The sequence below is a fragment of the Muntiacus reevesi genome, chromosome 11 (genome assembly GCF_963930625.1).
Source record: "Muntiacus reevesi chromosome 11, mMunRee1.1, whole genome shotgun sequence".
Taxonomy (NCBI): domain Eukaryota; kingdom Metazoa; phylum Chordata; class Mammalia; order Artiodactyla; family Cervidae; genus Muntiacus; species Muntiacus reevesi.
Genome location: NC_089259.1, coordinates 67910253 through 68046992, shown reverse-complemented (window position 1 = coordinate 68046992; position 136740 = coordinate 67910253). Strand labels below are relative to the sequence as shown.

At 40.9% G+C, this 136740-nt stretch overlaps 1 protein-coding gene across 1 annotated transcript; it reads left to right on the top strand.

The window, feature by feature from the left end:
* The first annotated feature begins 22333 nt into the window (after positions 1 to 22333).
* On the top strand, positions 22334 to 134244 carry LOC136144201 (ATP-binding cassette sub-family C member 4-like). The gene is made up of 31 exons (XM_065901896.1): positions 22334 to 22407; positions 30827 to 30937; positions 31435 to 31555; positions 39114 to 39332; positions 47377 to 47466; positions 48551 to 48714; positions 49879 to 50004; positions 51779 to 52028; positions 57658 to 57762; positions 63136 to 63225; positions 64551 to 64742; positions 67964 to 68058; positions 68279 to 68365; positions 72807 to 72903; positions 75292 to 75462; positions 76193 to 76333; positions 77130 to 77167; positions 77545 to 77627; positions 87753 to 87899; positions 94912 to 94991; positions 101715 to 101865; positions 103343 to 103462; positions 104644 to 104754; positions 107522 to 107622; positions 108677 to 108868; positions 115733 to 115888; positions 121969 to 122058; positions 125496 to 125668; positions 126102 to 126207; positions 130587 to 130721; positions 134224 to 134244. The coding sequence occupies exons 1-31, from the start codon at positions 22334 to 22336 to the stop codon at positions 134242 to 134244; spliced, it is 3837 nt and encodes a 1278-aa protein (XP_065757968.1).
* The last annotated feature ends 2496 nt before the right edge of the window (positions 134245 to 136740 follow it).

Sequence of the window (136740 nt, the reverse complement as noted above, 5' to 3'; positions counted from 1 at the left end):
AAGATTACATATCCAAATGGTGAAATGTTATAACAGAGGAAATGGAGAGTGTTTTGAAGTTATAGATTTAGAGTCTATGTCCCACTGATCCCTTAGAGAATTTCATAGGCTTTATACATCACCTGATACAGATAAAGCTGACCCCAACAGTGAATCATTGCCACTTTTTCTGGAAGCTGCCGTACTTCTACGAGACTCAATATATTTAATCCATATTTTACCTGCTTATTCTCTGCAGTAAGTATATCCCTTTATTTCCAATAACCCTGTCTATGAGTAGGATGTATATGCATACTGGAAATCTGTGTGAACATTTAAGATCTTCCCTGTTGCAAGCTCTAAGGCTCCAGTGACAGCCATCTATTCAATCCTAGAGGTGGAAGTCCCTGGAGTTAGGCTTTGTGCCTCTGTGACTTGGGTCTGATTACTAAGTATTCTGTCATCCTGTTTCATTGTCTTATAAAACTGTTTGAGTCTGTGAACCACTTCTCTTCAGTGTTTAGGAGAGGCTAACTTTCCAGGTCAAGGTGAAACCAAGCAGGACCTTGTGGGGCTCCTGGGCACAGAAGCCTTTCTGTCCCCTGTTTTTTGCAGGGAACAGACCTCTAGCCTCCATGACCTTCCCTGAGTAATGAAGGGCAGATTCAAACAGTTGCTAATCTGGGAAGGGAAGGGATGCAAAGATAAGGGACAGAGAGTCAGAAAACAATACTGCAGCCTTGGAGCAGCATCCTAGTCTTGTCTCAAGGAATATGCATAATAATATCTTTGATCTCTTTAAGATGTCAGCGTTGTTCATACCAGAGAAAGACCATGTGTTATCCTTGTTCAGTTGCTCAGTCATGTCCAACTCTTCGTGACCCCGTGGACTGCAGCACTTCAGACTTCCTGACCACATGATGCTACATTAAAGAACCAGTGAAGCTCATCAGGAAGATTACCTTAGACGAACAAAGGTCCATCTAGTCAAAGCTATGGTTTTTCCAGTAGTCATATATGGATGTGAGAGATGGACCATAAAGAAGGCTGAGCACTGAAGAATTGATGCTTTTGAACTGTGGTGTTGAACTACAAGATCAAACCAGTCAATCATAAAGGAAATCAGTTCGGAATATTCATTGGAAAGACTGATGCTGAAGCTCCAATATTTTGGCCACCTGATGTGAAGAGCGACTCTTTAGAAAAGACCCTGATGCTGGGAAAGATTGAAGGTAGGAGAAAGGGAGGACAGAGGATGAGATGGTTGGATGGCATCATCAACTCAATGAACATGAGTTTGAGCAAGGTCCAGGAGTTGGTGAAGAACAGGAAAGGCATGCTGTAATCCATGGGGTCACAAAGAGTAGGACAGGACTGAGTGAACAACAACAGATTAGAAGAATGAAGGCTTTGCACACACTGTAATCTTATCAACAACCCCACCCTTGAACTGTTGCTATAAAACTCCTCATCCAAATCTCCTGGGGTTGGGACTCACAGTATTTTGGAGCAGGAGTCTACTCTGTCCCCTTTTACCTGGCAAAGCTATAAAGCTTTTTTTTTTTTGCTTCACCTAAAATTCTGTTTCCAAGATTCAATTAGGTATTGCTACATATAGGCTGAGCTTTTGGCATCAGTGCTGCTGAAACAGTTCATAACTGTGGTTTAGATACACAATTGTGCTCCAGGGGCCCTGTTTCTCTGGGTAGTTGTGTAGCAGGATTTGGTTTATGATAGCCACTGAGTTATCTAAAAGTATAGCTTGAACTGATGCTGAAGCTGAAACTCCAATACTTTGGCTACCTGATGTGACAAACTGACTCATTTTAAAAGACCCTAATGCTGGGAAAGATTGAAGTCAGGAGGAGAAGGGGACAACAGAGGATGAGATGGTTGAATGGCATCACTGACTCAATGGACATGAGTTTGGGTAAGCTCCAGGAGTTGGTGATGGACAGGGAGGCCCGGTGTGCTGCAGTCCATGGGGTCACATAGAGTCAGACATGACTGAGCGACTGAACTGAACTGAACTGAATAACTTGAAGTTGAATTGACCTTTAGGATAGGCGTTCTGTTCCCTTAGAACTTATTAAAGCCTAAACCGGGTGTGAGGTCCACATAGAGATTGTCTGACCAATTAACATTTCTGCCTCCTCCTTTAGAAAGATGTAGTAGCTTCTACTGCCCAAAGGCCAGGAGAATATTCCTTCAGTTCAGTTTAGTCACTCAATCATGTTCGACTCTTTACGACCCCATGAATTGCAGCACGCCAGGCCTCCCTGTCCATCAGCAACTCCCAGAGTTCACCTAAACCCATGTCCATCGAGTTGGTGATGCCATCCAACCATCTCATCCTCTGTCGTCCCTTTCTCCTCCTGCCCTCAATCTTACCCAGCATCAGGGTCTTTTCAAATGAGTCAACTCTTCGCATCAGGTGGCCAAAGTATTGGAGTTTCAGCTTCAACATCAGACCTTCCAATGAACACCCAGGACTGGTCTCCTTTAGGATGGACTGGTTGGATCTCCTGCAGTCCGAGGGACTCTCAAGAATCTTCTCCAACATCACAGTTCAAAGGCATCAATTCTTCTGTGATCAGTTTTCTTTGTAGTCCAACTCTCACATCCATACATGACTACTGGAAAAACCATAGCCTTGACTAGATGAACCTTTGTTGGCAAAGTAATGTCTCTGCTTTTTAATATGCTATCTAGGTTGGTCATAACTTTCCTTCCAAGGAGTAAGTGTCTTTTAATTTCATGGCTGCAGTCACCATCTGCAGTGATTTTGGAGCCCCAAAAAATAAAGTCTGCCTCTATTTCTACTGTTTCCCCATCTATTTCACATGAAGTGATGGGACCAGATGCCATGATCTTAGTTTTCTGAGTGTTGAGCTTTAAGCCAACTTTTTCACTCTCCTCTTTCACTTTCATCAAGAATCTCTAGTTCTTCTTCACTTTCTGCCATAAGGGTGGTGTCATCTGCATATCTGAGGTTATTGATATTTCTCCCAGCAATCTCGATTCCAGTTTTGAAATCTATTTGATCTAATTGTTTTGAAAAATAAATAGTCTCTTCAAGGAGGAGACCCAGTCTTTGAGCTAATACCCCAGGGCCGATTCCCCTCATTTCATGAATGTAAAAGTCAACCTTGACATTCATACTTCCCTGGTGGCTCAGACAATAAAGTGTCTGCCTGCAATGCGGGAGACTCGGGTTCGATCCCTGGGTCAGGAAGATCATCTGGAGAAGGAAATGGCAACCCACTCCAGTACTCTTGCCTGGAGAATCCCATGGACAGAGGAGCCTGATAGGCTACAGTCCTTGGAGTTGCAAAAAGTCGGACACAGCTGAGTGACTCCACTTTCCTTTCCTTTCCTTTTCAAAGGTCAAGGTTTACTTAAATCTGAGAGGCACAGGGCAGTGGCCTGAAATAATTGATTTTCCAATTTTTGAAAGGCCCTTTGCGTTTTGAAGTCTATTCAAAAAGACCATCGTTTTATTGACTTTTCCTCTAAAGGTCCAGCCTATTAGATCATAGTTAGGGATCCAGATGCTACACAACCCCCATCCCTCAGGAAACCCCTAAAATGTCTTCTAGTTTCAGGAACAGTGAGACTGCAGATGACAATCTGTCTCTCTTTAAAATGCTGCTTTTATTAACTCACCAAAACCTCTGCTTTGCCAAATCCCATTGTTACTCTTCTGTCTTCATCTTACTCAGAAGCATGGACTCCAGCTTTGCCTTCTAGAAACACACTCTTCACCTCTGTGACAGCATGTTCTCTCTCACCTCGGACTCCTTGAATGAGTTTCTACCTGCGAATGTTGGCCTTAGGGCTCAGTCTTTGGCTTCTATCTCTTTCTGTTTTTTGCTCTCTCTCACTTTTTTCTTTTCTTAAACCTTATTTAACAAAAATTCTTAAATAAGTAGAAAAACTTTCAGCATCTTATATATCTGGGATTTATATATATAAAATAAAATTAAAAATTGGGGTATTTTTAGCATCCTTGATATATTTCATGTTAAAAGAAGAGGGCAATTTACTAAATGTTTAGGAACACCCTGGTGGCTCATGGTCTTCCCTGATGGCTCAGATGGTAAAGAACCTGCCTGCAATGCAGGAGACCTGGGTTTGATCTCTGGGTTAGGAAGAACCCTTGGAGAAGGGAAAGGCTCACCATTCCAGTATTCTTACATAGAGAATTCCATGGACTGATGGACTAAAAGAAATGCACATAGTCCATGGGGTTGACTCTTTAGTCAGACACGACTGAGCAACTTTCATTTTCACTTTTCATATTCCAGTGGCTCAGAGGTAAAGCATTCGCCTGCAATGAAGGAGACCTGGGTTCAATCCCTGGGTCAGGATTCCTTGGAAAAGGAAATGGCAACCCACTCCAGTATTCTTTCCTGGATAATCCCATGGACAGGGGAGCCTGGTGGGTCCATAGGGTTGAAAAGAGTCGGACATGACTGAGCAACTAACACTTCACTTCATTAAGCCATTAGCCAACCAATGTGTCCTCTGATAATATCCACTTCTTCAGCTGTCATTCTTTGGACAGTTTCAGTCTCACAGAAGACAACTGAGACCCAGAGGCATCTAAGTTGATAAAATTATATGCCCAAAGTCGTCATCATTATTCCTAGCAGAGATCCTCAGATCTTTACTTTGAAGCCTATTAAAACTTACTTTACAAGGCAGTTTAAATAAAATATTTTTAGAAAAGTGAAGAGATGAAAAATATATTAAAAATTGTCATGGAAATTTAAAAAGTTAAATCATAGCTATTCAAAGTGTGTAAGTAAATCCATAAACCCCTACACCTATGTTTCACTAGGTCCTAAGCGTATTGTACTACATGGCACAATACTACCTGCCAATAATGATGCCAAACATTTGTCATTAGTAATTACACACATAGTAAAAATTGTAAGCTCTGTAAGGGGAGGAAACATACATTTCATTTGCATGCAATTTTCTACTTTTATTCCTGCAGCTTCTCTGAGAATGCAGTTGAAAATAGACTCTTTAAAAGGAATGAAGGTAAGTCTCTTATGAAAAATCAAAAAAGAATTTTAAAATTCTTTATGCTCGGGAAGAGTGCTTCAGCTTTTTTAACCCCTGAATGTATAATAGGTCTAGAAGTATCTAAAATAGAGATTAAATATTAGTAATATGCATTGCAACTTAATTTTTAAATGTATTTCTTACCTTAAATTCTATTTCTTTCAGTTAAATAAAAGTCACTTTTAATAAACACAAAAAACATTTTAATCAATTAAAAATGGACCTGCTAATGGTGATTTGCAAGGGATGCAAAGGAGGTTATGATGACAACTTTAGTAGTGTTCTATACTTACTTATTCTAGTAGTGTTCTATTACTTATAGAAAGGCTAAGTCTGGCCTTCTAATTTTCCCAATCGAATTGGAGAAAGTTATATCTGTGTCAGGTGGTGTGAAAGCCTGTGAAATCCTCTAAGGGATTAATGTACTATGATTCTTGGTCTATAACTTAAAAGAACTGTCCATTTTCTCTATTGTATTATTTCACCATTTGGATAGGTAATTTTCATCAATATCTTACCAGTATTTCATTGTTTATTTGTTTGTTTTGTTTTTCTTTTCTTTTTTTGAATGGGTCAATTTCAGACATTTCTCATATGCTCCCTGCCTTCACAATCCATAACCTCTCCACCACCAACGTCCCCACCAGAGATACACTGGCTGCAACAGATGAATCTCCATTGACCCATCATGTCACCCAAAGTTCATAGTTTACATTAGGGTTCACTCTTGGTATTTTGTGTTAGTTCTACAATTTGGGGGAAAATGTACAATGACATTTTTGTCATTATGGTGTCAGGGGAGTTTGTAATTTCCTCAGTACTGTCTCCCTGCAGCAAAAATTTGAAGCAATTAATGGACTAGTGTTACAGCTCAGTTTTATTTGGCAAGCAAAGGAAAGTACATCCTCAAAGCCTGAGGGCAGGCCAACGCAAAAGACATGAAGAGAAGAGAGAGTAGAGCAGAGAAGTGAGGGGGTCTATTTTGACTCTTCCTTTTATATGTTTTTTCCTCCTCCCCTTGAGCCTGCCCTATGTAAATTGGGTGAGCCAGGAGGGCTGTTTGCTTCCACCTGAGGTTCTCATTCTGGTCCTCGGACCTTCCTTTGTTCTATTTCACAGACTTTTTCCTTTCTTTGTCTTTTAGCCACCGCTATTTTGGACTCCTTTTTCCTTTTCAACCTAACATTCTCCCCTCAAGAGATGGGAGGCCCAATTATTCGGGAATTGGGGTGTTGAGGACTCTCTGGCTACTTCCTGCTGAACTGGGATGGTGAGGCACATTGAACCTCCCCATCTTGCTGGTCTCAAGCCTCAGAGTCCTTATAGTGGTGTTAGAAAGAGTCAGATGCGACTGAACTGACTGACTAAACTGATCTAAGGGTGACTGATATTTTCCATGGTCAGGTGTAGTTTTATATATATCCCTGTTGAACTGGCACTGCATGTTGTAGCTTGTTGACCTTGGCAGAGGCAAAACAGGTTAGACAATTGATAATACATGGAGCAATCATAAGCAGCATCAATATGGTGATAACAGGGATTAGTAGAGCATTAGCCAACTCCAAATTCCCCTCACCAGGAGAAGGATCCCCCAGAGAGAGAGTGTAGCCACCCTGAGGACTCTCCAGCTTGTTCTTTGAGATCCTGTAGGATCTGAATGTTTTTCCTGAGTACTGTGAGACTTTCTTTAACTTAGCTGGAAGTATTTACCCAAAAAAACAACAAGTCTCATTCAAGATGGCTCAAGTCCATCCTTGTTCAAGGATCAAGAGTATAACACCTGTTTTTGAGTACAACCCCTGCCAAGCTGTGTTGGCTCTTTAGAGCTGTCCTGAGAAATCCTATCCACAGAGACTTAATTTTGAGGGTGTTCGTTAGAGTCACACTCATTTTTAGTTCTGAGGTCTCCCAGGGGCTCACAGGTGTATTGATTGTCCTCTTCTTTTTTTTTTCACGGCATGACTCATGAGCAGTGAATCCAGGAGTCATCTCCTGATACCTTGACTGCTGTGGGGGGTAGAAAGTAGGGGTACAGGGTAGGGGCCCTTCCATGTGGGCTGGAGTTGAGCCTTTGGGGACCCATCTTTTCAGACTTTAGTTAGGATTTGAGTCCCTGGAGCATATACTGATGGCTCTTTAGAATCTTTTGGGTCCTGGTTGACACCCCCAAAAGTGTATATCTTGTTGGAATTGCCCAATGGCCATGGTATAAGACTGGAGGGTCTGAGCCTCTGGATCTAGGAAGAGGTCATTGACATAAACAAGAGGCCTCCCATGTAACATCTCATAAGTACTAAGACAAACCTGTTCCTTAGGGGCAATACAGGTCCAGAAGAGAGCTATTGGTAAAGCCTCCTTCCATCCCAGGGAGGTCTCCTGGATTATCTTTTCTATTGCTGATGTTTAGAATTTGTTGGCTCTTTCTACTTTTCCCAAAGACTGAGGCATCCAGGCACAATGGAGATAATAAGTAATGCCCAATGTTTCAGAGACCCCTTGGGTGACCTTAGAAGTAAATAATGTCCCATTGTCACTTTGTAATGACCTGGGCAGACCAAATCTCAGAATGATTTTGTGGAGCAGTTTTCTTTTCTTTTCTTTTTTTTTTTTTTACTACTTCCTCAGCCTTCTCAGTCTGGGTGGGAAAGCTTTCAATCCATCCTGTGAATGTATCTGTCATGACTAATAGGTATTTATACCCTTGAGAAACTGGCATCTGGGTGAAGTCCATCTGCCAGTCTTCTCCTGGGTAGATCCCACGTCATTGGATGGGCTGGGACAGCTGGGGTCTCCAGGCTCCTTGGGGGTTGTTTAACTGGCAAGTGGGACATGAGGAGACCACTTGCCTCATAGTCATTTGAAGGCCTGTTCCTCTGAAGGACCTTTCTAGTAAATTTTGGAAGGCCTTTTCCCCTAAATGAGTAGTGGCATGTAAGGAGTTAACCAACTTCCATTGGAGGCTCCCAGGCAGAAAAAGGAGTCCCTCCATTTGGAACCACCCATATGATCTTCTTGAAAGTCCTGACTCTTAGCTTTATGAGTTTCACCTTCAGTATATGAAGGAGTTTCTGGCAAATTGATCTGCAGAACTAGGATGGCAACCTCTATTAGGTCATTGTTCTGTAATGCTGCTCTCTTAGCTGCCTGATCAGTTGCTTGGTTCCCTCTTGCCACTTCTGTGCTCCATTTTTGGCGTCTTTTACAATGGAGACTGAAACCTCAGCAGGAAGATGGACTGCCTCCAAGAGCCTAAGGATTTGATCACCATATTTGATTGGGGACCCATAGGTGGTCAAGTGGCCTCTTTCTTTCCAAGTAGCAGCATGTGCATGTAGCACCAGAAACGCATACTTGGAGTCAGTGTAAATGGCTACTCTTTTTCCTTTTCCCAGCTCTAAAGCTCAAGTCAGGGCTATGATCTCAGCTAACTGGGCTGAAGTACGTGGTGTCAAAGATTTAGCCTCTATGGTCTCAAAATTGGAGACTACTGTATGTCCAACTCTTCTTTTTCCATCCAAGACAATGTTGCTTCCATCAGTGTACCAGATTTCCTCATGATTGGTCAGAGTATCTTTTGACAATCCCTCTCGGGGTTTTGTCCAGTGGTCTAAGGTGTCTAAGCAAGAGTGAAAGGGGAGAGAGCCCTCCGGGGTAGCCAAGAGGGTAGTTGGGTTAAGAACCTCAAAAGGCGATGTAGTCAGGCCTGGATTTTCCATCAGCACTACTTGATATCTGAGAATCCTTTGAACAGACATCCATAAATGGCCTCTCCCATTCAGAAGTTGTTTTTCTTGGTAGCTGGTAAACATAGTTAATTTGCCCCCAAGAGAGAGTTTTAAAGCATCTTCTATCAGGACTTCAATAACTGCAAGATTTCGAAGGCAGGGAGCGATCTCTTCCCAACAAGAGAATAGGACACTCAAGGTCCACCAGAAACTGGTGGGAAAATATTTGTCCATCCCAGCAACAAAGAAGTGTTTGGGTGAATCTTTTTGTAATTGTTTTTCCTGTAGCATCCAAAATGGTACAGGTTTGGGAGGAGAAGGCTCCGGAGTGGGAGGTCAGGACAGAGTAGGTAGCCCCCGTGTCAACCAAGAAATTCTCGGACCTATCTGCCACATCCAGTAGCACCCCTGGCTCCAGCCTCATGATGGTTATCTGTGACAGGTGGGCTGGCTGGAATGGGCCACTTTAGTCCTGTTGAACCATCCTGAGGGAAGGCTTGGTGCTTGACCTTGAGGCTTTTGGATCCCCAGGGCAGAGTGCTGCCCAATGTCCCAATTGATGTCATTTGTAGCAAGCCATTTTAGGAGACTTGCCACGGTTTGGACGCTCTTTGGCCCAGTGTCCTGCCTGTCTACAGATTAGGCGTTTGCCTATGCCTTGTCCTTTAAGGACTTGGGGTTTGCCATAGGGCTTCCCTGGAGGGTGGTCAACATCTGGGGATGCCTTATCTTTTTCCTTTTCTCCCATTCCTGGGCCTTGGCCTCCCTTTCCTATTATCTGTTATAAAAGGTGTTGGTGTCTGTCTGGACCATCTCATGTAAAGAGGTAGCAGGGTCCTGTTGCTGTAGCTGTTTTAAGTTTATCCTGATGTCTGATGTACACTTGAAATCACTAGTCCCTCGTAAGAGTCTAAGTCCAGATTGGTAAACTTTTGGAGGGCCTCTTTTAGCCTTTCCAGAAAGGCAATGGGGTTCTCATTGGGCTCCTGAGTTATTGCTGAGACCCAGGCATAGCTGATTACTTTTTGCTGGGCTGCTTTTAGTGCTGCCTTTACACAGATCAAAAAGGATCCCTTTCCCAGATGTGTTCAGGGTCATTATATTTCCAATTAGGATCTGAGGAGGGGACTGAAATTCCCCCCACTGGGTATTTATCACTTGACATGTGAAGCCTCATACCATAACTTTGGGCTTCCTTTAAGACCCTAGCATACTCAGGATCAGATAAAGTTTGACTAAATATGACCATAATGTTCTTCCATGTCAAGTCAAAGGCCAAGGTAATGTGTTGTAATGTAGCTATATATTTGCCTGGGTCATCTGTATAGCTTCCCAGGTCTTGTTTGATCTGTCTTAGTTCTAAGAGGAAGAAGGGCTTGTGGACCCAAGTTGCTCTGAATTCTCCTCCAGTTTCTACTAAGGATACTTGAGTTGGTTTTTGTGGAGGGGGTGCTCCTGGATATGGGGGCACATTTGGGGGCCCAGGCAACTTGGGAGTCATGGGAGGTGAGCCTTCACAGGGGGCTTCCTTCTCTTGGTTGGTTGTGCCTAACACCATTTGCCTAGTAGACTCACTTTTAGGGCATACAAGAATCCCATACTTAAGACAGAGTTCCTTCATATCTCTTAGTCAGAAGAAAATTTGGACATAGGGGATCTCTGTCCACTTCCCTTGTCTTTTGCAAAATAAGTCTAGCTCCAGGATGGTATTGTAATTTAAACTCCCATCCTCAGGCCAGTATTCTTTGTCCTCCAGAGGATACCGTGGCCACACAGTGGCACACAAGAATTTTAAGTGACTTCTCCTTAGAGTTAGAGGATCCAACAGCTTCCAGTTATCAAGGATGCATCTCAAGGGTGTCTGTTGGGAAGTGGATTGGTTATTTCCCATCTGAAAGACAGTGATGACAGGGAGGAAAAGACAAAAACAAAAAAACAAAAAAACACTAATAGGCCTCCTTCTATTTTATGGGTGGACTTACCTTGGGGTGAGTCTTTCTGAAGCTTATCCTACCCAGTACTGTTGCAACATGAGAGCCAGGCATCCCCAGGTCAGGGTGCAGATCCCCGGCAAGCTGAGGCATGATAGCCTCCTGGAGATTGAATCAATGGGCAGATTGAGGCATGTCAGCCTCCTGAGAATTGGGTCCCTGGGCGTGTTGAGGCATGTTGACCTCCTGGGGTCCCTGGATTAGCAGATCCCCAAGCAGGTTGAGGTGTGACAACTTCCCAGGGGCCAGATCCCTAGGCAAGTCGAGGCAGGTCGACCTTCTGGGACCCCCGGACTGGAGTTGGGTGTCCACAAGGTCTCCAGCATGACCAGTGCTGGGTAGGATTAAGGGGTTGTAATCTTAACACATTTCTGGTTTGTCCACCATGGATGGGAATAGATACCATGATGTAAAGTAGTTCAAGCCTGTGCCCTGAGACTGGGAACCTGGTCAAATAGCCTTATTGTCTTATCGTCTTATTGCTCTGAGGGAATGTAAGTCACTGATTTCCTCCCCTAGTTCTCAGTAAGAGCAGCTTAGGGTGCTTCCAATGGTAAACATTTCATTGTCATAGATACACTCTAGGTAATAGTAGCAGTAATGACAAGGGAGTGGGTTATCTGGTCCTGTTAGGGGTATTAAGAATATTTTAATAATAAGCGAGGTGGAGCAATGCTGCCTACCAGGGGTCAGGATCCTGGTTGTAGGAGTTAGTAAGTGGCTTAAGAACAAATTGATAAGAGGCAATGGACCAGATATTCCATAAAAGTGGAGTAGAGATTTGATATGGGGGTATGTTTGTAACTTTAGGAGAAGGGTGGTCAGGGTTTAGGCCCAAAGGGCCTGCAGGGCTAACTCCCAAAGTGGCAAACACTATCCCTAGAAGCCCAGTTGCCCTTGAAGGGATGGCACCAACAGATGGACTTCTGGCAGTCATTGTGTGCCTGTCACCCACTCTAGCAGGTTCACTGAGAAATGCTGATATTGCACATGTTGTAGGAAACCTGGAAGATGATGGCCTAAATATCTAGAGGGATTGGCTATTATACAGTATTTCCCTCCCAAGGGCCAGCTATTTCCTGATTGTCCCTCCAGAATATTGTAGAAGGAACATTGTGGGCCCAGACGGGGTTCAGGAAAAGAGCATGAAACAGGAGGGAAGGGGGCATAGCCCAAGGAGTGGACTTTGAAAGAATGACATAGCCCAAGGACATAACATAAGCCAATCAAAATCAAATGGGTCCAAGATTACAAGTAAATTCAGCTAAACCTTGATCCATAATCTGCAAGCTAAATGACACCCACAGATGCCAGGACAGTTCCAAGACACTGTCAAAAGACTGAGGAGTGGGTGGTTCCCCAATTGTTGGAATGATCCTTCCACTCCTTAGCCTATGCAATCACCCAGCTTGGGAAAACTAACCACACCACATTCCATGGCCACTGCACTCCACTCTATGATGGCCCACGCTCTTGTGGTGTGCTTCTCTCTAAATCCCAACAAATCCACCTCTTATCCATTGCTGTATCTCTCACTTTTTTTTTTTTTTTTTGTTTTTTGCAATGAGACATCAAGAACCTGAGCTTCATTAGCCTAAAACCAGGCACCATGGATTTTGATTGGACTCAAGTCCCAGTCAGATACAACTGAGTGAATAAGCATAGCAGAGCCCCTGCCACATGGGTTTGAGTACCAATCTTAGATAAACAGTTTCAAGCACAACTTTCAGAAATGGAAAGATGATGACCTGTCTGATACTTTGTAAACAGTGGCATAGATAGAGAGACGGGCTGAAGGATGGGAGGAAAAAGCAGTGGGAAAAATGCACTGAGGAATCCCTTTCATAACCTGCCAGAAAATCTGCTAAATACCTGACCTGTGCTCACAGTTTTCATTGGCCTGATCCTTGGCACAAATAAGATTAAGGACAGAAGAACCCCCACCTGCTTGGACAACAGCTACTAGAGTGCAGAGGATAGTGGAGCCTTTGGAACACACTGGGGAGTAGCCTCTCCAGAGTCCCTTGATTGCACCCACTGCCACTTGCCTGTTCACAGGGGGTTTGAGGAAACAAGAAATGAGAGATTATAAAGAAATTAAGATTTTGTTAGCCATATGTCCTTCTTGCCATAGGGGCAAAGACATCCTACCCCAACTGGAAGTCTCCTGGAATCTGAGACTGAGCCATGTGAGCTTTCTGACCAATTTGTTTTTGCTGTCCTGGTTTCCAGCGTGCTTGGCTTCCAGTGCACTGCCACTGTGCTGGGTTTTCTTCACATTCATCTTCCACCACGGGAGCTTTCCCGAAATTGGGCTTCTGCTGTGCTTGGCCTCTGGGCTGAGCCAAGGTTGTTTCAGCCAGATTAAATCCAAGAAATATTACCATATATGTTGGGAGAGTTTGTAATTTCCTCAGTTCTGTCTCACCAAAGCAAAACCTTGAAGCAAAGGGTGTTACAGCTCAGTTTTATTTGGCAATCAAAGGAAAATACATCCTCAAAGGGTGAGGGCAGGCTGACCCAAAAGACACAAAGAGAAGATCAGAGAAGCAAGGGGCTCAATTTTGGCTCCTCTTTTTATACTTTTTTTCTCCTCCCCACGCCCCCCCTCCCCCGACCCTGCCCTATGTAAATTGGGCAAGCCAGGAGTTTGCTTCACCTGAGATATTCAGTGTAAGAAAGCAATTTTTTTTTTTTTAGATATTATCACTGATATGTATGTTCACCAATCTACAGAATGCCAATATAACAGTCAGTTCTTGGTTGCTTAAGGAAAATATACAACTTGTTGTTAAAGAAGGTATGAGGAATGAAATCGCATTTGATGAAGGAAAATGAAGTATTTCTGACTTACAGGTGGCAGTATGGGAGAAGCAAAGGAATGACAGAACGGGATAAGGAGGTTTTATGGAAAGTGGACCCCCAGAAAAGAGTTTTGTGCCTAGTACAAGTTTTCTTGAGATGTTGAACTGCCTTTGCTAATGGATTTTAAGTTTCTTTACCTCTTAAGTGATCTGTTCTAGATTTACCTTTGAAATCTTTTGTTCACTTTGGCTAAGTGGATAAGTATTGTTTCACAGTGACTTACGTGATCCTACCTGATGGTTATAAACCCTTTTGATATTTATGAACAAACCTTCCTAAATAATTGACTTCTAGCTAACTTTGGGATCGGAGAAGGCAATGGCCACCCACTCCAGTACTCTTGCCTGGAAAATCCCATGGACGGAGGGGCTTGGTGGGCTGCAGTCCATGGGGTTGCAAAGAGTCAGACATGACTGGGCGACCTTTCACTTTTCACTTTCATGCATTGGAGAAGGAAATGGCAACCCATTCCAGTGTTCTTGCCTGGAGAATCCCAGGGACGGGGGAGCCTGGTGGGCTGCCGTCTATGGGGGTCGCACAGAGTTGGACACGACTGAAGCAACTTAGCAGCAGCAGCAGCAGAGGTTCTTGGACCTTGCTTTGTTCTATTTGTGCGGGTTTTTTCCTTTCTTTGTCTTTTAGCCACCACTATTTTGGACTCCTTTTTCCTATTCTAACTACCTAACAATGGTATCATATAGAGTATTTTCATTATCCTATAAAGCCTCTATGCTCCATGTTCCACCTATTCATCCTTTACCCCCACATCCACCCTCTGGCAACCACAGAACGTTTTACAGTCTTCATCGTTTTGTCTTTTTGTCATATAGTTACATTATATATTATGTAGCCTTTTCAGACTGATTTCTTTCACTTAGTAGTAAGCATTAAGTTTCCTGTATGTCATTTCATGACTTGGTAGCTCAATTCTCTTTAGTGCTGAGTAATGCTCCATTGCCTGGATAAATCAGTTCATTTATCTATTCACCTACTGAAGGATATCTTGGTTACTTCCAAGTTTGGTTAATTATGAGTAGGGCCACTATAGATATTTTGGTAGCATAGACAGTAAGTAATCTGTCTGCCCTGTGGGAGACATGGGTTCAATCCCTGGATTGGGTAGATCCCCTGGAGGAGGGCATGACAACCCATTCCATTATTCTTGCCTGGAGAATCCCCATGGACAGAGGAGCCTGGCAGGCTACAGTCAATGGGGTCACAAAGAATCAGGTACTACTGAGTGACTAAGCACACATAGGAATTTCATAGATTTTTAAAAATTGATTCCTCTTCTTTCAAAATTAAACATATAATGAACAAGCTTACTTTCAATATGCATTCACCAGATGAAGAGGCACCTCCTTTCTTCCACTTCCTGTTCTCCCCATATTTACATTAGCTGCATCATTGTTAAAATTAGCATATTGTGCTTTCTATTTGTTTGTTTTAAAGAATTCAGGAAAATATAATAAAACACCCAAATGGATCTACAAAGAAGAGCCATTACAACACAGAGATGGTTGTTTTATGGAAACTGAACATGTTGACCGATAGGCAGAGATGGATGGCAATGCTTGATAGTCAATTGTTGGATAAAATTCTAAATTTGAAATAAGAAAAGTGGTTTGAGGATAACAGAGAGAGGTTGTGATCTTATAGGACACACAGATGTGTGCTAGAAATATTCTGCCTGACTGTTCTGATTAATAGTAAAGACTTAAGTCTTCTGGCTGTTGAAAAAATGGTAAATGATGTCCACATACACACGGGTTAGTGAAAAGGCTGGAAACTTTTGGCCTAGAATTTGTTCTCAATTTGGGGAGAATGAATCTTGGGATACAAACAAGTTATACTACAAACTTTGATTCTGAACTTTGTGTGGACATCTGACATGGAGTTAAATGTACCCTTATAGACCAGAATTCCATGGATAGAGGAGTCTAGTGGGCTACAGTCCATGGGGTTGCAAAGAGTTGAACACAAATGAGTGACTAACAATCACATTTTCACTTTGCAGACCAGCTCATTTGAAGAGGTGGCACCTCAGGTTTTCTGACCAAAACTACCATCTTTGGGCCAGAAGCCAGCTGCACTTTCCCACTAGCCTCTTATCTAAAGTTACCACCTATCTTGTGTCCGTAGAAATAAAATGTGCCACATCTGTAATTTTATTTTACTTTGTTTTACTTATTTATCTATCTGTCTATTTTTTGGCCATGCTGCTTGGCTTGTGGGATCTTAGTTCCCTGACCAGGGATTGAATCCAGGCCCTTGGCAATGAGAGTGTGGAGTCCTAACTACTGTACTGCCAGGAAATTCCCAACATCTGTAATTTTAGAATTTGTAGTAGTCATGTTAAAATCTAAAATGAACAAGTGAAAGTAATATTAGTAAGATATTTTTATATCCAAAAGTAATGTCAAAAGTAATATTGTTTCAACATGTGATCAGTATAAAAAACCATTAGTAAGACAAAAAGGATTTTCTTCTCTCTTTGAAGTGCATAATGTATTTTATACATACAGCACACCTCAGTTTGGGCCAGATGCATCTGAAGTCTTCACAATCCTCCTTACTGTATTGGACAGTAAGCATTCATAGTATTAGTTAGGATTGTTATGGGTGCAAAGGAATGAATATATTTTTTCAATAATTGGAAGGATGGTTCTTGTAGGTGTCTTAGTTTGGGTTCCCCAGAAACAGACCCTGAGACAAGGGTCTGAGTGGAAGTAGTTTATTTTGGAAGTGATCCCAGAAAAACACTTGGAGGGAGTGGAGAAGTGAGACAGAGAAGGGAAGAAAGCCAATAAAAGTGTGTTACAAGTGAGTTAATGCTCAGGCAACTGGACTCCTTCCTGCTTGATCACCCCGGGAGACAAAATTGTTCCAACTGACAGGCAAAGGCACTGGGGCATTTATCTACCCATTCCCCATCCATCACTGATTGAGGTTGGAATCCAGGGGTTTTTCCTCATCTTGCATATGACCTCACCGCACTCCCACAGCTGAAAAAAGGCCCTTCAACAGAGAGTTGCAGATAAGCAGTGAGCTCTTTAGTCCTGGAGAAGAGTCAGAGGACTCAAGTTGGAAAGTGACAGCTTCTGCTCCAGCTGTTCATTGGAAGGATTGATGCTAAAGCTGAAGCTCCAGTGTGACCTTGGATGGTCCCACTGTCCAAGGAGGGATCCTGTTAGTCTCAGGAGTCCCAGAGACTTCATGCCACTGAAACTCTTCTTTATACCACCCATCCTGTTCACTTATGTGTCTTTACCTCTTGATTCAGTCTTGACACACAGTAGGTGTTTAATAAATTGTTGATTGTATGACCTTTGGGTATCTGTTTGTACTTGCCAGCCCCTCTGTTTAAATGGGAAACATGGCCACCAGCAGTTATGGATCATACCCTTATAACTCCCTCATCAGAAAAGAAAGTGAAGTTTTTCCCTTTCTGTGCACACATGCATGTGAAGTTGCTTCAATTGTGTCTAACTTTTTGCAACCATATGGACGATAGCAAACCAGACTCCTCTGTCTATGGGATTCTCCAGGCAAGAATACTGGAGTGGATTGCCGTGTCATACTCCAGGGGATCTTCCTGACCCAGGGCTGAAAGTCGAGTCTGTTACATCTCCTGCATTGGCAGGAGGGTTCTTTACCACTAGCACCACCTGGGAAGCCATCTTCCTGGTGCCGCCAAATAAGAACAAATAAGAACAACAAGAACAGCAACAAAAACATTCTCAAGGAAGAACGCCAGTTGGCCTGGCATAGATGCTATGCCTCTTATAACAGATATGAGGTTATACCTGTGCCGAACCCTTTGGATACAGACATGGCATATTATGATTGGCTAGATTTAATTTGGATGTCCACTTCTGAGGTTAGAGAAGAGGTTAGAGAGGTGGTTATTCAGTCACTCAGTTGTGTCCAATTCTTTTCGACCCCATGGACTGCAGCAGGCCAGGCTTCCCTGTCCTTCACCATCTCCTGGAGCTTGCTCAAACTCATGTCCATTGAGTTGGTGATGGCATCCAATGATCTTGTTTTCTGTTGTTCCTTTATCCTCCTGCCTTCGATCTTTATCAGCATCAGTGCCTTTTCCAATGAATGAGTCAATTCTTCACATGATGTGGTCAAAGTTTTGGAGCTTCAGCTTCAGCATCAGTCCTTCCAATGAACATTTAGGATTGATTTCCTTTAGAACTGACTGGTTTGATCACCTTGCAGTCTAAGGGACTTTCAAGAATCTTTCACAGTACCACAGTTCAAAAGCATCAGTTCTTCAGCACTCAGCTTTCTTTATGGTCCAACTCTCACATCCATACATGACTACTGGAAAAATCATAGCTTTGACTAGACGGACCTTTGTTGGCAAAGTAATGTCCCTGCTTTTTAATATGCTGTCTAGGTTTATCATAACTTTGCTTCCAAGGAGTATACATCTTTTAAATTTGTGGCTGCAGTCACCGTCTGCAGTGATTTTGGTGCCCAAGAAAATTCTGTCACTGTCTTCATTGTTTCCCCATCTATTTGCCATGAAGTGCTGGAACTGGATGCCTTGATATTTGTTTTTTTGAATGTTGAGTTTTAAGCCAGCTTTTTTCACTCTTCTCTTTCACTTTCATCAGGAGGCTCCTCAGTTCCTCTTTGCTATCTGACATAAGGGTGGAGGTTATTGATATTTTTCCCGGCAATCCTGATTCCAGCTTGTGCTTTATCCAGCCCTGCATTTCACATGATGTACTCTGCATATTAGTTAAATAAGCAGAGTGACAATATACAGCCTTGACATACTCCTTTCCCAATCTGGAAGCAGTCCATTGTTCCATGTCCAGTTCTAACTGTTGCTTCTTGACCTGCATACAGGTTTCTCAGGAAGCAGGTAAAGTGGGCTGGTATTCCCATCTCTTTAAGAATTTTCCAGTTTGTTGTGATCCACACAGTCAAAGGCTTTAGCATAGGCAACGAAGCAGAAGTAGCTGTTTTTCTGGAATTCCCTTGCTTTTTCTATGATCCATAGGGTGTTCGCAATTTGATCTCTGGTTCCTCTGCCTTTTCTAAATCCAGCTTGAGCATCTGTAAGTTCTCGGTTCACATACTGTTGAAGCCTAGCTTGGAGAATTTTGAGCATTATTTTGCTATTGTGTGAAATCAGTGCATTTGTGCAGTAATTTGAACATTCTTTGTACTAGAAGGTGGAGTGACAGAGAAATTGTCACCATATTCAGAACTGTGGATACTCACTGGAGCATGTAGATTGTGAATGCCATTTGTCCTATATGTCTTGATAGAAAAAAATGCTTGAGGACCAGCACTATCTTTGTTGAACTAGTTTAGTACTGCTCTTATACTTCCTACAGATTTAACACTTCATGCTAAAAAAAAACCAAAAAAACAAATAACAACACTTTATGCTTTGACTATTTGATGGAGGTGCTATGAACCATTAATAATTTATAGTTTGCATAGTTACAATTTCAGAGAAGGAAATGGCAACCCACTCCAGTATTCTTGCCTAGAGAATCCCATGGACAGAGGAGCCAGGTAGGGTGCTGTCCATAGGGTCACACAGAACCAGACACCACTGAAGCAACATAGCAGCAGCAGCAGCAGCAGTTACAGTTTGCATCATGTGTCCCTGGGGTTTATCTGGGAATGAATCATCAAGTCCAGCAAGATTGAATCTCTCCTTAGACGCTGTCTCATTATCCTCACTTGAGTCAATGGCTGGCTGCATTAACTCAACATCATGTTTTCAATGTTTATCCATGTTGTAGCATGCATCAGTATGTCTATCTATTTTATAAAATGCCAGATAATACCCCACTGCCTATAATACCATGTTTCATTTATCAGTTGATGTACCCTTGATTCCCTCCACCCCCAACTCGTTTTTTACTTTTATGAGTAATGCTGTCAAAACATTTGTATGTACATTTTTATGTAGACATGTGTTTCATTTATCTTGGGTAGATATCTAGGAGTAGAATTGCTGGTTTATATGGAAACTTTGTAGCTGTATCATTTTACATTTCCACCAGCAAGGTATGAAGGTTCCAGTTTCTCCACATCCTCTTCAATGCATGTTAATGTCTTTTTAGTTATAGTACTGAACCGTTTAAGATCAAGAAACAAGTACATATAGAGACCTTATGACATCTTTCCTATGTTTGTGTGTTCTATACATGGCTTAGTGGTCATGTACCTATAAAACATTTACTAAACATTTGTTGAATGAATTAAAAAATAAAACTTTTTGTATGTTGCCTTAGGTTTTAGATTTTACAAAGTGCACCTTCCCCACACAGTGACCATCCACCAGTGAGACAGACCACACTGGACTTGGACTTGAGTTCAAGTGAGGATTTGTCATTTATTGAGTCTATGACTTTGGAGAAGTACTGTCCTTGAGTCTCATCTTTCTCATTTTTGTCAAATAGGGATAATAATGCCTTCTTGAATATGGCATTGTTAGAGTTAAAAATGATGGAAGTTCCCCAGAAATGCACATGCTTGTGTTCTGTAACATATGTCACCATTATTCTGCTAGGTCCTGAGCACATGATTAAAGAAATCATAAAGCAGTCTTTTTCTCCCCATAATTCCCTTTCCCAATCTAAGAGGGCAGCAAAATGCTTACAGAGGTCCCCTGCACAGATCAACATGTGAGCTGCCAAAAGCCTATCCCCAATAATAGCATTCAGTCATCTTCTAAAATCATTGGAGCTCTTCTAATCTTCTGTTTCCTTTCTTTAGGTCTTGCAGCTCTACATACATAATCTGTGCTAAATCCTGCTGTTGGTGGAGGTCAAATGCTTGGGCACCCGTTGTGTTATCCAACCCAAGTTCCTGTGCTTGAGGTAAAGTGAGGCCAAACAAACCAAAATGTTGGAGTTTGAAGCAGAGAAAGGTTTATTGAAAAGATTAAGCAAAGAGTACAGGCAGCTCATGCTATAAAGACCAGAACTCTCTGATGGACTTAAGGGGATAATTTTAAAAGGCAAGATAAAGGAGAAAGTCCAGTGTATGTGATCAACTGTTGCATTATTTTCTGATTGGTTAATGGTGAGGTAACGGTGGTGTCACAGGGTTTTACATCATCAGTCCTTAGGCTCTAGCTGGTATGGGGGCTTCCTGCTTGTGGCCATCATGCAGTTAACTTCTTCCATCTGGTGGGGTTTTTAATATCTGCAGAATAACTCAGGAATGTAAATTTGATATTGCTATCTATTAATATGTCCTTCAGGGAGGAACTATAGATTCTGTGACTGTTGCATGGCTTATCTAGTGTTTAATTTTGTTTTTAAACTACACGTTCACATTCTTTCAGTCTTTTAAAAAAATAGTTTTATTTCTTTTTGGCTATGCTGGGTCTTTATTGCTGCACAGGCTTTTCTCTAATTGCAGCAAGCAGAGGGCTCCTCTTGATTGCAGCTGAGCAGACTTCTCATTGCACTGGCTTCTCTTGCTGTGGAGCACGGGCTCTAGGGCATGCAGGTTTCAATAGCTGTGGCTGGTGGGTTCAATAGTTGCTGCTCCCAGATTCTAGAGCATAGGCTCAAGAGTTGTGGCCCCCAGGGTTAGTTACTTCAAGGCATATTGGATCTTCCCCGACCAGGGATCCAACCTGTGTCTTCTGCATTAGCAGGCAGATTCTTTACCACTGAGCCACCAGGGAAGCCCCAATCATCAATTTTATTTTTTTTTTTTCGTTTCTTTTTTTTTTTTTCATTTATTTTTATTAGTTGGAGGCTAATTACATTACAATATTGTAGTGGGTTTTGCCATACATTGACATGAATCAGCCATGGAGTTACATGTGTTCCCCATCCCGATCCCCGCTCCCGCCTCCCTCCCCACCCCATCCCTCTGGGTCTTCCCAGTGCACCAGCCCTGAGCACTTGTCTCATGCATCCAACACCCCAATCATCAATTCTTGAGCCACCTCTTGTAATTCAGAGGAGACCTGGGAGGCTAAAGCTTTTCTACAAAAAAGAAGCAGGCAGAGGGCATGATGTTAGGTATGCTCCATCCCAGGAAGGCCCCCCAGGGTCCTGCTCCATTAGAGTTGGAGAACTTCCCACAGCGCCCTTGTTTGGTCCTGATGAGGGCAGAGTGCCCAGAAGGCGGGGTGCTATCTCCTTCGGCCAGCTCTCTCCTGGTCTCTCCACAGCTGACAGGCGTTTCTGAGCAGATGTGGCTGGTAGAGTTGATACCTCCCTTCTCCACCTTCCAGTGGGTGCCTGGGCTCATAGCTCGCACTTCGGCAGAGTCTGCAGCCAGGTGCCTGAACGCGGGCGCCCTGGTGCAGGACTCTGAGCGCAGCACCGTCCTACCCGTCTCGATCAGCTGCGCCAGCATCCTCTCTGAGCACCTGCGTGTGGCTCCTGTCTGGTCACCCCTTCGTCCCGCTGTCCGCACCGCTCCCCACTCGGGGCTCCAGGCGGTGGTGGCAGAGGCGCCTAGAGGGTGGTCCTGAAGGCTGGGACCAGGCAAGAGATGGCGCACCAATTCTAGGGTCAGCTTGTTCCGGGGTACCGACTAGCAGACTGGCATTGTGATTGAGCCTCCAGCATCCCCGTCTGCGCCACCATGAGCAGTCCGAGCAACTCCCCTGCCAAAGCGGCGTCCGAGCCGGTCCGGAAGCCCACGCCGGAACCCTCGCCTGTCCCCGCGCCCTCGCCCGTGGCCGCCGGCAAGATGCACTTGGTGTACCCGGAGGTGAATCCCAACCCGCTGCTGCACTCGAACTTCTGCTCCCGCCTGTTTCTCTGGTGAGCGCCCCGTCTGAGCTGTGACCCGCCCGACGCAGGCACCTTTCAGTAACCAAGGGGAGAGGCAGGGCGAGGGAGCATTTTCCGCGGGCGCCCAGGCAGCTGGTGGAGCCTCCCCACTCCGGCCGCGTGGTCCCCGCCTGCGCCTGGGCTTGAGGAGTGAGGAGTGAGGGGAAGTCCTGGGCGTAGGAGCGGGACCCAGAAACCTGGTATCCGGAGCTCAGGATCTCCCTGCCTGGCCTCTCACTGCTCCAGCATCCTCCAGGGCCCTGGAGCCCGGGGAGCAGGAGGCAGGGAGGTTAAAAACCCAGGTTGCCCCGGGGGAGTTGCCGCTCAAACGGAGAACGAACTGGATCCCCTAATTCCACCTTTAGCAGGCTTCCCCAGTACAGTTCAGGATTGCTAGTTCTAAACTAATTTGCACCCTCTTCCCCCCAAGCAAGCAGTTTATGGACAGCTTCCTTTATCTAATTAGTGCCCTGCCCTTAGATGTCTTTGCCATCTTCCAGTGATGTCCCCACCATTTCTCATGTAACTTAGGTGACACCTGGGTTCCAGCTGCACTGGGCTCTGTCTGTCCCCGTGTCTATGACCATGTCTTTCTTTCCCTCCCTCTCTCTCTTCCTGTGTGGCTCACACTGCATGTCCTGGTACCTAGTTGTGACAGATTTCGTGTATGTAAAAAAAACTCTTAGCTGTTTTTTGTTTAATGAATGGGGACCCTGTTCTTGAACATGTTTTGCTTTTGCCTGGGATATACAGTTTGGAGTAGAGTGTGCATTTGATCACAGCCCCTTTCCCTGTTGCAAATATTTCTGCTTTCACCTTTGAGGACCACTTGGGGGATAAGGTCACTGAAGGCTGTGGGGTCTTATCCGGATCTTTAGCCTTTGGACAAGAGGTGAAAGGTCTTGATGCAGGTGATTCTACCCAGGAGTCATTTGGTCCTGAAACCACTCACGGGTCCCTGAGATGGGAGGAAACACACACAGATGAAAAATAGCACAGAGAGGTGTAAGAAAGTTTTCCCTCTGGTAACTGGGACTACTAACTAGCTTTGCCTGAACCTTTGGGTTTTAATTGCTCTTGGATGATAAATTAGATTTTTTTGCTTCTAGACCCTAACCCATTCATATTTCCCATAAATTCGGACATTTCCTTTTTTAAGGGGAAGGTATAGGGGATCCTCATGGGATGGGAGCCCCTGTGCTTATCTTGATGGTAGTGTGTTCAGTGTCTGTAGCTACATCTCTTGGCCATTTGGCAGCCCTTAAGAGAGGCCTAGAAGTAGGACTGTAGGGGTGGTTACTGTAAATAATAACAAAATAGACATGTCTCCTTAACTTCTGCAGGGCAGGGGACTCTCTGGGCATGTTCTGTTTGTAGATTTGCAAAATATTGTGTGTGTATGTGTGGAAATGGGAAAGTGAAGACTCCTCATTGATTTGGGTAGCCACCTATTTCCAGTTTTCCTGCTGGAGGGGAAAGACCTAGTACCTCTTACCTCATATCTGAAGGCACTGAAGCAGAGAGGCTGAGTAAATTGCCTACATCACACAGCTAATAAGTGATGGAGTTGGATCTGAAACCAGGCCATCTGTCTCCCAAGCCTGTGTTATCCTGTATGTAACTGCTGTACTGAGCTGCTTTTATGGACACTTGATCTTAAATGCAGGGAGAAGGCAATTCCAAACACGTCTTTGGTCTTGTTGGCAGGAGTTTTTCAAAGTTCTTAAAGTTCTTGCTGTTGGAGATGATGCATGTGAAACATTCTATAATCAAGCTTTAGGACAGCTGTTGTCAGAGTCTGGCTCTCAGACCGGCAGCATCCTTGTCACCTGGGAGCTTGTTAGAAATGAAATTCCCCACTGCACTCCTTCTAGACCAGTTCTGTAAAGTTAGAAACTCTGGGAATGAGGTTAAACAAGCTCCAGGTGATTCTGATGAAGGTGGAGGCTGGCTTCTGCTTTAAGTCATTCCTCGCATTGACATTGTTACTTCACTATCAACTTTTTTAAAGGGGTTTAGACTTTGTGAAGTTGGTTGTTGAACATGATTACCATCTTGTATGTAAAGTCTGAGGTACCCTCATGATTTCCTTGTGTTCCCCACTTGCTGACCTGGGAAAGTGGAAATGAGTCCAGCCAGAAGATGCCACCCAGAGACAAGATCCAACTTGTAGAGAAAAACCTAGTTTTCATCTTCTCATTGGGTATTTGTTTTATTTTTGTTTTTTTCCCTCAAATTTCATCAGCTTTCTAAGCTTGTAAGTGATGCCAGTAACTATCTTACTGATTTTATACAAATGGCCTCACTGGGGTTTTAGTGTTTTCACAACACAGTTTAGAGTTAGGGTCTAAGAGAAGTCGACATTATAGCTAATGGTGGTACTTGTGGATTTTTTAAAGTGATAAACATTTTTCTATTTCTGTAAGACATTTAAAGCTATAGAAGAAAGTAGGATTTATTTCTGTTACCATATAGATTTGCTGATATTTTGGTTGTTTCTTAATCTTTTCTCCAGAACTCTTTTTGTATACCTGTGCACATGCATGCATCTTTTCTATAAAACTAGTTTTGAATCTTGACTCCTTAATTTTCTTTGTTTAACATTTATTTATGACATTAAGTTATGTTCAGAGCATGGTATTTAATTGTCATTTATGCAACCTTGTAGTTCAGTTTAATATAGCTTATTGCTAATTATGATATGCATATCCATGAACATGTAGTGTGGTATATCTTTCCTTTTTCTATAGTCCTAGTAATAGGATGACTGGTGAAAGGTTGAATTGTTTTCCACAATGTTCAGATCAATTTACTCTCTTCTATTCTTTTTTATTTTTTTGCCACACTGCTCTGCATGTGGCATCTAAGTTTCTGACTAGTAATAGAATCCAGGCTCTTGGCTATGAAAGCTCTGAGTCTTTTATCTGGACCGCTAGGGAACTGCCCAGTTTGCCCTCACAGTAGCTCTTAGTGTGCCTATTTTATTGCCAACTTTGAGTACATGAATTACATTTTTCCAAGGTCTACAGTTTTAAAAAAAGTGAAACAATTTTAATTTGAATTTATTGATCTGTAGAGATGGAACTTTTTTGGAAACATTTACATCTATTGACCATTTATTTGTGTTTCTTTGAATTGTCTATTAATAGATTTTTTTCTCTCTGAGACATTTACATTTTGAAATAATTTTCAATAATGCTTGTAATATTTTTCCAGATTTCCATTTGTCCTTTACTTTAGAGCTATCATTATTTATGTTGGTTTCTTCTGTTGCTTTTTAACCTTTTTTAAATTCCAGCATCATCTGCCTCTCTGTAAACATTTTATTTCAGCATTTTTGGTTCATTTCTAAGAATAAAGGCAGCTAAAATTTCTTTTAGTATTTGATAAAAGATAGTCCTCCTCCTTTTTTCTGAAACAGCTCATCTTCCTATCATGGTTTTTTGAATAATTCTTCTTTGTCCCCACTATTGGAAATAAGTTTTGTAGTTTATGAACTGTGTCCAGTCAGGGACTAGACTGTCCAGCCTGCTGAGACTCTCCCTGGTGATGTCCCCGCTGTCCTCACTGCAGCCTCTGGGGTGAGCTCTGCATTTCTCTCCCACCCTCATCCCAGAGGCCAGCAGTTTGGGTGTGAGTGCAGGACCTGTCTCCCAGAGATGAGGTTGAGTAGGGTCTTGGACCAGATGCGCTTGACCCTTCAGGGAGTGATTAAATCCTTGTTCCCCTGACACTGGCCACGTTTCAGTCAGTGAACTGTCTCCTTGTAAAGGGAGTGTGGATGTGGAAACTGCCACTGGTGTCAAGACAGACTGTCCAGAGACTCTCGTCAGAGAAGCTGATAACATGAGGGTGGATGTGAACTGGCTGAGGGCTGAGACGGTTTAGGGAGGTTGGTCCTGTTAGGCTGTCAGTAACTACCAACCTTGAAAGCATAGAAATGTTTAATATGAAACCAGGATTCTTGGCACCGTTTTCAGAATACCACTTGTATGAATCTTGTTGCTCTTCATTAACAGTCAGAAATCCACATGTTGTTGATGGAGGCTGAGTGAGCTCTCCAGGGCTCTTTTTCTGCCCTTGACCTGTTCCCCTTTCCTAAGCATTTAGTTTGATGAGTTTTGGTAACTTTATACAATAACTACAGCCCCCAGCAAGATGTAGAACATCCCAAAGGTATATTCAAATTCACTACCATGTCTTTAAGGCAAAACAAAAAGCCTAACATATTCAAGTTTATCTCCTATAGTTTATTCTTGATCCTTTTGGTCTTTATAGTTCTGCATTTGGTCAGCCTGAGAGGTGTTAGCTAGTGTCCATTCAGATGTGTCAAGTGGACAATTTGCCTTTCTGAATTGTCCATGGGTCCCCTGATCATGCTGACTCCCTTTCCTCTGTTGCCTTGACTATCAGGTATTTCTCCAGCAAAGATGGCTTTGTTCAGGATCAGCTGATAATCACGGTTCCATAGTTCCATACCTGCAACCAGAGTGAGCCATGTACAAGTCCCCAAACGGCAAGGGATGAAGAACACCTTTATAGAAGGGAAAAGGAAGTTGGGAAGACTGTCAAAAAAAAAAAAAAGCGTCCATGGCTTTACATTGGCTGAGTCCTTGCCAGGAAGGAAGAGGACTCTTTCTTCTTCCTGTTGGACTCTGCCATTGTTGTAACCTCGTCTATCAAAGTTATCAGAGGCTTTCTACTGGGGACCTCATGGAATTACTAGAGAGCACTGTTGGGGGTGACAGCTTCCATTTGTCTGACAGGACTTTGTTCAGAGCATCAGTGATCCTCTCAGAGGGCCCCCTCAGCAGCTTTGGGAAGTGTTACCTCCACATGTTCCCCCTGTTTGTCAGAGGCCAATACTGAGAACTTACGTGGCTAGTTCAAGTTCTCACAACCAGAAAGCTGCGATCTAGACTAACACAGCAAGATTTCACACCTGAGGTGTATTGAGTAGAATTTTTTTCTCGTTTAATTTTAAAAAATAGTAATAAAATGCACATAACATAAAATTTACCATCCGAATTATTTTTAAGCATTTGGTTCAGTGTTAAGTACATTCACATTATTGTGCAACCAGTTTCCAGAACTCTTTTTATCCTGTGTCAGTATGTCATTAAACACTAATTCCCCACTCCCCTTTCCCTTAGCCCCTGACAACCACAGGGTCACTTTGTTTCTTTCTGAATTTGACTGTCCTCAGCACCTTTATGAAAGTGGAATAATACAGTGTTTGCCCTTTGTGACTGCAGTGTTTTACACCCCCACCATCAGTGTGCAAGGGTTCCAATTTCTCCATATCCTTGCCAAACATTCTTTTGTTGCTTGTCTTACCCCCTTCTTCCGTCCTCCTTCCTCTTCCCCACCTTGTCCCCCCTCCTTCCTTCCTTCACCTCCTCTTTGTACCTCGCCCTCCTCCTCCTTCTACTTCACCCCTCCACATATGTGTGAAGTGGTGTCTCATTGTGATTTTGATTTGCATTTCCCTAAGGATTCCTGTGGCTCTAGTAAAGAACATGCCTGCCAATGCAGGAGACATAAGAGATATGGGTTCAATCCCTGGGGTTGGGAAGATCCCCTGGAAAAGAGCATGGAAACCCACTCCAGTATTCTTGCCTGCAGAATCCCATGGACAGAGGAGCCTGGTGGGTTACAGTCTATAGGGTCACACAGAGTCGGACACGACTGAATCGACTTAGCACACACAAGGATTTGTGATGTTAAGTATCTTTTTCTCTGCAAGTAAACCTTTTTTTTTTTTTTTTCCAAGCTTTGTCTACTTTATTTCACTACATGAAGTTAAGCAATAAGGCAAAACAGCAACCTGTCATTCATAAAGACCAAGGAGTGCCTCTCATTCCCAAAAGAGACCAAGAAGGATATTTCTTACAAATGTGCATGACATTTAGCTCATTAAGCCTATAAGCAGTCTGAACAAAAGAAAACTCTGGTGCACAAATCAAATTACAAATTCAAATTAACCATTAAGTTCCCCAAATTGTAGTTTCTATGCTAATGACATCGAATTGATCTTTAGTGGCCCACACTGACTATAAAAATCTGCAAGCAGACTTTTTTTTTTATTTTTGCAAGCAGACTTTTAAAGAGGGTCTTTCAGAGTAAGTCCTGCTGCTAATTGTCTGAGTATTTCCTATAGGGAATAACTGTAGGATGAATGACCCAGGTGTTTCAAATCTGTTAAGTGGTTAAAACACAGAGACAAATGCTTTTGTTTTAGAAGGAAATTTAGAGCAACAGATATTAAGGGTCATGGTGATGCTCACTTGGATTGGAAAACTGGAGTAGAGGACAGTTGAGGCCCTGGGTCCTCAGTGCTTGGGTCCAATCTTCAGACTCCTGGACTGGAGTTCTTTAGAGGTGCCAAGTTACCAGGGTTAGTAAAATCTGAAATTCAGTCTCTCTTATTCCTTAATAGTTCATAGACATTCATTTACTTAAAAAATAATTCTTAAATGTCTCCTCTATATCCATATTGTACTAGAAATAATGCAATAAATAAGAGAAACATGATCTCTGCTCATGGGTTATTATTGTCTGGCTTTGGAAATTTCCTTACCCAGTAAAATAGTGTTAATCCTTGGGCTATTTCTGCATATTATTAACATGTAACTAATACATTATCAATTTGAATAGGGTTTGAAGGAATCCTCTATACAGTTACTGTTTTTCATTTTATGAAGTGAATTGAAAGTTGCTTAGTCATGTCCAACTCTTTGCGATCCCATGGATTATCTCGTCCATGGAAATCTCCAGGCCAGAATAACAGAGTGGGTAGCTCTTCCCTCCTCCAGGGGATCTTCCCAACCTAGGGATCCCTCATTGCAGGGATGCTTTACCAGATGAGCCACCAGGGAAGCCCATTTCATTTTATAGTTAATAAGTAATTTGCAGAAAGGTAATTTGAGGTTATATAAATAACCACATTGCGCATCAAACTTTCAACCACTCGGTTTAGCTTCCATTGATAATTTTCTAACTCCATTGTTCATTCTATGTTTATTTGCATTCTTGAATGCAAGAGCTTTCCTTTCTCTCATGTTTATGTAGCAATATGGATTCATGGATCCTTTTGTTATTTAATGGATTGTGATTCATTGCCATTTATTTTGATGCCTAAAGAATCCCAGATTTGTTTAGCAAGAGCCATTCAAGCTGGCTTCTCTGTCCTCCTTACACATCTTCATGATTCCTTGAGTGCTTCCTTATTTTATGGTGTAAGTTGTCCCAGGTCCATCTTCTACTTTCTCTGCCTGTTAGTCTCAGCCTGTAGATAGTGATGCAGTTGGTGGGAATGCCTGGGGCTCTGCTTATCTTGGCCTGTGCTAGTTACAGCAGCCCCCACAGGCTTTTGCCTTCCGGAGCCAGTGTTGTGGTTGGACTGACCCTTGCAGTTCTTAGGATTGTGAGACACATCTCAGCAACAACCATCAGGGAACTTTCAAATGCCAAGGTGAATCACTCACATGACCTGAAGAGTACAAGGCATGCCTGGAGCTACATAATGAAGTCCTAGGTAGAAAGAGAGAGAGAAAGAGACTGTGAAAACTAGTGAGTGAAAGAACTTGGACCTGGTATTCTGCCTTTTGGGGACTGAGGGTGGGGTGCGCTTGAGTTTAGCAACTTCACTCTTTATTGGTGAATTTAAAAAATAAGAGCGGGAATTAAAAGTGCGGGAAGGGAGAAGCAAGCAGTCAGTGAGATGGTCTGTTATCAGGTCAACCAGAACTTTTTGAAAAAGGGAACTTCATGGGTGGGGCAGTCTGGCTCTTTATCTAATTGCATAACTGACTCATGTTCATTGGAGATGGATAGCTTTGAGGTGTATGTCTCCAAACTTAACGTCAGGCATTTATATTACAATTTAAAAAGGTGATTATCAGGTGCTAAAACACACTGCCCCAACCTTGGAACCAGTCATTTCTTCAAGGAACCTTGGTTCCTTTTAGAAAAGAAAGATATTAATAAGTCATGATCTGGGTGGAGCGGGCCAAAGGGACAGACTTCCCTAAAATAAGTAAGTCATAGGAGTGTAATGTCTGGTATAGTGACCACAGTTATAATGCTTTATTGCATATTTGAAAGCTGCTGAGAGTTGACGTTAAAAGTTCTCACCACAAGAAAAAAATAATTGTGTATGTTAAAAAAAAATAACTCCGAGATCTGGGTCTGGAATGTTCTTTGTTAGTGTGTCATTGCTTCCATGGTCTTTCAGGATATAGAGCTAGACAGTATGTGTGTGTAAATACATATCCAATTTTTTTCTTCCATATTTCTATATATTTACAGTGTAGACTATTTTTTTTTTACAAAGCTCATGAATGTAGGATTCTAATTAGAGTTATATGATTTGAATATATACCTCTCCTTTTCTCTTAATTTTTAACAGGTGGCTTAATCCCTTTTTCCTGTTGGGTCACAAATGGAGATTGAAAGAAAATGAAATACACTCAGTGCTTCCAAAAGATTGCTCCCAGCATGTTGGAGAAGAGCTGCAAGGGTGAGCACAGACAGGAGGGAGAAGGGGAGGAAGAGTGAGGATTTCCACATGGGGCTAAAGGTGTGAGGGGGCTTTGCCTTCCTCTGGGTTCTTCTGAGCCTCCTCCCCTGACTCTGCATGCTCACCCCTTCATGCTGACCCCGGGCTTAGCCCACTTTGGAGGCTGGGGGAGCCCATGTTCCCTGTGCATCTGTGGACGTGGAGGGAGCCCGCGGCCATGGCCCTGGAGGCCGAGCTCTGTCCCTGGAGGTGGAGTCCCTGGAGGACAGTGTCTGCCCTCCTGAGCTGCTCATGACCTGTGAATCCAGCAAAGCCTTAAGGCCTGTTTTTCTGGTGCTTCAGTACACCACTCATCCTGCAGGAGCCCTGTGAGCAGTTAGCCAGTATCTGTGGGGCAGCCACAGAGCGCCCTGTAGTGAAGGCTTACCTTCCACTCTGCCCCTCCCCCATTTTCCCTATGGCAGGACTGTTCTTTACTGTGATTTTTCTCATCGCAGGTACTGGAATCAAGAAGTTGAGAGAGCTGAGAAAAATGGACAGAAGCCTTCTTTAAAGAAAGCAATCATAAAGTGTTACTGGAAATCCTATTTGTTATCTGCAATTTTTGTATTTTCTGAGGTAAAAGCTTTTACATACAGTGCATTGCTTTCATTGTACATGGGCCAGTACTGAAATGGATGTGACTGGTGAGAGAGACCAGTGGTTTAACATCCTGTAGCCTAGTGATTGTATTTATCTTCAGCATAAACAGGTGTTTATCTAGGGAATTGGTCCTCTGGAGATTACCATTTGTCTTTTAACCAATTAACACATAGTGTCATGGGAGGAAGGACTGAAAAGCAAAGACATTTTAGACCATGTTAGAACATCGTTGGTGCTCAGTAAATGATATAAATGCTAAAATTAATCCTTGATCAAAAGAATATCCTAAAACCTCAAGGAATATGTGGTTTGGAGGAAGTAAACTTGGGGCAAAGCCCCAGTAACATAAGACATTTTACAGATGCTCAGTTCAGTGCAGTTGCTCAGGCATGTCTAACTCTTTGAGACTGCAACATGTCAGGCTTCCCTGTCCGTCAGCAACTCCTGGAGCTTTCTCAAACTCATGTCCATCGAGTAGGTGATGCCATCCAACCATCTCACCCTCTGTCATCCCCTTCTCCCTTCAGTCTTTCCCAGCATCATGGTCTTTTCTAATGACTCAGTTCATCGAATCAGGTGGCCAAAGTATTGGAGCTTCAGCTTCAGTCCTTCCAGTGAATATTCAGGGTTGAGTCCTTTAGGATTGACTTCTTGTCTCCTTGCAGTCCAAGGGACTCTCAAGAGTCTTCTTCAATACCACAGTTCAAAAGTATCAATTATTTGGTGATCAGCCTTTTTTATGGTCCATCTCTCACATCCATACATGACTACTGGAAAAACCATAGCTTTGACTAGTCGAATGTTTGTCGGCAATGTCTCTGTTTTTTAATATGCTATTTAGGTGGTTCATAGTTTTTCATCCAAAGAACAAGTGTCTTTTAATTTCATGGCTGCAGTCACCATCTTCAGTGATTTTGGAGCCCCAGAAAATAAAGTCTCTCACTGTTTCTATTGTTTCCCCATCTATTTGACATGAAGTGATGGGACCAGATGCAATGATTTTCATTTTTTAAATGTTGAATTTTGAGCCAGCTTTTTCACTCTCCTCTTTCATTTTCATTAAGAGATTCTTCAGTTCCTCTTCACTTTCTGCCATAAGGCTGGTGTCATCTGGATATCTGAGGTTATTGATATTTCTCCTGGCAATCTTGATTCCAGCTTGTGCTTCATCCAGCCAGGCATTTCCCATGATGTATTCTGCATATAAATTAAATCAGCAGGGTGACAATATACAGCCTTGACATAACTCCTTTACCAATTTGGAACCACTTTGTTGTTCCATGTCTGGTTCTAATGATTGTTTCCTGACCTACATATTGATTTCTCAGGAGGCAGATAAGGTGGTCTGTCGTAGTCCCATGTCTTTAAGAATTTTCCACAATTTTCTGTAATTCACACAGTCAAAGCCTTTGGCTTAGTCAATAAGGCAGAAGTAGATGTTTTTCTGGAATTCTCTTGCTTTTTCTGTGATCTGACGGATGTTGGCAATTTGATCTCTGGTTCCTCTGCCTTTTCTAAGTCCAGCTTGAATTTCTGGAAATTCTCCATTCACATACTGTTGAAGCCACAGTTGGAGAATTTTGAGCATTACTTTGCTAGTGTGCAAGATGAATGCAGTTGTATGGTAGCTTGAACATTCTTTGGCATTGCCTTTTTTGGGATTGGAATGAAAGCTGACCTTTTCCAGTCCCATGGCCCCTGCTGAGTTTTCAAAATTTGCTGACACATTGAGTGCAACACTTTCACAGAATCATCACTTAGGACTTGGAATAGCTCAACTGGAATTCCATCACTTCCACTAGCTTTGTTCATGGTGATGCTTCCTAAGGCTTACTTTACTTTGCGCTCCAGGATGTCTGGCTATATAGGTGAGTGATCACACCATCACGACTATTTGACTCACAAAGATCTTTTTTGTATAGTTCTTCTGTGTATTCTTTCCACCTCTTCTTAATATATCTTCTGCTTCTCTTAGGTCCATATGGTTTCTGTACTTTGTTGTGCCCCTCTTTGCATGAAATAGTCCCTTGGTATCTCTAATTTTCTTGAAGAAATCTTTAGTCTTTGTCATTCTGTTGTTTTCCTCTATTTCTTTGCATTGATGGATAAGGAAGGCTTTCTTATCTCTCCTTGCTATTCTTTGGAACTCTGCATTCAAATGGGTATATCTTTCCTTTTCTCCTTTGACTTTAGCTCCTCTTCTTTTCTCAGCTATTTGTAAGGCCTCTTCAGACAACCATTTTGCCTTTTGCATTTCTTTTTCTTGGGGACGGTCTTGATCCCTGCCTCCTGTACAATGTCACGAACCTCTGTCCATATTTCTTCAGGCACTTTGTCTATCAGATCTAATCCCATGAATCTATTTGTTACTTCTACTGTATAATCCTAAGGGATTTGCTTTAGGTTGTACCTGAACAATCTAGTGGTTTTCCCATCTTTCTTCAATTTAAGTCTGAATTTTTGAAATAAAGAGTTCATTATAGGTACTCAGCAAGTAATAATTAACTTTACCAGGTCACATGTGATAAATGATTTCTTAAGATGGGATCATCGCCTCTCCCCTTCCAGGGGAACAGAACCCAGGACCCTGCATCTGGGCTGGAGCTGCCTAGAACTCCCAAGAGCACATCCTTTCCTGGGCTTCCCCCTTCCCCAAGGGTTGGCACTGTGAGCCAAAACCCCCATGTGGAGGAGCTCCAGCTTCACCATGAATTCATTCACCCTCCAGCCTAGTTTCTGTCCTGGCTGTGGGGGTGGTTTTCTGGTTGAAGGGCGAGTCTTGGTAGCTGGGATTGGCAGAGGGTGGAGAAGGGGGTGTGCAGGGAAAACCAGAGTAGAAAGCCATGAGATCAGTGACCTCCATGACCCTGAAGATTCTGGGTCAAGACCCCCCAGTGAGACAGTCCACCTGGGGACACAGTGCCGTCAGCCCCCTGTTCTGGCTGAGCCTGCTGGAGGTCTGCTGCAGACCCCCCTGAGTGGCTTGTGCTCTCTGTGCTCCCTTAGTGCTGCCTTAGGGACACGGGTGGCCCGTGAGTGTGTGAGAGCAGGAGGGTTGGAAGATACAGTTGCTGAGAGAGGGGTATTTTAGGTGGAAAATGTGATGAGTTGTCATCAGTCCATTGTATTGGGGGTGAGGTGATGGCCCTGGTGGTCTACAGGTAGAAGGTGTGGCTCTTATTTAAAGGTTGTGTTCTTCTGAAGGGCCATGCAGGCAGCTGGGTAGGTGAAGTCTACCCCACACAACTGGGGAAACCAGAGAATCTGTCAATTCACTAGTGACTGGATGGTCCTTGCAGGTTGAATTCTCATTAATGACATGGGTGGATTAGCCATTGTGCCAGAGGCTGGGGAAAGGTATATGGGGGAGAGTGCTACCTTTAAGAGGGCTCTGACCACCCAGATATTGCAGTGCCTTGCGGCAGGGTGAAGTGTTGATTTCACAGTTTTCCAGCCCCAGTCATGCTTCCTGCTGGGGATCCAGGAAGACCAGGCCTGGGGCTGCATAAGGTGCAACTGGTAGAGCCCTGGCCCCTCTTTCAGGAGGCTGGTTGTTGGGTGGTCATGGCAGAGAAGTGGGGAGTAGAGGACCTGGCAGTTGCAGGGCTCATCCTCTGTCGTACTAGAAGTACTAGTGGCAGTAACAGAGGATCATACTCAGTAGTAGTGGTGGTGGCAGGGGCAGCAGTACTATTAATAGTATAGTAGTACAATAGTAAGTACTCCAAAAATATTATGTATCAAAAATGCTATAAGCACTTTGTATGTCATATCACCAAATCCTCTGGCTAATTCAATTAAGTCATAGATATGTTACTTCCATTTTAGAAGAGAGGACGCTGTGTTCAAATAGTTACATAGTGTGTCTGTGGTCATATGAAGAGTCAAGGACAGACTGAGGTTCCCTCTCAGACACTCTGACTTATGAGCCTGATCATCTCAATGACTGAAAGTTTGTCCATGATCAGGAAGGCTCGTCTTAAGAGCTTTGTCTTCATGATCTCAGACACATGTGTCCTGAACTTGGCCTAAGGATAAGAAATGGGATACTAAGAACTCCCTGGAACAGGATGTCAGATTAGGGATCATAAATGAGGGTGTCCAGGTTGGACCACCATCCCCCCCCCCCCCCAATACTGGAAGTGACTCAGACTTTGACACTAGCAGCAGTGTCATGTTGAGTTCAGATGGGCCAGGAGCCCTTTAGGAAGCCACCTTGCACTCATTACTATTCCCAGTGGATGAGTTTATGGCTGCCCTGGTGAGTTAACTATAAGTCCATCCATACTCTTAAGACATTGCTCCAGATGGGCTCCCTGACATGGACCAGTGAGAAGATTTTGGGTCTTGGATGGTGACTATGTTGGGACTGATGATCTGGGCAGAGACTGAGTCCTCTATGTTGTTACTAAGTGCTCCTGGTTGCTTGCTGAGACCCAGTATGTCTGTGATTCTGGAGGTGCATTTGCTGAGTGAGAATGAGAACCCCAGGTCAGTTACTAGGGTGTGTTTCCAAATACACTTCCCCACACACAGGGTGTACCCCAGACCTAGGTCTTAGGGTGAGAGTTGGGTAAGGCCAGACAGTCCCTGGGGGGATAGCAGATAAATGAGCTGTGAAGTGCCAGGACTGGACTTTCTCCCAGGAGGGAGCTTGCTTGTTCATGCTGTTCAAGCCAATGTCTTGGTGGTTTACAGTGTAAAACTAGGCAGTGGCTTTGATTCCCCAGGTAAGGATGCTGACTGGCATATGAAACTCCTTCTAACTTTGTGGTATTAGGGTTATAACTGGCAGAACTTTTCATTCTAATGCAGTGACATTCCAGAAGTTGAGGGCCATTAAAACTCAAGGAAAAGTGAACCTTGATTTTTTTTTTTTTTTCTGTTCACCAAAAGAAGCCTGAAATACAGCACAAATACTCCTGTTTGCCTAATCTTGGCTGTTGACAATCTACTGTTCAGAGAAGTTACAAAGAAATGATTTCTCATGACAAAGCTAGTAATGATTTAACTTTTTTTTTTTACATTTTAAAGATCTTTTTCAGGTGCTGTTTTGAATTTGGGATGATGAAAGCTAGTTACTAAGTTGGATGGAATGAATGTTAGTTAAGTAACTGATTTTATGAAGCAATGTCTTATTTTGTGATCTTCTGTCTATGCTGCTTGTTGGTCATTATATTTGAGATGGTAGAAGATCTAAACTCAGCACAGGATTCTCTAAAATGCAAATGTGCTGCCTGCTAAGTCACTTTAGTTGTGTCTGACTCTTTGAGACCCTATGGACCTTAGCCCACCAGGCTCCTCTGGCCATGGGATTCTCCAGGCAAGAATACCAGAGTGGGTTGCCATGCCCTCTTCCAGGGGATCTTCCTGACCCAGGAATTGAACCAGCAACTCTTACATCTCCTGCATTGGCAGGCGAGTTCTTTGTCACTGGGTCCTCCTGGGAAGCTCTAAAATGCAATTACGTTTTCTTTATGACCTCCAGCCCTTTTTTAATTCCTCTGGTACACAGAACATCTTGTAGATCATCCATGATTCCCAAGCCATGTGCTGTGACCACCCACAGTGCAGGCACTCCAGGCAGCACCAGAAGGAAGAGGCAGACAATGTCAGTCCAAGGTGAAACTTTTGGGATTAGGATTTTGAAGTATAAAAATCTCTGTCCTCTGAGAGAATGAATTATGATGTTCAGAAAAAAAAATGGCAGGATGATGTTGATGTGGAGCTCTTGAAAAACCAACAATAATTAAAATGGAACAGCCAACAAGTATCCAGCATTCCTAGCCTCTGCATTCACCTCCATGGGGACCCACAGACCTCCCCAGGTCATCAGGGCCTCCCTCTTAGAGATAAGTCTTCCATCTGCTGGTGTATAAGTGGGGTGACCTCAAAGAGCCAGTGAGTTTGCCCAGTCCCTTCCCCTGAGAGGTGAGGAGTGGCGGGGGTTATGTCCTATTCTCCTGACTGTTAGAAATGGCCAAGCTTTGTCTCCTGTACATGAGCCACCTTGGCTTTCTGCATTAATTTTAAAAAAAAGTGTTGCTTAAAAGGAAAATCTTTTTTGAAGTCAAGTTCCTGAAAGATTTCCAAACTTTTGGCATTTTGTCTTTTGAGAAGTCTGTGGAAGAAATGATGTTGAGGGTGGAAGTGTTCACTTTTGGTGACTTGGATTCATGTTGAGTGCTTGGTTTTCCTTAATAGCGGAGAAGGGAACATTTAGAGGGCTGACTAGAGGGAGGAGGTAGGTGTGGGATGGAGTGGTTATTTGGCAGGATGGGCAAGTGTTTCTTTAGTTTGGGGGAAGAAAATTGCTTTCCCTAAGTCTCACTCAGGAGTTAAGCCTCAATGCCTCCCACCTCACTGGTTTATGACTTGACTTTTTCCTTGGGAAAGAGATGATTTGTAATATTTCTTCCAAAGCAGCTCCTGCAGTGTTTGTTAGATGGATGACCATGGATGACATCTTTTTTTTTTTTTTTTTAAGCTTGGCTTCTGCCATGTTTAATTTTTGACTCCAAGGAACATCCCATCTTCTAGAGGGTAGAGACATATTAACACAGTGTTCCCTGGGGCTGAGAGCCTGGGAACCTCCCCAGCCTGGTTTCCTTGTGATGCTCCAACTGAAGCTGGGCTCCATTCTCTTAATCTCTGGGCATGTACAATTTAGGGTGAAAAAGATTGGATGTGTCTGTGCCAATGTCTTGGGCTTCCCATATAGCTCAGTTGGTAAAGAATCCACCTGCAATGCAGGAGACCCTGGGTTGATTCCTGGATCGGGACGATCCTCTGGAGAAGGGATAGGCTACCCACTCCAGTATTCTTGGGCTTCCCTTGTGGCTCAACTGGTAAAGAATCCGCCTGCAATGTGGAAGACCTGGGTTCAATCCCTAGGTTGGGAAGATCCCATGGAGAAGGGAAAGGCTACCTGCTCCAGTATTCTGTCCTGGAGAATTTCATGGACTGTATGGTCCATGGATGAGGTCACAAAGAGTTGGATACGACTGAGCAACTTTCACAAGGAAGACCTTGTGCCAATGTCTCAGTTCAAAAATGCTCTTAAAGCAGAAGGTGATGGCAAGAGCCCACTTCCTGTACATAAACCATCTTGATTTTCTATTGGGCTGGGATGATGAGAGAACGGGGACAAGGGCCGGCTGTGAGCAGGGCTTGTTCATAGGGAAACAAATTTCTTACCCTTCTCTGCCACCTTTTTCTTTATTCATCTTGGGCAAAGAGTCACTTGGCATCTTGCCAAATGCATTCTAAAGCACTAATTGTGATATTTATTGAGTATCTATAGTGAACTAAGCACAGCGTGCTAAAACTTTATTGTCTTTGAACATAAAATTCTTGCCTAAGGTTAAAACTGCTTGTCTTATAGAAGATAGTGGATTTGTATATTTTTCTTTTAGATGAGCCATGGATGTAGCATTTTGTTAAAATGCTTTTTAACAAGCAAAAATCAAAGTTAAGCTTGTGTTAAGAAAAATGGGTATGACTTGAATTTCTAATGGAGACTATTTTCTTTCAGGAATGTACCAGAGTAGTTCTGCCCTTACTTTTGGGGAAAATGATTAGTTACTTTGAAGACCCCAAAGTTCCTGATGCTTTGTATGAAGCCTACATCTGTGCTGCAGTGCTGAGCGCCTGTGTGCTCCTGTGGGCCATTCTGCACCACTTGTGCTTCGATTATTTTCAGCGTGTGGGGATGAGGTTTAGAGTGGCCATATCCCATATGATCTACTGCAAGGTAAGTGTCACTTCGTACCACACTGTGTACCTCCTCTGAAGCATCAGAAGTGTTTTGTAACTGGCATCATTGATGTTTTACTAGAGAAGCTTGCTATTTGCATCAAATCAAGTTTGTTGTCATTTAAGCAAACTTTACCAATGTATAACAAAAAGTTTTTGAGAGCAAGTCAAGGCCACTTTTGATAAATTTTATCTATAGGCTGTTACATAATGCCCACTAAATTTATAATGAAATCTAATAAAAAAATAGGTATCAAAAGTATCTAGTTGATTTTAAGTGATTTCCCTGCCTAAATTGCAGTGGTATTTATGGAAGTTTTGTTATTGTTGATCATTAAAACCTTCATTTACATCAAATTTATGTTTAAAAATGAGTTTTAGTGATTGGATCTATAACATTAAATCTAGGAAACAAGAATGTATTTGAGAAAGTTTATGATTGTATTTTTGAATTACCCATTTAATCATATTCAATATAATTGTTTCAACTAAAAATATATATGGGCTCCCCTGGTGGCTCAAATGGTAAAGAGTCTGCCCGCAATGCAACAGACCCAGGTTCAACCGCTGAGTTAGGACAATGCCCTGGAGAAGTCAGTGGCAACCCACTTCAGTATTCTTACCTGGAAAATCCCATGGATAGAGGAGTTTGGTGGGCTACAGCCCATGGGGTCACAAAGAGTTAGACATGACTAAGTGACTAACACTTTCACTTTCCAAAAAAAAAAAAAAATATATATATATATATATATATATATATAAAAATGGAATCTATGCCAAAAACAGATTCACTGTATTCTACAGTTAAGATTACTTTTAATGATATTAAAGAAAATAGTTGGATATTCATGACAAAGCTTGAAATTTTCCATTGGTTTTAGTAATTTTGGAGAGCATTTGTTGCTGTTCATTCAAGTTATTTTCTTAAAACAAATATTTCCTTTTTTCTTTAATAAAGATTATAGGTTTTTTGTTTTTTTGGGTTTTTTTTGCTGCACTGAATGGAGTGTGGGATCTGTTCACCAACCAGGGACTGAGCACAGGCCCAAGGCAGTAAAAGCACTGAGGCCTAACCACTGAACCACCAGGGTCTTTCCTGCTTATAGCACTTCTAGTAAGACCTATGCTGATGTGTTCAGTGACTTTATATTGAGAAATGCCATTAACATTATTCCACAGTTTACTCTGATCTTAAATGATATAAAAGGAGTAAGGATTTCAGATGTCTTTACAAAGGAATTGACACAAATACACTGTGTCAGTAATTGAAGGGCCCTTTGTAAACTTGATCCTGGATACCTCTTTGCCCTGGGCTATTTGCTTTAAAAAAAATCCTTATTTAATGGTGTCGTGTTCTTGAAATTAGATCTTTAAGTGTTTTTGTTCCACTCAAACAAACTGTGGTAATGGATATGTTAATTGGTTTTATTACAGTAATCATTTCCTAATGTATATTTATATTAAAACATCACGTTTTACACCATAAACATATATAGTTTTTATTTAAAAAGTCCTCATTGAAAGCTAAAAACAAAACATTTAAATTGAAATTATCACCACTTTTACTTGGTTGCTCCTTACCTAGAGCTTCTGTTTCTTGGGAGTACTTGTCCTGGCGAAATGCAGGATTACTTCTCCTCATCTTCCCTTGAGCAAAGTGTTGTTAACCTCAGGGCTGTGTGAACTCAGAGCCCTGGAATCTCACTGTCTGTGTTTAGATACAGCATCTAAGCCAGTTTCCTCCTGGGTAATGTGGAAAGGAGAACAGTGACTGTACACTCTAGTCAGAGGTCTGGTTTGTCATTCATCATCATCTTTTTTTATTCTGTTGCATCAATTATTAGGAGACAAATACCCAGATTTCCTCATAAATTAGCTAGATGTTTATCTTTCTGGATCATGCTTAGTGCCCACAAAGAGGAAATTTCACCAACACAGCACAGTGAAAACCTTAAGTTAGGCTTGAGGTAATGGTTCAGTCAAAGCTGGCTCTTTGCGACACAGGTGTTCCATTGTTCACTTGTTTTTCTTCCTCTTCCCACTGACACTTTGGAAAGTTGCTTTTGGAAAATCCAATCTGACTTGGCACATATGCATGTGTGAATGTACATCTCTCTCAAGGTGTTTTATTTGCCAGCTTGATTATTCTTGAAAAGATTATCCCTGTATCAAATCAATAATTATTGGGATTAAACTATGGTCATAACCTGAAGTAGTTCCAGAAACATGGGAAAGGCAAATTTCTTCATGCATAGCCTTGCATCTAGAGTCCTGCTGGGGTACAGAAATAAGACACTTCTTCTTTGCAGGTTACAGGTGGGCTGATTCCTTAGGGCCAAGCTTGTGCTGCTGAGTGGCTCTGAAAGGCCCCTCTGAATGTTTGTGGTTCATGCCCAGGCCCCATCTCCTGATCCCGGGGAGGAATCAGATTAAGGTATTAAAAATGGAATGGCTGCTCAGCTCATAGTTGTAGTTTATCTACACCATGGATTCCGGGCTTAGGCACGTCTCAAGGAAATCTCTAAGGCTGCACATCTGCTGCTCCTAAAACGGCCCGTTCAGCATTTCATGCTCTTTTCAGCTGAATTTTGATCTTGTGGGAGGGATCATATGTAAAATGACTTGTCATTTATTTATATTTCTACAGCTTCAGTAAAATTACTTTTGAGCATTGATTTTTAAAAACTATGATAAAATATATACAACATAAAATTTACCATTTAACTCATTTTAAGTGCACCATTTATTGACATTAGGTACATTCACCTGGTTGTGGACACATCACCACTATTCATCTCCAGAACTTTTCATCTTCCCAAGTGAACTTCTGCAACCATTAAACACTAACACCCCAGACTACTCCCCCTCACAGCCATCACTATTCTACTTCTTTCTATGAGTTTGACTATTCTAGATGCCTCATATAAGTGGAATCATACAATGTTTGTCATCTATTTTACATACGGTAATATACATGTTTCAGTGCTATTCTCTCAAATCATCCTACTCTCGCCTTCTCCCACATAGTCCAAAAGTGCTTTTTACATCTGTGTCCCTTTTGCTGTCTTGCATATAGGATCATCATTACCATCTTTCTAAATTCCACATATGTGTGTTAATATGCTGTAGTGGTGTTTCTCTTTCCAACTTACTTCACTGTATAATAGGCTCAAATTTCATCCACTTCATTAGAACTGACTCAAATGCATTCCTTTTTATAGCTGAATAATATCCCATTGTGCATATGTACCACGGCTTTCTTATCCATTCGTCTGCTGATGGACATCTAGGTTGTTTCCATGTCCTAGCTATTATAAACAATGCTGCAGTAAACATTGGGCACTCTTGCAATTGTGGTTTCCTCGGTGTGTATGCCCAGCAGTGGGATTGCTGGGTTGTATGACAGTTCTATTTCCAATTTTTTAAGGAATCTGTACAACTCACTGTGGTTTGATTTGTATTTCTCTAATAATGAATGATGTTGAGCATGTTTCCTTTTCATGTGTTTATTAGACATCTGTATGTCTTCTTTGGAGAAATCCCTGTTTAGTTCTTTGGCCCACTTTTTGATTGAGTTGTTCATTTTTTCTGGTATTGAGCTGCATGAGCTGATTGTATATTTTGGAGATTTATTCTTTGTCAGTTGTTTCATTTGCTATTATTTTCTCCCATTTGGATGGCTGCCTTTTCACCTTGCTTATAGTTTCCTTCATTGTACAAAAGCTTTTAAGTTTAATTAGGTTCCATTTATTTATTTTCAGTATTCTGCAAGGTGGTTCATAGAGGATCTTGCTGTGATTTATGTCAGAGTGTTTTGCATGATTGTTCTTTTAAGAGATTTATAGTTTCTGACCTTACATTTAGGTCTTTAATCCATTTAGAGTTTATTTTTGTGTATGGTGTTAGATAGTGTTCTAGTTTTATTCTTTTACACATGGTTGACCAGTTTTCCCAGCACTACTTGTTAAAAAGATTGTCTTTTCTCTACTGTATATTTTGCCTCCTTTGTCAAAGATAAGGTGTCCATAGATGTGTGGATTTATCTCTAGGCTTTCTATTTTGTTTCATTGCTATATATTTCTGTTTTCTGTGCCAGTACCATACTGTCTTGATGACTGTAGCTTTGTAGTATAGTCTAAAGTCAGAAAGGTTGATTCCTCCAGTTCCATTCTTCTTTCTCATTATTGCTTTGTCTATTTGAGGTTTTTTGTGTTTCCATACAAATTGTGAAATTATTTGTTCTAGTTCTGTGAAAAATACCATTGGTACCTTGATAGGGATTGCATTGAATCTGTAGATTGCTTTGGGTAATATACTCATTTTCAATATACTGATTCTTATAATTCATGAACATGGTGTATTTCTCCATCTATATGTGTCCTCTTTGATTTCTTTCATTGGTGTGTTATATTTTTCTATATATACGTCTTTTGTTTCCTTAGGTAAATTTATCCCTAAGTATTTTATTCTTTTTTTTTTTTTTTTTTTTGGCATTTCTTTTCCATGCGGATGGTCTTAATCCCTGTCTCCTGTACAATGTCACAAACCTCCGTCCATAGTTCATCAGGCACTCTGTCTATCAGATCTAGTCCCTTAAATCTATTTCTCACTTCCACTGTATAATCATAAGGGATTTGATTTAGGTCATACCTGAATGGTCTAATGGTTTTCCCTACGTTCTTCAATTTAAGTCTGAATTTAGCAATGAGGAGTTCATGATCTGAGCCACAGTCAGCTCCTGGTCTTGTTTTCGCTGACTGCACAGAGCTTCTCCATCTTTGACTGCAAAGAATATAATCAGTCTGATTTCAGTGTTGACCATCTGGTGATGTCCATGTGTAGGGTCTTCTCTTGTGTTGTTGGAAGAGTGTGTTTGCTATGACCAGTATGTTCTCTTGGCAGAACTCTCTTAGCCTTTGCCCTGTGTCATTCTGTACTCCAAGGCCAATTTGCCTGTTACTCCAGGTGTTTCCTGACTTCCTACCTTTGAATTACAGTCCTCTGTAATGAAAAAGACATCCTTTGGGGGTGTTCTAAAGGTCTTTTAGGTCTTCATAGAACCGTTCAACTTCGGTTTCTTCAGCATTACTGGTTAGGGCATAGACTTGGATTACCATGATATTGAATGGTTTGCCTTGGAAATGAACAGAGATATTTCTGTCGTTTTTGAGATTGCATCCAAGTACTGCAGTTTGGGCTCTTTTGTTGACAATGATGGCTATGCCATTTCTTCTAAGGGATTCCTGCCCACAATAGTAGATATAACGGTCATCTGAGTTAAATTCACCCATTCCAGTTCATCTTAGTTTGCTGATTCCTAGAAGGTCAACATTCACTCTTGCCATCTCCTGTTTGACCACTTCCAATTTGCCTTGATTCATGGACCTAACATTCCAGGTTCCTATGAAATATTGCTCTTTATAGCATCAGATCTTGCTTTTATCACCAGTCCCATCCACAACTGGGTATTGTTTTTGCTTTGGCTCCATCCCTTCATTCTTTCTGGAGTTATTTCTCCACTGATCTCCAGGAGCATGTTTGGCACCTACCAACCTGGGGAGTTCATCTTTCAGTGTCATATCTTTTTGCCTTTTCATACTATTCATGGGGTTCTCAAGGCAAGAATACTGAAGTGGTTTGCCATTCCCTTCTCCAGTGGGCCACATTCTATCAGACCTCTCCACCATGACCCATCCATCTTGGGTGGACCCACACAGCATGGCTTAGTTTCATTGAGTTAGACAAGGCTGTGGCCCAGGTGATCAGATTGGCTAGTTTTCTGTGATTATGGTTTCAGTGTGTCTGCCTTCTGATGCCCTCTGGCAACACCTACCATCTTACCTGGGTTTCTCTTACCTTGGATGTGGGGTATCTCTTCATGGCTGCTCCAGCAAAGTGCAGCCGCTGCTCCTTACTTTGAATGAGAGGTATCTCCTCAGGGCCACCCCTCCTGACCTTGAACATGGAGTAGCTCCTCTCGGCCCTCCTGCACTCCTGCAGCAGCTGCTCCTTGGATGTGGGGTTGCTCCTCTTGGCCGCCTCCCCTGACCTTGGGCTGTGGGGTAGCTCGCTCCTCTCGTCCACGCTTCTGGGCGGTCTGTCGCGGCTGCACTTACAAATAGCTGTGAAAAGAAGAGAAGAGGAAAACAAAGGAGAAAAGGAAAGACATTCCCATCTGAATGCAGAGTTCCAGAGAATAGCAAGGAGAAATAAAAAAGCCTTCCTCAGTGATCAATGCAAAGAAATAGAGGGAAACAACAGAATGGGAAACACTAGAGATCACTTCAAGACAATTAGAGATACCAAGGGAACATTTCATGCAAAGATGGGCTCAATAAAGAACAGAAATGGTATGGACCTAGCAGAAGCAGAAGATATTAAGAAGACATTGCAAGAATACACAGAAGTACTGAACAAAAAAGATCATCATGACCCAGATAATCATGATGGTGTGATCACCCACCTAAAGCAAGACATCCTGGAATGTGAAGTCAAGTGGGCCTGAGGAAGCATCACTATGAACAAAGCTAGTGAAGGTGATGGAATTCCAGTTGAGCTACTTCAAATCCTGAAAGATGACACTGTGAAAGTGCTGCACTCAATATGGCAGCAAATTTGGAAAACTCAGCAGTGGCCACAGGACTGGAAAAGGGCAGTTTTCATTCCAGTCCCAAAGAAAGGCAATGCCAAAGAATGCTCAAACTACCACACAATTGCACTCATCTCACACGCTAGTAAAGTAATGCTCAAAAGTCTCCAAGCCAGGCTTCAGCAATATGTGAACCGTGAACTTCCAGATGTTCAAGTTGGTTTCAGAAAAGGCAGAGGAACCAGAGATCAAATTGCCAACATCTGCTGGATCATCAAAAAAGCAAGAGAGTTCCAGAAAAACATCTATTTCTGCTTTATTGGCTATGCCAAAGCCTTTAACTGTGTGGATCACTATAAACTGTGGAAAATTCTGAAATAGATGGGATTACCAGACCATCTGACCTGTCTCTTGAGAAACCTGTGTGCAGGTGAGGAAGCAACAGTTAGAACTGGACATAGAACAACAGACTGGTTCCCAATAGGAAAAGGAGTACATCAAGGCTGTATATTGTCACCCTGCTTATTTAACTTATATGCAGAGTACATCATGAGAAACTCTGGGCTGGAAGAAGCACAAGCTGGAATCAAAATTACTGGGAGAAATATCAATAACCTCATATATGCAGACGACACCATCCTTATGGCAGAAAGTGAAGAGGAACTAAAAAGCCTCTTGATGAGAGTGAAAGAGGAGAGTGAAAAAGTTGGCTTAAAGATTAACATTCAGAAAAATATGATCATGGCATCTGGTCCCATCACTTCATGGAAAATAGAGGGGGAGACAATGGAAACAATGTCAGACTTTATTTTTTGGGGGCTCCACAATCACTGCAGATGGTGATTGAAGCCATGAAATTAAAAGATGCTTACTCCTTGGAAGGAAAGTTATGACCAAGCTAGACAGCATGTTAAAAAGCAGGGGCATTACTTTGCCAACAAAGGTCCGTCTGGTCAAGGTTATGGTTTTTCCAGTGGTCATGTATGGATGTGAGAGTTGGACTGTGAGGAAAGCTGAGTGACGAAACATTGATGCTTTTGAACTGTGGTGTTGGAGAAGACTCTTGAGAGTTCTTTGGACTGCAAGGAGATCCAACCAGTCCATCCTAAAGGAGATCAGGACTGGGTTTTCATTGGATAGACTGATGCTGAAGCTGAATGTCCAATACTTTGGCCACCTCATGCGAAGAGTTGACTCATTGGAAAAGACCCTGATGCTGGGAGGGATTGGGGGCAGGAAGAGAAGGGGACAACAGAGGATGAGATGGCTGGATGGCATCACTGACTCGATGGGCATGAGTTTGAGTAGACTCCGGGAGTTTGTGATGGACAGGGAGGCCTGGCGTGCTGCAATTCATGGGGTCACGAAGAGTCGGACACGACTGCTCGACTGAACTGAAAAGTGACTTGTTATCACTACAGGAGTCCAGCTCAGTATCTTTTTCTCATTTCAGGCACTTCGCCTGAGTAATTTGTCCATGAGGAAGACCACCACAGGTCAGATAGTCAACCTGCTGTCCAACGATGTGAAAAGATTTGATCAGGTAAGCTGCTCCTGAGGGATCCTCTTCCACTTTCAGTCCTTCTCACTGGATTTAGCTTATGGTTGATGCCAGATACCTGTGTTTGCTCTTCAATAGGATTTGTTGAGTATTTAAAACAGTAGTTCTCTTTATCCAACTCTCATTTCCTCTGTGTGCAACTTAGATGTAATAATGTGTGTTGTCCATAGATGAGAAAAAAAAAAACAAAAACTTTTTTTCTGAGATAATCTATGGCATACTTCAGTAATAGGCAGCAGTGTTCTTCCCCAGCTTAATTTGTGTCCCTAGGGGTCCTCCTGGCATGGACCTTCTGGGCACATGGTGTTTGTGTTGCAACCTGACCTGTCTTCCTCCTCCTCTGAATGATGAAGGCCTGTGGTCAGGGATTGTTTCCCACTCACCCCCCTCCCCACCCTGTTCAGTGCCTTCTGCATAGGGAGCCTATGAGGAATAATGCCAAGTGGGTGGTCCCCAGCCAGACACAACCTCTTCTCTGCTATCTCACCACACTCTTTTTATCCATATAGCTTATGAGTAGATCATGTAACCCAGGGTGTTGCAGCTGTTGCTCAGATCTGTATTGCACTAGACACTTGTCTTTAAATTATTCATTCATCAAACATGAAGTAAGATCCCCCTACCCACTTTCAGGGATGAATACTATTTCTTTTCTGGAGAAGCTACAGCCTGTTAGGAAGATAAATACACAAGTAGTTATTGGAGAATGTGGCAGGTACCATAAAATAGGCTTTCCTGGGATGCTAGGGAGAGATGGGGGATGAATTTTGGGACAGAGAGTTTGGGGAAGCCCTGAGCTCATATGTGGTGTCAACAAAATCAACATTTTCCTTCAAGCTGCTGGTCTGGTTCTCCCTGGATGTCCATGAAGCCAGCCCTGTGCTGCCCCAGAGCAGCGTCATCTGGGGTAGATGCTTGGGTTTCTGCTTCAGCAGATTTAAAACCCACTGAGATCATTCCCATTTAGGTTCCTGTCTATTCTTTCCAAGCATATTATTTCTATAATGGGTCCTTACTGGTTTTGTTTTCATACCATCCTAAGAAGGCTTTGTCTTTCTCTTTTAAGGTAATGATGTTTTTGCACTACCTGTGGGTGGGGCCGCTACAGGCTATTGCAGTGACGGCCCTGCTCTGTATGGAAATAGGAATATCATGTCTTGTTGGGATGGCAGTTCTCATTATTCTTCTCCTGGTGCAAAGCTGCTTTGGGAAATTGTTTTCATCACTCCGGTAAGAGAAACACTGATTTCAAAAATTGATGATGTGTAACTGGTAGCATCCACAGTCTGCTTGATGCTTTCATTCAAAAACAACAATAAAAAATGCCTTCTTTTGTCTCTTCATTGCATGTGTTGTAGATGCTTCAGACTTAGCCAGTAGAAGCTACAGCCTCAAGCTGAAGGCTGACCTTTAAGGGGAAAAGTGACATTTGCCAACTTTTCCCAACATTGTAACTGAATAAATAGTGTCTTTAAGCAGAATTCACTGATGTCAAAGTTATTTAAACATTATTAGAGGTACTAATACTTTTATATAATATACAGGACCTTTTCTCGCTACATATATTTTTGTTATGTTTGTGTTAGCCATTTTCAGGTATGTATGTTTTTGTCTTGTTTATAATTCAGTGTTTTTAATTATCCAGTGGCCCAAGGGCAATTATGTCTTAATTATGTCTTTATAAAGCCCCATAGTCCCAGCAGTAAATGTAATAGATAAGTGGCTGGTGATGAAGAGCCTAATGGTAATGAGTTACACCTGAAGCAGGTCACAGAGAACTGGAGGTGGGTCATTGTTTAGGTAGTCAGGTGATGGAGATGTTGTGTTGTTTGAAGTACATTGAGGGTTGTTTGTTGGTGCCTGTATGTGTATTTTTCTCTGCTTGGAATTTCCTTTGCTCTCTTTGCTGTGTAGAGATGTTCCTTATCCTCTGAAGCCCTGTTCTAATGCTACCGGGTCTCTGAAGCTTTTCTTGCTCTCCTTTCCCAGTGGAATTAACAGTTCCATCTTATTTGCCCCCAGCACTATAATCCTATTTTATTACAGCACAGACACTGTCTTCCTGTTAGAGTCAAGGTCTTTTCTGCCTTCCTTGCCCAGTTGTGACCTCCTTGAGCAGACAGTCTGTATGTGTTTCATTTCAGGACTTTATTATACATTACTACAAGTTTTCCAAGTTATGTGTTGAATTTGGCTGAATGTTTGAATTTCTAATTGAAATCTCTCTCTTTTTTTTTTTTTTTCATTTCTCCAGTTGTACATTTGTCTGTGTTTTCAGCTCAAAAGTGCTGTAGGGAATCATTGGATCCCTGTTCTCTGCTTGTGCCCCCTGCTGCTGCTACGGAAAGCTGGGCTGTGATCACTAAGGTTCATCTCTCTCATCTGTCCCCTCAGGAGTAAGACTGCAGCTCTCACAGACGACAGGATCAAGACCATGAGTGAAGTCATAACTGGCATCAGAACAATAAAAACGTATGCTTGGGAAAAGTCATTTATAGACCTTATTACCAGATTGAGAAGGTAAGTTTTTATTTATATCAAGTCACATTTTGTGTTTTTTTATTTCCTACTTTTACTGAATGAATTTAGGAGCCTTACCAAGTTTTCACATTAATGTAAACTTAACTATACCCCACTCCCATATGTGGCAGTGGGGTTAAGTAGAATAGGGGGAACATAATTTTAACCTGCTCTCTCATTTACCATATATATATATATATATATATATATATCGCCACACCAGATGGCTTGTGGAATCTTAGTTCCAGGGATTGAACTCAGGCCCTAGGCAATGAAAGTGTGGAGTCCTAACCACCAGGGAATTTTCTCATTTACTATGTTCTTAAAGGGGACAAAAGTATATATATATATATTATATATATAATATATATATATAATATATATGCTTCTTACTTATACAGAAATGAAATTCATAATATTTCTTATAAGCAATAATTGTAAAATTTTAGTATTTGAGATGATATTTAAACTAAAGCTGTAATTTATGCTAATGTAGTACAAAGGGGAGATTATAAAGGTTGGGTATAACTGGATCAGGCCCAACTTTATGAATCAGTAGTTTTCATTCCAAACAGCCATGAAAATATTGGGTTTTTTAAAATTGTAATTGTTTTTATTTTTAGGTAATCATAGATTCATATGCAGTTGCTTATAGTATAGGGACCTCCCCTGTATCCACTGCTTAGCTTCCCTCAGTGGTAATTTCTAGAAACACTATAGTGCAATACCGCAACAGGCTGTTAACACAACTTACAGGGAAGATACAAAATATTTTCATCAGGACCAGGATTACACGTTGCCCTTCTATAGCATACCTACTTCCCTTCTGTCCCCACCACATCCTTAACCCCTGTCAATCACTAGTCTGGTCTCTATTTCTATAATTTTGTCATTTTTAAAGAATGTTATCTAAATAGTACCATACAGAATATTACCATTTTTGATTGATCTTATTCACTAAGAAGAATTTCCTAGAGACTCATCCAAGTTGTTTCATGTATAAGTAGCTGGTTCCTTTTATTGTTGAGTAGTATTCCTTGAAAATACTGGGTTTTTACTTGCTTTATGTCTAATAGAATTTGCTTCATCTTTCAGTTAAATATCTGATGAGTGTTCGTACTCGAGCCCAGGGTGCTGGGAATTCTCTGGCTGCTCCTTGTCACCTCTCACTGTGCACCTTTGTGGGGCCCCTCCCTCTTCTGGGGATACACTCCCATCTCCCTTCTTCTCTGGCCTCCGCCAGCCCTGACTGACTCCAGCTCATCTCGGGTTCCATGTGTCTGTGACTTGCCCTGACTCCATTGCGCTGGGTTACACGTCTCTGCTCTGTACTCCCTCGGGGGCTGTGCTGGCTGCCTGTGTCTAATGTCTTGGTGTCTCACAATTTGGGGATTGCATATTCTCTCCCTCAACAAGTTCAGGAGCTCCTGGGGAGATGGGATTTGTCTTAGACCTTCTCAAGGTACCTGGCACACGGCTTGTGATTACAAATGCTTGTTGACTGAATATTCAAATCCAATCTGATTGACCCAAAATGTTTAAAAGTGTGACATTAAGGACACTTTTAGTTGGAGAGTGAAGTGGTGATGCAGTGTGTGGTCCTGGTGTCAGGGCAGACCCCCCGGGTGTGCCTTGTGTAGTGTCTCCCTGATGTGAGGGATGGTTTATCTGAATCTGTGTCCACTGCCTAGAAAGGGGCCACTCACACAGGGCACTGAATCCATGGGTTGATGTTGGTGTTCCTTTTAAAAACCTATTTCCTACTCTTTTCCAGGAATGAAATTCCCAAGATTCTGAAAAGTTCCTACCTTAGAGGAATGAATTTGGCAATTTTTTTTGCTGCCAGCAAAATCATGATTTTTATCACCTTCATCATCGCTGTTGTCCTTGACAACCGGATCACAGCCAGCCAAGTGTTTCTGGTGGTGATGCTGTTTGAGACTGTGAGGTTTACAGGCACCCTCTACTTCCCCATGGCTGTCGAGAAGGTGTCAGAGACCGTTGTCAGCATCAAAAGAATCAAGGTTTGATGAAAAGCAATGTTTTTTTTTTAGTTGTAGGTGAACTTTATGCACAATATCTTATTTGGTGTCACGTGTGCCAGTTTGGTGACATTTAACTCTCAGTGCCAAAGCTGGCAATCTTTCCAAAATGTCATACACAGTCCACTCTCTTCTTATATACAGCACATTACAAATATTAATAAGATCCCTGCTGGTTTATGCGCAGCAGTAGCAGTGGCACAGGCTCTTGATGTGCAGTGATGACTGAAGGGTGATTAAAATGTCTAAAAGCAGGAGCAGCAAACAGATTGCATCTCCTACTCTGACTAGAACAATGAGGTAGTGACTGCATATTCCAGGTGTGAACAGGACTCTTCTCTGATCCCGGAGGGGAGGAGATTGCTGAGAGGTCCTTGTTCTCTGGGCAAGAAGAGTAGCCACAGATTCACTCAGTTCTCTGTGTTTAAAAATGTGTTCTTTCCTCCATAGATGCTTCTTTTCTTGATTGCTGAGCTTGCCTTTTGGATCTGCCTTTTCATCCTTGTTCCCTTTTCACTTTCTGCTTAATCCTATCTCTAGCTGCCCTCTTCCTTTCAAATTTGTGATTCTTATCAAACCCACTGTCTCCTTTTCCTAAGAGTCTCTAAATTTCCAAGGGCAAATAATTTACATCATCAAGACAAAGACTTGGCACACAGTAGGTGCTCAATTATTCATGTCTTTATGAGTAGGTCTAAAATGAGGATAAATTGGCACTGTGACCTGACCTTGGCATGAGTTTGAGTGTCTGGGCTTTACAAAAAATGTAACTTGTTTTGTTCTTACTTTCTTACAGTGATGGATGGGCTGTTAATAGCTCTTTAGTGAAGTTAGATCACTCTGGTTGTGATTATATTTTATTTTTGGTTCTTGTCATCAAAGCCGATTTTTTTTATCATTAGCTTTCTCTACTATAAACAGCTATTACCCATAAAACAGATCAATCATGTGGGTTCAGTTCTGGTCGCCTGAGTTTATCATTCTCCCAGAGTAGGCTTAAATTTATGTCTGCTGAGTCAGTGGTGCCATGCCACCATCTCACCCTCTGTTGCCTCCTTCCCCTCCTGCCCTCAATCTTTCCCAGCATCAGGGTCTTTTCCAGTGAGTCAGCTCTTTGTATCAGGTGGCCAAAGTATTAGAGCTTCAACTTCAACATCAATCCTTCCAATGAATATTCAGGGTAGATTTCCTTTAGGGTTGACTGGTTTGATCTCTTTGCTGTCCAAGGGACTTTCAAGAGTCTTCTCCAGCACCACAGTTCAAAAGCATCAGTTCTTTGGTGCTCAGTCATCTTTATGGTCCAACCCTCATCCGTACATGACTACTGGAAAAACCATAACTTTGACTATGTGGACCTTTGTCAGCAAAGTGATGCCTCTGCTTTTTAATGAGCTGTTCAGGTTGGTCATAGCTTTTCTTCCAAGGAGCAAGCATCTTTTAACTTCATATCTGCAGTGATTTTGGAGCCCAAAAAGTAAAGTCTCTCACTGCTTCCAGTTTCCCCATCTATTTGCCATTAAGTGATGGGACTGGATGGTATGATCTTAGTTTTTTGAATGTTGAGTTTTAAGCCAACTTTTTCACTCTCCTCTTTCACTTTCATCAAGAGGCTCTTTAGTTCCTCTTCACTGTCATTTGCCTATCTGAGGTTATTGATATTTCTCCTGGCAATCTTGATTCCAGGTTGTGCTTCATCCAACCCAGCATTTTACATAATGTACTCTGCATATAATTTAAATAAACAAGGTGGCAATATATGGCTTTGACGTACTCCTTTCCAAATTTTGAACCAGTTCATTGTTCCATGTCTGGTTTTAACTGTTGCTTCTTGACATGCATATAGGTTTCTCAGGAAGCAGTTAAGGTGGTCTGGTATTCCCATCTCTTTAAGAATTTTTCAGTTTGTTGTGATTCACACAGTCAAAGGCTTTAGAATAGTCAGTGAAGCAGAAGTCTATGTTTTTCTGGAATTCTCTTGCTCTTTCTATGATTCAACGGATATTGGCAATTTACCTCTGGTTTCTCTACCTTTTCTAAATCCAGTTTGTACATCTGGAAGTTCTCAGTTCACATACTGCTGAAGCTTGAAGGATTTTGAACATTGCTTTGCTAGCATGTGGAATGAGGACAATTGTGCAGTAGTTTGAACATTCTTTTACCTTGCCTTTCTTTGGGATTAGGCTTCCCTGGTGACTCAGCTAGTAAAGAATCTGCCTATGGTATAGGAGACCTGGGTTTGATCCCTTGGTTGGAAAGATCCCCTGGAGAAGGGAAAGGCTACCCACTGTATTCTAGAGAATTCCATGAGCTGTATAGTCCATGGAGTTGCAAAGAGTCAGACATGACTGAGCAACTTTCACTTCTTTGGGATCAGAATGAAAATTGACCTTTTCCACTCCTGTGGCCACTGCTGAGTTTTCCAAATTTGCTGGCATATTGAGTACAGCACTTTAACAGCATCATCTATTAGGATTTGAAGTGGCTCAGCTAGAATTCCATCACTCCACTAGCTTTGTTCATAGTAAAGCTTCCAAGGCTCACTTGACTTCACACTGTAGGATGCTTGGCTCTAGGTGAGTGATCACACTATTGCAGTTATCCAGATCATTAAGACCTATAGAACCTGCTTCTCTTTTGTCTCCTTCATTGGCAGACAGGTTCTTTACCACTAGAGCCACCTGGGAAGCCCAAAGAACTACCATATGATTCAAAAATTCCAGTTCTGGGTATTTTCCCAAATATAATGAAATAAGAGATATATTTTCAAAAGATATCTGTACTCCCATGTTCATTGCAAAGCTACTCATAATAGCCACGATGTGGACACTACCTGAATGTTCACTGATGGGTGAATGAGTAAAAAGTTAGTGTGCACATAAAGCAGAATATTATTCGGTGTTAGGAAAAAAGGAAACTGCAATAGCAACAACATGGGTGAAACCTGAAGACATGATGAGTGAAATAAGCTAGTCGTATAAGGACACATGCTATATGATTCCACTTGTAAGAGGTATCAAAAATAATCAAATTCATAGGATCAGAGTCAAAGCTAATGGGGAAATAGGGAGTTACTGATCAATAGGCATAAAATTTCAGGTAAGAAAGATGAATATATTTTGGATTATCTCCTATACAGTGTTGTTTCTGTTGTTACCAATGATGTACCTTCAATTTACTGTAATAAAATGACAACAGAAATGGAATCCTGACAGCAATTGAATGGGATAAGCATAAGTGTCCCCATTTTACAGGTAAGGAAACAGGTCCTATAACAGATGGAATAGTTCACCCATCTTTTCATCTCTCATAAGTGACAGAACTAGGATTCTGCCCAAAGCCTGGTTTCTTGCATTGCCTTGTGAGTATATTCCGGTGTGCGGAATCTCTCATTAAATGTGGCTTTCATCATCTGTGGCCCTACATCTCTTTCTTTGTGCTCCTGGATGTGACTTTGTCCTGACTAAGCCATGTGTTTGTGGATTTCTTTCCTTCCCTGAACTCCAGACTTATCTAAAAGGCAGCTACTGTGCCTTGTTCATTTTTGTACTCCTCACAAATAGCTGATGCTCAGAAAATGTGCAACTGAAGCGACCTTCCAGCTCCATCATGTCTGGGCTCCTGTAGATGCCTAACTATTAATCATGGTTGTAGCAGAGACAGTGGTAATTTTGATTCTGAAATCAATTATGTGATGCACTTAAAGGGAATGCATGAAAGGGGACCTGCAGAGTTTTTCAGAGTATTGTGCTCAAATATTTGAGTAGGATTTTTTATTTCTTTTCCACCAAAATGCACCTGAACAGTGTCTGAGGCTTGAAATTCCTTTCCATGTAGATGTGTATCGTAACATTAAAATTATAACCTGCTGAGAACTTTGAATTTTCCTGGGGTTTTGTCAGGATGCTTTGTGTCCTGATTAAACATCATTGATTTGAGCAAGAAACCTAGATTTTCTCTCATGTTCATACATTTTCTGGCAGGATGATGGTCTAGGAATTTAGAGGTCTTTTAGGCAATAGTTGTTTTCAGTAAAGGCAGGACTAATGGCTGAGAATAAGCATGGTGAGAAGGTTGGTGTTAGCATGACAAGTAGTCCCAAGATGAGTAGAAATAATTGTTGAACTATTTTTTTTCTTTTACATATTAGACTCTTATTCAGCCCATATAATTTCTACGATGCTTAAAACATTTTATTTCTCTAGCTCATCAGAATCCCCTGAATGCCTTTAAAATTAAGGGATCACATCTTGGTGTTTCTGATTCACTAGTTTTTGCTGGGGCCCAAAGTATCTGTGTCTTTAGTCAAGGCCCCATGCATCTGAAAGTAAGCTAAACCTGGGAAACTCTGCCCTAGTTGTAGAAAGAAACACACAAAGTCACCAGGTATTTTAGCAAATATAAAATACGGCATGATGTTGGTGAGATTAAAACAATTTGAGAGGAAAACCCTGTCTTAGTTTATGCTAGCCTTTTAGGGGAGGGGGAGTAAATTTGGAATTTATCCACCTATTTCATCACTTTTATCACTTCACAAAATAACTGAGTACTACCTACCTGAAATCTGGAGCAGGCTAGATGAGTATGTACAGTGGCAGGTAAGCACATGCAGAGAAGTCCTTCCTGCTTGGAATATATATTTTATCAAGTGAGGGATTAAAAAAGAATCAAATAGTGAAACTCACTGTGGATGCACACTTGTGTGTCATTAGTCCTTGGAAGGAAAAGTCTGAAGTGCCATGAAGTGCATTGGCACAGTCACTGGTGTAATTTTGAAGGTCATGTTTCTTGGGAAGGCTGAGGAAATTACCTGGAGAATTCCGTGTGTAGGGCTGGGAGAGGTGGGAGGCTGATGTTTCTTTTTCCTGGGGAAGGTGATGTGATGAAGTCTTTCAGTGTGTGAGAAGGGGATCCATGCATTTGAGGAACCAAGAATGTCTGAGCCTGCAGAGTATGGAGTGCTAGAGGCCTGATCAGGGGACTATGTAGGTCCCTACAGATAACATTAAGATTTTTTTATCATCTCAGAGTTCCCTCTGGCTGCAGGTTCTAAATGTGCTGGAGTTTGGAGCCAGACCTTCTTCTTGAGGAGAAACTAGTCTACTTATTGAGAAACTTACAGCTTTCCTCATGACCTGAAACTCTTCATATTATATATATGTATATGTATATATTGGAGAAGGAAACGGCAACCCACTCCAGTATTCTTGCCTAGAGAATCCTGTGGACAAAGGAGCCTGGTGGGCTGCTGTCCATAGTCACATAGAGTCGGACACGACTGAAGTGACTTAGCATGCATGCATGCATGCATATGTATATACACACACACACACACATATATAATGTGTGTATATATGTGTGTGTATTATATACAGACACAAATATATATATAATTATGTATCCTGTATTCACTATATTGCTGTATATATGATGTACTGTATATTTTATTCTATATATTATTTAGTGTGTTCCGATGTAAACCATCTCTTTAAGTACAGTTGGAAAAATGATATGTAGGCTGTATAAAGTTTGTTTTAAATCCCAGGAAAAGCAGTTGTATTTGCTTGTGCTTTCATACTGCAAACTCAACTGTCTGTTTTTCCTTTCTCTGTAGGACTTTCTGTTACTCGAAGATATACCACTGCATAACCATCAGCTGCTGCCATCAGATGGTGAAACAATTGTGGATGTACAAGATTTAACTGCTTTTTGGGATAAGGTAACAAGTCCTCTATCTCAAGATCGTGACTGCTAATAAGACAACTGTGACATAGACTTATAAGAAAATTTTGAGGTTTTACACATAGTGTAAAATGTGACTTGCTCATATACTGAAAATATGTTATAAAACTTCTCAAAATCAGGAATAAGGTTTGCAACTACTGGAGATTAAGTGTAAAATCAGCCTAAGACATCTGACAGGTTGTTCTCTCTCTCATTTTCAACAGAGCTTTAAAGTATTAGCACATCTTGAACTTAAATTACATACATTGGTAATGTTAGAATTTACAAGATTGGACATACAAAATGCTGCAGTATGATATGGGTTAACTAACAAATACACAACCAGTTGGTAAAGACAACAGCCTTTGGGGAATCAACGTACATTTTCTGTGTACTGATGTTCACAGACCATCTTACGACACATTGAGTGAGGCTGTGATCTGGATCTTGGCTGTGAGGTAGGGTGGGGGCTACTCCATCCTAAGCTTCTAGAAGCTTCTGGCTACTTTGGTGGCAGCCAGTGACAGGAGGAGACAGCAGGTGGTCATCATGAGCTCCAGTGATTCTGTTTAAAGCTTTTACTATATGGAAGCTGACATGGAGAACTGGCAATGTTCCAACACTTGGTTTATTTATAATGTTCAGGCAAACAGGAAAAACAGAATTTGCTCTCAAGTGTTGCACCCCCAGTGCAGCCCCTTTATCAAGAATTGAAATGCCCGCCTGCAACCTGGTTCCATGGTCCTCTGTGCACACCCTCCTATGTCAGTGTGGATTAGTCAGGAAAACTGAACCCACACCACAGGAGAGGGAATCCCAAGTAGGTTAGGTCATGGGTGAGAGAGCCCTCGGGAGGGAGAGGGGTACAGACATTGGGGTTTTGGAGAGAAGCTGAGTCTGAATGAAGCCCCTGCTCGGTTGGGAGGCAGGAGACAAACATGAGCTCTGTAACCTGCTCCCCTAGACAGCCAGGTGGACAGGTGGGGGGAGGTCTCAGGGACCCAGGTCTCATTCATGAACTGGTGGGACTTGGTCTCAGTCTTTAATAAGGTCTAAAATAAATAGTCCTGTGTGAGCCTCCGAATCTCATGGAGCAGGGGTTTCCAACTGTGTCTGCACAGAGTCAGGGCTCAGCTGATGATCCTTGTTGAGTCAGTGTCCGCTGATCCTGGGTAACCAGGAGGGGAGGGGACCCAGTGCCTCTGAGCTGCCGAGTGCTGCCCCCTTCTGATCATGTCTGAGCAGTGCCTGCCTGAAGCCTGGACAGGGAGGGCCACTCTGTCCTGTCTTGACAAACCTTGAGGGGAAGTGACAGGGATGATGATTGTATGTGGCTCATTGTTTTGTTGTTATACCTGAGTGAAAAGTAGTAAAATGGGAACCCCAAGTGTCAACACGAAGAAAGGAGTGGAGAAGTTTAAACAAATGCTTCTCATATATTAAAATCTAGCTTCTTACTGATTTTTCATTCCTAAAATCTGAAACTTTTTTTTGGGGATGGAAATTTTTTTTTCAGTATGTGATTGCATTATTATCAGTTCAGCTGTTTACAGAGAAATCTTTCATTTGGAAGATTATCTAGACTTTTTTATACAGTCTCTATGCTTTTAGTCTTTTGGGCATTTTACTTAATTACATGTAACCACTGTGTATGTGTTTTTAAACATAACAATTACTGACAATTTTCTTAACACTTAGGATATGTAAAGAAGTACACATACCCTCAAGTCTCCCAGGAGTATGACCTGTGATTGGCATGATGAGTACATTGTCCTTCTTCCTCATATTGGATTGTGTGCTGTCAAATGCATTTTCATGTTTTTGTTTTCCTTAAAGTAGAAGTACTTTATTGTCCCTGTTTAGCCAGGACAGGTAATGCATGTAACATGTATAAAGCTGAGGTTTTATTCCTCTGACTCACAATGTCATAATTTTCTTTATTCCCCATTTTTTGTTGTTGTTATTAGTGTTAAATTAGAGCTCTTGTGAAATTAGACCATTATTTACAAGAGTTAATTTATCAAGAGTGATTTTATTATGTAAAGTGTCCCCTTCTTGCTGAGTGTCACTGAGATTTTTTTCTTTATCAAATGAAAGTGGAGAGATTAACGGAGATTTCAAATTACAGTGTTTATTAGTATAGGGCCAAGCGTGCTATGTACTTCTGCCGCTACCTTGTGGAAATTAATGAGATCGTTAAAACCAAAGATTGCATGTGTGCTCAGGGTATCAGACTCTTTATAAACCCATGGACTGTAGCCTGCCAGGCTCCTCTGTCCATGGAATTTCCAGGCAAGGATGCTAGAGTGGCTATGAACAGGTAAGTGGTAAAAACCTCCCACACTGAATAGTCTAGTAAGTACATTATTTTAATAAGCTTGTGTGCATCATTCAGTTTGCATTTCAAGCAGGTTCCTTGTCATTTCAATTCTTTAAATTCTGTGGGTGTCCATCACCCTATTCCAAAACCAGACAAAGATGCCACAAAAAAAGAAAACTACAGGCCAATATCACTGATGAACATAGATGCAAAAATCCTTAATAAAATTCTAGCAAACAGAATCCAACAACATATTAAAAAAATCATACACCATGACCAAGTGGCTTTATCCCAGGAATGCAAGGATTCTTTAATATCCGCAAGTCAATCAATGTAATACACCACATTAACAGATTGAAAGATAAAAACCATATGATTATCTCAATAGATGCAGAGAAAGCCTTTGACAAAATTCAACACTCATTTATGATTAAAACTCTCCAGAAAGCAGGAATAGAGGGAACATACCTCAACATAATAAAAGCTATATATGACAAACCCACAGCAAGCATCACCCTCAATGGTGAAAAATTGAAAGCATTTCCTCTGAAATCAGGAACAAGACAAGGGTGCCCACTCTCACCACTACTATTCAACATAGTGTTGGAAGTTTTGGCCACAGCAATCAGAGCAGAAAAAGACGTAAAAGGAATCCAGATAGGAAAAGAAGAAGTGAAACTCTCGCTGTTTGCAGATGACATGATCCTCTACATAGAAAACCCTAAAGACTCTACCAGAAAATTACTAGAGCTAATCAACAAATATAGTAAAGTTGCAGGATATAAAATTAACACACAAAAATCCCTTGCATTTCTATACACTAACAATGAGAAAACAGAAAGAGAAATTAAGGAAACAATACTATTCACCATTGCAACAAAAAGAATAAAATACTTAGGAATATATCTACCTAAAGAAACAAAAGACCTGTACATAGAAAACTATAAAACACTGATGAAAGAAATCAAAGAGGACACAAACAGATGGAGAAACATACCGTGTTCATGGATTGGAAGAATCAATATTGTCAAGATGGCTATTCTACCCAAAGCAATCTATAGATTCAATGCAATCCCTATCAAGCTACCAACGGTATTTTTCACAGAACTAGAACAAATAATTTCACAATTCGTATGGAAATACAAAAAACCTCGAATAGCGAAAGTAATCTTGAGAAAGAAGAATGGAACTGGAGGAATCAACCTGCCTGACTTCAGACTCTACTACAAAGCCACAGTCATCAAGACAGTATGGTACTGGCACAAAGACAGAAATATAGATCAATGGAACAGAATAGAAATCCCAGAGATAAATCCACGAACCTACAGACACCTTATCTTTGACAAAGGAGGCAAGGATATACAATGGAAAAAAGACAACCTTTTTAACAAGTGGTGCTGGGAAAACTGGTCAACCACTTGTAAAAGAATGAAACTAGAACACTTTCTAACACCATACACAAAAATAAACTCAAAATGGATTAAAGATCTAAATGTAAGACCAGAAACCATAAAACTCCTAGAGGAGAACATAGGCAAAACACTCTCCGACATAAATCTCAGCAGGGTCCTCTATGACCCACATCCCAGAATATTGGAAATAAAAGCAAAACTAAACAAATGGGACCTAATGAAACTTAAAAGCTTCTGCACTACAAAGGAAACTATAAGTAAGGTGAAAAGACAGCCCTCAGATTGGGAGAAAATAATAACAAATGAAGAAACAGACAAAGGATTAATCTCAAAAATATACAAGCAACTCCTGAAGCTCAATTCCAGAAAAATAAATGACCCAATCAAAAAATGGGCCAAAGAACTGAACAGACATTTCTCCAAAGAAGACATACAGATGGCTAACAAACACATGAAAAGATGCTCAACATCACTCATTATTAGAGAAATGCAAATCAAAACCACAATGAGGTACCATTACACGCCAATCAGGATGGCTGCTATCCAAAAGTCTACAAGCAATAAATGCTGGAGAGGGTGTGGAGAAAAGGGAACCCTCTTACATTGTTGGTGGGAATGCAAACTAGTACAGCCACTATGGAGAACAGTGTGGAGATTTCTTAAAAAACTGGAAATAGAACTGCCATATGACCCAGCAATCCCACTTCTGGGCATACACACCGAGGAAACCAGATCTGAAAGAGACACGTGCACCCCAATGTTCATCGCAGCACTGTTTATAATAGCCAGGACATGGAAGCAACCTAGATGCCCATCAGCAGACGAATGGATAAGGAAGCTGTGGTACATATACACCATGGAATATAACTCAGCCGTTAAAAAGAATTCATTTGAATCAGTTCTAATGAGATGGATGAAACTGGAGCCCATTATACAGAGTGAAGTAAGCCAGAAAGATAAAGAACATTACAGCATACTAACACATATATATGGAATTTAGAAAGATGGTAATGATAACCCTATATGCAAAACAGAAAAAGAGACACAGAAGTACAGAACAGACTTTTGAACTCTGTGGGAGAAGGTGAGGGTGGGATGTTTCAAAAGAACAGCATGTATATTATCTATGGTGAAACAGATCACTAGCCCAGGTGAGATGCATGAGACGAGTGCTCGGGCCTGGTGCACTGGGAGGACCCAGAGGAGTCAGGTGGAGGGGGGGGGGGTGGGAGGGGGGATCGGGATGGGGAATACGTGTAGCTCTATGGCTGATTCGTGACAGTCAACCCACTGAAATATTGTGAAGTAATTGGCCTCCAACTAATAAAATTTAAAAAAAAATAAATAAAGTTGCCCCGAAATAAAATTAAAAAAAAAAAAAAAATATTCTGTGGGTGTCTACATCTGAGTCTATATGGAAATCTGGTAAAAGAAGCCTTCCTAAGGCAACTAAAGCTATTTCAACTCCCAAAAAGATAGGAGTGGATGGAAAGACCTATAAAACACAATGTCTTAAAATGAGAGAAATGTGGACTATGTTAGCATTTTAATGACTCTTATGGTATTTTCCCCACTTTTTGAAGTAATTTGTGTTACTTTATTGAAATGGGTTCAGTTTTGTAACTTTCATTTGCAGGAATCAGGAACCCCAGTCCTACGAGGCCTTTCCTTTACTGTCAGGCCCGGTGAACTGTTAGCTGTGGTCGGACCTGTGGGAGCAGGAAAGGTAAGTTCTGATGCCTTTTGGCAGCTTGATAACAGCCCCTGTTATATTCTCAGAGTGGAGCCCAGAGCTGAGTGTGACAGTTTGAATTCAGTGTGTCTAGAACAGTTTTCTCTAGGTGTGTTCTATGGAACATTCATTTTGCAAGAAGATTTCGTGGCAAATAAATCTGAATAAATGCACACTGTGTTTTCCTTCTTGGTGCTTCACGTTGCCCAGTTGAGAACAACTTGTCAAGCATTGAACATCTCAGTGAAGGAAATTATTTATGTGACAGCTCTTCAGAATGGATGGAGACAATGGGGATTTCTTTTTGTCCTAGTCGCCCCTCCAGGAAGTCTGGAGGTGGTGCAGGCTCTTCCAGGAACCTCTGAGCATTTCCTCACGTGACTTGACTCGGTCCTGTCAGTGCACGTGTAGTGAATGTGCGGCCACGTGCTGGAGCTAAAGGTACAGACGTGAGCCAGGGTTCGACGCCTCTGCTCCAGGTTCTGGAGTGAGACAGATACACAAGCAGGTTGTTTTAGTCCAGGGCAAAGAGCACTCTGATGTGTGGACAAAGACACAACACATCTATGTTTTGTAAAAAAAATTTGAAATTTACACGTTGACTTAGTCTCATGTGTTTTGTACAGCAACATACAGAAATCTAAATGTGGAATATGTACACGAAAGGGTGATGATTTCCTTTATGATGGACTTTTGCTCTGCAGACACAACCCACTTCAGAGTTCTTTTAGTTCATTGTCTTTGGATATATTCTTTACACATAACTTTAAAAAATTATAATATTTGTTTATTTGACTGCATGAGATCTTAGTTGCAGCATGTGAGGTCTAGTTCTCTGACCAGGGGTTGAACCCCAGCCCCTGCACTGGGAGCTCAGAGTCCCAGCCACTGGACCACCGGGGAATTCTCTACACATAACTTTTTAAGAACAAGTATTTGTCAAATAAAGGATATCCTGGATGTAGGACCAACTGCATTAAACATCAGATATATGAACTACACATCCTGTGGGGCTGCTCTGCTAGAGAAAGATGTTAAATATTCTTAATTAGTCTTTGCTGAGTAGAGTGCTTCATTTGGGGGAAACTCGGGCGGCATAGATTGTTATACTATTCATATTCCTTACCAACCTTTAGTTTACCTTGACCAATGGTATTATTTTTATTTTTTTATCACAATCACCAGAGCAGTACTTTATCCTGTTCTGAAGGAAAGGATTCTATCATGTATCAAGCACCAGGGTGGGGTCGGCCGTGCTGCGGGGTGTGTTCCATCCTGAGTGCACCCTGTTCACATGTGTGTGTTGCTGTCTGTTTCAGTCGTCACTGTTAAGCGCTTTGCTGGGGGAGCTGCCTCCGAGCCACGGGAATGTCAACATCCACGGGAGGATCGCGTATGTTTCTCAGCAGCCCTGGGTGTTTCCAGGAACTGTGAGGAGTAACATTTTATTTGGGAAGAAATATGAAGAAGACCGATATAAAGAAGTAATAAAGGCGTGTGCTTTGGAAAAGGTAAATAATGACTTTTGAGCTGCATGTACTGAAATTTCAAATAGTGATGATGTTGGTTTAAACTCTAAAGTTAGTTGAACTTTCTTTTTAATTTTGAAAGGTCTTTAATTGTTGCTTAATATTTATGCTGGTCTTTTGGGTGAATATGCAGGCATATGTGTTACTGTTTTAATCCTAATATGATAACAACACGCACAGAATAACTTTGGTGGGGGTCAGTGTGGTTGTTTCATTTTGTGAAATTTCACTCACTGTTTTTGGTATGGAGGGCTGTGCCACACGCCTTGCGCAATCTTAGTTCCCTGACTAGGGACTGAACTCAGGACCTTGGCAGTGAGAGCAGAGTCCCAACCACTGGACCACCAGGGAATTCCCTCGTTCACTTTTAACTTCTTTTTTTAATGAACAATTGCAAAACTGTAAAAATAGAGAGCATGGTGTAGTGAATCCTCATGTACCCACCCCCAGCTTCAGCCAGGAGCAGCTGGTGGCCAGTATAGCTGCATCTCCACCTCTGCCAGCCCCACCCCCACCCCAGAGTATCCTGGAGAAGATCCTAGACCTCAGATAAGTTCATCTGCAAATGTATCATTAGTTTTCTCTGAAAGATAGGAACACCTTTGGGGAAAAAAAAAATCACATTATTTCACCTGAAAAATAACCCAGATTCCTGAATGTCATCAACCTACTAGTCTCTGTTTACACATCCTCAGTCATTTTCACTTTCATGCATTGGAGAAGGAAATGGCAACCCACTCCAGTGTTCTTGCCTGGAGAATCCCAGGGACGGTGGAGCCTGGTGGGCTGCCGTCTATGGGGTTGCACAGAGTCAGACACAACTGAAACGACTTAGCAGCAGCAGCAGCAGCAGTCATCCCACAGAGGAATCTCCTTCAGCGTTGCTGGAGTCAGCCTGCACATTAGGCCTCCCCACCAACCCTTGGCTCATGCCTCCTCAGGCCTTTTCAGTCTCTAGGTTTCCCTCTCCACTTGGTTTTGACTTGCATTTTTATTTAAAGAAAGTAGAATGCTTTAACATTTCTTCTTAATACTGCATCTTTTCTTTAGGGGAGAGATTGTTTTCAGAAATGGCATTGAGTTTCACAGAAAATGACAAAATGAAACATTTAACTCTACCTTGGGATTTAGATGAAATTAGTGAATGAATGATGAAAACTGAACTTGAGGGGAGAACGTAATTTGGCAAAAAGGAAGAAAAATGTAAATACTGATTAAACAGTATGTTACTCTCCTGGGTTATAAAAATCCATGAACAGTAGTGTTAAAGGGTTCCCCTCGAGTCTGTTGAGTCCAGTCTGGACATCCAAGTATTCTTCTGTACTGTGAGAAAAAGCCCAGGACAGTCTTTCAGAGGTGAGGAGTTAAGACTCCAAAACCCTCTTCCTGAGGAAATAGAAAATATTAATTTTGCTTGAACCACAGCTTGAACATCATAGATTGTATCACGTGAGTAGCATTTTGCAATAATGTGGTTAAAACAGAATTGCTCCTTTAATGGGCTTCTGTTTCTTTCTCTTGGGTTCTTATTAATGGGAGATTGTGTTTGCAGAAATAATGTCAAGTTAGCAGGAATGAGCTAGATTTTTATTAAATGGTGTAGTGACTGTATAAGAAAAGAAGAGGGAAGCAAAGGTGGAACAGTGAGAACAGTAGCTCCCATTTATTCAGAGTCCATGTGCAAATCATTTTTCTGTCTTTCACCCCTGTGTGTGCACACATGTAAGAGGGTATATGAGTTATTGATTCTTAGTGTCTTCAGCATTAACATCCTTATGTTATAGTTGGTAAACTAAGGCTTGGGGATCAAACCGCTCATCTCAGCTCATTCAGATCCTTTTCTTCAGGACTCTAGACTCCATGCTTGTCCTCTCCATGCTGTGCTGCCTCTCAGTTGAGGAAATTTATAAGGAAGAATTTTTTAAAAAGCAGGTGATAGATGAAGGTGTAAGGTGGGGTGTGGAGTAAACAGATATCAGGCATTTCCTCTTTTCTTTAATCACATCCAGCCCCTGATGCCCAGAGCAGACTCCAGAGACCCAGGCCAGGGTCGGGTATTTCTTTCATGACCTTGCCTTTCTGGTGAAGCTCAGTCCTTCTTTCTCCCCACATCTGAGCATCTCTGCAGAAGAGCAGATGCTGGGACAGTGGCTGATATTCAGCTTTTTCCCCGGGGGTCAATGTTTTGAACCAGTAATGTGGGCAATGTTCTGGGGCCTCCCCCACCCTCCGGTGTCCATGTGGCAGAGTCTGGTGGGTCCCTGCAGGACCGGTCTGCAAGGCGATTCTTCTGTACATGATGTAACCATTATAAACATGGACTGCTCTCCTAGTCTGCATGGTCAGAACACGGACACCTTCCAAATGTGTCTGGAGTGTGACCCCATCTCTCCATTCTCACTGCTCTCACTCTGGTCCTGACCATGGTCATCTCTCACCTAGATTTTTCCAGTAGCTTCCTCACTTATATTCATTCTTCCCCTTCCCCACTTAACTGCCTGTTTTCCACAAAGCGCAGGAGTGATTCTTTAAAAACCCAAGACCATGTAAGTCCTTCCCTTCCTCCTTTACTGGAGTGACCCCAGGCTCCTCCTACTCCAGCTCTGCCCTCTCTTCCCTCATTCTCACTCTGCTCTCCTGCCTCCTTGTTTGTCCTGAACCCCTTGGGCATCTCCCCGGGGCTCCTGCACCAGCCCCTCACTCTGTGAGAGCAGCCTCTCTGGGTCTGCCTGAGCCCCTCCCCACCCCAGATCTGCTCACACCCCCTCTGAGCAGAGCCTCCCCCCCCCCCCCCCCAGTATGGACTCACTTCCCTCCTTCACTCTCCATCCCCCTGAGCCAGCTTCCTTTTCCTTCCTGTCCTCAGTCCTTGCACTCAACATGGAAAGAAACTGTAGGGACTTTGTTTGCTCATGGTTAAATCCATTGCGCTCAGAACAATGCCTGGTGTGTAGTCAGTCCTCAATAAATATCTGTTAAAATGGTCAAATGCCTAAATGCTGTGAAAAACTACAGAATGAAGCAAAGATGAAAAACCCTGAGAGGTCTGTTTTTTTAATGTTCAAGGTTATAGTTATTCACTATGAAATAATCCCATTATTGTTTATCAAACACTTGTGGGAAGAACTACTGCTGAAAGGTTAGGATGGCAGGAGAACACATTTAAAATCTTTTTCTTTTTTCCCTTTTCTATCTCCTTATAGAATTTGCAGAATTTGAAGGAAGGAGATCAAACTGTGATAGGAGATGGAGGAACCCCGCTGAGTGAAGGACAGAAAGCCCGGGTCAGCCTCGCCAGGTAAATGGGGTTTCAGTTGCCATCCTGCCCCTCCTCCTCCGGGGCTCCTAGGGGACATGAGCACACAGACCCCGCTCACCAGGTGGGCCTGTGTGAAGCAGGGTCTTGGTCCTTTCCCTGGGCTTGTAGAAGGAACATGAAGTTGCTGGACACTGTCATGATTCAGAGATGAGACTCAGGGAGTGTGAAGTGTCTTCTGATGTCTCTCTCTGTTTTCTAGAGCCGTGTATCAGGACGCAGACATCTACCTCCTGGACGATCCGCTCAGCGCAGTGGATGTAGAAGTCAGCAGGCACTTGTTCGAACAGTGAGTTTGCTCCTGTTTCCTATCATTTCTCTTTCCAAGAGCCCTGTAGGGAACAGGGAAGGGAGCTCAGGAAAGCCTTTGTGCTTCAGGAGACTCAGCTCGCTATGTGCTGCTGTCCTTCTCTCCCTTTTTTCCCTCAAAAGAAGATCCATTGTAGAGAAATCTTGCATCATGATGAGGTCAAGACAGGAACATACAGCAGGTGCTTCCAGTGTGTGGAGGCCAGTGTGGTCCATGCTTTAGGGAGTCAGGGATAGATGGCAGATTCTACCCTGTGACTTGCAGTTGATGGATCCAGACGCTTGGACGGATCCACACCACTGGAATAAGAAGGATGATATCCAATTTTTAAATCATAGAGTGGAACTCTGTAATCTGATACTTGGCTGCCAGTTCTTTTCCTCCATCATTTAAGGCATATTAGAAGGTACACAGTTTTCAGTACTAACATAGAGCTTCCATGGAAAGGCCCTGTTAGCTTATGCTTATTATTCTGTAGGTTTGAAAATACTTAGCAAAGCCTAGAATTCAAGAATAATTTATCAGAGCCATACTTGATATCAGAGTATGGCTTTAGTCATTTAATGTCTCTTCAAGGATGCTTGTGGAATGAATACTTAGTCCCACAATATAGGGTTAACTTGAATGTGAATCTGTTATTTAGAATCTTTCTAAAATCCTGACTCACTTTGTGATTCTGGAATTTGGTGTCAGTGGCTCTTGCTTGGCCATAGAACCCCTGGAGAACAACTACGATGCTTTTCTGTGTATGTCTTAACATATACTGACTGAGGCCTTTGATGGAGTCTAGACTGGCCTTCTTGAAAGCCTCATGAACTTGCTTTTGCTAAAACAGCCTCCACATCTCCCCCCAGAGTTAGTTCTCTTGCTGTTCACCTTATTAAAGCCAAAGCACCTTCCAGTTGCACTTATTAACACCCTGCTGTGTGCACTGAGTTAGATGCCCTTACAGATGTTCCTACACAAAACCTCTCAGTTTACAAGGAGGACAATGAGCTAGGAGAGGGAAAGAACCACACTGGGCAGAATAAGGGAGACTAGGACACCCAGCTCTCATTCCTGCCTCTGAGGAACCTGTCTCTACATGGAGCTTGTTAAGACAGATGCCGGGGAAAGGTCAGCGGAGTCGAGCTTTAGAGAGTTTCCATACAGGGTAGTGAGTGCTGAATAGAGGCAGAAGTGGCAGCTGGAGGCTTTCATTAAAAGTGGATGAATCGTACTTGTACTTGATGTTAGGAGTTTCCTTCAGTAGTGAGGCTATATCCAAGGTTGTTAAGGTTTTACCACTTTACGCTTGAACACTAAGTGGGTTCTGTCACCTAAAGGTGAGAGGCCTTAGGCGAACTGATGCTGTCTCACTATGCTATGGATCCCGATATGTTTCAGTCCCACATCACCAGACCCCCTGCCTCCTGCGTCATCAGCTCTTCGGGTCTGTCCTGATCAGACTGCCACATTGCTGTTTACACAGCTCACCCTCCTGCTCCAGCCCTTCTCAACTCCCCCACCCCACGTTCAGGAAACAGCTAAAGGTCAACAAACAAACAGGTTTCTTTGCCGACTGCCCTCATCAGCCTTTCCAGCTCGTCCCCTTACTCACTCGGTGTCTGGCTGTGCTGGCTCTGTGGGCGGTCCTTTCTCACGTCTGTCTGTATGTACATACTGGTCCCTCAGTCCCAGAGCCGGGGAGCCTTGCAGCAGGACTCAGGAGAAAGGTGAAAGGTGGGTCCTGCCTTTGCCTCCTGCTCCTCCAGGGGGCGCCTGTGCCCTCTGTCTTCCCACAGTCCTCAATAATAATGCTAAATAAATAATGCTTAATAAAAAGCATTATTTAGAAAAAATTCAAAGCCATTAATTGGTCACTCTGGAATTATTTATATTACATTATATGTGATGAAATATTAGGAAGAAAACATTTTACAACTTTTGGGTTGCTCTATCTTGAACATAGCAGCCCATCAGATTTGATTTACAACCACTTTCAGGGACAATTGGCAAGTAATTACAAATTAAGGAGAAACATTTACATTAAAAGCTTTAGTACTAAGACTGAAGAGGGCTTCCTCAGTCAGGAAACTTAGGTACAAACTGAACTAAGACATCTCAAAAGATAAAAATGAATCCTTTTGGACTTAATGAAGCGATGGTTTGGGTGTCTACATCCTGGAGTCTTGCTTCTGATCACAGACCCAGTATCCAGAGTGTCCCCTTAGGACTTTACTGTCCTGAGTCCAAAGCACATGACAGCCCATGGTCAGGGAGGAGTGGGGAAGGGGGCTGACATTTACTGGGCGAATTGGTGGTTTGATTTCTCAGAACATGGGGTGAGTTGTCATTGACATTGTTTGAGATGGAGAAACTGAGGTTTGTTTAGTAGTTTGTCTGATGTCATCAAGCTCATGAGAGGGACTGAGCTGCAGTCTGCTGCCTCCAGACTCTCCACCTGACTCACTCACAGGCTGAACTCTGGCCCTTGTTTCTGAGATTTGCTCTGCGAGGAGCTCGGGCTCCCAGGTTACCTCTCTGGAGCCCTGCCTATAGTCACCAGGGTCCTGGACCCAGGCACTAACTTCCTGACGGGGCGGGGGGCGGGGGGGGGATTGCGGACCCAGTGGGATGAAACTGGAGTTGAATCCCTTGGGGGTCTGCATTTAAAATGTAGAAGCAGTCTGAGGGATTACTGTGAAAGGATACATTTAATAATGTGAGGGATAGTGAGGGGATTGTTGGGTCACACCTCGGCAGAACTTGGCAGCAGCTGTTGCTCTTAACAGGTAGGAGGTAATGACCAGTTTCAGGGGAATTAACATCCAGTTGGCTTGTTAGTTACCATGGAAACCAGCAGAGGGTCATGGCCCTCCTGCCCCTTTGACAAGCATAGTGGAGGACTCTGATCTAAAGCTGGAAAAGTCATTAACTGGGCCTTGGGACACGCATATAGGAAGATCAGTCATGTGAGGAGGTGTAATTGAAGCAGGTACTGGTCAGGCAGGGGATGTACAGAAAGCAAGAGAACAGCCATTTTGGGTGGTCTGACCATACAGGGGTCTTGGCTAAGAGAAGTGGTATGTCTTTTGATTTGTTGGTTGATTTCCACTCCGATTTGGGCCATTTGGATTCTGTTCTTTCATATCCATGTTTGGAAGGTGTTCAGTCCTAATGAAAGAAGAATTGCTTCCTGAGTGGGACTGGGAATGTTGAAGAGACTGATGGAGGCCATGCCAGCATTCATTTTCTACCTAATATTATTTGGGGGGAAGGGTCTAGAATATGCACTCTGGCAAAGGTTATCAAGAAACTATTCATTTTTGTTGTTAATATGTACATTGTAAATCATAAATAATCACACAGAAAATTGCCTAAAAATGTACACATTTTTATATGACATAGATTCCTGTTCTCCTATTCTCACATAAAAATAACAAAGGGCTTTAGTTCAGTCGAGTTTTGGGATCTCAGTGTTGCTCAGTTGCTTTTCTTGATGAAATAGATGGGAAAACAGTGGAAACAGTGTCAGACTTTATTTTTTGGAGCTCCAAAATCACTGCAGATGGTGATTGCAGTCATGAAATTAAAAGACACTTACTCCTTTGAAGAAAAGCTATGACCAACCTAGATAGCATTTTAAAAAGCAGAGACATTACTTTGCCAACAAAGGTCCATCTCGTCAAGGCTATGGTTTTTCCAGTGGTCATGTATGGATATGAGTTGGACTGTGAAGAAAGCTGAGCACCAAAAAATTGATGCTTTTGAACTGTGGTGTTGGAGAAGACTCTTGAGAGTCCCTTGGACTGCAAGGAGATCCAACAAGTCCATCCTAAGGGAGATCAGTCCTGGGTGTTCATTGGAAGGACTGATGCTGAAGCTGAAACTCCAATACTTTGGCCACCTCATGCAAAGAGTTGACTCATTGGAAAATACCCTGATGCTGGGAGGGATTAGGGGCTTGAGGAGAAGGGGACGACGCAGGATGAGATGGCTGGATGACATCACCGACTCGATGGACATGAGTTTGAGTAGACTCCGGGAGTTGGTGATGGACAGGGAGGCCTGGCATGCTGTGATTCATGGGGTCACAGGGAGTCGGACACGACTGAGCGACTGAACTGAACTGAACTGAATTGAACTGAAGCTGAGTTTTAGGTAAAATAATTTAGCTCTTGGTGCTTCCTTCATTGGACTGCTTTTTAGAAATTTTTTTTAGTGGAGCTGGAGTCAAGTTTGCTGCTGATGAATTTGAAGACCTTGCCAGATTCATTGATGTATGTTTGTATTAAATTTTGTCATTTATTTGGTATTTAAACTACAGATCTTTGACTATTGTGTTGTTTTTGTCTCACTATGTTTTAAAAGTATAAATTTTTTACTTTGGAGTACCCCATTAATGTGCTTTTGCATGCTATACCTTTTATATTTGCAGGTGTATTTGCCAAGCTTTGAAAGATAAGATCACAATTTTAGTGACTCATCAGTTGCAGTACCTAAAAGCTGCAAGTAACACTCTGATATTGGAAAATGTAAGTAGTTTCTAGAAATCTGTGGAGCTTGCTAGCACTTGCTAGCACTATGGTGAAGGCCAGATCCTCTCAGTAGGTCACTCTCTTGGGTTCATGGCAAATGCCCTCTTCTCCCTCAGTTTTTTGCCCCCTTCTTCCCAGAGCTGGTGGTACTCATGCCTCTGAGGATGAATTCAAAGACCATAGAAATGTCACTATTATGCTCTAAGCCACATAAACCCTAAAGTGTATAAAAGTGCTACCATGGAATTACTGAGTCACCACTGTTCTAATGAAATTTGTTAAGGACAATAATGCTATTTTATGTACAAGATTTTGTTTTCCCTTCCAGGATTTAAGTCAAAGTATACTAATTTGGAAATTACAGATACTAAGACCTATTTGTAACCATGTGATAGTCAAATGCAGTTTGCTAAACAGCATCTTCCATTAACACCAGAAGTGAGGTTTGGTAGCCAAGCACCCAGGTCAGAAATGTCCTCTCTGCTGGTGTCTCCAGTTGCTGGTCTCACTGCCCAGGGCTCTATGTGCCTGATACGTGTGGGAGCCTGTGCGGCAGGAGGACAAGGCCCTGCCTTCACAGGGCACCTGTTCTTATGGGGAGGATGTGTCAGAGAAGGTGACATCCTAGCCTCTCTGAGGAGCTGCTGCCTCATGGGATCTGAGTGACATGAAGGTGGGGGCCACACAGTCACCTGGGGGAGGGAGTCTGAGGCAGAGTGTCCTAAGGAAGGAGCTGACCTGGCATGTTGGAGGAACAACAGGAGGACCACCGTGTCTGAGGAGAGTGAGCAGGGGGATGGGAGGGAGCTGGTCTCCAGGCAGTGGGCAGGGGACTGGAAGTGGGATGGAAACCTTGGATGATCCAGAGCAGAGGAGGGATATGGTCTGATGTGGGAGTTAAGAGTCCTCTGATGGTCACTGGAGGGGCGACGGCAGAAGCAGTTACAAGGCTTAGTAAAGCTGAGGAGACAGCAGCGTGAGCTTAAGCTAGGATGTCAGTTTTTAGAACTGCTGTAACAAAACACCACAAACTGGGTGACTTAAAACAACAGAAGTTTGTTGTTTCCCTGTTCTGGAGGCTACGGGTCCCAAATCCAGGTGCTGGCAGGGCCATGCTCTCTCTGAAGACTCCAGAGGGGAGAATCCTTCCCTCCAGTCTCTGGTGTTCATCTGCTTCCCTTGGTGTTCCTTGGCTTCTAGCTGCAGCACTGTGGTTTCTGCCTCTGATGTTATGTGGCCATTGTCCCTGTGTCTGTATGGGTCTCTTCTCATAAGGACATCAGTATTACTGGATGTAGGGTCACCCTGTTCCAGTATGACCTCATCTTAACTTGATTACCTCTGCAAAGAGCCTGTATCTCAATAAGGTCATATCCACAGATGTCATGTTTAGGTCTTGAACATACTTTTGGGGGCAACTCCTATGCTAGGTTGGTGGTGGACTGGAGATAAATGAGAATATTTCGGGCTTACTGGTTGGTTGATGCTTCAGTCTTGCCTTGTTTGCCTCTGGGCCTCAGCAACAGTGTCCTAACCCTTGTCTGTTCCACAGGCCCGTGGCCAGATCCCTCACTTATCAAGTGAAGTTCTACTCCGGGAAAGATTATTAAAATGCAGAACGTCTACCTCCCTAGAAGTAGTTCCCTGTGTAGATTCTCCACTCCCCTAGGAATATGGGGCTCAGATTTCTCAAACATGTTGTTGTTTAGTTGCTCAGTCATGTCTGACTCTTTGCAACCCCATGGACTGTAGCCCACCCGGCTCCTCTGTCCATGGGATTTTCCAGGCAAGAATACTGGAGTGGCCTGCCATTTATTATGTTAATGGTCTCCATCTTTAACACATAAGCATACATTTCTTTCATATCCCCCAGCACCTAACACAGGGTTTGGCAGAGAACACAATGCTCAGTTCTGTGTCAAGCTGAACTGAACTAGATTTGTCCACCAGAATTTCAGACCTAATGATAACTTTCTTACAAAAATCACAACTTAAGATCCATTTGCTTCTCTTGATTAGCATTTATATTAGATTAGTATTACCAAGGAGAAGGCAATGGCAACCCACTCCCATACTCTCGCCTGGAAAATCCCATGGGTGGGAGAGCCTGGTAGGCTGCAGTCCATGGGGTCGCTACTAGTAGGACACAACTAAGCGACTTCACTTTCACTTTTGACTTTCATGCATTGGAAAAGTAAATGGCAACTCACTCCAGTGTTCTTGCCTGGAGAATCCCAGGGATGGGGGAGCCTGGTGGGCTGCTGTCTATGGGGTCGCACAGAGTCAGAAACGACTGAAGTGATTTAGCAGCAGCAGCAGCAGTAGTATTACCAAATGCAAATATATTCTTTTCAGTTTTGTTTTTTTTTTTTTTTTTAATTTTAGGGTGAAATGGGGCAAAAGGGGCCTTACACTGAGTTCCTAAAATCCAGAATAGATTCTGGTTCCCTTTCAAAGAAGAAGACTGAGGAGTCTGAACCATCTTCCAAGTCTCCAGACCAGCCTCAAGAGTCTTCCACACCCTCAGTGAAAGATGGGGCCCCAGAGGACCACGATGTAAGTTTCTCGTCTTGCAACATGCCCTGGTCTGTCTGCTCTCAGAGGCCTCGTGAGCCTTTGGTCTGCTCCGGTTATACATACACAGGTCCTCCTTGACATCCAAACCCAGGAGCCTGGATGATCCTGATAAGTGTTCAGATTAATCCCTCACATTCCACACTCAGGAATCACTCTCTGAAATTCAGGAGCCACATAGATTTTGATCACGTGCTGCCCCCTGCTACCCAGATTCACCTTACTCCAACTTGCTGTGTGAGCTCAGTTTACTGTATTTGGCTAGTATTTTGAGGCTCAGTTATGTTTTCTGTTTCCATCATTGAATGACAAAAGACTAAGAGCTAAACATTAGTTCCATATCATTCTGTGTATTATTTTGAACAAGCTTCTGCATTTATACTTGAATGGGGTATGTTGTGCTTGTGTTGAGAGTCGTGATTGACTTTAAGCAAAGCCACCCAACCATGAATAACCTCATGCAGATGATGTTTTCTTATTTCTAATAGATTCCTAGGAGTGGGATGGCTGGGTCCAAGCATAAATGCATATGTGGTTTGTCTAGATATTTCCACACCCTTCTCTTTAGAAGATGAACTATCTTTCACTCCTGCCAGCATATGAGTTTTGTGTGTGTCCCCACATTTTTGCAATAAAGTTACTTTTGAACTTCTGATATTCAGGAATCAATTACTTAATGTTTTATTTCTCACTGCCATTTTTCCCCTCACAGACTGAGGATATACTGGTTAAACTACCCCTAGAGGACCATTCAAAGGGGCAAGTTGGTTGTAAGACCTACAAGAATTACTTCACAGCCGGTGCTCACTGGTTTATCATCATTTTCCTCATTCTAGTGAACATCGCAGCTCAGGTAAATAAAAAGACATTTTTTGGTATGCCCTCAGCTGGTGTTTACATATTATTTATACTTTATTTATGTTACCACTATTCTTAATATGTATGTGAAGAGATTTGTCTCAAAGAATTGGCTCATGCAGTTGTGGGATCTAGCTGGGTGAATGTGAAATCAGGAAAGCAGGCCTGAAGGCTGGAACCTCACGCAGGAGCTATGCTGCTGTCTTGAGGAAGAATTTCTTCCTCCTCCAAGAAGCCTCAGGTTTTGCTCTTCAGGCCTCTGACTGACTGGATGAGGCCATCACAGTCTTGGGGGTGATCTCCTCTACTTCAGTTCTCATGATGGATGTGAACCACATTTGCAAAATACCTTCATGGCAATGTCAAGACCGGTGTTTGAATCATTGGAGACTGGCCTGGCCAAGCTGACATAGAAAAGTGACCATCACAGTACCTATTTGGTTTCTTTGATTTGAAAAACTCCAACGTTTACACTATTATTACTATATTTGCAGTCCATCTGGATTTGTATTGAAAAGCATTTTTTGTGGGGCGCTAAATAAGTGAGCTTTACTGGTGTTGTGTATACATGACAGAGAGCTTCTAGGAAAAGAACAGTGTCTTTTGGAGATATTAAAATGTAGCGTGCCCTCCCCTGACCTGTGGCCATCTGGGGTGAGGGGTGAGGGGGTTGGCGCAGACCTGAGCCGAAAGGACCGCCTCCGTGTCCTGGGGCCTTCCCCTCCCCCATCCTGTGAGCGGTCTGGGGCTCAGTGACGTCAGTGTCTGAGTGACTGTGTTTCCTGCTCCAGGTCGCCTACGCCCTGCAGGACTGGTGGCTTCAAGACTGGTGAGTGATTCTTGGTCTAACCCAAAGTGCTGAAAGTCTATGGGAAGCCCCCCTTCCCACAGAGCCAGGGGGAGAGGTGGAGCTCGTTCAGCCTCCTCTTCTGACCCTCACATAGTTTCCCTGAAGAAAAAGTTCCTGTTGGGGGAATATGACCCTCCCATGGTCTCTGCCTGTGTCTGACCCTCAGTAGCTTCCCCGCAGACAGTTTTGAAAACTGAAACTCATGATTCAAGTTGAATTTTTATAAGGTGGAGGGACACCAGGCCCCATGAGCCGGGAATCGTTTTCCAGCATAAACCATGTCTCCTAAATTGAGGTTAAATTTTTGTTTTTACCTAATTCTATCTATTGCATTTTTTTTCTTCCCTATTCCATAGGGCGGATGAACATGACGTTAGTGTTAGCAGACAACAAAATGAAACGACAATTGATCTGAACTGGTACTTAGTAGTTTATTCAGGTAAAGTGGAATCTTCTCTATTATACAGGAATGTGAAATGCTTTCAGTGAGCCTGTGTGAGCAACTAGGGCTTCCAGGAGTAATTCAGTAATGTCTTAACAGATTAAGTCCTAGTTGCATTTACTCTGTGAATTAATTGGAATGATTATTTTTAAAATTGACTAGAAGAAAGAGATTGAATGAAGACTTTTTAAAAATTTTATTTTATTGACATATCGTTGATTTAGTATAGTTGTGTTGATTTCTGCTGTACAGCACTGATTCAGTTTCATATATGTAGAATGATATATATGTATATATGCTATATATGTATATATGAATATACATGTGCTTATATATTCTTTTTCATATTATATGCCATTAAGGTTTGTTACAAACTATGGAATACCATTCCCTGTGCTAGGCAGTAGGATCTTGTTATCCACTCTCTGTGTAATAGTTTGCATCTGCTCACCCCAGACTCCCAGTCCACCCCTCCCCCACCCGTCTTCCCCTTGCCAACTACAAATCTGTTCTCTCTGTGGGTCTGTTTCTGTTTTGTAGATAAGTTTATTTGTATCATATTTTAGATTCCACATGTAAGTGATAGATGTTTGTCTTTCTCTTTCTGATTTACTTCACTTAGTTTGATAATCTCTAGGCCCATTCACGTTGCTGCAAATTTCATGCTGCGTTATTTCATTCTTTTTTATGGAGGATCAGTATTCCATTATGTGTGTGTGTGTGTATACCACGTCGTCTTTATCCATTTATCTGTTGATGGATATTGAGATTGTTTCTATGTCTTGACTACTGTAAATAGTAATGCAGTGAACACAGGGTTCATGTATCATTTCAAATTAGTTTTCTTTGGATATATGCCCAGGAGTGGAATTGCAGGATCATATGACAACTTTACACTTGGATATCACCAGATGGTCAATACCAAAATCAGATGGATTTTATTTTTTGCAGCCAAAAATGGAGAAGCTCTATACAGTCAGTAAAAATCAGACTGGGAGCTGACTGTGGCTCAGATCATAAACTCCTTATTGCCAACTTCAGACTTAAAATGAAAAAAGTAGGGAAAACAAATAGACCATTCAGGTATGACTTAAATCAAATCCCTTGCAATTATATAGTGGAAGTGAGAAATAGATTCAAGGGATTAGATCTGATAGAGTGCCTAAAGAACTATGGACGGAGGTTCATGACATTATACAGGAGGCAGGGATCAAGACTATTCCCAAGAAAAATAAATGAAAAAGGCAAACTGGTTGTCTTAGGAGGCCTTACAAATAGCTCTGAAAAAAAGAGATGTGAAAGGCAAAGGAGAAAAGGAAAGATATACCCATTAGAATGCAGAGTTTCAAAGAATCACAAGGAGAAGTAAGAAAGCCTTCCACAGTGATCAGTGCAAAGAAATAGAGGAAAACAATAGAATGGGAAAGACTAGAGATCTCTTCAGGAAAATTAGATACCACGGGAACATTTCATGCAAAGATGAGCACAAGAAAGGACAGAAATTATATGGACCTAACAGAAGCAGAAGATATTAAAAAGAGGTGGCAAGAATACACAGAAGAACTGTACAAAAAAGATCTTCATGACCCAGATAATCATGATCACTCACCTAGAGTCAGACATCCTGGAATGCAAAGGCAACTGACCCTTAGGAAGCATCACTATGAACAAAGCTAGTGGAGGTGATGGAATTCCAGTTGATCTATTTCAAATCCTAAAAGATGATGCTGTGAAAGTGCTGCACTTAATATGCCAGCAAACTTGGAAAACTCAGCAGTGGCCACAGGACTAAAAAAGGTCAGTTTTCATTCCAATTCCAAAGAAAGGCAATGTCAAAGAATTCTTGAACCTTTGCACAATTGCACTCATCTCACATGCTAGTAAAGTAATGCTCAAAATTCTCCAAGCTAGGCTTCAATAGCACATGAACCATGAACTTCCAGATGTCCAAGCTGGATTTAGAAAAGGCAGAGGAACCAGACATCAGATTGCCAACATCCATTGGATCATTGAAAAAGCCAGAGAGTTACAGAAAAACATCTACTTCTGCTTTATTGACTATGACAAAACTGTTGACTGTGTGGATCACAACAAACTGTAGAAAATTCTTAAACAGATGAGAATACCAGACCACCTGACCTGCCTCCTAAGAAAGCTGTATGCAGGTCAGGAAGCAACAGTTAGAACTGAACATGGAACAACAGACTGATTCCATTTCAGGAAAGGAGTACGCCAAGACTGTATGTTGTCACCTGCTTGTTTAAGTTATAAGCAGAGTACATCATGGGAAATGCTGTGCTGGATGAAGCACAAGCTGGCATCAAAATTTCTGGGAGAAATATCAATAACCTCAGATATGTAGATGACAGCTCCCTTATGGCAGAAAGCAAAGAAGAACTAAAGAGCCTCTTGATGAAAGTGAAAGTGGAGAGTGAAAAAGTTTCCTTAAAACTCAACATTCAGAAAACCAAGATCATGGCATCCAGTCCCATCACTTCATGGCAGATAGATGGGGAAACAGTGGAAACAGTGCCAGACTTTATTTTTGGGGGGCTCCAAAATCACTGTAGATGTTGCGATTAGCTATGAAATTAAAAGATGCTTGCTCCTTGGAAGAAAAGTTATGACCAACCTAGACAGCATATTTAAAAGCAGAGACATTACATTGCCAACAAAGGTTCATCTAGTCAAAGCTATGGATTTTCCAGTAGTCATGTATGGATGTGCGAGTTGGATTATAGAGAAAGCTGAGCACTGAAGAATTGATGTTTTTGAACTGTGGTGTTGGAGAAGACTCTTGAGAGTTCCTTGGACTGCAAGGAGATCCAACCAGTCCATCCTAAAGGAAATCAGTCCTGGGTGTTCATTGAAAGGACTGATGTTGAAGCTGAAACTCCAGTAATTTGGCCACATGATGCAAAGAAATAATTCATTTGAAAAGACCCTGATGCTGGCAAAGATTGAAGGCAGGAGGAAACAGGGATGACAGAGAATGAGATGGTTGGATGGTATCACTGACTCAATGGACATGAGTTTAAGTAAACTCCCTAAGTTGGTAATGGACAGGGAGGCCTGGCGTTCTGCAGTCCATGGTGTCTGAAAGAGTCATACATGACTGAACAACTGAACTGAACTGAACTGGAGGCAACTTTATTTTTAGCTTTTTGAAGACCCTCCACTGTTTTCCACAGTGATTGCCTCAGTTTACATTCCTACCAACAGTGTACATATGTTCCCTTTTTACCATATCCTCTTTAACATCTGTTATTTGTATTTTTCAATGATGGTCATTATGACTGATGTTGAGTGATACCTTATTGTAGTTTTGCTTTTCATTTCATAACTAGCAGTGATAAGCATATTTGTATATACCTACTGTCATATATTGGAGAAGGAAATGCCAACCCACTCCAATGTTCTTGCCTGGAGAATCCCAGGGATGGGACTGCACAGAGTCAGACACAACTGAAGTGACTTAGCTTCAGCAGCAGTTGTCATATATCTGTGTATGTCTTCTTTGGAAAAATGTCTGTTTATGTCATCTGTCCATTTTTTGAGCAGGTTTGCTTTTTTTGATCACTGAATTGTATAAGCTGTTTTTAGATTTTGAAAATTAAGCCTTTGTCAATCACATCATTTTCAAAGATTTTTTTCTCAGTCTGTAGGTTGTCTTTCCTTTTTTTTTTTTTTTTTTTAATGGCTTCCTTTGCGTGCAGAAGCTTACAAGTTTCATTAGGTCCCATTTGTTTATTTTTGCTTTTGTTTCTATCACCTTGGTAGACTGATCTAAGAAATCATTGGTACAATTTATGTGAGAGAAAGTTGGAAGTTTTACCTGTGTTCTCTTCTAGGAGTCTTATGGTGTCATGTCATATTTAAGTCTTTAAGCCATTTGGAGTTTATTTTTATGTATGGTGTGAGAGTCATTTTAACTTCAGTGGTTTACATACAGCTGTCCAACTTTCCCAAAACTACTTACTGAAGATATTGTCTTTTATAATATACATTGTATATAATATAAAGTTTTGCCTCTTCCGTTGACGATTAACTTTAACAGGTGTTGAAGGTGTATGCATTTATTTCTTGGCTCTCTATTCCATTTATTCATAATCAATTTTTGTGCCAAAATCACACCATTTTGATTACTATAGCTTTGTACTATCATCTGAAGTCTGGGAGGACTATGACTCCTGCTTTGTTCTTTCTCCTCAGGATTGCTTTGGCAGCTCTAGGTTTCTTGTGGTTCCATATAAATTTTAGCAGTATTTGTTATAGTTTTATGAAAAATTTCATGGATAATTTGAGAGGGATCTTGTTAAATCTATAGATTGCTTTGGGTAGTATGGCCATTTTAACAGTATTAGCAGTATTAATTCTTCCAATCCAAGAGCATGGGATATCTTTCCATTTCTTTAGATCATGTTCAGCTTCCTCTTTTAATGTTTTATAAATCTTTCACCTCCTTGGTCATGTTTATTCCTGGGTATTTTAAGTTTTTTGATGTGATTTTTATTTTTTACTTTCTTTTTATAATGTTTCATTATGAGTATAAAAAAAAAACTTGGTTCAGTGTGTCAATCTTGTATCCTTCTGCCTTGCTAAATTCATTTACCAGTTCTATTAGTTTTTTTTGTGGAGTCTTTACAGTTTTATATATATATTACCATCTGCATATAGTGATAGTTTTACCTCTCCCCTCCAAATGTGGATAACTTTGATTTCTTTTTCTTATCTTATGGCTGTAGCTAGGACTTCAAGAACTATGTTGCATAGACTTGGTGAGAGTGGGCATCCTTGTCTTCCTCCAAATTTTAACAGGAAGTCTTTCAACTTTTCACCATTGAGTATTATACTGGCCGTGTGCTTTGTCATAAATGGGGGCTTCCCTGGTGGCTCAGATGGTAAAGAGTCTGCCTGCAATGCAGGAAACCCAGGTTTGATCTCTGGGTTGGGAGATTCCCTGGAGAAGGGAATAGCTACCCACTCCAGTATTCTTGCCTGGAAAAATCCATGGACAGAGGAGCCTAGCGATCTGCATACAGTCCATGAAGTTGCAGAGTTGGACATGAATGAAAGACTTATACTTTCACTTTGTCATAAACAGTTTTCATCTTGTTGAGATTTAGTTCCTCTGTGCTTACTTTCATAAGAGTTTTTTTTTATCATGAAAGGGTGTTAGATTTAATCAAATGCTTTTTCTGTATTTATTAAGATGATCATGTGGTTTTTGTGTTTTCTTTTGTTGATATGATGTATCATATCAATTGATTTGTATATGTTAAACCATACTTATAACCCTGGTATAAATCCAAATTGATCATAGTGCATGATTTTTTTATGTGTTGTTGGATTCAGTTTGCTAATAATTTGTTGAGAATTTTTGCATTTCTATATTCATCAAGGATATTGTTCTATGATTTTCATTTTTGGTAGTATCTTTGTCTGGTTTTGGTATCAGGATAATGGTGGCTTTATGGAATGTCTTTGGGAATATTCCCTTCACTTCAGTCTTTTGGAAGAATTTGAGAAGGATTGGTATAAGCTCTTCCTTTTTTGTTGGGTAAAGTTCACCTGTGAAGCCATCTGGTCCTGGACTTTTGTGTGTAGGAATTTTTTTTTTTTTCAATTACAGATTCTGTTTCATTTCTAATGATCAGTCTGCTCTACTTTTCTATATCTTCTTGGTTCAGTTTTGATGTGCCATATGTGTCTAGAAACTTGTCCATTTCTCATAGTTTGTCCAGTTTGTTAGTAAATACAGTTCATGGTTTATTTGTATATCTGTAGAATCAGTTGTTACTTATCCTCTTTGATTTATATTTTGTTTATTTGGGTTCTCTCCTTTTATTCTTGGTAAGTCTAACTGGAGGCTTGCCAATGTTGTTTACCCTTTCAGAGAACCAGCTCTTGGTTTTATTGATTTTTTTCTATTTTTTACATATTTACATATGGGGCCAGAGACGAGGCTGGATTGCTCAGAGCTTTGTGTAATAAAGTTTTATTAAAGTATAAAGGAGATAGAGAAAGCTTCTGACATAGGCATCAGAAGAGGGCAGAAAGAGTACCCCCTTGCTAGTGTTAGCCATGGAGTTATATACTCTCTAATTAGTTAGTACAGTGAATCAAAAGGATGTCTGGAGGTTGTAAAGACCTCACTAGACCTACTACCATAATTTACATTTTAAGATAACAGGATTAGCCAGAAGGTTTTTTCCAGAGACTGTCCTCAAGCAGGATACATTCAGTTCAGTTCAGTCACTCAGTTGTATCCGACTCTTTGCAACCCCATGAATCGCAGCACGCCAGGCCTCCCTGTCCATCACCAACTCCCAGAGTTTACTCAACTCATGCCCATTGAGTCAGTGATGCCATCCAGCCATCTCATCCTCTGTTGTCCCCTTCTCCTGCCCCCAATCCCTCCCAGCATCAGGGTCTTTTCCAATGAGTCAACTCTTTGCATGAGGTGGCCAAAGTACTGGAGTTTCAGCTTCAGCATCAGTCCTTCCAATGAACACCCAGGACTGATCTGCTTTAGGATGGACTGGTTGGATCTCCTTGCAGTCCAAAGAACTTTCAAGAGTCTTCTCCAACAGCACAGTTCAAAAGCATCAATTTTTCGGCACTCAGCTTTCTTCACAGTCCAACTCTCACATCCATACATGACCACTGGAAAAACCATAGTCTTGACTAGACGGACCTTTGTTGGCAAAGTAATGTCACCGCTTTTTAATATGCTATCTAGGTTGGTCATAACTTTCCTTCCAAGGAGTAAGAGTCTTTTAATTTCATGGCTGCAGTCACCATCTGCAGTAATTTTAGAGCCCCCCAAAAATAAAGTCCTACACTGTTTCTACTTTCTCCCCATCTATTTCCCATGAGGTGATGGGACCAGATGCCATGATCTTAGTTCTCTGAATGTTAAACTTTAACCCAACTTTTTCACTCTCCTCTTTCACTTTCATCAAGAGGCTTTTTAGTTCCTCTTCACTCTCTGCCATAAGGGTAGTGTCATCTGCATATCTGAGGTTACTGATATTTCTCCGAGCAATCTTGATTCCAGCTTGCGCTTCTTCCAGCCCAGCGTTTCTCATGATATACTCTGCATATAAGTTAAATAAGCAGGGTGACAATATACAGCCTTGACATACTCCTTTTCCTATTGTTATATAATCCTAAGGGATGTAAAGGGACTAAAAAGTTTGTCCTTTCTTCCTCCTTGAGAATTTCAGACCCCTCTCTCCTTGGGGACCCCTGGACTTCTTATCAATCTGCCTAGGAATTGACTCTCTCACCATGTAATCTTTCTTTCCTTATTTTTCTGTGGTTGATTTCTAGTTTAATGAATTCGTGGTCAGAAAGGATGCTTGAAATAATTTCTGTCCTCTTAAATTTGTTGAGACTTGTTTTGTGCCATTGTATGAATCCATTAGAGAGAATGGTCCATATACACTTGAAAAGAAGAAATATTCTGAGGGTTTTTGTGATGTGATTTGGATGTGATGTCCTGAAAATACCTAGTAAGTCTGATTTTTCTATTGTTCATTTAAGATCTCTATTGCTTGATTGTCTGTCTAGAAGATTTGTCAGTAGATGTGAGTGAGGTGTTAAAATCTCCTACTATTATTGCATCCCCATCAATTTCTCCTTTATGTCTATCAGCATTTGTTCTATGTTTTTGGATGTTCCTATATTGGGTGCATATATGTTGACAAGTGTACTATCTTCCTATAGTGTCCTTCTATATCTTTCTGTATAATCTTTGTTTTAAAGTCTGTTTTGTCTGAGTGTTGTTGCCTCCACTTTCTTGTTATTTCATGAAATATCTATTTCTATCCCCTCACTTTCAATCTATGTGCGTCCTTTGCCCTGAAGCAGGTCTGTTATAAGCAGCGTATTATATGCTCTTATTATTTTTATTCAGTATGCCACTTTGTGTCTTTTGTGTGTTTAGTTCTTTGACATTTAAGGTAATTTTTGATATGTATATATTTATCACCATCTTAAACTTTGTTTTCCTGTTGATTTTTATTTCTTCTTTGTTCCTTTTGTTTTTTTCTCTTCTGGTTTTGATGATTTTCTTTTGTATTATGCTTTCTGTTCTCTTGACTTTTGTGAATCTACTGTATGTTTTTTATTTATGGTTACCCTCTTTTTCAATTATGTTAATGTTTTCCTTTATCTACTTGCTTTAAACAGGTAGTCATATAAGCTTAGGGCTTCCCTGGTAGCTCAGTGGTAAAGAATCCATGTACCAAGGCAAGAGACAAGGTTTCTGTTCTTGGGCTGGGAAGATCCCCTGGAGAAGGAAATGACAACCTATTCCAGTATTCTTGCCTAGAAAGTCCCATGGATAGAGGAGCCTGGTAGGTTGTAATCCATAGGGTCACAAGAGTTGAGCATGACTTAGCAACTTAGCAACATGACTTAATAACAACATATAGGTTTAAACACATTCTGAAAAAAAAATCTGCGTTTTCTTACTCTCCTGTCCCATTTTATGATTTTGATGTGCCTCATACATCTTAATGTTTATCCTTTTGCTGTTCATTATGGTTATCATCACTTTCACAGAAAAAATTTTTAATCTGTGTGTTGACTTATGTAAGTGGTTTACTGTCCATGTGGTTTACTCTTCCCCATGGATTCTTGCTTCTTTTCTATTTAGAGAAGATCTTTTAGTATATGGTGGGAGGCTTCCCTGATAACTCAGTTGGTAAAGAATCTGCCCACAATGTAGGAGACTCTGATTCAATTCCTGAGTTTGGAAGATTCACTGGAGAAGGGATAGGCTACTCACTCCAGTATTCTTGGACTTCTCTTGTGACACAGCTGGTAAAGAATCTGCCTGCAATGTGGGAAACCTGGGTTCAATCCCTAGGTTGGGAAGATCCCCTGGAGAAGGGAAAGGCTACCCACTCCAGTATTCTGGCCTGGAGAATTCCATGGACTGTAGCCCACAGGATCACAAAGAGTTGAACATGACTGAGCAACTTTCACTGTCACTTTTAGTGTATCTTTTAGGACAGGTTTAGTGTTGCGTATTCTTTTGGTTTTTGCTTGTCTGAGAACATTTACCTCTCATTCTATTCTAAATGCTCACCTTGCTGGATAGAGCATGCTAGGTTGCAGATTTTTTTTTTCCCCTTTCAGGACCTTGAATATATCTTGCCATTCCCTTCTTACCTGCAACTTTTCTGTAGAAATAACAGCTAATAGCCTTGGCCCCACCGGGGGCGGGATGGGGGTGGGATTCCTTTGTAATTAACTTTTGTTTTTCTCTTGCTGCCTTTGAATCTTCTCTTTAACTTTTGCCATTTTAATTATATATGTCTTGGTTTAGGTTTGTTCAGGCTCATCTCATTTGGGACCCTCTGCTTCTGTACCGGCATATCTGTTTCCTTCTTTAGATTTGGAACGTTTTCTGCCATAGTTTCTTCAAATACATTTTAATCCTTTTTTTTTTTTTTCTCTTTCTTCTCCTTCAGGAATTTCTATTATGCCTAGATTAGCATGCTTTATATTATCAAATAGGTCTCTTATATTGCTCTCACTTTTATTTATTTATTTATTTTTTCATTTGTCTCTCTGTCTGCTGTTCTGATTGGGTGATTTCCAGTAATCTACCTTTCAGATCACATATTCATTTTGTACATTATTCAGTCTACTATTTATTGCCTTAAAGTCAATTTTTGTTTGGTACCAAGACATACCTCACTTTTAAATTGTGAGACATGTTGTAAATAGTAAGATTTGATATTCAGAGAAGGAAAGATGACTGCATTTTATCATTTTCTTTCTTCTTAGTTTTATTAGAACTTGTAATTGAATTAGGAAAACCTGAAATTGTAGCTTACACTGGATGTTTTCCCCATGTGGTTTCTATTTAATTATGAGGGAGGGACATAGTGATTTTTAAATTCTTCATAAATGTATCTTGTGATTGTATTAAACTCTTATAGAATCTATTATATGTATAAAGTTACTCTATATTGTATATGAATTTATACATAAATTGTATTTATAGAATAAAATGCATAACACACTTATAAAGTGTTTGCTGTGCTTTAGGATCATTGAAGAAAAAGAACAGATCTTGTGCTGAGTGATGTTTCTTTATTTCAGGTTTAAATGTATTTACCATCCTTTTCGGCATCACAAGATCTCTGTTGTTATTCCACATCCTTATTAATTCTTCACAAACTTTGCACAGCAAAATGGTAGAGTCCATTTTGAGATCTCTGGTATTGTTCTTCGATAGAAACTCAATAGGTAAGTCAGACACCAAGTTTTCTCAGTAGAAATGGTTGTTAACAAACCCATTTGGTGCCTTATTATAGCTTATGTTTGAAAATGGGGGAGATGCTTGGAAGAAAATCACTGTGTGTATTGATCCATTTTCTATAAAAAACTGATATTTTTCCTCCTACCAGAGAAAATCTGAATATAGAAGCATATAAGCTTTTATTCCAATTTGAGCTTGTGAAAAATAAATGTTCACTTTGCAGGATGATTTAGGAACCCATTTGTTGCCTGGCATACAAAATACCATACATTTGATGGAAATGTGTTTCAATGTTGTTGACTACTTGAGTTAGTGGTTGTGAAGTGGATGAATCTATAGCCTGTTAATACAGAGTGAAATAAGAAAGAAAGATAAAAACAAATATTGTATATTAATGCATATATATGGAATCTAGAAAAATGGTACTGATGAACCTATTTGCAGGAAAGGAGTGGAGACTCAGATGTAGAAAATGGACTTCTGGACACAGCAGGGGAAGGAGAGTAGCACTGACACAGATACACTATCATGTGTAAAATAGACAGCTGGTGGGAAATTGATAGAAACCACAAGGAGCCCCGCCTGGCACTTTGTGATAACCTAGAGGGGTAGAATGGGGAGACGGGAGGGAGGCTCCAGAGGAAGGAGATATATATATAATTATGGCTAACTCACATTGTTGTATGACAGAAACCAGTACAACATTGTGGAACAAGTTTCCTCTAATTAAAAAATAAATTAAATAAATAAAATGTTGGCTGTGTTACTTGGTGTTAAGCGTCCCTGGTGGCTTAGATGATAAAGAATCCACCTGCAATGTGGGAAACCTGGGTTCGAACCCTGATTTGGGAAGATCCCCTGGAGGAGGGCATGGCAACACACTTCAGTATTCTTGCCTGGAGAATCCCCATGGACAGAGGAGCCCAGTGGGCTGCAGTCCATGGGGTCGCAAAGAGTCAGACACGACTGAGCGACTAAGAACAGCCCACAAGCTAAGTTATTCTTTAAGAAGGACCTTCTTACAAGGAGTTTCTCTCCATGAGACAGGCTGTGTGTTTCTTTCTTTCATTTCCCATCCATTTCTGGAATCACAGCACTTCTGGCATGTGCTGACACTTTGAGGTTTACCTAAAATGGCAATGATAAATTAATTAGAAGATTGATGAAATGTAAATATCCTCGTCAATGAAATTAACCCTATAGTTTTGCAGTGGATTTTGGTGACATGTAAGAAGAGGCTTTGTGGTACATAGCAGGTGGATGCTCAGTAGTAAATTTCTCAATATGAGTGTCCCTGTAGGTTTCCCGGTGGTTGATGTCTCCACTCTGTGTTTTTCACCTATCCTATTTTGGAAGGTAGCCTCCATACTGGGTTTCTTTGAGGTGTTAGTTCATCAGTGCACATGCCCACTTTATCTAGTTGGTTGGATTTTTTTGTGAGGCTCAGGTGACTTTGTTTATGCAAGTAATAATTGACAGGGCCTGTTAAGGGAGGTGGGCTGGAGGTCAGACAGAAGTAGCCTTGGCCTAGTCATCAGCTAGCCACAGGACTTTAGGCCAAAAAAGGTGGACACAATTGGGCAGGCACATCTCAAGGCAGGTTGTTGTCTGCCGTGGTTTAAAAGTGTGGACTCTCTGTACATCTGTGTCTCTTTTTCTGTTTTGCATATAGGGTTATTGTTACCATCTCTCTAAATTCCATATATATGTGTTAGTATACTGTATTGGTCTTTATCTTTCTGGCTTACTTCACTCTGTATAATGGGCTCCAGTTTCATCCATCTCATTAAATCCATGGCTGATTCATGTCAATGTATGACAAAAACCACTACAATATTGTAAAGTAATTAGCCTCCAACTAATAAAAAAGTAAATGGGGAACAAAAAAAGTGTGGACTCTGGAGCCAAATGCCTGGGTTCAGTACTGGTGCTAGTTGCTGATAGTAATAACTCTTTATAGTGATGTTAATACGTATGTGTTTGTAACTTCAATTCTCTGTTTCTTGGTTTTCTTATCTGTAAAATGAGGAGTCTATTCACACCTAACTGATCTTAATGTTGTGGGCATTGTTGTGCTCAGTCACTTAGTCGTGTGCAACTCTTTGCAACCCCATGAACTATAGCCCACCAGGCTCCTCTGTCCACGGAATTTTCTAGGCAAGAATACTGGGATGGGTTGCCATTTCTGACTCCAGGGCGTCTTCCTGACCCAGGGATCAAACCTGCATCTCTTGCATCTTCTGCATTGGCAGTCAGATTCTTGACCACTGTGCCAAGTTAGTTAATACATTCACAGTGCTTAGCACATGGTCGGTGCCTAATGAGCCTTAGTGACAATGGTGATATGGTGTCTGGGAACTTCATCTCCTGTGAAATGGAGATGCTGCTCTTCCTGTTTTACAAGAGTGTTGTGAGGATTAAGTAAGAATGTTGAGAGCAGCGTCTTGTGTAGATTTATTCAGTGCATGTTGTTTTTGGTTTAGTCACTGTGAGGAGCACAGGATGGTAAGATGCAGTAGCCCACACAGATCTCATCGTATTAGGAAGTTAGAACAAGGAAGTGACTGGAGGAGCCCGTGCTATTATGGCTGTAGAGTTGCTCCACTTTGCCTGTTAATGTGAAAACTACACTTGTAAAGATGGGAGCAGTAAAAGGAACTGAATTTCTGTTATCTCAGCCTCTGAGGTCTCATGACCACAGTTAGCCAGGTTCTTCATGTTCAAGACCTATAGGCTTTTTTTTGTTGTTGTTCCATTTATTTTTATTAGTTAGAGGCTAATTACTTTACAATATTGTAGTGGTTTTTGCTATACACACTTAATTCATTTATTATTCAAGAATTTGGGACCAAGTTTAAATCTTCAAGTTCACTGTTCTTAGAGCAGCCAGCACACTAATGTTTATCTTGCTTCCCCCTCCTATATCTAATTAGCAGGACTTCATTCCTTCAAGAAAATTCAAGCCCAAATAAGTACCACAAAGATAAGCCTAGTTTGCCCAAAAGGTTTGGGGTCAATCAATTACCTACTCATTTAGTGGTAGATTAAATTGAACTCTTTCCTATCTTTTATTTTCAAAAGTTTAATTTGTAATACATAATTTAGGGTGGACTTTGTTTCTGGTATGTGATGTCACGAAGAGAAAACCACATATATTAGTTCACTGGAAGCTGTTTCATGGAACCATAAAGTTCTGTTATCTGTCAATCAAGCTTCCAAGTTCTGTTTTCTGTCAGTCAAAGAAATAAAATTGCCAAAATTCTGCTGTCTGTCAATAAAGGAGACAAAATTGCCAACACCTAATACATTTCCCTGGGATTTAATGTGCATTGAAGATGAATCTTAGGAGGGTCAAATATTTGATACCTAATTGTTTTACTTTATAAACTACAGGCCCTTAAGAGGTAAAAGGGAGGAATGCCAATTTTTAAATGTTAGTCTTGACATAGCCCTGTGAATGGAAGGAAAATAAATACCTATTTCAAAATGATGAGTCATCAGTGTTACTAGAAAACTGTTTTTCCTTGATTTAAGATTAAGTAAATACTTGTGAGACAAATAGTCAGATTAACAAAAGGTATAAAAGGCAGCACCTGTGTAACCTAGACAATTAGTGGTTATCTTACAAGATCAGCTAGTTCTATTAACAAATTGTCCAATGTTTTAGACCCAGTGAGTAGATTTCACTCCTACAATGGGAAATTCTTAAAACTGATGGAGGTTTAATTCCTTTTGGTGCCAAATTTTTTAACCACTCCCATCTCCCTTCACAAAGCAACTGTAGGAGTTTCATGCTTAATTGGCCTGGTTTTCAGGTATGTCTTCTCTTGATTCTTGCTGTATCCAATGACTGCTTTCTAGATGAGATTAAGGTTTGAACTCAGGTACTAAAATGAGTACCTTATAGATTTTGGATAAACATTGAGTATTTTTGAAAATATACCTCATATTTTCTCTTCCCTTAATTGTTATGTCCATTTTTTTAAAAATTTGATGTCAGATAAGAGACGAAACGTTGATTGTCATCCGTATACATTTAAAATCTATTAATGGACATGGAATTGGGATGAAGGCGGAGATTTTCCAATGTCTCAGTTCTGCTAGAACAGAGCTTTGTAATAGCTGTGCCAGTCACTTCACTGGCACAGTCAAGATCCTTTTGACAGAAGCACAGTTATCTTAAGCAACACTAATTCAGAGTGGTGTGTGTGTGTGAGAGAAAGGCTCCTTTTGAATTAGACTGTCACACTGGAATAAGATCCATATCAATAGATTCTATTAAAGAGTTGTGAAATTTGAAAATTAAGCAGCAAATAAAAATGACTCTAGACTTTACCCAGAATAAATTCAATGGTTTTTCTTTATTTTTCAATAGTGGTTTTGAACCACTATGTCATGTGGGATCCATGTGACCCTTGGTAAAGAAAACAGACTTTGGAGTCAGCTCTTCTGAATGTGAGTCCCATCCTAGCCATCAAGAGACAGACCTTTGTCAAATTTAACCTCTGTTGACCTCAACTCTTTCTGTAAAGATAATAGTACAATAGTATTCTCAACATTTTTGTGTGTGAGAATGAGGAGAATTAATACATGTAAAGCATTTAAAGGAATGCATAGCAAATACCTGGCATTAACTGATTTTTTGATTAAGTGACCTGGTGAAATGTTATGGATTTTTTGGTCTTTTTCTTCTATAAAATCCAAATTAATATTATAAATTTTATAGAACAATTGGGAATGGGAAACGATGTGTGTGATTTCCCAGATGCAAGGAAAAGTGGACAAATGACTAAGACCAATAAGTCACAAAAAAGCCACAGTATGTTTTATGTTTGTTAGCTTGTTTTGTCTTTGTTTCTGTTTTCATCAGGGCTTTGCTTCACTCATGAGTTCATTTTAATTTGGTTTCACAGGGAGAGCTTAATTTTGCATATAAGCACCAAACATCTGGTTTACTTTTTGCTTGAATATGATAAGGCAAAAGTTTCTTATAGACCTATTGTGTAATAGACAGCTGGAAATTTTATAAAGTTATAAGTTCTATTTAAAAGGAACATTGGAATTATTCCAGGGAAGTGGATGTACTTTTTAAGAGTAGCAGGAACTTACTATATTTTTTAAAAAAGGTTATAACGGGTCAAAATGTAGAATGCCTATGTATTCAGCTTTTTCAAAAAATATGCAAAATGAAAAATGTCACAAGTGAAAATTAAAGTTGACCTAAGGCAGTTTTAGATTGTCAAGGCTTCAAATTTTATTACAGGATGTTTTTAGAAACATTCTGTGGCTTGTTCAGTCCAGTTAAATCCAGGCAGTCCTTCTGCATTTCTAACATGTGGACAATCTGATACTTCAAAACTTCCTATTATGCAAAATATGGTTAAAGCAACCTGGGATAAAAATGAGATTCCTGGTCAGTTCTTATAAACTATAGATTATATTTTTAAAGCTGTTAAAGGTATAATAAATGGAACAGAATAAATACAACTCTCCTATAAATACTGCCCAATTAGCATTAGTAAACTAACCATGTAAATGTCATAGCTTACCATTTGAGATATATAATGGCGTTGAGGAAGGTGAAGAAATGCATAGTTTTGGGTAGACAGATCTGAGTGAAAACAACACTTACTCAATGAACACCTGGCTGTCAGGTAGCTGTGTGTGTTAGGCAGGGAGCATCTACTCGTCCTGAATCTTGCATTCAGCCTCAATCATGTCTGAAAGGCCTGAAGCTATGAAATGCAATGGTTCTGTCATCCTGTAGAACTCGCTTATAAATATTTAATGAAAAAGAAAACCAAAAATAGTTTGTAAAACGTCAGAGGATTTTTGTGATAGTAGTTTCCATATACCATCTAATGTTTCAGAGATCTGCTTCATGACAGAGGTTTCAAATTTTCACAGTTATAATTCTCCCAAAGAGAGGACCTACAGACTGCATTTTGCCCTGAAGGGCATTTGAGGTGCACTGTGCCAGGAAAAATACCCCTCTTGGAGACAAAGTGCATGTACTTTTTAGGAGTGCATTCCTGTGACAGGGGAAGTCAAGTGACAGGTGGTGTCCTGTTCCCCCAGAATCAGCATTTCTCACCTGGTCCACATCTCTCATGGCCACCCCAGTTCTTGTGGTTCATGGTTTAAGAATCCCCCCAAATCATAAAACAATGCATATGGGCATTTTCCAGTGGACATGCTCCATGGCTTTTATCAGAGATCCTGCTCAGTGACAATCTTCCAAATGCGCAGTCTTTAGGATATATTGTTTTCATGGATTCTGAAAAGGGAAATAAAATCAATGATGATAAGTTATCTTTTAGTCATTAAGAAATATTTCTGATTTCTTAAAAAAAAAATTAAAAAAAAAAATTTCTGTTTTCCTGCGTATATCCTTCTGGTCTTCTTGGATGCCTAAGCATGAGTCTGTGTTTGTCCCACATGCTATACCTCTAAAAATAACAATTTATTACCCCTGTAGTAAGCTCACAACTTGGAAATGGCAGGAATCCATAATTTTTCAAAATGTAAGGTGCTATAAGCTTTTTTAAGGAAAAAAAAAATTGAAGAGTTTGTAACTATATTTATTTCAAAAGTATCAGCAAAATTAGTGTAACAATTGGGATTAATTTAAGTATTTTGTAGTTGTTTACCAGTTTGTCACTTGGTAGGTATCTCAGGTGGGATGGACATAAAGGAGGAAACTTTCTCAAATCCACCAACCTTTCTTGATACTGCCACGAGAGTCCCCCCACCAATTCTTTTAAAAAGTAATGCCTCAATTTCAATTCCCCACCAACAGTCATTTGGTATTTTTATTTCTCTAGGTATAATCCTATTTTCTCTTTCTTTACCACAGACATTGGCATATTTCATATGACTCTGTAATATATTAAATATATATATGTACTTTAAAAATATTGTTTTGATTTGTTCATGAATTCTTTCTCTTAAAGGGTGTGACTGGGGAAATGAGTAATTTCTCATATCCTGTTCTTTCAGGAAGAATTTTAAATCGTTTCTGCAAAGACATCGGGCGTATGGATGACTTACTGCCCCTGACATTTCAAGATTTAATTCAGGTAATAAAGCAGTCCTGTCAGAGCTCTCATAGGGAATAGTAAAGTGCTGTTTTTCAAGGTCTTTTCACACTGGCTAAGGGTGGGCTTCAGCCTGGCAATGTGCTTGTTACCTTCAGTAAAGGTCGTGGTTGTGATTGGGAGGCTGAGTTAACATTAGTAACTCCTGGGGCAGGAGTGGCTACACAGTCATGTCAAGGTCGGTCTGAAGCAGCGACATGCTGGGCAAGTGGTTCTACCTCTGCCTTCCAGGTGTCTGGGGTGGATTCCCTTTACTGTGAGCACATTGCATAACAGAAACAAGCACCTCTCATAAAGAGATAGCTTAGATGAGCTAAATTATGCATTCTATTACCACAAAGGACACATATTTACTGTAACTTTTTTGTTTTGTTTTGAATAAAGCCAGGTGTGATTACTTAGATATGTAATAATATGGTGAAAATAATACCTTTACCAGGACAGTAGAGAGGAGTTGTTGAAGATACAAAGCCTTTAAAGGCAAGTGCATCTAAACCAATAATTTGAGCATGGGATCAAAGTCATCTCAGAAATTTTGTTTTTGTAGGTAACTTTTCACATGTTGAGTGCTGTAACTTAAGGTATTTAAGCAAACAACCCTACAGAAATATCTTCTATCCAGATGTTATCAAATCAGGTCCCACTGCTCACTGCTTACAAGATCAGTACTCATAAATGTTAGTAGGAAGAATAATTGCCTTTAACTCGAATGCCAGCAATTGGGAGATGGGGAGATGGTGGACTCAGTGTCCCCCAAAAACTACCTCTGAAGAGTCTGCTCAACCATGAAAGTTTTTAAAGGGAAAAAAGGAAGTAATTACAGGTGATCAGGGAGATGGAGGTCAGAGTCATCAACGTCCCCCACTGTGTGCAGGTTTGTCGACTTCTCATGCTCTTTCTTCAGATGCTATCTTGTTCACAAATTAGTGAGGGGGAAGCTAGGGAAGAGATCAAGTTATCCTTTAATTAATCATTCTTCATTTCCACTGTGATCCATGGAAAGAATCAACACATTAAGCAAAGTATTGTGTGCTCAGGGCTTCCCTCGTGGCTCAGATGGTAAAGAATTCACCTGCAATAAAGCAGGCCTGGGTTTGATCCCTGACTTGGAAAGATCTCCTGGAGGAGGGAATGGCAAACCCCTCTGGTAGTCTTGCCTTGAGAATCCTCAGGGACAAAGGAGCCTGGTGGGCTGCAGTCCATGGGGTCACAAAGAGTTGGACACAACTGAGTGACTAAGCACAGCACATTGTGTGATTGAAAGACCTGCAGGTTGTGCTAAGCCCAGAGATACATAGAATATAGGGGTATCCGGTTTAAGATTAAGACAAAGAGCACATCCTACAGAGAACTCTTTGCTGTCCAAAGATGATTACATGGCCTTTGTTTTGTCTGTGAACTTGAGGTTCTAAAGAATGATTTGGGGTCACTTCAGTTCTCATCTCATTCAGTACTGTTGCTCACGTGGGATGTTTCTCCTGTTGCTTAATTCTTTTTACTTTTCAGTGATTAAGCTTGTGGGGACTTTTTAGTTTCCAAGTATTAATTGTGGAAATGATCTGCATTTATCAAAAGTTGCACATAGAAAACATGCAGCAATGATTATCTGACTGCAGACCACATAGCCTGTGGGCAAAGGTTTCTCCTGTTTACTAATATGAACTAAGTTGAGACTTGGAGGCAGAGTGCTTTTACTGCACAGATATCTGATTGTTTTCTCCTCTGCAAGTTTGTTATGCCCGATGTCTGAATCCCCGACCGGGAAGAGAGAAGGCTTCCAAGACAATGCAACTCGCAAAAAGGAAAGTTTATTACTGATTCGAGCCAGGGCTCCTGCCGCATCCAACGCAGTGGTGCAGGGTCAGAGAGCCCCGAGCCCCAGCTGTTACACCAATTTACAGGGTGAACATAAGCAGTTGGTAGCTGGCTTAAGTGGATTGGTTACATGTTTGCAAAGCAATTTTATTGGTCCAAACTTTTGCAGGCTTTTGTTCAAACTTAGGCGTTCACGGGCTTTTCAGCTTTCCCTCGATATGTCCCCTTTGTACCCTTTTGGGCGCCTATTGATTGGCTGGCTCCAGGCGGCCTGATGGGGGTAGGGAATCTTACCATTTCAGGGGAAACCAAAACTTAGGTCCGGGCCGCCTGTCATAGTGTTAGCCCTGGCAGCCTCACAAGTTTATTTTCTAAATGTGTCATGTGGGTTTATGTTGGTCCTTTAATGGACAAGAACCTGGTGGTCCGGAGTCGGCGATGAGAGAGTGAAAGAAGGAAAGAGGCTAACATTCCCTGGGTTACACAGCCAACTTCCACGCTCCAGGGAATCAGCCAGAGATAGAGAGAGATCGAAAAAAGAAAGAAAAAAAGAAAAAGACACAGGGACCAAAGCTCTGATGGAGCAAAGGTGTTTTAATCAACATGGCATGCACATATATACTGTTTTACAAGGTAGTTATTCTCAGCAAAGATAAAGATTAAAATTCCAGATTTGCAAAACATAAGATGATCCCTATCAAAGAGAGAGTTGCAAACAATCACCTTTTACCGTATGGCTCATAAAAAGGAAAAGGGTACTTATCACCATAATGAGAATGCCTGGATTCCTCAGCCCCAGGGAAAGGCATGCCTCTCCTCTTAATTCCTGAATATTCAGGAATTAATAAGGGCCAGAGGGTTCCTGACAGATCCAAAATAGCACATAGGAAGCCTCTTGTTATATGCTTCCTGACAAGTTTAGGTATATAATTTATCCCCAGAAGCAATTTTTCACTAAAGCAGTATCCTATTTTGACAGTGATTATTAATTACATTAAAATTTTGTGAAGAGTTCTCTCTTTTTTTTAATTTTGCTGCTGCAAACTAAGCCAAGGTTGAGTTTCCATAGCTGACTGACCCACTGTGTGCTTAGCACATGGTTAATTAGCCCTCATAAATCCAAATCCATCACATATTTTCGAATGTTTTTTAAGAGGGACAGGGAGAGATGCTACCTGATTTCAAGTATAAAATGTTCTCATTCATGAGAGAAAATTTTAGTCTTGCTGATTTCCAATCCCAGCTCTGTCAGTTTTAATTCAATTATCTTGGTGCTTAGGACCTCAAGGCATACTGCAGATAATGAAATAAGAGTCTAGGATGAGCAGGGCACCTGCGTATTCTTCACTGAGCAGGTGGTAGTTAAATCTGTGAAGGTGATAAGATTGCCCAGAGAGAGGGAAGCATCTTAAGAGAAAGATCAGAAGCTTAAGCAAGCCTTCATATTGACAGAGAAACCAGCCTGTGAAATTCATTTCTGAAGTGTCTTCTTAGAATCCTCTAAGTGTTCACATATTCTTCCCTGTGTTTCCATAGCACTCTGGGCCTTGTGCAAACCATCACGGATTTGTATCCAACTAAGGTCTGTAACCTTCAAAGGCCTTGGTCCAGGCCATGTGAATCTGCACATCACTATACACTCCACTTTCATAACAGGCAGATGCTAAGTGTTGATTGCATTCTTGCCTGAAGCTTTCCACCATCATATTATACTTTCCTTGATAAAGATACTTAAATCATTGAGTCAGCCAAGGACTTGGGTTTCTAGTCTACTTGCTGCTTTTTTGGACCAAGATCATTTCCCAATATAAAATCACCTTGTGGGGTGAGGTGATAATTAAGTGAAATGTTTGTGGAACTCTTAGCACATGCAAACACCTGGTAAATGGTATCTGCTGTTGTAATAATCACTTACCTTTGAAATGGACATTTTAAATACTTAGCATATTGATTCCTCCAGTTCCTTTCCTCTTTCTCAAGATTACTTTGGCTATTCGAGGTTTTTTGTATTTCCATACAAATTGTGAAATTATTTGTTCTAGTTCTGTGAAAAATACCATTGGTAGCTTGATAGGGATTGCATTGAATCTATAGATTGCTTTGGGTAGAATAGCCATTTTGACAATATTGATTCTTCCAATCCATGAACACGGTATGTTTCTCCATCTGTTTGTGTCCTCTTTGATTTCTTTCATCAGTGTTTTATAGTTTTCTATGTATAGGTCTTTTGTTTCTTTAGGTAGATATACTCCTAAGTATTTTATTCTTTTTGTTGCAATGGTGAATGGTATTGTTTCCTTAATTTCTCTTTCTGTTTTTTCATTGTTAGTGTATAGGAATGCAAGGGATTTCTGTGTGTTAATTTTATATCCTGCAACTTTACTATATCTTTACTATATACTATATCAACCTGCCTGACTTCAGACTCTACTACAAAGCCACAGTCATCAAGACAGTATGGTACTGGCACAAAGACAGAAATATAGATCAATGGAACAGAATAGAAAGCCCAGAGATAAATCCACGAACCTATGGACACCTCATCTTTGACAAAGGAGGCAAGGATATACAATGGAAAAAAGACAATCTCTTTAACAAGTGGTGCTGGGAAAACTGGTCAACCACTTGTAAAAGAATGAAACTAGAACACTTTCTAACACCATACACAAAAATAAACTCAAAATGGATTAAAGATCTAAATGTAAGACCAGAAACTATAAAACTCCTAGAGGAGAACATAGGCAAAACACTCTCCGACATAAATCACAGCAAGATCTTCTATGACCCACCTCCCAGAATATTGGAAATAAAAGCAAAAATAAACAAATGGGACCTAATGAAAATTAAAAGCTTTTGCACAACAAAGGAAACTATAAGTAAGGTGAAAAGACAGCCCTCAGATTGGGAGAAAATAATAACAAATGAGGAAACAGACAAAGGATTAATCTCAAAAATATACAAGCAACTCCTGAAGCTCAATTCCAGAAAAATAAACGACCCAATCAAAAAATGGGCCAAAGAACTAAACAGACATTTCTCCAAAGAAGACATACAGATGGCTAACAAACACATGAAAAGATGCTCAACATCACTCATCATCAGAGAAATGCAAATCAAAACCACAATGAGGTACCACTACACGCCAGTCAGGATGGCTGCTATCCAAAAGTCTACAAGCAATAAATGCTGGAGAGGGTGTGGAGAAAAGGGAACCCTCTTACACTGTTGGTGGGAATGCAAACTAGTACAGCCACTATGGAAAACAGTGTGGAGATTTCTTAAAAAACTGGAAATAGAACTGCCATATGACCCAGCAATACCACTTCTAGGCATACACACTGAGGAATCCAGATCTGAAAGAGACACGTGCACCCCAATGTTCATCGCAGCACTGTTTATAATAGCCAGGACATGGAAGCAACCCAGATGCCCATCAACAGATGAATGGATAAGGAAGCTGTGGTACATATACACCATGGAATATTACTCAGCCGTTAAAAAGAATTCATTTGAATCAGTTCTAATGAGATGGATGAAACTGGAGCCCATTATACAGAGTGAAGTAAGCCAGAAAGATAAAGAACATTACAGTATACTAACACATATATACGGAATTTAGATAGATGGTGGCGATAACCCTATATGCAAAACAGAAAAAGAGACACAGAAGTACAGAACAGACTTTTGAACTCTGGGGGAGAACGTGAGGGTGGGATGTTTTGAAAGAACAGCATGTATACTATCTATGGTGAAACGGACCACCAGCCCAGGTGGGATGCATGAGTCAGGTGCTCTTGCCTGGTGCACTGGGAGGACCCTGAGGAGTCGGGTGGGGAGGGAGGTGGGAGGGGGGATCGGGATGGGGAATACGTGTAACTATATGGCTGATTCATGTCAATGTATGACAAAACCCACTGAAATGTTGTAAAGTGATTGGCCTCCAACTAATAAAATAATATTTAAAAAATAAATAAATAAATAAATACTTAGCATAATGTTACTTAGCTGTATGTTGGGAACAAGCCTAAATATATCATAATGGCTCAAGGCATGACTTCTCAGGCTCCATAACTTAGGCTTTGCAGTTTCCAGTCTCCATCAAGTTGCTTTTCCTCTTCTTGTGTCTCAGTGTCTCAGTCTGTAAAATGAGATAACACTATTACTTGATAGGGCTATTGTAAGGATTATCGAGTTCATACATGTGAAGCTCTGTACACAGTCAGCACTTAGTAAATATTAACTAGGGATGGAAAACCAAGAAAGTAGAATTCTCACTTCCAAAGGTCGACATTTCCATTTTACCCCTTTTACTGGGCTTAGAATTTGTAATTAACCACTTCCTTATCCCTGTGTGTACAGCTGAGGTTTCTGGATTCCTCATCTGTGATATCTTCTTGCTCATCTGTTTAGTACCAGTAACACCTACTGACTCCTGATAGTTTGGGATTCAACAACTACCCTCTGAGTCTCAAATATTCTCATTTGTTAAAGATAGTACTGCCTAGGGGAGTTCTCTGGTGTCTAGTGGTGAGGATTGCTAGGAATGATTTGTTTCACTGCGGTGGCCCATGTTCAATTCCTGGTCAGGGAACTGAGATCCCGCCAGATTCATGGCATGGCCAAAATAAAACATAATGCCTGCCTCCTAGGGTTACTGAGAGTATCAAAAGAGCTAATGCCTTGAAGTTCTTATGATAGTGTTGGACACATGCCATAAATATTGTAATGAGCACCTATAATTCTTTTTCCTTTGGATAGGAAAGCTTTCCCTGCCATTCCAACACATCTTTCGAGGAAAGGAGTTTAATCTTAACAGAGCAATCTATTAAAGTTTATCTTTGAAAAGAATCTTTCATAAGGAGGCCTCCGTGTCTTTCTTCACTATTTCAGACATTTCTACTTGTGATTGGCATGGTGATTGTGATGGTGGCTATGATTCCTTGGACTGCGATACCCCTGGCTCTCCTTGGCATTGTTTTCTTCCTGCTTCAGCTCTATTTCCTAAATACATCAGGAGATGTCAAACGCCTGGAATGTGCAAGTGAGTACCGGGCCTCTCAGGCTGGGGAGGAAGTGCAGGTTGGCTTCCATTTATGCCATAGTTACCCAGACCCCTGACATCCTGCAGACGCTATCTTCTGGAATTTCTCCCTAGATCAACATTAGGTATTTGCATATTATAGCTCTTGTGAGTCAGTGTGGCTCTTAAAGCAAGTGGAGCTGGTGGGGGGTCACCCACAGCTTTTGTATTTCAGCACAAGGAGAGCGAATGTGAGCACCATGAGGACAGGGGCTGCTTCTGTCTAGCTCATGGCACACTCCCTGACATAGCAGCCACTCAGTAAACATTTTTCTAAACATAAAATGTTATATCATGTGGCAATTAATGTAGAAGAAAAATAGGGAATTTTTCTTCCCTCAGAGTTGCTAGAAATGACAAGGAAAGAAAAAGATTAGGAAAAGGAAAACAGGCATCAGGAAATATATTCATAATGTCAGAGGTGATACATTTGGGAAATACATTCTCTCACATACTCCAAAGATGGCAAATAAGTTGCAGTTGTTAAGAGTTTTGAAAAGATAAGCCCTGTTATTTTCAGATTTGCTCTTTATCATCACCATTACTTGGGGTGTTGCCACACTGTGGCCCCCTTCCCCAAGGCTTTTCACATAAATGAATGCTGCAAATAACCACCTTGAGAGAACAAAGGAAGGGGATCTATTCAATACCCATTTAGTCTATTACTCCTTCAAATTCCTAGTTTTAGAATGATGGGGAACATGATTTATAGTTAATCATACCTGGGTTTGATCCCTGGGTTAGGAAGATCCCCACGAGAAGGAAAAGGCTACCCTCTCCAGTATTCTGGCCTAGAGAATTCTATGGATTGTATAGTCCATGGGGTCGCAAAGAGTCAGACACGACTGAGCAACTTTCAATCACTCATTCTATCCTACAGGTAATCTCAGAGGATGAAATTATCTAGTGCTTATCTTATTGTTAATGCCCAGATATAGTCACTCATTATTAACATAAAATCATAAGGAGAGAAGATTTTTAAAAAAGAAATGAGGATGATTGTAAAAATGTAAGGAAAGATGTTTGTATCTGAAACCTTGACTATGGATAGTGACTGCAAATTAATGCAGACTTAATTTTCTAGAAACCACACCAAGAAGAGAAGTATACTGTTTCCCATGGTTGTCTGTATCTACTAAGTGGAAAAATTAATTTAATTATCTAAAACTAGCTACAATTTTAATTTAGTCAAAGAAAGGTTCAAAGAGAATCTTTCGTTTCCAGGTTGTTAAAGTGAAGGTTGGTGTTAGCAGGAGCTTGAGGGTCACGTGGAAGATCCATTCCAGAAAGGGCATCATCCCTCCTCCCCCAGGCAGCCCTCCAGGAAGCACCGGATGTGCCCTTTGGCAGGACACACAACCAAAGAACATGGGAGGTGGTGGGTTTCCTCACATCCAGTCTCCCTGACTATCTATGTTGTTTGTCTCTGCTTCCGCAGAACAAAGCCCAATATTTTCCCACTTAGCATCTTCTCTCCAGGGACTCCGGACCATCCGGGCCTACAAAGCCGAACAAAAGTTTCAGAAACTGTTTGAGACGTGCCAGGACTTGCACTCAGGTCTGTAAGTTTCTGGAAATGATTTCAAAGGATGGGATGTGCTCCCTTCAGAGTCCTGACCCCCCCCCCCCTCAGGTGGTCTTGCTGGCCAGCGCCTCTCTCTGTGTGAGCCTCAGGTTCCCTCCCTGCACACCCGCCTCCCCCACCCCTCCTCTCAGCATCCCTCTGTGCTCCCCCTCTGCCCGTCACACCCCGCTTCTGTCCTAACTGGCTTGTATTGTCCAACTGTCACCATGTCCTATGGCTTTGTCCCTTTAGAGCAGGAGTCAACAGACATTTTTTTCGGAGAGCCAGATAGTAAACATGGTAGGCTTTGTGTGCCATATTGCAATTGCTCAACTTTGCTATTGTAGCACCAAAGTAGGCAAAAATAATACACCAGCAAATGGCCGTGATGGTGCTCCAATAAAACTTTATTTATAAAAGCAAGTGGTGGGCTGTTCTTGCCACCCCCCCCCTTCCCCTGCCCCCCACCCCTGCTGTAGTGTGCTGACTCTCTTTTCAGAACATTCAGGGCAGCAGATGTAATTGAGGAAAATAATTTCCTGATTTCCCGCCCACTTGATGTGTATTATACTTTATTTCAGTGAATTTTTTTTTTCTGGGTAGAAATTTCAGAATGTGCTCTAAGTCTGTAAAACTCAGACCCATCTTTCCAATCTTCATTGTATTTTGAAGATAAAATGGCACTTTGAAAGCCACATGCAGATCCTGTTAACTCATGGCCACTTAGATACCAGCTCCTCAGAGTAAACATGTCTAGTAAGTGCAGACAGAGCTGGAAACAGTGTATGAGCTGCACATTCTATCGAGGATCTGGGAACGGTTGACTTTATGAGAGGATGAGTCTCACTCTGACACCCAGCACAGCAAGAAATGCACCAATGACACCATTTCTCCATCTTCTTTATTAGGATCACATTTCTGTTTCTAACCTGTAGGTTCACATTTTCAATGGATGCTTCCCATAAAGCACCTGGACTGATTCCTGTGTATGTGTCCTATATATTGTCTGATGTCAAAACCTAGCTTTCTGGAATCTCAAGTTGTATGCGTGTGTCACTTGGCTGATCTACGGCATTGTGTAAAAACCTTCTGTAGCTTGACTGACTCATTCAAAGCAGCTAACATGTTTTTTTTTTCCACTTATTTATTATGCTTATTATGGTTCATAAATCCAGAGAGCTGGTTCATGCTTTTGACCATGTCCCAATATTTTGCCATGTGGCTGGATATTGTCTGTGCCTTCTTGGTCATCGTTGTTGCCTTTGGGGCCCTGATTCTGAAAGAACGTAAGTACAGATATATATACCATATTTGTGGTATGATTATAATTTCTAGGTGTATTAACAGTTATTAAATTTAACTCTTGCCACTTTATCTAATACCATAAACCATTTGGTTCTAATGAATTATACTAAAGCATTTGCAACATGTGAGTCCACAGTTTGACCCATATAAAGGAGTTATTTGAATCTGATGAGCCCCTTTATTCTTCTTGGATGAGTTAAGTTCTACATAGCTGTAGCAAGCAGACTTCTGTAGTTGGGAGGAGAGAACCAAGTTTACAATTAAGCATTTTGTCCACCCTCGGGCTTTAGGTTTTAGCTTTAAGGCTTCTCTGATCTCTTGGTTGCAGGTGCCTGGTGCACTGAGGTGATAAAGATTCTTTATATGAAAGAACAATGTCTTCACCACTGTTTGGATACCAGATGTACAGATGTTGACATATGTGGCATAAATTCACCATCTGTAGTTATTCCATATTAACAACACTGATCCCACATGTCGCAACTTAGACCTGGAAGAGCCAAAATAAATAAAAAATTGGGGGCTTGCCAGGTGACTCAGTGGTAAAGAATCTGCCTGTCAGTGCAAGAGACATAGGTTTGATCTCTGGGTTGGGAAGATCCCCTGGAGAAGGAAATGGCAACCCATTCTAGTATTCTTGCCTGGGAAATTCCATGAACAGAGGAGCCTGGCAGGCTACAGTCCATGGGGTCACAAAGAGTTGGACATGACTTAGCAACTAAACAACAACACTTAATCACAAAATCTTTAATAAAAGAACAATGAGAGTAGTATTTTATATTTTCAAGCAGTGACTCTTTGAATCCATTGCCTTATTTTCTGTGGTTTCTGCCTATAGCTGCATTGGATGTAGAAAGTAAAATTAGATGATGGTTCTTGAAACCATAATGACCAAAGTTTGAATGATGACATTATTTCTCACTTGTATAATGCTGTCAAGTGTACCTCAATCCTGTTGGGATTAATAAACTCATTTAATAGTCTTTCTGGATTCATAGCGGAGTTTCTGGTTTGTTTGTTTCCGTTGTATGGAAACATTGTATGGTCTCAGTCAATAGATAGTAAAAGTATAAGTAATACTATCACTATATGCAGGTGATTTAAATATTATAAAGGACTTTTTCTGGTATAGTGACAGAAGGGTATAGTGACAGAAGGCTTGGAGTTAAGAACAAGACTAACTACTCTCTTCTGCAAGCTGTGTTGGAAAAGTTGGCCAGCTGCATGTAAATCAATGAAGTTAGAACACACCCTCACACCATACACAAAAGTAAACTCAAAATGCCTTAAAGACTTAAATATAAGATATGACACTATAAAACTCCTAGAAGAGAACATAGGCGAAACATTCCATGACATGTCATACCAATGTTTTCTTAAGTCAGTCTCCCAAGGCAATAGAAATAAAAATAAGTGGAACCTCATCAAACTTACAAGCTTCTGCACCAAAAACGAAACCATAAACAAAACAAAAAAACAACCTACAGACTGGGAGGAAATATATGCAAGTGATGTGACCGACAAGAGCTTAACTTCCAAAATAGGCAAACGCCTTATACAACTCAGTAACAACAACAACAAAAGCCCAGTTGAAAAATGTGCAAAAGACCTAAATAGACATTTTCTAAAGAACATACTGATGGCCAGCAGGCACAGGCAAATGTGTTTGTGTGTGCTCAACATTGCTAATTATTAGAGAAATGCAAATTAAAACTATAATGAGACCCCATGCCATATCAGTCAGAATGGCCATTGTTAAGAAGTCTTACAGATAACAAATGATGGAAAGGGTGTGTGGAAAAGGAAGCCTTCCTACACTGTTTATGGAAATGTAAATTGGTGCAGCCACTATGGAAAACAATATGGAGTTTCCTCAAAAAACTAATAGAGTTGCCTTATGATCCAGCAGTCCCACTCCTGGGTATATACCTAGACAAAACTATTATTCAAAAAGATGTATGCACCCTGCTGCATCATAAGAGCACTATTCACAATAACCAAGACATGGAAGCCATGTAAATGTCCATCAACAGATGAATGGATAAAGAAGATTTGAAATATATATACAATGGACATAAAAAAGAATGAAGTAATGCAATTTGCAGTAACATGGACGGACCTAGAGATTGTCATACTAAGTGAAGTAAAATAGAAATAACACATGATATCACTTATATGTGGTGGTGGTTGTTTAGTCACTCAGTCACATTCAACTCTTCTGTGACCCATGGACTGTAACCCATCAGACTCATCTGTCCATGGGATTTCCCAGGCAAGAATACTGGAGTGGGTTGCCATTTCCTTCTCCAGGGGATCTTCCCAACCGAGGGATAGAACCCAAGTCTCTTGCATTGGCAGAAGGATTCTTTACCACTGAGGCACCAGAGAAGCCCATCACTTATATGTAGAATCTAAAATAAGACTCAAATGAACTTACCTGTGAAACAGAAACAGACTCACAAATATAGAGGACAGACTTATGGTTGCTATGGGGGAGGGATGGATTGGAAGCTTGGGATTAGTGGATGTCAACTATTACATACAGTATAGATATACAGCAAGGTGTGATTGTATAGCACAAGGGGCTATATTCAATATCCTGTGGTAAACTGTAATGGAAAAGAATATGAAAAATGTGTATATAACTGAATCACTTTGCTGTACAGCAAAGATAGATCAACTATACTTTGATAAAATAAAATTTAAAAAAGAATGGGACTGACTTTATTCCCCTTCTTCCTCGTTTAGCTTGGACTCCTGGGCAGGTTGGCCTGGTACTCTCTCTTGCCCTCACACTCATGAGGATGTTCCAGTGGTGTGTCAGGCAAAGCACTGAAGTGGAAAACATGGTAATGTTTATCTTTATGTTTTTAGCCTCTTCTAGTCTCCTTGCCATTAAATGGCATAAAAGCAATTATTGCATAAAGTAGTAAAGCTGTTAATTTTACATTGTGGTAACAAGGGTTTTGAGATCCTTCCTCCATCTGTTCAAATTAATGTTAAATAAAATGCATATATCTTTTTTCAGTCTTATGTGTATCATGTCAGCAGGTTTTATATTCATCACAAGGTGTCTTCAAAGATAATAAATGTCACTGTAGGAAGGAAGTTCTAAAATCCTAAGAGGATATAAGTCAATTTCTTAGGGGTTTGTTTATTTTTCTTCCTTAATGGGTAATTTCTCTTTTTTGGTAAAAGTAAAATTTAACATTTTAAGGTTGGTTGTTTAATTAACATATCTCCTAGCCATCTCCCATTTTAGCATTTATACTTGTTGACCACCTGAATTAGTGGGTGTCCCTTCTTGTAGGATAAGCTATATCTCGAAATGTGCTATCAAATTAGTTAAATTGTGGTTGTTTAGTAGGTCTTAATTAATATGTAAATTTTGTCTTCTTTTGAATATTTGCACCTTCTTCTAAAGGGAGAAAAACAATAAAAATGAAATCTTTCCACTTCTCTCTTCTTATAGAGTAGAAAGTGACTAATAATTAAAATGAGGCTTGATGACTGTCCATTTCTGCTCAGTGATGACACAGGGCCCTTCTGTAGCCACACATTACTGATTGGTGTTCATAATTATTCTTTTCTTTGACAAAACTCTTGTTTGCCAATTCGGGTGTGAAGGTAGATCAATAAAATCTTACCATCTTTCTAAAGTTTTTAGTTTTAATACTGTATTGAAGGACATAGCTATAAGTGAAAGTGTTACAAGAAAGTGACATATCATCAAAGTCTTCCTTAGACTCCTAATTCTGTGCTTTGGGGATGATAAGACCTGGGAAATTCTTAATACAAAAGCAGATATCAAAATGAAAAAGCAAAATGTCTCATTTACAGTCTCTGAACATGCATAAACCAGACCCTGAGTTCCTAACCCACGTAATGTCATGTGTCTTTCAGATGATGTCAACAGAAAGGGTTATTGAATATACAGAGCTTGAGAAAGAAGCACCCTGGGAACTTGACGTCCGTCCACCAGCATACTGGCCTGACAACGGGGAGATTGCCTTTAACAATGTGAATTTCAAGTATAGCCCAGACGGGCCTCTGGTATTGAATGACCTGACAGTAAGCACTGAACCAAAAAAAAAGGTTTGTTTATGCCATTTACCTCTTTAAAATCTAGATTTAGCACCACATCTGCTGTTGACTTCCTTGTCCATGTGTCAGGAAACTCTTTGTTCCTCTTGGATGCAGATTAGATCAGTGACATCGTGGGTGAAACTTTCTTGGAAACTGATCACCATGTAGTGAGGATCCCAGCACTTCTTTGTGTCGTGAGCTCCCTCATAGTGGTTGGAGGGCCCTGGATCCTGGAGCTGGAACTTAACCTGACCCGGGATACTGCATGTTTCACCTGATTGTTCATGTGGAGTCTCTGAAGTCAACCCCTTCACCCTGTCCCTAACTCTCCAATATCTCCTTCCTTTCCATCTTTTCTTCTTTGTACTTCTGGAATCTTCTCTTCCTCCCAACCTTTCAGTTGCAGCCTCCTCCTCTGTCCCTTGGCCCTTCCCAAAGACTTGTCCTCCACTCACCCACACTGAGCTGTCATTACCCTGCTCTCACCCACAGACTGCTTCTTTCTTTAGCACAGATCTGATCCTTACTGGCCTGGGTAAGATGATGCTGGAACCATAGTTCACCCCTGGGTCTACTCCAATTAGGAAATGTTTGGCCAGCTTGGGGCCATCAGAGAAGAGTCCAGAATCGTGAGTCCGTCAAGGGTGAGGAACCAGAGCCCCCGGCTGGACGCAGGGTCCAGAGACTTGCTCAAAGTTGATGAAAGCAAAATGAAAGGAGCAGGGGAAGATCCACTTGGGAGATGGCAGAAGGGTTTATGGGCTTGCCAGTGTCCATGTCTGCTGGTGATGTTCCTTTCACATTCAGCTTGGGACCCTCAGCTGGGGCTAGGGTTGACTCTTTAAGAAGAGAATAAACCATAACAGACAAGGCAATAAAAATCTCTTTCCCCACCTACCTCTCCAGCCTCGAGTCCATACACACACCTCCTACACTTGGATCTTTGTATTGTTGTTGTTCAGTTGCTAAGTTGTGTCAGACTCTTTGTGACCCCAGGGACTGCAGCAGGCCAGGCTTCCCTGTCCTTCACTATCTCTCTGAGTTTGCTCAAGCTCATGTCCGTTGCATCAGTTATGCCATCCAACCATCTCATCCTCTATCTTGTGAACATTCTCCCAGAGCACCTTGTCCTCCCAGCTTCCAGTGTGAATGTTGCCCTAGAACCCAGGGACACTTCTCCATCATCTAGATGGTGGATGTATCCTCATTTTCACAATCAACTCTAATGCACATGCCTCTTCAAGCCCCTCTATACTTCCACAGGATCTTATATATTCTTTAAGATAGTATGTATGGTACACTTGTGTTCATAACTGCCAAAGTTGGAAGCAACCCAAGTGTCCATGTTGAAAGTGAGTGAATAAACAGAATGTATTACATCCTTAAAAGGCAATATTATTCAGTTTTAAAAGAAAGAGGAAGAAAATTCTGACCCATGGATGAACCCTGAAGACATCATGATATGTGAAATAAACCTGACACAAAAGAATAAATACTGTATGATTCCACTTATATGAGGTTCCTAGAGTAAAAAAAAAAAAAAAATTCATAAAGACAGGAAGTAGAAATATGGTTGCCAGAGAATGGAAAGATGTTTTTTAATGGGTATAGTTTTACAAGGCAAAAATAATTTGGAGGTTGGTTGTACAACAATGTGAATGTACTTAACATTAAACTGTCCACGTAAAAATGGTTAAATTGGTACATTTTATTACAGTTAAAAGCACCCGTGGTATGCTTTGTAATTTTTGATCTGTATCACACAGAACCCTAAGGCTTCTTAAGATCAGAGAGCATCTTGTTTTCATTTTTGTTCCCCTGAAAGTGGCATTCTGCAGGGCACAGAAAGGGTGCTGAGGGTCTGCTGGCTGGGAGAATGGGTGAGTAACACAGATGTAAGCAACCAGTAGCCAAAACACACACAAAGCAACTCCATAAACTGATCACCTTGTATTTTAAATACTTTAAAACTCTTTCTACCATAGACGCATCTAGTAGAGTATAGCTATAATTTAATGAGTGATACCCTTGTGACATGGGCTTCCATGGTAGTTCAGTGGTAAAGAATCCACCTGCCAAGCAGGAGATATGGATTCAGTCCCTGGGTTGGGAAGATCCCCTGGAGATGGAAATGGCAACTCATTCCAGTATTCTTGCCTGGAGAATCACATGGACAGAGGAGCCTGGCAGGCTACAGTCCATGGCGTTGCAAAAGAATGGGCCATGACTTAGCAACTAAACAACAACACTTGTGATACGAAAAAAAAAAAATTTCACCTTGATACCTAAATGATACCTAGGGAGCAGTTTCAGTAAATCATATGGCAAAAGCTCTCTTATTATTTCTAGTTTAACTGAAGGCCAGGGAGAATGTGAGGACTCCTGTGCTGGGAAAACATTCACTGGAGCTCATGTCCAGTGATGTGTCTGTTAGATTTCCCGTTAAAATGTAATTCTGTTCATTCATCAGAAACTTTACCGTCTGAGCCACCAGGGAAATCTGTTCATTCACACTCATCTTAAATTTCCCCAGATGCCAAAAATATTAATTATTATTGTGTGAAACTATAGTACACCTTAGGGACAAACATACCTTTATTCTTCCATTTTAAACCCCCAAAGTCTTAGAGTTAACCTGAGATTCTGAAGTAGTTGAGGGAAAATTAGATTTGGAGACTGAACTATTAACTGTGATAGCTTGACTTTTCATGGTGTCTTGGTCTACTCAGAGCATCACCGGTAGCTTCATTTCTGAGTTTGGAGATTATACCCAGGCAATTTGTTCATGAAACCATTGCATTCCACCTGTGTACATCCCATGTTCCCTCTCCCGCTCACCTGTCCCACCCCCATCACTCCAGGTCACCCTTTGGTGTTAGATTTGATTGGGAGAGGCTGCTGGAAGGAACATGGGAGTGAGCCCGCCCAGCAGAAGTGGGGCTCTGTTCTCTTTCCATTGTCTCCTCTGCTGTCCTGATTTCTGGATGATGGTGTCAATAAGAAAGTGTAGAAGGTGCTATGCTGGTTTCTAATTCGTGGAAGAAATAGCAAGTAAAAATAAAGACCCCCCCCCAAAAAAAAAATAAATAAAGACCCCAAACGAGGTAAATATCACCCTAGCCTTCCTGGGTAGATTCTGAACATGGGTTGCATTTCTCACGTAGATGATTTTGTAATTGATTTGATCGTTTTAGAGAGTCCTGGGCCATTTTAGAGCATTTTCCATCGCTGGAGGTAGATTGATTTGGGTTTTTTTTTTTCCCCCCTCAGAGCTGTCAATTGGATAATCCATTTTTACAGATGCTTACTAGACCTTGCTATAATGTGCAAAAATATGTTTCCTATCTTTTCTCCTTTTTTACATGACATTTTCTCAGAAACCCCTCTCCTCACTCCCAGATTGTCCCCCTCCCCCTGCCTCCTTCCTCATTCCTTGTGACTCAGACTGCGGTGCCAGGGCCAGCAGCACCTTCCTCTCCTGGAGCTTCTTAGACATGCAGAGTCTCAGGTTCACCCAGACCTCTTGACCCAGCATCGCATTTGAACAAGACCTCCCAGTAAAGTCCTTTCTCTCCCATAGGCAGTTTTTGATGACTGGTTACCTGTGATTTCCAAGATATGTCCTTTGACATTTTGAAATTGAGCTCATGAATTACCCAAACCCCTGTGGTAACTGAGCATGAGGTTCTAGAAGGTTCTATGTCACTTACTCTACAGATTTATTTTCTTTTATATTCTGCAAAGCATACCTTTGCATCATAATTTAATACCCTGTGATTCTACTGCATTTCTTTGCATCTTTCCGTGGAGTCTGTCTTCATCACAGGCAGTTTTCATCCTGCTGCCACCTTCCCCAATCCTGGAAGGATTTCCCACAGGCTCAGCCCTACCTGAACCTGGAGTCAGAGACAGTGTGAGATCCTTTCACCATCTGATGGGATCAGATAAAAAATGAGTCTTGCTGCCCCAAGCAGGGCATGAGGTCTGTTTGACCTATTTCCTGGGGAACCATGTACCCCACTTAGCTGCAGGTTTCTCTTCCAGCCCAGCTGTGGGTGCCAGTTCTTCTTGCTGACAGCCAGCCCACCTACCTTAAGCACCCTCTTTGCTCAGTGATGTCAGCCCCTTGTCCCACCCACCATGTTATACTCACCAATATTGATGCCATGCTTTAATTGTCGAGCCATAGGACCTATATGGGAAGCCAGTTGTTTTAACTGCAGCTACACCTCTCTCCACTTTCTCTGTTCTACCTAGACAGAGGGACATACTAAGGGTTCAGGCCATCCGGGTGATAAGGAGGCCATCAGCAGATGGAAAAGAGCCTGACAGACATGGATTTGAGTCCCATGCTGTGACTTATGGGCTCTCTTATTTCAGGCAGACTAATTCCTCTTATAAGCCTCAATCTTTTCTGTTGCAAAATGCAAGTGATAGGACCTACCCTTTAGGGTTGTTGAACAACTTAAACAAGATAAGACACATAACACCCGGCATGGAGACCAGTACACAAGTCAATGCTTGAGCAAAGATAGTTGTCATTTTCATAGGATGTAAAATGACCTTAATCACTTACACTGTGTAAAATTTTGTCTATCTGATTGAAACTGAGGAATTGGCCATTTGCAACTGTATTTATAGCTGTAAACTTAATCTCCCATGCCTGTCTCTTTGTCTATTTATGTACATAAGCAATATGACAATCAATTTTCCATAAATTTCTTGTCTGAGTTAAAAATCTCACCCTCCCATGGAAGCCTCTTTTGCACAGGACACCACAGATAATATAAATAACACAAAGGCAAATCCAATACAGATCCTGCTGTCAACACATCTAGTACACTTGATGAAACAAGAAAAGTACTAGGTTAGCTTTGTAAGATAGAAGTGATCACAATTTTTATAGACATTTGGACAAAGATGATACAGCATTTGTTAGGGTTGGGAGAAGTCCACAGGAGAAGATAAGGAGAGAATTCCTGGGAAATTAGGCACGTGAGACAGACTTAGTGATGCGTGGTTAGGATTTCATCAGGTGGAAGTCATTCTGGGTAGTGGGACCAGCGTGAGCAAAGATGTGATGCCCTGATCCAACGAATGAAGAGCTAGGCACCTGTTAGTTCACTTCTCTGTGCAGTGAACTGCCAGGTGTATAATGGTTACGTGTCCAACCCTCACAACTACCTAGTGACCCCAGGGAAGCTGACTTGTGGACACGAAGGATGGAGAGGTCAGTGGGAACAGTTCTGTAGAAGAGACATCCTGGGGTGCAGTGATGGGCATGGAGCTGGCTTTTGGGAGTTTAATCTGAGAAGTGACTACGTGGACTAGAGTGGGCAGATGTGGGAGGCAGGGAGCCTGTAGCTGTTGTGTCTCCAGTAAGACGTCCTGGGAAAGGGATTCTACTTTTTGGCATCAGACTGATGTTGCTTAAAACAAAACGGTAAAACCCGGGTTTGTGAATGTGCAAAGAAACAAGTGGGAGTAGAAAATGGTACGTGGAATTCCCTGGAGGTCATAAGCAGAAAATGGCCTGTGTTTTATAAATTGGGGTTTAACATAAAGTACAAAATGGCTACAAAATAATACAAATATCTAAACTCACTATTCTTACATTTAATCTCTATAGAGGAAAATTCTTTTTTGAAATGCTATGATTGAGTTTGCAGACAGACATTTGAAACTCTGGAGACATTTAAATAAGAAAATGTGAAAAGCTCCCAGTGTTCTGATTACAGTGTTCAGAAAGATTTAGTTCTTCTCTGTATAAAACCATGGATTTTAAAATTTTACTGAATTAATTTACAAATGACTGAAAGCATATCTAACACCCCTCATCAGCTTCAAATTCCAAAAGAGAAATGAAACTATCTCTTGGTAACTTCAACCGGGGAGCTGGGCAAGCTCATTGGTTTAAAAAAAAAAGGCCAGTTTCTATATAGTACATCTTTATATGCACACATCTGAAAGCCAGTTTTTACAGTATAGTTTTACTCCTGACCAGTGTTTTACCTGCATTATATTGATTCCTTAATCTTATTCTTAATGTACTTAATTTCTCTCTTCTTGGGTTTTAATAACTAGACTGAAACGTGCATGTATCTTTCCAAGAAACAGTTGTATTAAGTAGTTTATAAAATGCCTTTTGAACTGTTCCAATGAAATGTCCCATATAAAGAGCAAATGTTGTTCATCACAGACCAATGTCTTTTAAGACACTGAGACCTGTATTTTATAATTTTAAAATGTGTCCTTTCAAGATAGAATATAATTAATATGTTTGCTATCAAGAAATGATTTAGTTTCTCTGTCAAAGGATAATTCTTCTCAAATAACAGATCCCTGAGAAAATAAGTCCTTGTTTGTATATAACACTTCTGACTTGACTTGTTGACATCTCTAAAACTATCCATGTAAATTCTCAAGGTCAAAAAACCTAGACAGTAGGAATAAAGTTAATTTGAAAGTGAATTTCTTATGGACCACTTAGGAGACTGCTGGCTTTTCCACTGCCAGTAGATTGATTCTGTTTTTTGTTGTTGTTGTTTTTTTTTTAACTCTTTTGAGGACCAGGGAGTCTCAACCAGGGACATTTGTGAATATATGCCAGTTTTAGTGATCACAATTTGGAGGCTGTGTCTGGTGTTAAGTGGATAGAGTCCATGGCTACTGCTAAACTACCTACAATACACAGAACAGGTCTCCTGACCCCCCAACAATGAATCACCTGGCCCATAATGTCAACAGGGCCATGCTTAACAAACTTATAGACTACTCTATATAGAACTTTTAAAATTCATCATCAATATCCAGGGTTTCTCCTTGGTTGGCTGCATATTGTAAATTCTTAATCCCTCCTGGATCTCTCTACAGGTTTGCATCGTGGGAAAAACAGGAGCTGGAAAAAGTTCCCTCATTGCTGCCCTTTTCAGATTCTCAGACTTCCAAGGTACAATTTCAATTGATAAAAGGTTGACCACCAGTATTGGACTTCATGATTTAAGGAAGAAAATGTCAGTTGTATCTCAGGTATGCACGTCAGAACATTCTCATGTATTCTTTTTATAAAGCACCTAAGTTCAATTGCTTTTATGTTGATTTTTTTTTCAAATTGCATTAAAGGATTGATCCCTTTTCCCCCAATAGATCATAGCAGCAGGTATTTTCAACAGATATTTTCATCAGATACCAGGTTTTTTTTGTTGTTGTTCTTTCATCTGTTTTTTGAGCCTATGATTTAGTAACTTACCCAGGCAGATTTCTGCACTCACACTTTCTCAGATGCCACAGTTTTACCCACTGATAACCACACAATACTAATAGCAGAATGATAAATGTTTAGCACTTGAGAGGTTCCTGTAGGGAAACATGAAATTTAAGTGTCTTACAGATGGAATTTTGCTGTAGAAAATAAAGCTGTCTTTTTTCAGAGGTGATTGTCTTTGAGGGCTTTCTTTGAAGCTGTGGAGCTTTGAGAATTACAGGGTGTTGATGCTGTGGGGAAACTCCGAACTTAACCCTTAATAAATGATTAACCACTGATGCAGTACAGTATAGTGGGAAAGAACACAGGGCACAGAATTCCATCTCTGTGCTCCTCAGTTTTCTCTTCCTTGCAAGACAGTTAACAGTACCAACTCTTCGAGCTGCTTTGAGGACTATATACATCAGTGCATGTAGGATGCTTCATGTAGACCCAGTATGTGATGGCTGTGATGGTGGAGCATTGAATTGATCTTCTCTTCCTGGGCTCTGATTCTATTTTCTTTTCTTTTGTTTCTTAAACAAGTACAAATTTCAATGAGTATTTTGGAGATTGGATTATGTCATATTTATATTCCACATATAAGTGATATCATGGGGTATTTCTCTTTCTCTGTCTGATTTATTTTCCTTAGTATGACAATCTCTAGGTCCATCCATGTTGCTGCAAATGGCATTTCATTCTTTTTTACGGCTGAGTAGTATTCCCTTGTATATATGTACCACCTCTTCTGTATCCATTCATCTGTCAATGTTTAGGTTGTTTCCATGTCTTTTTGAGTAATAGTTTTGTCTCTGGAGAAGGGCATGGCAACCCACTCCAGTTTTCTTGCTGGAGAGTTCCATGGATGGAAGAGCCTGGTGGGCTATAGTCCATGGGATTGCAGAGAGTCAGACATGACTGAGCGACTAACACATACACCAGATATATAACCAGAAGTGGGATTGAAACCTCCATACTGTTTTTCATAGTGGCTACATCAGCTTATTAATACATTCCCACCAACAGTATAGGAGGGTTCCCTTTTCTTCACACCCTTTTCTCCATACCCTCTTCTCCACACCCTCTTCTACATTTGTTATTTGTAGAGTTTTCAATGATGGCCATTCTGATCCTCGTGAGGTGGTACCTGTTTGTAGTTTTGCTTTGCATTTCTCTATGATTAGCAAAGTTGAGCATATTTTTACGTGTCTGTTTGTCATCTGTATATCTTCTTTGGAAAAATGTCTGTTTAGGTCTTCTGCCCTATGATTGGGTTGTTTGTTTTTTGTTGTTGAGTTTTATGAACTGTTTGTATATTTTGGAAATTAAGCCTAGTTGGTCTCATCATTTGCAAATATTTTCTCCAATTCTACAGGTTGTCTTTTTGTTTTATGGTTTTCTTTGGTGTACAAAAACTTGTCACATTGATTAGTCCTATTTGTTTATTATTACTTTTATTTCTATTGCCTTGGGAGATTGACCTAAGAAAACATTGGTAAGATTTATGTCAGAGAACATTTTGCCTGTGTTCTCTTCTAAGAGTTTTATGGTATCATATCTCGTTTCAGTCTTTAGGCCATTTTGAATTTATTTTTTCATATGGTCTAAGGGTTTTTGTTCTAACTACACTGGTTTACATGTGTAAACCAACTTTCCCAACACCACTTGCTGAAGAGACTGTCTTTTCCCCATTGTGTAGTCTTGCCTTCTTTGTTGAAGATTGACTGTTGGTGGTAGGCTTATTTCTGGGATCTCTCTTCTGTTCCATTTATACATTGTCTGTTTTCATGCCAATATCATGCCATTTTGATAACTGTAGCTCTGTATTGTCTGAAGTCTGGAGGGTTATGCCTCCTGCTTTGTTCTTTTTCCTCAGGATTGCTTTGGCAATTGTGGGTCTTTATGGTTCCATATACATTTTAGGAGTATTAGTTCTAGTTCTGTGAAAAATGTCAAGGGTAATTTGATTAACAATTGTCTTAAATCTGTGGATTGCTTCAGATAATAGTCATTTTAGCAATATTAATTCTTACAATTAAAGAGCATGGACTATATTTCCATTTCTTTGAATCATCTTCAATTTCCTTTTATAATATTTTCTAGTTGTCAGCATGTAAGTCTGTCACCTCCTTGGTCAGGTTTCTTCCTAAGTATTTTAATTTTTCTTGATGTGATTTTAAAAGGGATTTTTTTTTTTTTACATTTACATTCCCTTTCTGGTATTTCACTGTTAATGTGAAGAAATATAACAAGTATCTGTATGTTAATCTTGTGTCCTGCTACTTTGTACAATTCATTTATCAGTTTTAGTAATTTTTATAATGGTCTTCAGGGTTTTCTATATATAGTATCATGTCATCTGTATGCTGTGACAGTTTTACCTCTTCTCTTCCAATTTAGATATCTTTACCTTTTTTCCTGTATGATTTCTGCCTAAAGAATCATTCTTTTCATTCAACTTTTTACTGAAATTTTACTGATTTGAAATATATATTTGGCATATCATAACGAAGAGAAATACTCTTGCTTTACTAAATTATGTTATTCCATCTAATACTGCTAAATAAACACACGTAATTGCCCAATATGTCGTTTTAGACTGACAAATTTGCTCAGGTAATGCCTCTATAGAGTGTACCTTGAAAACCAGGTGGATAATTCAAAACTTAAACCTCTTAGTAGATGTAAATTTGCTCTGAGAGGAACATGATGGGTAAAAATGTTCAGGTCATTATAAGCCATGATTGGGAAAGAAATGTTCTTGTCGTTGCTAAAAGCAGAGCCCCATCTCACTTCTCCCAACTGGGTTCAAAGCTGGTTCATTAACCTGGCCTCATTGGACCCTTTACGTCCTAAAACACCAGTCCTTGAAGAATCTCTCATCTTGGACCCCAAAGCAGAATCCTGCCCTTGGGGGAGGGGGATGCAATATTGGGGACCAGCCTTCCTCTCCTTGCCTGGCCACATCTACATGATTTTGTAAACCTAATGGGAATATCTAAAAGGAAGGGAAATCACCTGCATCCTAGACTCTTAGAGGTAATAGTTATAAGAAGCAATTTTTTATAAAAACCTAAAGTAGAATGATGATTATTCCCTTGATGAGGAACTCTTACCATTGCTTACATGGTTGTTCAGTCTTTGATTCTAAATTAGAGAGTTTTAATGGAGACCTTAAATTTGTGCCTGACATTTTTCAGTGCTATTCAGTAATCATTTTGAGATGTCGTGTGACCAGTGATTTTCAGTGCTTTGGAGGTATATCTGGCACTTAATCAACTTTGGGCAAATGAAGCTCTCTCTATAATGTCTTTTTAATTTTGGATTTTTCTCAGGGATACATCCTTTTGGTGGCACACAATTCTGCGTCTATTTCTCACCAGACTTGAAAATAAGACAATAGGGAAAGAGAGGGAGGCTCTCTGAGTGTCATTCTCCTTCATGGCTGGAGAGAAGAAATGTCTGTCTTCTTCATCTTTCTTCTCAGGCTTTTGTGAAGTGAGGAGGAAAGTCCAGCCCCAAGACCAGGCGGGATCTGAGGCTGGTGATTCCAAGCAGTTCCAGACACTTGTGGAAGAGTCAGGTCTCCTCTTGTTCCCACACATGTGCCTCCCCTTGTTCTGACCCCTTCACTGAAAGGAGACAGTTGGGTTCCTCTCTGCTGCTCATATTCTTGTGGCCTGGCTTACTAGAGTCTTCCAGAGGAAAATGCAAATGGCCTATGTGGGCTTATGTATTTTCTCATGAAACCCAGCAAGGCATATATTTCCATAGTAATTTCCTTGTGGTTCCTCCCAAAGCAGATGAATCAGTTCAGTTCAGTTTAGTCGCTCTGTCGTGTCCAACTCTTTGCGACCCCATGAATCGCAGCACGCAGGCCTCCCTGTCCATCACAAACTCCCGGAGTCTACTCAAACTCATGCCCATCGAGTCAGTGGTGCCATCCAGCCATCTCATCCGCTGTTGTCCCCTTCTCTTCCTGCCCCCAATCCCTCCCAGCATCAGGGTCTTTTCCAATGAGTCAACTCTTCGCATGAGGTGGTCAAAGTATTGGAGTTTCAGCTTCAGCATCAGTCCTTCCAATGAACACCCAGGACTGATCTCCTTCAGGATGGACTGGTTGGATCTCCGCAGTCCAAGGGACTCTCAAGAGTCTTCTCCAACACCACAGTTCAAAAGCATCAATTTTTCGGCACTCAGCTTTCTTCACAGTCCAACTCTCACATCCATACATGACCACTGGAAAAACCATGGCCTTGACCAGACAGACCTTTGTTGGCAAAGTAATGACTCTGCTTTTTAATATGCTATCTAGGTTGGTCATAACTTTCCTTCCAAGGAGTAAGCGTCTTTTAATTTCATGGCTGCAGTCACCATCCGCAGTGATTTTGGAGCCCAAAAAAATAAAGTCTGTCACTGTTTCCACTGTCTCCCCATCTATTTCCCATGAGGTGATGGGACCAGATGCCATGATCTTAGTTTTCTGAATGTTGAGCTTTAAGCCAACTTTTTCACTCTCCTCTTTCACTTTCATCAAGAGGTTTTTCAGTTCCCCTTCACTCTCTGCCATAAGGGTGGTGTCATCTGCATATCTGAGGTTATTGATATTTCTCCTAGCAATCTTGATTCCAGCTTGTGTTTTTTCCAGCCCAGTGTTTCTCATGATGTACTCTGCATATAAGTTAAATAAGCAGGGTGACGGTATAGCGCCTTGACACACTCCTTTTCCTATTTGGAAACAGTCTGTTGTTCTATGTCCAGTTCTAACTGTTGCTTCCTGACCTGAATACAGGTTTCTCAAGAGGCAGGTCAGGTGGTCTGGTATTCCCATCTCTTTTAGAATTTTCCACAGTTTATTGTGATCTACACAGTCGAAGGCTTTGGCATAGTCAATAAAGCAGAAATAGATGTTTTTCTGGAACTCTCTTGCTTTTTTGATGATCCAGCGGATATTGGCAATTTGATCTCTGGTTCCTCTGCCTTTTCTAAAACCAGTTTGAACATCTGGAAGTTCTCGGTTCAAGTATTGCTGAAGCCTGGCTTGGGCTATTTAAAATAATATTATTATTGCTCATGTCACAGTGGGTTTCAAGTCCTCCCGACCTTGCAGTTAATAATGAGGTTCTATGAGGCAGGTCATCCTGACGCACAGGTGAGAGAATGTGGGGACCAGCTAGTGCAGGATCAGAGGAGATCTCTCCGTGAACAGAGGAACCACACCAGGAGCTGACATTCACTTTGTTATGTGTGCAGATGTTCTATTCACACGTGTGGAGAGAGTCCCTATTCCAGAAGGCTGTTTTACCGATGGAGAAAATATCCTAGTTCATTCTTCACTGCCAGTGTGCAGAAATTTAATGGGTTTGCTTTGAGGCACAAACCACAACTAATTGTGCTATTGGTATTTCCTAGCATCATACCAGGATTGACAATGAGTTTATCTAGTTTTCTTGATGTAAAGTTCCTCCAATGAGTATATCCTCGTTTTCGGGGGAAACAGATAATTGAGGGGAAGCAGTCTATGGGGTCACAAAGAGTCAGACATGACTGAGCGACTGAATAGCAAGACGTTACCAGGAAGGCATTTTTGAAAAATCAAATCTTCTTTTTCTTCTTAAGGTGACACTTTTCAAGATTTTCTTTTGTTAGTGTCCAATGGTCCAGAGATATTTTTGAGCATACTTTCTACAGTGGGAGGTTAATTTAAAGATGCTATTTTATAAACAAGCATTTGCAGCCTTATTATTAACGATTATAGTGAATTGTGAGGGGGATTATTTTGGCACTTTAATTCTGTTCTGTAAGCATACAAACAAGATGAAAGATGTTGCACTAATAAAATTTCCTGTTTGGGGATATTTAGGAACCAGTTTTATTCATTGGAACAATGAAGACAAATCTGGATCCTTTTAATGAGCATAAGGAGGAGGATCTATGGAATGCCTTAGAAGAGGTAATCTTTGTAATGAAATTAACTTGTTAGCATCAGTATATGAGTATGTACATTTATAGTAGTGCAGAGTTGTGAAGATCTCCCGAAGAAGGGAAAGGCTACCCACTCCAGTATTCTGGCCTGGAGAATTCCATGGATGCTATAGTCCATGGGGTCACAAAGAGTCAGACAGAACTGAGCAACTTTCACTTTCACTTTTCACTTTCAGGTAATTAAGGAGAGTTTATTGGTTTAACTGACTTTGCTTACCTGCTTGGAGAACACTGATAATTTGGGTACATGAGTAAATTAAAATATGTATATAATAGTGATGGAAAGCAACAAGATAATGCCATATGCTTTCATTTTAGCTTTCCTTCTAATACCCAAAGCAACTAGATACATTTTCTTGTCTTAAATAGAACACTAAATGAGAAGTTATAATTATGGGTTCAAATTCTACTAAGTGACCAAGTGAATTATTTACCTTTATTACCTTGCAATGTTCATTTTATTCATCTGGTCTTAAGGAATATCAACTAAGTGGAGGCAACTAAGTAGTTTTTCATTATTAACTGAAAGATAAATGAGATCATACTAATAAAATGCTATGAGGTTTCAGAAGAAAGTATCTATAAAGGTAAATTATATAATTGAAATGTGATAGTTATTTATTGACAATCAGGTCCTTTTAATGCTGCAGCATGAATGTAGGTAAGAGATCCTGGAGATTTGCCAAGTTTTTTTTATGGATACATTCATTTATAGAGAATTTTCTGTTATTTGTATTATATGTCCTTTTGGCCCGCTTCTGTGAATCTTCTCACCCTCGCAGGCAAAGGATTTTGACTTGTTAATTTGCTGTTGGTTTGTATACTTTGATACAAATTATTTTGTGTATTGGCCCTAGTTTTGCAAATTGATGGCAGAAACTGTATTTAGACTTCTAAAATACAGTCAGACTTTCCAATTTTTCATAGGCCCTAGCTTAATCTTTTGCTTTTAAAAAGTAACCCTTAATACATAGGTATTAAATATTTGATTGACCACTTCATTTCAGAGAAGTGTGGCTTATTTCTTTTTTAAAAAATTGTTTTTTACAAAAATCCAAACGACTGATTGTCCATGTTGTTTTGAATTGGTGCGTTTGTCATTTAGTGTCACTCTTCCAGGGAAGCTCTGAGATCTGTAATATACAGATGAGCCTTGACTGCGAGCAGGCAGATTTGGAGGTCTGATGATTTCCTGCCAGTAATTCTGGCTTCTGAAAGATGTCAGCAGACAGTCTTTATACACCCACCCTGCTTTCCAACAACATAGGGATTTTATTTTCCTAAATCAGGCTGACTGCTTCACCTTCTACTTGAGAAGTTGTGGACTCCTGATTTCATTTAAATTTGTGAGTCTTTCTACAGTGAAATTCTAGAAGAGAAGAAGTGAGGCGTATACTTAACGATCAAAGATAAAGATAGGATAACCCACTGATCTTGAAACCACAGGGTGTATTTAATGGTGATAGTGTGGTATCTTAAAAAAAAAACAAAATAAAACTGGAAGTACTGGCAATTTATTTTTCTATTTGTTCCCTAGCTCAAGATATGTCTTCACAGATTCTCAGGTACTAAAATTACTCCAGAATTTTAGAACACATTGTTCCAAGGACAGAGAGGAAACATTAAATGGGAGACAAATCTTGTCAAAAGCTACCTTAGAACTTGGCCCAAACTTAATTCTTCTCTACGAGCCAAAATTTAGTAGCCTCACAATTCTGAAAATGATGAGGTGGTGGAAGTGGTGGACGACACTAAGATCTACCTTTATTTAAACTACATTTGGAGCTTTCTATGAAAAGAAATAAACATGAGTTCATTTCACAAAGTGAAGAGTGTAGTTTCCATGTATTGCCTCTGGAATTGACCCTGTTACTTTGTTGATATGTCTTAGAGTGAGAAATCATTCCATCACTTTGTTTCTCTAGGAATTGTTTATGACTTTTAAAAAGAAAAACTACCACATCTTTCATTGAAAAACATACAAATGTCATAAATAAATAATTTCTAGAGAAACAGAATGATGAGATGATTCCTCACTCTAAGAGCTGTCACTAAAGCAGTGAGATCAATTTTCAAGTGAACTAAAAACCGAAGTCATTGGTTTATAAATGATTCTAAGTGGAACATGCGAACCCAAACTCATAGAGTTGACCTGCAAGTGAGTGGGAGGGCACCAATATGTTTTCTTCTTTAAGAACTTCCATTAAAAGAAAAAATTCTCTTATACCTGCAAGTGAGTGGGAGGGCACCAATATGTTTTCTTCTTTAAGAACTTCCATTAAAAGAAAAAATTCTCTTAACCTATGTCCTCCTTCACTCTTGGCAGATATGGGCATTCAAAAAGAAGACAGTCCTAAGAATGGAGCCCAATTCATCTTGGTTATTTTTCAGAATATGCCAAAAATACATTTTTCATATACTGAATAATAGCCAGCTGATGGTCAACTGAAGAAGGCTTATCAAAAATTAGTGCCAATTGGGGCACCTAAAAAGCAAGGGCAACTCTACAGATATAACATGAGTAGTGACTTTATCACATGAGTGAGCACTTTATCACTCAAAGGCTAAAAGAGTACAGTCGATAATGCTCTGGAAATGAATCATTGATGTGTTGCTTCTGTTAAAAGAGCAAAACAGCTTAGATACTAGGATATATGCGATTAAGAATATAGTCTGTTATGTCCAAACTGGGAGCATGCAGTTAAATGTTCAACATTATAGTGTCTCTGTTAGGATGCAAGTATGTCTCATCACACAGGAAACCAAGATACAGAAATCTGGGCATCAGCAGTGTTTGCTAATTTAGGAATCTCATGGTTCAGCCCTTGCTGTGGGACAACTCACATGTCCACTTCCTGGGCCTTGTATTAAGGTGAATGGGCTCTCCCTTGACTTCATTTACTGCCGGTCCTGCTCTGGTACAACCTCTTCCTCTTCTATTAATTGCATTTCCCTGTCTCCTTCCAGCCCACACCAGCCTTTCTTTTTGAGAAGTAAGAAGGTTCCACAACATGTAGGGGACACTGAAATCTTTCTGTCCTGACTAGACTCTAGCATCTTTCTCAGTGAATGCTAATTGGTAATAGCTCTCTCCATTACCTGGCTGTACATGCACATAAGAGTGTGAGGACTTCAAAGCCCTAATGTCTAAGTGAAAGTGGAAGGTGCTCAGTCATGCCTGACTCTTTGTGACACCATGTACTATACAGTCCATGGAATTCTCCAGGTCAGAATACTGGAGTGGGTAGCCTTTCCCTTCTCCAGGAGATCTTCCCAACCAGAGGTCATGCCCAGGTCTCCAGCATTGCAGGTGGGCTCTTTACCAGCTGAGCCACAAGGGAAGCCCAGGAGGCTTGTCTATTCAGTGGCAGTTTGTTTAGGAAAAAGTTTTTACTGTATCCACAGGTACAACTTAAAGAAACCATCCAAGGTCTTCCTGGTAAAATGGATACTGAATTAGCAGAATTAGGATCAAACTTGAGTGTTGGACAGAGACAACTATTGTGCCTTGCCAGGGCTTTTCTCAGGAAAAATCGGATACTGATTATTGATGAAGCCACATCAAACGTGGATCCAAGGTAATGAGCTGAGATCTATAAAACCTGGTATCCAAGATTTAAATGTGGTAAATGGAAAGCTTTTAGCAATGCTAAGAAAAATTTCTAAGAGCTCTCATTGTCTTAAAGATATCTCTTGTTAATATTAATTCCAGAAAACAAAAGAAACCAAGACATGTTATATGGTGTTAATGTTATTATGAGGGATCCTGAGAGAGCTATATTCCTAAATCTAGCTCCTGATACTTTCAAGCAATTTTGAAGGAAGACTATTTTCCATTGTTTTATGAAAAATAGTAAATTTCTAAGAGCTTTTATAGTTATGTTTTTAGGAGCAAGATTATGCCTTAAAGTGTCCATTTTAAAAACATTATAAAAATATCATATGATGTTTTAAAGTCTTAAGTCAACTTTTCCAGTCGATATTGAACTAAATTAACTTCTTTAATTCTAGAACTGATGAGTTAATACAAAAAACAATCCATGAGACATTTGTTCAATGCTCTGTGCTAACCATCACAAACAGACTGAACAACGTTGTTGACAGTGACAAGATAATGGTAAGACCCTCACCTGCAGAGTTTCAGTTGTTTCCATTTATGCTCAGCTTTTCAACTTACCCTTCCTTGTAAAATTTGATAGGAACCTCCAGTAATTTAATTTTCTCTGTTTCCCCTCTCATTCCTGACAATAACTCAAGTACTTAACTATACTTTCAGAAGGTCTATTAAATAATATATCCAGTAATTTCCTATTTTTATATTAACACATTATTGACCAGGGGATTTTTGCAAAAACTAACATCTGTGGCTGGTGATTTGTTATGTAGGTGAATATTGAAACATCTCTGGTCAGTAACATTCAGGTAACAAAAGATGTATCAATGCATCTCTGGTCAATAATGAGTTAAAAGTTTATTAAATTGTCATTTTTTAAAAGATGTCCAACCATGAAAATATGCCAAATCCAAGTTATGGCTTCATATTTCAGAGAGGTAGAACACCATCATTTTGGCTGAGTCACAACTGCATCAGCATTTTTGTATTCCCTTAATCAAAAAGTTAGCCTTTCATTTAGACTGCCAGGAAGTCGCTGGCTAAGGTTGCAGGATTTCACAGCTGTTGCTGTCAGAGATGAGTCCATGAGATAAAAGGGCCTCATGAGAAAAACAAAGTATTTCAACAGAAAGGACTTAATACAGGAAATTTGCTACATAGAAATCAGAGGGCTAGAAAAATGAAACACTGGGGTAATAATTTTAGGAAGAGGCTATCATGTCCTAGGAGAGATCTCCAGACCTAAGAACTCAGAGGAGAAGCTGTAAAGAGTCAGTGCTCAGACCTCCAAGGAGAGGTCCCTGCCCAGTTGCTGGTCATATTTGTGAGGGAGCAGGATGGGGCTTGTTCTCCATTTGCTAACAGAAGCTGGGAGCTTTCGTCACATCTCACTGCTGAGGCGATGCTGCAGGAGCAGCAGAAACCAGGTAGACCACTGGCTCTGACTCCCACCTTCAGTGTCCCTCAAGTGCCTGCTACTGGCAGAACCTAACAAAGGGCCAGCAGGCCAAGGGTACTCTGAAACGTGATTTGCAGAAACCCAGCCACTGCATCACAGATGAGAGTATAAAAAGCAAAGTGGATGGGGGCTGAGGTACTGCAGATAAACAACCAGCCCATCTCTTACTCAGTATATCTGGACTGTACACACACAGCAGGCTCCAAGTTTTGGTTTCTGGATGTCCATCTAGTATCTTCCAGGTTTGATTGGTTCTTTCTTCCTTAGTAATTTAATAATCTAGTAATTTCCTTCCTTAGCTTTATTTCCTTCCTTCCTGCTTCTATGCCTCTTCTCTCTCATTTTCATCTTCTTTCTTTGCTCTTTCCCTGCTGGTTTATAAATGTTAGGATGTGGCTTTATAAAATAAGAAAATCATCCCTCAAAGGAAAATTGAGTTGTGTGACTTGTCAGTAGATATCAACCCCTTGCCTTTTCATTAACCCCTTGTCGGTGGCATCATTTGCAAATATTTTTTCCCAATCTGTAGGTTGTCTTTTCATTTTGTTGATGATTTCCTTTGCTGTGCAAAAGTTTCTAAGTTTGATTAGGTCCCATTTGTTTATTTTTGCTTTTATTTCTTTTGCCTTGAGACACTGATCTAAGAAAACATTGCTACCATTTATGTCTGAGAATGTCTTGCATATTTCTGTTTTAGGAGTTTTATGGTGTCATGTCTTATACTAGGTCTTTAAACCATTTTGAGTTTATTTTTGTATATGATGTGTGGGAGTATTCTAATTTTATTGATTCTCATGTAGCTGTCCAGCTTTCCCAACACCACTTGCTGGAGAGACTGTCTTCTCTATTAACCACAGGTGATAAAGACCTGTGTTTTAATACTGCATTTTTCCTTCTTCAACATGAAAAGGAGTAGTTATGTTTTATTGTGCTATGTTTAAGTAAAACTATGCAATTTGGGTCGTCTAAAGTAACACGGCATATTATAGAGTATTTAAATTACTATGTGGATGTGACAGATTCAATTATTCTTGAACTCTTTTGAGAAAGCCATCCGTAGCAATGATTCACAGGAGTAAACAAAAAATTAACTGGAAAATGAGACAATGTTTCCAATTAGATACCATGGGATGGAATGAACTGTGATACCTAGATATGGAAAAAATAACCTGCTTCCCTTTTAGAGTTTCAGTGTATTCTCTTAAGATACAGTTATTCTAAATATGACCTAAATGAAGAACTAAGTACCACCTAACATCAGAACTATTTTTATAGCTATGTCATTTAAGCCAGTGGTTTCAGACTCTCTTTTCTACTGTAAAACCATTACACAAAGTCACTAATAAAGTAGAAAGGCAGAGTTAAGAGCCCCTTCCTCTCCCTTTTAATTTTCATCTAGGGGAATATCAGTGTGCACAAAAGGGCCAAAAGACCCTCGCCCTTCAGGGCCAAGGCCCCTGAAGAAAGAAAGAAAAAGAAGCAAAGAAAGACAATTTGGCTTACTTCACTCTGTATAATGGGCTCCAGTTTCATCCATCTCATTAGAACTGCTTCAAATGAATTCTTTTTTAATGGCTGAGTAATATTCCATGCTGTATATGTACCACAGCTTCCTTATCCATTCATCTGCTGATGGACATCTAGGTTGCTTCCATGTCCTGGCTATTATAAACAGTGCTGGGATGAACATTGGGGTGCACGTGTCTCTTTCAGATCTGGTTTCCTTGGTGTGTATGCCCAGGAGCGGGATTGCTGGGTCATATGGCAGTTCTATTTCCAGTTTTTTAAGAAATCTCCACACTGTTCTCCATAGCGGCTGTACTAGTTTGGTCGGATGTTTCGAGAGAACAACATCAAAACATGCATATTATCTAGGGTAAAACAGATCACCAGCCCAGGTTGGATGCATGAGACAAGTCGGGCCTGGTGCATTGGGAAGACCCAGAGGGATCGGGTAGAGAGGGAGGTGGGAAGGGGGGATAGGGATGGGGAATACATGTAAATCCATGGCTGATTCATGTCAATGTATGGCAAAAACCACTACAATATTGTAAAGTAATTAGCCTCCAACGAATAAAAATAAATGGAAAAAAAAAAAATTTGTGAAAACAGATTCAAATCTTCTGCAGTTCAGATTGGGCTACCCACCCAGGTAATGTGTGGGCTGTGAGCATTAGAATTTGAAGCTCGATTTCTTACTTGCTTCTTTAGCCTTATTCAAAGAAAAAAATTGGACTTCTAGAGATTTCTTCTGTGCAGAGCAATTCTGCTAATGCTGCTATGTAGCAGCTCCTTTTGCCAGTCTTTCACTCTGAGAGTAATAAACTACAAAGTTAAGCTGAAGAAGCATTTTACCCTCTCAGACTAGGGATTCTGCCCCTCTTAGCAGCCAACAATCCAGGACCCTATCAACTAAAAAGAAAACACAACCATGACATTGAGAGATATGTTTTATGTGGCGAACGGCCTGAGTGAGGACTTCAAGCCCAGGACACAGCATCTTAGATAATGCTGAGAAATGGTTCTGAAGACTCAAGAGAGGAAGCCAGGGTACATATGAGTTTTTGCAACAAAAGACCAGGTAGTCAGAACAACGAAAGGTTACTTTTCAAGAAAACCAGATGTCTCAAGTTAATGAATTTAGGGCTTTCCTATTTATGGGAAGATGCAAAGTCTGGGCTCACTGAAATGCTTCGTTTGATATGCATCTTAGCTATCTGGGGCCAGGGTCTTGTCTTTTTCTCCTCCTGAGTCTCCTCAGGGTGTGCTGCTGGGAGAGGCTGCAGTGTTCTCTTTCCATCCTGAGTTCCTTCGGGGCGTAGTGTTAGGGCAGCTCTAATGTGGTGGGCTTGATGGTTGCAACATCCTCTGTTTAGTGATACTACAGGCAATTGTTTAGTTCACAACCCTAATGAAACTCTGGAGTTATTTACTTTTTTCCCAAATATTGTTCATATTCTATCAAACCAACTTGACAATTAATTTGCTGTCAGGTCACTGCCATCTGGTTTGTCTGACATTAACCTACTTTTTAGATAAATTGAGTTTGATTTTCTTGAACCAGGAAATTTCCCAACTCTGTGTATCTGTATAAATAACCTTCAAAGCTCAGAGTTTGAGCTAAAAGACTGACTAATGATAACTACCCCAAATGCCTTTGGCAGAATTTTAAAATATCACACACAGCTGAAAACTTTCATTTTTCTTCCTTTCCTATAATGTTATAATAAAAGGTCAGGTTAGGCCTTTGTCTGCCTAGTAGAATAAGGCAATCAAACCATTAAAACACCAGCCAGGTCTACCACCCAAATAGATTTTCTCTACTCTTCTCCTCCTGTTGCTTTACAAAATATTGTCTGAGTTATAATACTTTATTGCAAAACACTGTATACTGTGGCTTTTATTTTTTTCTGCTGATTAACAGGTCTTGGATTCAGGGAAACTGGAAGAATATGATAAGCCACATGTTTTGCTGCTCAATAAAAACAGCGTATTTTACAAGATGGTACAACAACTGGGCGAGGCCGAGGCTGTTGCTCTCACTGAAACAGCAAAACGGGTAAGCCTGCTGCAGAGAGTTCTAATTAGAGTTCATCTCCAGGGTTCACGCTTAACACTGCTGCTGCTGCTGCTATGCCGCTTCAGTCATGTCCGACTCTGTGCGACCCCACAGACGGCAGCCCACCAGGCTCCGCCGTCCCTGGGATTCTCCAGGCAAGAACACTGGAGTGGGTTGCCATTTCTTTCTCCAATGCATGAAAGTGAAAAGTGAAAGTGAAGTTGCTCAGTCGTGTCCAACTCTTAGCGACCCTGTGGACTGCAGCCTACCAGGCTCCTCTGTCCATGGGATTTTCCAGGCAAGAGTACTGGAGTGGATTGCCATTGCCTTCTTAACACTAGGGGTCTGGTAATAAGCACTCTGTGCCCTTTTCAATTAGAAGCTTCCAGAAACTAAGTTTCATGACTGGGTCTTAATAACATGTGGCAGGTGGAAGGCAGATCTGCTCAGAATATGCAGCAGTGGTGGGGTGGGGTCAGGATGTGTGTGTAGTTAGAGATGGCAGATTGGACTTCCCACACAGTTGGACTCTGGGTTCAGATTCTCATGGAACACAGAACACTCTCATTTTGCAGAACCTTTACATTTCATTCTGATTGGTGCTCAGCACGTTTGTAATACAAGTGCTATCAAGGGACATCCAGCAAATTTGAGAGTTTAAGGAAAAATTTTTGGAATATTTTGGGTCTAAGAAGATCTACCAGGGAAAAGTGTAGGTCGCTTCTGTTTTCTAATCTGTAAAGAAAATACCTACCTGATACTGTCACTTTCTCCCTAATTCCTGTTGTTTAGACTTAGATCCAGTTACCGCCCCCCACCCCCATGCTTCCTCTACCTTCTAGAAGATGAAATTTTCATCAGGACAAATCAAGAACTCACAATACCTAACTCCGTAGTCAGAATGGTGCTTGAAGGTTTACAAAGCACTTTCTCAGAGATGAGGTGTGTGAAGCAATAAGCAGTGTACAGAGTGTGAGAAGGGTTCTCAATGGATAACATTCAGGTCACGTGGCGTCTTCCTAACAATGGTCAGGTCCTACAAATGTGGTAACTGAGGTTTGGTTAAGGGACTTAACCAATGTCATGTAGCTTCCTGTAATTCTTTCTGGAACAAGGTGGGAGTGGGGTTGATGGAGGGAGGGAAGGTCTGGTGTTCTTGCCCCTTGAGATGCATGGCTCAGGGTGGAATGAAGCTTCCTGTTGAAACTTTATCTCTGGACATTAAATCATGGGTCATATTTCCTTCTTTATACTTTTCTGCATTTCCCAGATTTTCACTTGTATGTAGAATAAAATTACTTGTGTAATATTTAAAATATCACTTAAAGAAAATATGCCCCAGCATATAAGTACTACTTTATGAAAAGTTTATCTGAAATATACCTTAAATTCCATCTGTCCCTATTTCATCTCATTCTTCCTCCTCAGAAATGAAGAAATGAAAAGCTGTACCTTTCACTGTTCAAAGGGTAGGAAATTGCACAGGGTCACAGAACTGGGTGAATAGTTGACAGAGTCATTCAAATTTAGGTTCAGGGATGACAGTCTGTGTTCTGAACTTTTCAAAGTACTTATATTGTATGCAGATATAGAGTAGCTGCACTTGGAGCCCTATATATATATTTTTATGCCTGAAAATCAGAGTGCTTTCAACTACTCTAGTGTGTCTCCCAGTCAAACCTTACTTCCGAAGATTTGATAGTCATTTGTGATTCCCTATATAACCTAGTCACAGAACAGCCAGGAATCTCCCAAACCTTTTGGTCTTTTGAGCTTAGGTATTTCACATCAAAGAAACTGTCCCCACCTATGTGTCAAAGTCTTCATTTAAAAACTGTTATCACTGTATATTATCAAGACATTGAGTAATGGGAAATTGATCACAGAATTTTGGATAGGTCCAGATAAGATAATAGGTTTCAGCACCCTCATTTTACAGGTGAGGTAACTAAGACACCTTAGAGATGGCCCTATGTACTAATATATAAGTGGTGTTAAACTAATTTGCAGCAGATACAGAATTAGAAATCTTTTCTTTCAATGAATTTTTTAAATCAAGTGTAACATTCATGCAGAAGTAAACACAGGTCATAGAACTATAAATCTTGTATTCCTGGTCTAGTAATCCTGCACCTACTCTAACAATATTAGTGGTAAGTTACATTTGTGTTCATTTAGTCGCTCTGTCGCATCCGACTCTTTGTGACCCTATGAATCACAGCACTCCAGGCCTCCCTGTCTATCACCAACTTCCGAAGTTTACCCAAACTCATGTCCATCGAGTCAGTGATGCCATCCAGCCATCCCATCCTCTGTCGTCCCCTTCTCCTCCTGCCTCCAATCCCTCCCAGCATCAGGGACTTTTCCAATGAGTCAACTCTTCGCATGAGGTGGCCAAAGTATTGGAGTTTCAGCTTCAGCATCAGTCCCACCAATGAACACCCAGGACTGATCTCCTTTAGGATGGACTGGTTGGATCTCCTTGCAGTCCAAGGGACTCTCAAGAGTCTTCTCCAACACCATAGTTCAAAAGCATCAATTCTTCAGTGCTCAGCTAACTGAGAAAGCTCAACTTTCTTCACAGTCCAACTCTCACATCCATACATGATCACTGGAAAAACCATAGTCTTGACTAGATGGACCTTTGTTGGCAAAGTAATGTCTCTGCTTTTTAATATGCTAGTTCTTTATAATTTGTTTTACATTGTTCTCACATATATGATTTCACTTAATCTCATGATGGTCCACTTTTACCCATGTCATAGATGAGGAGATTGGGTCCAGGGCTCACCCAAGGTCACAGACCTGGTCCAGGGAGCACAGAGGGGCAATTACTGGGGGAGGCTGAGGGCTGCCCTAGATTCTGCATTCTGTGTCCACTCTGAGAACTTTGTGCTCCTTCTGTCACATGGGAGCCAAGGCTGGACTATCACCCAGGTTCACAGGGTGGCAGAACATCACTGTTGGATTTCAGTCCTGCCACTGGCTCAGGTTACCCCTATGGAAAGACATAACGAAATACTTATCCTGATTCCCATCCCAGTTGAGTATCTTCTTGACATTATCTCTGCATGTGCTCAATCCCCTTAAGAGAACAAGCTGTCAGACTGTCAACTTTTTAAAATTTTGTTTTCTTATGTTTGGCTGCATTGTGTTTCTGTTGCTGTGCGCAGGCATTCTCTAGTTGTGGCAAGTGTGGATTATGGGCTTCTTCAGGGTGTTCAGGGTTCTCATTGTGGTGGCTTCTCTTGTTGCAGAGCACAGCTTCCAGGGTCCTTGGGCTTCAGTAGTTGCGGCACACAGCCTCCGTAGTTGTGGCACATGGGCCCAGTTTATTCATGGCATGTGGGATCTTCCTGGACCAAGGATCGAACCTGTGTCCCTTTGCTTTGGCAGGTTAATTCTTACCACTAGACCACTGGGGAAGCCTAGAAACACACTGCCTTAGAGAGAAGGACTTTAAAACTTCTAAACATGTTGTGTTTGTCTTTTTTCTCCTCAGGTGTACTTCAAAAGAAAATAGCCAGATAGCACTCACAGTGACAAGGTGATTATGAAGGCTCTCAATGGACAGTCCTCAGACTTAATTTCAGAGTCAGCATTGCAATTCTACCATATGGTCACGTCTGTTCTGAAGGCATTTATCCAATAGTGTTTGCATTGCATGAGCTATATTATATTTTCCTTATATAAGCAATAAATATTTACAGATACAAAATCTTAATTTGATTCCAAGCTCTTGCAAAAGGATTTTTATTTGTATATGATACTATTTTTTTTTTCTTATCCAAATCAGAGATGTAGGCCACCAGTAAAAGCTGTCTACCAGGTTTTGTGCCTTGAGAGACTCCGAGCCAGAGCTCATTCTCTAAGGTACAAATTGAAGTCATCACAGCTGTTTTTTGCTTCTACCCAAATTACATACTGCTGTCCAATTATATTAGACAGGATTCTGTTTATTTGAAGACTATGTCAAGTTGCCTTTTTGTCTCACCACTTCTTTTAACAGAACTGTGTTCCATTACTCTACCCAAAGACTTCTGGTTAAAACAGTACAGAGAAAATGGGAAAAACAAAAAATATAGATTAGTTTAAGTGACATTATATGAGAGCAGGGCATCCTTCCTCCAGAAAAAAAAAAAAATACAGAAGGACAACATTATATATTTTAAAAGAGAAGGGAGAGAAAATATACTTTTTGAAAATAGGAGCCCTTCTAGGTGATTTGGTAAATAAGAAAAGATGTATGATCTATTATCTTCTAGACTGAGGATTTTGTTTTTACATTTTTTTATCATAAAATATATGCAACAAAATTTGCCACATAACTGTTTTTAAAGATACAATTGTAGTGGCACTAATCATATTCAGTATGCTGTGCAACCATCAATGTCTGGTTAATTTCTGGTAATTATTTTAGGACTATTCAGTTTGTTATTTCTACAGAATCAATTTTGGTTAAGTTTCATTTCTCTAGGAGTGAATCTGTTTCTGTGAATTTTAAGTTTAATTAGCATAAGGTTATTTGCAATATCTTGTATGTTTAATTTCTGCAGCGCCTATAATTGTAGCTTAATGCTTTTTAATTTTCTTTGAGTCTTTTTATGAATAGTCTTACATGACTTTTTCCTATTTTCAAAGAATCAGTTTTTTTGGCTTGATTGAATCTCTCTGGTTTTTTGTTTTCTAGTTCATATTATTCTTTCTTTCCTTCCACATTTGAGATTTTTTTCTCTAATTTCTTAAATTGGAAATATTAATTTTTAACTTACTTCTTTTTATAGTTACATAAAGTCTTTCATTTTTTTTTTCCCCTAAGTCCCAGTTTAGCCACAGCCTACAAGTTTTGGTACTTAGCACTGATCAATAACCATAGCATTATGTATTCCTGATTTCTAATTTGATTTATTAATTATATCTTTTATACGTGAGTTATTAATAAGTGTAAAGTTCTCTAAATTTAAATGCTAATGGATTTTTTTCCGTTAGATTGAACCATGTAACTGCTAACATTCAACCTTTTTTTAACCTATAAAATGGTACTTTCATAGGGTTCAACATGATAGTTTTATTATTAATATATAACTTTCATTTGGGTCAGACAACTTTAGATTGAGGGTTTTAAACCAAAGGTAACCACATTCACAAGTCCTTGTTTCCACCATTTTATTTGGCAATTTTAAAATGTTATATATGTAAACAGTAATGTTCAAATAAAAATCCTCCCCAAGTACTGGAATGTTTTTTGATACCTTGTGCAGGTTGGTTCTCTGAGATGCAGACTTGGATGCTGCTCAGTGTTGGGGTGTTTTTTAGGGGTACCCCTGGCATCAACACTTGTGGAGTGAAGAGGGAAGAAATGGGATAGGAATACAGAGGGAAAAAATCAAGCTGGAATACTGGCCAAGCAACCCTACCTGACCCTGTGGGGGCTCTGGAGAGAAGGTGGCCCTTCAAGGTTATCCTGACATGTCCACTGGCCAGGGCTTTATACCTCTACCTGGACAGGACATTGTATAGAGGCTGCCTTCAGAAAAACTGGTGACTGAAGACTGCCCACTGGTAGCACTTCCAGCAACTGGACAACAAGTCCTTGAAAGAAGTGAGGACAGCACATCTCCATGCCCCCCACAGCATGTGTCACAGCTCCAGAGGTAGGTGATGAGGATGTGCTGTGGGGGGAACTCTTGGTAACTAACATTTAAGTCAAAATGAGGAAGTAATTCTCCTCAATGCTCTCTGGTCTAAAAAAGCCAAGGTCCATGTAGGGGAGATATCCACAGGGTCAGCTCAGTTGTAGACACCTTAAGGTCAATCCTCAGGTAACTCATATTTCTGTTATACTCTAACCACCTCTCATTTATTAAACTGAACCACTTGCTTTGTGTCCTGTTTTCACCATAGTAAGATAATTTTTAAACAAGAGGCCCTCCGTTTTCCATTTTGCACTGGGTCCTGTAATTTACATAGCCTGCCCTGACTGCGAGTCTTCAGGTCTTAAAACCATGGGCTTCTAGAG

Excerpts from the sequence above, each read along its gene's own strand:
- LOC136144201 (XM_065901896.1), top strand. The coding sequence starts at position 22,334 with ATGCACTTGGTGTACCCGGAGGTGAATCCCAACCCGCTGCTGCACTCG. Across the intron at positions 50,005-51,778 it reads CTTATTACCAGATTGAGAAG|GAATGAAATTCCCAAGATTC; the intron begins GTAAGTTTTTAT and ends ACTCTTTTCCAG. Across the intron at positions 72,904-75,291 it reads ACACTCTGATATTGGAAAAT|GGTGAAATGGGGCAAAAGGG; the intron begins GTAAGTAGTTTC and ends TTTTAATTTTAG.